Here is a 144,179-nt window from a genome sequence, read left to right as displayed (position 1 = left end):
TGCTGGACAGAAATCTTTGGATCCTCACTGTCTTCAGGTGATGTCCCGGAGGACTGGAGAATAGCCAATGTTGTTCCTTTGTTTAAGAAAGGTAGCAAGGATAATCCAGGGAACTATAGGCCGGTGAGCCTTACGTCAGTGGTAGGGAAATTACTGGAGAGATTCTTCGAGACAGGATCTACTCCCATTTGGAAGCAAATGGACGTATTAGTGAGAAGCAGCATGGTTTTGTGAAGGGGAGGTCATGTCTCACTATCTTGATAGAGTTTTCCGAAGAGGTCACAAAGATGATTGATACTGGTAGGGCAGTGGATGTTGTCTATATGGACTTCAGTAAGGCCTTTGACAAGGTCCCTCATGGTAGATTGGTACAAAAGGTGAAGACACATGGGATCAGGGGAGAGCTGGCAAGGTGGATACAGAACTGGCTAGGTCACAGAAGGCAGAGAGTAGCAATGGAAGGGTGCTTTTCTAATTGGAGGGCTGTGAATAGTGTTGTTCCGCAGGGATCAGTGCTGGGACCTTTGCTGTTTGTAGTATATATGAATGATTTGGAGGAAAATGTAACTGGTCTGATTAGTAAGTTTGCAGCCAACACAAAGGTTGGTGGAATTGCAGATAACGATGAGGACTGTCAGAGGATACAGCAGGATTTAGATCGTTTGGAGACTTGGGCGGAGAGATGGCAGATGGAGTTTAATCTGGACAAATGTGAGGTAATGCATTTTGGAAGGTCTAATGCAGGTAGGGAATATACAGTGAATGGTAGAACCCTCAAGAGCATTGAAAGTCAGAGAGATCTAGGTGTATAGGTCCACAGGTCACTGAAAGGGGCAACACTGGTGGAGAAGGTAGTCAAGAAGGCATACGGCATGCTTGCCTTCATTGGCCGGGGCATTGAGTATAAGAATTGGCAAGTCATGTTGCAGCTGTATAGAACCTTAGTTAGGCCACACTTGGAGTATAGTGTTCAATTCTGGTCGCCACACTACCAGAAGGATGTGGAGGCTTTAGAGAGGGTGGAGAAGAGATTTACCAGGATGGTGCCTGGTATGGAGGGCATTAGCTATGAGGAGCGGTTGAATAAATGCGGTTTGTTCTGACTGGAACGACGGAGGTTGAGGGGCGACCTGATAGAGGTCTACAAAATTATGAGGGGCATAGACAGAGTGGATAGTCAGAGGCTTTTCCCCAGGGTAGAGGGGTCAATTACTAGGGGGCATAGGTTTAAGGTGAGAGGGGCAAGGTTTAGAGGAGATGTACAAGGCAAGTTTTTTACACAGAGGGTAGTGGGTGCCTGGAACCCGCTACCAGAGGAGGTGGTGGAAGCAGGGACGATAGTGACATTTAAGGGGCATCTTGACAAATACATGAATAGGATGGGAATAGAGGGATACGGACCCAGGAAGTGAAGAAGATTCTAGTTCAGATGGGCAGCATGGTCGGCATGGGCTTGGAGGGCCGAAGGACCTATTCCTGTGCTGTACATTTCTTTGTTCTTTGGGCAATTTTAAAAGTTTGTTTCTGCTGTAATTCCAAGTCTACCACTACATCTTCTGCATCACTTGCTAATGTTCTACCTCCATTTTCCTGATCCGAATCTGACTTGTCAGATCCTACGATATGAAGCAACAGTGCTAACCCACTGTGCTACCGTGCCACCCACCAATTGGACCTGGGTCTGTCAGATGTCATACATTCTATCTTTTTCTTTATTGCCGTTATAAATTCCTATGTCCATATTCATAATGGAAACTATCAATATAAAGCTGTGGCAGTGTGATGTCACCCTACCCACCAGTGGTACCATTCTCATGATTTTAGTGAAGAGTGTAATTAGTGACTGACAAGTTTACACAGGCAATTTCCATTCTAAATGTGGACCTGAGAATTTATAATGGAAAAAGGTTAATGAGAAATCTATGCAGGTGCAAGGGTCTTAATATATTAAATTACAAGTATGAAAAAGGAATCTGAGGAAACACCACCTGATACATTGAACTCAGCCTACTGAAAGCTTATTTCATTATCATAGATTATCATAGAATTTACAGTGCAGAAGGAGGCCATTCGGCCCATCGAGTCTGCACCGGCTCTTGGAAAGAGCACCCTACCCAAGGTCAACACCTCCACCCTATCCCCATAACCCAGTAACCCCACCCAACACTAAGGGCAATTTTGGACACTAAGGGCAATTTATCATGACCAATCCACCTAACCTGCACATCTTTGGACTGTGGGAGGAAACCGGAGTACCCTGAGGAAACCCACGCACACACGGGGAGGATGTGCAGACTCCGCACAGACAGTGACCCAAGCCGGAATCGAACATGGGACCCTGGAGCTGTGAAGCAATTGTGCTATCCACAATGCTACCGTGCTGCCCTAATTACAATACCCTGTTATAATGCCCTACCGTGCATTATAACATTCATGTGCACTTTGAATGTTTCCCCTTTTCTTGGCTTCCATTTCCTCATCTACCAGACTATTCTAATCAGTCTTGGTCTTTGAAGGGGCAGCACGGTGGCACAGTGGTTAGCATTGCTGCCTACGCGCAGAGGACCCGGGTTTGAATTCCGGCCCTGGGTCACTGTCCGTGTGGAGTTTGCACGTTGTCTGCGTGGGTTTCACCCCCACAACCCAAAGATGTGCAAGTTAGGTGGATTGGCCACGCTAAATTGCCCCTTAATTGGAAAAAAAAATAATGGTCTTTGAATTAAGAAACACTTTTCTATTTGAAACAACAACTTACATTTATATAGCATCTTTAGTAAATCAAATGTCGCAGGGCATTTAAGCATTATAAGAACATAAGAACTAGGAGCAGGAGTAGGCCATCTGGCCCCTCGAGCCTGCTCCGCCATTCAATGAGATCATGGCTGATCTTTTGTGGACTCAGCTCCACTTTCCGGCCCGAACACCATAACCCTTAATCCCTTTATTCTTCAAAAAACTATCTATCTTTATCTTAAAAACATTTAATGAAGGAGCCTCTCCTGCTTCACTGGGCAAGGAATTCCATAGATTCACAACACCGATTCACACAAAGAGATAATAAAAGATAAGCGTCATGGTCCGAGGTAGGTTTTAAGGAGTGACTGGGAGGGGCTAAGAGAGGTAGAGAGGGGTCGATGTTTAGGGAGGGAATTCCAGAGCTTAGGAGCTGAAGAGACAGCCATCAATGATGGAGAAATTAAGTATTGGGGATGATGATCTCCAGGCCGGAACTGGAGGAGCTCAGAGGTTTCGCAGGTTTGTAGGGCTGCAAGAGGTTACAGAGAGGGAGGAGAGGTGAAATAGAGGTGTTTGAAACAGGAATGAAAACTTGAAATCTGAGATGTTGCCAAATTGGGAGCCAATGCAGACCAGCAAACACAGGGGTGATGGGTGAACAGGAATTGGTGCGAGCCAGGGTAGAGTTTTGGATGAGCTCATTGTTGTAATATGCCTTTAAGGGATTTTTTGGGAGGGCCACGAAGAATCCAGCACGAGTTTCAAGGATACCAAGAAATAACGTTTATTTACTACAACAACATATATATATATATATATATATATATATATATATATATAAATATACACAACAGCAGCAACTCGCTTGCTGCTCACTCCTTCCTGCTGGTTCCAAACTGGCCAGCTTTATTTATACAGGGAGTCTGCTAATGATTTCTCCGCCCCCCTCACTGGGGAAGCTCATACTCCCACAGGATTGTGGGATTGTCATTAGTCCCCAGCCAATGGTAAGCAGGCAGGTTATAACAGGATTGCAGCATGACATCATGAGACAGGAAGTGTGTCATGCAATCCAGTTTTAGATGCGCTTTTTCTTTCGGCAGTGCACACACTCAACTCCGCAACTCTGCTGTCTTCAAACTTTAAATCTTCCCACGTGCCTGGTCTCAATAAATGAATTCACAATGGGCTCACGATGTATTTGCAGAGTCCCTTATGAGTGATTGGTGCAGAGTGTGCGAGGTGAGAGGTCAGCCAGGAAATGTCCTTTTCATTTATTTAAATTTGTGTCCTCCATTCCCATGCTTACTTTGAAGTATTCAAGTTTAGCAGTTTGAGTGTTTTGATGATGCTTCCCTCTTAAGTGCCTTCCTTCGTAAGTTCTATCTCTTCCTATCATTTCTTCACCCATTTTAAAATTAGTCTTCTGCTGTTCTCTTTTCCTTCTCTAATGTATATGTATTTCTCTCATTGGTTGACCAGAAATGAACGGAAGGGGTGTGATTGAACTGCCGCACCCGTCTCGGATGCGACACGGCCGGTAAATCTCGTGAGTGGCCTGGATCCTGCCCACAATGGGCGGGACTCAGATTTGCATATTCAAGTGCGTAGTCAGGCTCATTTGAATATGCTATCGCTGGAGTTACCCAAGGCGCGGGATCTAACCTCGCGCCTCGGAGACCGCGAGAGGGCGCTGTTTAGCACTGGTCTCCAACAATGTGGACCAGGCAGAAAGGCACTGGGCGGGGGCGGGCGGGCGGGATGGTTCCCAGATGGTTCCCAGATGGTTCCCAGATGATCAGAGGCCCCCGGGTGTTTGGTGTCTGGGCAGGGTGGTCCCCTGGCACTGCTGATGCCACCTGGATACCTTCGCACTGCCAGCCTGGGACAGTGGCAGTGCCACTTTGGTACCACCCTGGCATGATCCCAAGGTGGCACCGCCAGTCTGGCTGGGGCACTGCCAGTATGCCAGGCTGGTGGTGCCCAGGTGCATTTTGCCTAGGCCCACAGGTGTCCTGCCCTTATGAGGTGGGGTGCAGGGCTGGCTCGATGACCCCCTTATGGGGAGTGGGGCATTGGGAAGGCCTGAGTCCAAGGTAGGGAGTCTGGAGATCGGGGCATGGTTTAAAAATGGTGTCCCAATCTCTTCCTGTACTGCCGAGTGGAGTTCGTTAGTGCTGGAAATGGGACTAAGTGTGACCTCGGCAGGGCGTTCCTTGCTGAGGCCCAGACATGAAGCAGAGTCCCATTTAATAGCGGGGTCGTTCTCGGTGCTGCCAGTGCCAAGAAACACCCGGCTAAATGTGCTCGACATGGGACTCTGTTTCATTTCCATTACATCGCGCCCAAGATTTCATACCTGAAATGTTAATTACTTTCTGTTACAATCTCAGCTGATGTTAGTACTGGACATGTCAGTTTCCAGTATGAAACTTGGCTTAATAGACCGGGGCGCGATTCTCCGAGGCCGCGCCGGTTGGGAGAATCGCGGCCGCGCCATTATATCGCGCGACGCTGTCCGGCGCCGTCCCGCCATTCTCCCAACCGGCTAGAACGGCCCCGTCAGGTTCTGCACCGCGCCAGCCGGAGAATCGCCCGAGACACTCACAACGGCGATTGTCTGGTACCCCCGCTATTCTCCGGCCCGGATGGGCTGAGCGGCCGCTCCAACACGAGAGGTTCCCGCCGGCGCCGTCCACACCCAGTCGCTGCCGGCGGGATCTGTGTGGGAACGCTGGGGGGGCGGCCTGGTTGGGGGGGGAGGGGGGGAGGGGGGGTTCCTTCACCGGGGGGGGGCCTCCGATGGGGTCTGGCCTGCGATCGGGGCCCACCGATCGGCGGGCCGACCTCTCTGAAGGAGGACCTCCTTTCCTCCGCCGCCCCGCAAGATCCATCTGCCGTCTTCTTGCGGGGCGGCCTCGGGGAGGACGGCAACTGCGCATGCGCGGGCGACTTCATTTACGCGATGCCGACCGTGTCATGTACGCGGCGGCGCTTTTTACGCGGCGTCAAGGCCCAGTGCGCGTAAAATACGCGACCCTGATCCTAGCCCCCCCCCCCCGGGTTTTCACTCCGGTTTTCACTCTGGCGTCGGGACTTTGTCTCCCTTTGGGAGAATCGCGCCCAGCTTTGTTTTTTCAGGAACCATGGAGGAAAGGTACTGAACAAACTCACAGTAACCTGCTGATGAACTTTTAAAACAAATAATAAAACATTTATTAAACAAGAAAAGTGAACTGTATTACACCAAACAAAAAGGTTGGAACCATACCAATGCAAACACAAGAAAATGATTCAAATATGCTCTATTCCAGCTATATCTTTACCATCGCATACAAGTTCATAGATCATAGAATTCCTGCAGTGCAGAAGGAGGCCCATCAAATCTACACCGACCAACTGAAAGAGCACCCTACCTAGGTCCACTCCTCCATCCGATCTCCATAACCCCACAAATGTTTTGGACATTAAGGAACAATTTAGCATGGCAAATCCACCTAACCTGCACATCTTTGGACTGTGGGAGGAAACCGGAGGAAACCCACACAGACACGGGGAGAAAGTGCAATTTCAGGAAGAATAACCAATTTACCATATTCATCTTGCACTCTAATATTCAGGGTAGGTATGAGGCACACGTGAATTAACAGGTGAACTATGGTCAGAGGCAGCACAATTCAAAGTAAATGACAGCTGCAACCAAAGCAGATTACATGGAGTTATCGCCACTTCGCCCTCACGCTCATCACACTGTCAGCCAATCAATCTCACTGAAACAATCTTTCTCACTAGGGTTTCCAATCTTTACATTTGAAGAATTTGCCCTGGGACTCCATTTGAAGGCTTCAACAAGGAGACACCTCCAGGGTTTCAAACCCACCGTCTGAGATCCCTTTCCCCTGGATCTCCGCGTAGGCTCAAACCCCACCTTCCAAGAACAGTTTCAGATCTTCAGGCCTGCGAGCAGAACACCACTGCTCCAGAAGGCTACCTTTGCACCACGACATGGAGTTGCCAGCTTTTTGACTATCTCCTCAGGTCTTCTGGGTTTCTCTCAGACCAATTCCCTTCAAGTCTGCTCCACGCAGCTCTCTCTTTAACTTGGGGCCACATCGCTCTGCACCTTTCTTCCAGTTTTACTTATCATGACTTATTCATGATCCCTGTGTTTTTTTTCCTGCCTGCAACCTTCTTCTGTGACCTCTTTCCATCTCACTCTTTGGTTTGGAATATTCCCCTGCGTTTGGCCCCCTTGAGACACCTTCCTTTTAATGGTGCTGCTGTTTTGGTCACCTGACTGTTTTGTATGCTCTTGACGTAGCATAAGCTGCTTCCTTGATGTGCACTCTGACAAAGGAAGGTTCAGACTTGAAGATAGCTTTAACACGTTTATTAAACTATTAACAATTCTCCTACTTGGATTCGACGCTACTGTTAATCCTGCTATAGCTACTCAGACTGACGAACCAGTCTGCTACAATCTACGTGGTGGGAGTGATGTGTTTCAATCAACCCTGTGCACTCACTGAGTGTCTCCACTGGAAAGAGGAAGATCATGTGTGCTGTGTCCTTTTATATGGGTTGGTGTAATGCCCTCCTGTGGTAGTATCACCTCTGTGGGTATCTTGCATGCCCATTGGTCGTGTCCTATCTTACTGACCTCTTGGTTGAATGTCTGTGTGTCATGTCTCTGGTGCTCCCTCTAGTGTCTAGCTAGGTGTAGTGTATGTACATTAACCCTTTGTGTACTTACAGTGATGTATATCACCACACTGGCCTGTAATTTCACGCCATTTCATTTCTTTGCGGCCTTTCCTGACGCCCAGTGCCAGTTCCCAACCTGAGGATCAGGAAACACACTGATTGTATAGGGGTGTAGCCTCTTCTCGGAGGAGCAGAAGGCCCCAGGCTCAGAACTCCCACTGCCGATTTAAAAGTAAGGTAAGTATTCGCATTTCGTCGCATTTCCTTTCCATCGATGCAGCCTGGCCTGTTGAGTGTCTCCAGTGTTTTATGCGTCTGTTTCAGATTTACGGTCTGATTTATCGAGTGTTTAATTCACTACTCCAGGAATGCCTGTCCTGAAAATGTTCTGCTCCTCTCACCGATGTGACTTTCAATTATCTCTCTCACCTTGTTCACCTTCCGTGCTATCCCTGATCTATTTCCTTTTTCTCAATCTCGGATCTTTGCTGGGAAAAGCCAGCATTTATCGCCCATCCCTAAGCTAGGGAAGGTGGTGATATAATTGAGTGGTGTGCTAGGCCACTCCAGAGAGCACTTAAAAATCAATCACACTGGTGTAGAACTGGAGTCGCATAAATAAGAATGGAAGAGTAGACAGGAGCAGGATAAGTAACCATACAGCCTTTAGAGCTTGTTCCGTCATCCAACATTAGGGGAGGCAGTGGCGTAGTGGTATTGTTGTTGGACTAGTAACTCAGAGACCCAGGGCAATTCTCTGGGGACCCAGGTTCGAATCCCACATGACGGACGGTGAAACTTGAATTCAATTAAAATCTGGGATTAAAAGTCTAATGATGACCATGAAACTTATTGATGATTATTGTAAAAACCCATCGAGAATGTGGCACCCTTACCTAGCCTAGCATGCTTGTGATTCCAGAATTACAGCAATGCGGTTGACTCTTGAATGGCCTCAGTTCAAGGGCAATTAGGGATGGGCAATAAATGAAAATGAAATGAAAATCGCTTCCTGTCACAAGTCGGCTTCAAGTGAAGTTACTGTGAAAAGCCCCTAGTCACCACATTCCGGCGCCTGTTCGGTGAGGCTGGTACGGGAATTGAACCGTGCTGCTGGCCTGCCTTGGTCTGCTTTCCAAGCCAGCGATTTAGCCCTGTGCTAAACCAGCCCCAGCCAGCGATGCCCACATCCCGTGAATGATAAGGGAAAAGAACACGATTTTGTTTGGTCTTGGGCTTCAACAACACTTTCCGCCCACTTCCCATATCCCATGATTCCCGAAGAGACCAAAAATCTGTCTATCTCAGCCTTAAATATACATCGTTGTTTGGTAATAAAGAACATGAGCATTGCCTCTACCGATCAGAATCCACTTGAAACCAACCAGCACTCTCTTCTCAGGCAGTATAAATTGTTGTTCCCTTGACTGTTGCTAATCATCCCATCTTCCTGATGAGTGCAAGATGCAAGGTTTCGACTTCATGTCTCCTTTTTCAGTGATAGCCTTAAATGTATTCAGTGATGGCACGTACACAACTCTTTGGGATGGAGAATTCCAAAGATTGACAACCCTTTGAGTGGAAGAAACCTTTCTTCACCTCAGTCCAAAATGGTTGGCCTCCTATCCCTAGACTGTCCTCCTGTTCTAGATTCCTCAACTAAGGAAAATGTCTTAGTATCTAGCCTGTCACGCCCCTTACAAATCTTGAATGCTTCAATGAAAGAATTATTCTACAAGTTAGACATAGTAACAGGTTTCTTTCACGAATGAAAGAGTTGCATGTATATAGCAACTACCAGGCATCTCAAAGCCAATTACCTACTTTGCAACCTTTCCATCATATTCCTTCTGTAACTTAGCCGGCACGCTCCCACCCACCCCTAAGCTGTCCACCTAGGGTGGTCCACGTGACCGCACCCCAATTTGGTCCCTTGAGATCCACTTCCCACTCAACCTCAATTTTCAGACTGGTGGAAGGAGTTTGGGACAGGGAAAACCTGGTTACTCTGCTCAGGACTTGGGTGGGAATGGGATAAAACCCTCAAAGTCCTCAGATCTATAGATCCATAGAACCCCTTCAGTGCAGAAGGAGACCACTCTGCCTGAACTCACTCTCCCGCACTATCCCCATAGCCCCACCTACCCTGCACATTTTTGGACGCTAAGGGACAATTTAGCATGGTCAATCCACCTAACCTGCAGATCTTTGGACTGTGGGAGGAAACCAGAGCACCCGGAGGAAACCCACGCGGACACGGGGAGGAAGTGCAAACTCCACACAGACAGGCACCCAAAGCCGGAATCGAACCCGTTCCCTGGCTCTGTGAGGCAGCAGTGAGCTACTGTGAGAGTAGCTGTGAGAGCTACTGTGCCCCATGCCGCCCTAACCTCCTTTCCCCATTGGGTGCCCATCCCAGGTCTGTCCTACCCAGTGCTCCCTCCCCCCAGCCTCTCGATCAGCATCTCCACCACTCCACAACCCCACCCCGCCCCCAACACCAATGCCCCTCATCCTCCACTCATGCCCCGTCCTTCCGGACCCACACCCGCCGACCTCCGCGACCCACACGGCTGTCCTTCGTGACCCACGCCCACCGACCTTTGCGACCCATACCGGCTGACCTTCGCGGCCCATACCGGCCAACCGTCTCGACCCACACGGCCATCCTTCGCGACCCATGCCCACCAACCTTCGCGACCCACACCAGCCCACCTTCGCGACCCATATCGGCCGACCTTCTCGACCCACACCGGCCATCCTTGGCGACCCATGCCCATCGACCTTCGCGACCCACACCAGCCCACCTTTGCGACCCATATCGGCTGACCTTCTCGACCCACACGGCCATCCTTCGTGACCCACCGACCTTTGCGACCCACACGGCTGACCTTCTCGACCCACACCGGCCATCCTTGGCGACCCATGCCCACCAACCTTCGCGACCCACACCAGCCCACCTTCGCGACCCATATCGGCCGACCTTCTCGACCCACACTGGCCATCCTTGGCGACCCACGCCCACCAACCTTTGTGACCCACGCCACCCGAACTTCCCGACTCACCATTTTCACTTACATTTAATGTAATAGCTGAGCCTGCTTGGCCGTCACGATCTCACTTTCTTTGTCATTCAGTGTTACATTTCTGATAAGGACTTTAGCTGATGGTATAAGTTCTCACTGCATCGGTTGAAAAAAATTAAGAGATTTGTCCTTGAACTTGCCATGCTTCAAATGCCTTTGAAGTTTTGAGCATTTTAATCTTTCATTTGCCAGCACTTCCTGCATATAACACACATGGGCTTTGCATCCTGATTTGCATTGACACAATTAATAAACCCATACCTCAAGAAATCATCTTGCTACTGCTTTGTTCCTGATTCCAGCTTCTTCTTCATGGGTTGTTCACCAGAGGCCCTGGAGCTCATAGCAGCACCTCTGGCAGCTACAAAATGTTGGAATCTCTCTCACGCCCAGAGCACATGACGTCGGTGTACGGGGTGCGTGACCTGTTCCCTGCCGCTGCTTCTGGAGAGAAGACTCTGTCGATTTTCAAAAGGAATCTGCTCCTGGGTCAGCACGCTGATGCATGCGCGGGACGGCTGGCAATCCAGGCCATTGGAGACCCGCGCAAGGTCGGGGACAGGGTATGGTGTCAATCTGACACTCCCCGGCACTTGGGCACCTTGGTACTGTCAGCATGACACCCTGGCAGTGCCACCCGGACACCCTGGCAGTGCCACACTGGTACTGCCAGGGTGCCAGAGAAACTGCCAAGGTGCCAGGCTGGCAGTGCCAAGGTAGCCCGGGTGCCAGGTTGGCACCGCCACGGGTCAGGCCCGGGGGCGGGGACATTGCCACGTAGATGGGGGAATGAGGTGTGGTTCCCAGGGGCTTCCCCAAGCTTAGGGGAGTGAGGTGGGGTCAAAAGAGCGTGGGGGCCTGAAAGGGGGGGGAAGATCAGGCAGCTGGACAAAATGGGCCCCGATCTGCCTGGAGCCTCTCCTGCTGGCGAGTTTCAGCTTCAGAATGCCATGTCGCGGTGTCTCAACAGGGGCATCAATGTGTTCTATTCAGCGTGTACAGTAAATGCTGTCCGCAGATCATCAGCAGGCCTAACCCGGTATTCTCCAGAGCCTCCGCGATGCTCTGCCTCCACCAGGAGGAATTACCGACAGCGCGGTTCACTGTCCCTTTAAAAGTCAGGAAACCGGCGCCGCGGCTGCTGAGGGAGAGAGAGGGGGGGTACGGAAAGTGTCCAACATCGCCATAGTTTGCTGACAGTTGTGCTGCTGGCCGGGAGGCTTCAGCCAGGACCGGGGGGAGTAGCGGGGTGGGGGGGGGGCAGCCAGAAGGTGGGCCCTGGGGTCGGGGTGGACGGGCACGAAACACCATTACTGCAACCTGTCAGGCAACCATGCGGCTGTGCATGCCGCTGACTGTCCACTGTGAACTTAGTGCCATGGGTCGTATGGGTGTCCCCCCCAGGGCTCCTCCCTCGGTACCCTCTGGCCCCAGCCGACCAATCAGAGCAATGGGCATGCTCCAGTGAAACCAGTGCCATCTTGTTGGCTGGGATGTATGTGTGTGGGGAGTGGAGTGCTGATATGCGGCTGCAGCTTGTCAACCCCTCGAGTACCAATCCCGACCGCGGTGAATCCGACACCGGAATCGAGGGGCAGCACGGTGACACAGTGGTTAGCACTGCTGCCTCACGCCGCCGAGAACCCGGGTTCGATCCCGACCCCAGGTCACTGTCTGTGTGGAGTTTGCGCATTCTCCCCGTGTTTGCGTGGGTCTCGCTCCCACAACCCGAAGATGCTAGCCCATTAATGGCTCCTGAATTGCTCCAGGACCGGCACCAATTTTGCTGTCGTGAAATTCCACCGGTTCTGTCCTACCTCTGAAACAGAGAATCCCGCCCAATTGCTTCAATCTTCCCAATATTTAACAGGAGGAAATTTCTGCTCACCCAGTACTGGGTGCCAAGTTCTAATGCATTTCAATTTGTCGACGTGTAACAGAACAACATGATTTGCATCCTTGTCTCATGGTATTGGAAAACATAAGGGAATAAAAGAGCGTTTGTCAATTTTCTTTGAAACGAAGACTGTGAACCTTTCGCTGTCAAATAGCTGGCGAATCTGGCGGTTTAATGTACCATCATGCACAAATGTTTGACTCCTTTCAGTGCGAGGTGCAGCCATGATTTGATGATGCTCAAAAAGAAACCAGATGTCCCTCCGATCCAGGTTGTACGTTTATTAAATGCTGCATTCTTATACCACAAATCTTAAAAGCAAACAAATAATGTGATAGAGCAGCACACACAATGCAGAGAAACGTGGGCACAGCTTCTGGAGTTACAAGGGACCGTTCCATCAAATGCTAACAAACATATTTAATTCCAGGTAATCCAGTCATGACAGTGACAGAATGAAAAGGAGAGGGGGTGGATATGAGTGTGTGAGTGCAGAATGCAGAGGCGGATAGCTGAGCTTGACAACAATTCCCTTGGCTATGTGCTAGAATACTGCTTGCAGAAATTAATTCCTGGAAAAAAAAAGAAACACCCAAGACTGGATTAAAAATGCAAACAAAGGAACTGTAGCCCCTCAAGTCCCACAGTATCTCCAGCTCCTGGAAACAGCTCATCTTTTTAAAATAAAGTCCATTTTCTGCAGTGACTGACTAATGCCACCTGGTGAGTAAATTGGGAAGTATCGTTACTGGAATCGGTGACTTGCTCCCCAAGCCTGTTCCAATTCTGCTCCAGCGCTTAAGGGTAATGAAACAGCAGCAAGAATAATTCTTCTTCTGACTTTCCCTCTTCCCCCTCAATCGGGAAACAACTGCTCTGCCCCTGGTGGCTTCCAACAGGACGGCATGGAAAACCAAAGCCGGTGGAGGCGATTCTCCAAAATGGAGATGAAGTGTTCACGCCGTCGTGAACGCCGTCGCGTTTCACGACGGCGCAAAACGGGAACAGGGACGACCGATTCTGTCCCCCACAGGTGGCCAGAGCGGCGCTGGAGCGGTTCATGCCGCTCCAGCCTCCCTTCCCCGGTGCCAAATAGGCGCCGCGCCAACCCGCGCATGCGTGGGGGACTTCTTCAGCGCGCCGGTCCCGATTCAACATGGTGTCGGTGGGCCAGACCCCATCGGAGGCCCCCCCCGGTGAAGGATCGCTTTTCCCCGCCCCACAGGCCACCCCCCGATCCTTCGCGCAGAGTTCCCGCCGGCAGCGACCAGGGGTGAATGGCGCCGGCGGGACTCTGTCGTATCCGCCCAGCCTCTCGGCCCATCCGGGCTGGAGAATCGGCGGCCCCGCTGATTCCAGCGGCCCGCGGCCGGCGCAGCGTTAAACCCGCCGGCGCAAATGGCACCGGAGAATCGCGCACCAGCGTCGGGGCGTTGTGGCGCAGTTGGGGCGATTCTCCGGCCCGGCGCGGGGCTCGGAGAATCGCCCCCGCTATCCCTACTGTTATAGCCCAGGGACATGTTAATAAAAGCAAAGTACTGCGGATGCTGGAATCTGAAACCAAAAAGAAAATGCTGGAAAATCTCAGCAGGTCTGCCAGCTTCTGTAGGGAGAGAAAAGAGCTAATATTTCGAGTCCAGATGACCCTTTGTCAAAGCTGGACACGTTAATAAAGTTTAATGTTGCCGAAGCTTTTTGTCTTTCACTCATCAGGACAAATACCAGAATGCCAAATTTCAAATGACCGCAGCAATGTGCACTACAAGTGAAATTTGTCCCGATGAGCGCAAGATGGAGCATTTTGGCGACATGTCTCTCTTTTCAGCAATATTAAAGTTCTCGACTGCCAAGCCAAAGTTTAATGGAGAAATATTATGCCTCAGAATCAACAAATAATACAAACAATGCATTTCTCCTAATTTGTTGTGTTTGACTCTTTTCAAGCTTGGTGACAAACTCGATGGTTCCTTCAGTTAGATTTCTCAATTGAAAAAAAAATGATGCGCTTTATATCAAAGTGCTGGGAACATAGTAACAGATGTAGGCTATTTACCCCCATGAGCCTTATTTGCCATTCAGTTTGATCTGCATTTTAAAATCTATCTCGGTATCCCTGAATATCATTGCCGAACAAAACTCTATCAATCTCGGTTTTGAAATTGTCAATTGTCTGCCAACGTCAATAGCTTTTATTTTGGGGAGGGGGGGTAGGGGCAGGGAAGAACCAGGTTTCCACCACCCTTTGTGTGAAGAACTGCTTCTCGACGTTCTCAACCCGAAAGAGCCTCACTCTCATTTTAAGATGTGGAGATGCCGGCGTTGGACTGGGGTGAGCACAGTACGAAGTCTTACGACACCAGGTTAAAGTCCAACAAGTTTGTTTCGATGTCACTAGCGTTCGGAGCGCTGCTCCTTCCTCAGGTGAAGTCATTTTAAGGTTATCATAGAATCCCGAGAGTGCAGAAGGAGGCCATTCGGCCCATTGAGTCTTCACCAGCCCTCCAAAAGAGCACTCTACCCAGGCCCAATCCCCCCCCTATCCCCCCCCCCCCCCTAACCTTTAGACACTGAGGAACAATTTAGGGCCAATCCCCCTAACCTGCACATCTTTGGACTGTGGGAGGAAACCGGAGCACCCGGAGGAAACCCGCGCAGACACGCGGAGAAAGTGCAAACTCCATACAGACAGTGACCTAAAGCCGGAATTGAACGAGGTCCCTGGCATCGTGAGGCCAGTGCTAACCACTGTGCCACTGTACCGCCCATTGCTTGCTGTTCTGGACTCCCTTGACCAGAGGAAGTAATTTCTCTCTATCTACCCCACCAAATCATTGAATCATCATAAAGAGCGCAATTAGATCACCATTTAATCTTTTACACTCAAGGGATTACAAGCCTAATCTATGCAACATGTCCTTATAATTTAACACTTTTAGCCTGATATTATCTGTTGTGTTGGGTACTCTAGATCTGTGGAGACTGCGTTTACCTGAGCAGTAACATAGACAGGCTACCAACACTTGTAATAGTACAACTCTATTTTATTAAGCTAGAAACTGTTGAACATACTTTCACTGTGGGTTAACTCGATGTTAGATTAAACTAAAGACCTATGCCTGTCCTAACCAGTCTATGCACTCAGCACATGGTGAAGATATGTGCTGTAAGTTGTAAGCTCTGTCCTTCTAAGAGGCTGAATGAGCGGGAAAACTGATGCCCTCTGTCTTTATAGTGAGTGTGCTCTAACTGGTTTTCATAGAATTTACGGGGCAGAAGGAGGCCATTCGGCCCATCGAGTCTGCACCGGCTCTTGGAAAGAGCACCCTACCCAAGGTCAACACCTCCACCCTATCCCCATAACCCAGTAACCCCACCCAACACTAAGGGCAATTTTGGACACTAAGGGCAATTTATCATGGCCAATCAACCTAACCTGCACATCTTTGGACTGTGGGAGGAAACTGGAGCACCCAGAGGAAACCCACGCACACACGGGGAGGATGTGCAGACTCCGCACAGACAGTGACTCAAGCCCGAATCGAACCTGGGACCCTGGAGCTGTGAAGCAATTGTGCTAACCACCATGCTATCGTGCTGCCCTTAAGAACAAATTAATCTACACTATATCATTCTACCATAATCCATGTACCTATCCAATAGCTGCTAAATGTGGCGGACGCTCCGCAAAGAGATAGAAGAGAGACATCGAATGAGCAAGGTCGATGTTAGTGAGATCGAGAGAGAGAATGTAGAATTGGGAAGGAAGTTGGCAGCAAAGGACGGAGAGGTGGATGATGCCAAGTTGGCACACAAGTCTTGTCTAGCGCATCTGAGCAGCTTCCAAGCCCAGTAGGATAAGGCCTATCAGGACACACAACGTGCAGTCCTGGTAAGAGAAAAGACAGAGAAACAGGTAGAGGCATTGCAAAGGCAGTGCAGCGATTTAAAAAGCAGCGTTAAGAGCACTCCATGCTGCCACCACGGAGCACAGACAAAGCTCATTAGATCACGCAAAGTGCCGGAAGCAGATTGCGGAACTGCAGTCTTTGCTTTCAGTGCAAAATGGGTTTCAGAGCACCTTTGGATCCCAATTAGATGAGGAAGACGGCCCTGATTGGCAAGAATTAAATGAAACCGCGCATAGATATATGTACAGGGAACATGTGCGCAAGGAAAGCCCCAAAAGAGAAAAGCACCCCAACCCCCCACAGAGCACCCATGAATCCAGTAACCACCCACCGCACAGTCACATCGGAAGGAGACGCATCTCCTGATCGGTCCAGGCATCTGAAGCGCATCTTCAGCAGCCCGAAGCACCGCTCCACCACACCCCTGGTTGCTGCATGGGCCTCGTTGTATAGGCTCTCCGCGTTGGTGTGAGGCCTCCGTATTGGCGTCATCAGCCATGACCTCAACGGATAGCCCTTGTCGCCCAGCAACCAGCCCCTCAGCCGGGGGGGCATCCATCGAACATTGCGGATGTCTCAACGACTGTGCCAGAATGTAGGCGTCATGCACACTCCCGGGGTACTTTGCACACACGTGCATGATCTTCATGTGGGGGTCGCACACCACCTGAATGTTCATGGAGTATGCTCCCTTTCTGTTCATGAACATTTCCCTGTTGTCTGCAGGTGGGCGCATGGGGACGTGCACACCATCGATGACACCCTGGACCATCGGTATCCCGGCCACCTTGGCGAATCCACGTGCCCGTGCTTCCTGCTGTGCTCGGTCCTCGGGGAATTGAATGTACCTGTTCGCGATGGCGTACAAGGCGTCGGTAACGGCCCTGATGCACCTGTGGACCGATGCCTGTGATATCCCGAATAGGTCCCCGCTCGGCGCCTGGAAGGAACCGGTCGCATAAAGGTGTAGGGCCACCGTCACCTTGACGGAGACTGGTATCGCGTGTCCTCCTCCCATTCCACGTGGTGCGAGATGCGCCACGAGCTGGCATATATGTGCGACCGTCTCCCTGCTGAACCGTAGTCTCCTCCTGCATGTGATGTCCGTTAGGGCCTCGAACGACATTCTGTCACGGTACACCCTCGGCCTTGCTGGACGCCTGTGGCGCCCTGGCACCACCATCAGTGGATCCTCCTGCTCCTCCTCCTCCTCCTCCTGCTCCCCCCCAAGCACTTCCTCTGCATTCCTCGCCGTCTGGCGGTCAATGTTCCCCTCGGCATCCCCCTGGACATTCCGGGCCTGAGCGCCTGCGGCCTGCGCGGCGACGACGGACCACTCCGCGGCCATCCCCTCTGCTGCACCGGCGACCGCTGCATCTGCAGCCACTGTGGGCCGTCTGACTCTACGCTGCCGGATGGCAAACTCCAGAGCTGCGGCTCCAACCACGGCAGTGAACATCGCTGTCTGGTTCGCATACATGGTGACCTGCAGGAGGGTGGTGGGGGGCAGAGAAACGACATATTGCGTACAGTTCTGGTCACCGCATTATAGGAAGGACGTGGAGGCTTTGGAGCGGCTGCAGAGGAGATTTACCAGGATGTTGCCTGGTATGGAGGGAAAATCTTATGAGGAAAGGCTGACGGACTTGAGGTTGTTTTCGTTGGAGAGAAGAAGGTTAAGAGGAGACTTAATAGAGGCATACAAAATGATCAGGGGGTTGGATAGGGTGGACAGTGAGAGCCTTCTCCCGCGGATGGATATGGCTGGCACGAGGGGACATAACTTTAAACTGAGGGGTAATAGATATAGGACAGAGGTCAGAGGTAGGTTCTTTACGCAAAGAGTAGTGAGGCCGTGGAATGCCCTACCTGCTACAGTAGTGAACTCGCCAACATTGAGGGCATTTAAAAGTTTATTGGATAAACATATGGATGATAATGGCATAGTGTAGGTTAGATGGCTTTTGTTTCGGTGCAACATCGTGGGCCGAAGGGCCTGTACTGCGCTGTATTGTTCTATGTTCTATGTTCTATGTTACACCGAGGTTCTTCCACACCTCGCCAGCCGGGCAGCATGGGATACCTGTGTGCCCCGGTGGCCTGGTCGCGCTGCAGACACGCAGCCAGCCTAACACCTGGTCACTGTCTGTGCACAACGATCACTTCACACCGTACTGCTCACCAGTGTGCCACTCTCCTGTGCCCATCAGCCACACGCACCCTGCGGCCGTGTCCTCGTCACCGTCCTGCCATATCAGGGCGGCTGACCTGTGGCATCCGCGGATGGACGATACCATCCACACTCTCCCTCACCCCCCTCCCACCTGCACGCCGCTCCCTTATCCCCCCTTCCCACCTGCACACTCACCCACCCCCCCTCCCACCTGCATGCTCTCCCACCCCCCTCCCATCTGCACACTCTCCCAACCCCCCTCCCACCTGCACGCTCTCCCACCCCCCCTCCCACCTGCACGCTCACCCACCCCCCCCTCCCACCTGCACGCTCTCCCAACTCCCCCCGCCCACCTGCACGCTCTCCCACCCACCCCCTCCCATCTGCAACCTCCCCCCCCCCCCCACACCTGCACACTCTCCCGCACCCCCTCCCCCATTGGCCGCAGCCTTCTCGGGTAAGCCAACCCGGTCTCCAGGCGCTGTGCAACAGTCCGCTCACCTCCTCCCTGCTCAGCATCAGCCAGCACGACTGGCTGACGACTTTAAATAGCAGGTGTGAACGGCGACGGCGTGAACTGGGGTCACGCCGTCGGGACATCGGCCCATCCGGGCCTGAGAATAGCAGGGGTGCCGGAGAATCGCCGTTGTGGGTGTCTCGGTCGATTCTCCGGCCTGCACAGCGCGGAGCTCGACTGGGCCGTTCCCGCCGCTTGGGAGAATCGCGGGAGGGCGTCGGACCGGCGTCGCGGGAAATTTTGGCGGCCCAGGCGATTCTTCCAACCGGCGCGGGAGTGGAGAATCGCACCCCTAGACTTTGTTTTAAACAGACATCAGACACATCTATAGCAACTTTAATGGAATTCCACATTGACCCCAAGCCCCAAACCCTCCCCTTGGGAACCAGTGCCCTGCAACCCATTCCCTTGCGATAATGCCCTTTCAACCCTTTAGCAATACACGAGAGGGGGGGGGGGGGGGGGTTCCTGTGTGGCTTGCTGCACATCCTTCGCCGCCTTACCCTCGCCCATCGCACTGACATGCCTTGTTGCTATCCAGAAGCGGAGATCCCTGGTGGAGGTTTCTCTACGAGGGATGCACGCAGCAGTCTCATACAAATGTAGGATGCATCGGTTCACAGATTCAAAGATGCCTGTACTTTCTACCGCCTTGGGGATTCTGTGGACCACACATGTACAAGTTGAATTTGACTGCCCCTCCCTTTAGCTTTTCTAAAAATCTCTTACTTCAGTCTCACGCTCCTGGTTCTCATGTGGAGAGGGACGGAAAGGAGGAGGACCCCTCGTGAACCTGTTCCTGGGCCTGGCCAAACATGTCATTGAAAGGTACAGGCAGCGTGCCATCGAGGGCATCATGCGCCCCAAACTGTCTGACCCTTTACCTGTAACTATATTCGCGGATGGCTGTCCCTGTTGGCACCATCGAGGTCTGCCGTGCCCCGTGGGCACTGCGTTGACTGAGATGCCTTTTCAACCCCTTTTGTGACATTTTGGTTTAATGCTTTAACGTTCCGCTTGATTTTATTTTTGTTTGAGCTGGTATCTCTTTCAGGGTTGTTCTTTGTGTTTGTTTAATTTGTTGCACCCAAAAGAGGATCGCAAATTTGGCAGTGGGATACTGCATACCCAACCTGCACGTGCGTTTGGGTTGCTGCTAAATTAGCCAGGTGCGTGTTTCAGACATCTATGGTTGTTGGCAATGCAACAGGCAACGGTCCACAGATTTCCAAATGAGCAGCCTAACGTCAAAAGTTATGATAATGTGGACGGATTTCCGATTTGGGGGACAAACACAGACCGTGACCAATGTCTAACACCATCCCATTGTCCTCCACAGGTTCTGAAACACCAACACATCAGAAGTATTACAATGCTAGTTGATGTTAAAACGGGGCAGAAAGATCCCAGAATGGAACCCTGGCCGAAAAGACTGCAACAATTATTTATTTTTCATAAAACATGGAGGAACAGAGTCACAGGACCACTAATTAGATTTAACAACAAGAAAACAAACACTTATTAAACATGAACAATTTGGATTATGATCTAATACGACTTTCTTGGCTGCTGTGCAAGCTGCTCACAATTGCTTTAACTCTCGATTCCCAGACTGTATTAAAATGACATCAGACATTTAATTGACCTTTGAAGGCTCCAGTCCCATTTTATATCTGGGTATTATAATTGTCTCTTTAACTCAGAACACTTTGTTTACTCTTCTTTATATTCTTCTGAACAATACCTTGGTCTCTGTTCTCTTGACTCCAGTCTTCCTAAACATTCATTAGTTATCTGGACTATAACTTGTACTTTAGGAAGCTGCCTCTTTGCAGCTCTTGTCCTGCCCAAGTCTTTCTTCTGGCAGAGTTGAGAGTCGTTCACTCCCCGAGGTCCTGTCTCCAACTGCCCACAAATTTAGCAAAAACTAGAACTTAAAAGCTTCTCTACCTTACAATGCTCCAGTTGCTAAGTAATAGCCACATGCTTGTGCCTTTTATTTATTCTTCACACCGTAGCCTTCTCTAAGCTCAATAGAAACAGAATTGGAACATAACCAAGCCCCACACAGCCAAATGCCTTTGTCTAGCATGAATCTAACTAGAGGTTTTACCCTTCCAGGCACAGAAACTTTAAATTATAATAATAATACTCTTTATTGTCACAAGTATGCTTATATTAACAGCAATGAAGTTACTGTGAAAATTCCCTGGCCACCACATTCCGGCACCTGTTCGGGTACACTGAGGGAGAATTCAGAATGTCCAATTCACCTAATAAGCACGTCTTTTGGGACTTTTGGGAGGAAATCGGAGCACCCGGAGGAAACCCACGCAGACACCGGGGGAACATGCAGACTCCGCACAGACAGTGGCCCAAGCCGGGAATTGAATCTGGGATCCTGGCGCTGTGAAGCCACAGTGCTAACCACTGTGTTACCCTGCCACCCACTTAAACCCACCTAAGTGAGTTTAAACTATACCTTATTTATAATGTTTCCTAATACATATATAAATCCCTTAAATCTACCTAACAGAAGGGTCCAACCATAAATATGGCACAGGAATAGCTAAATAATAAAATGGTGTCACAATTTGGATTTTTAAATGTAATGTTTTCTTTTTAATCATTTCACAGCAATTTCCTGGAGTGAAACTCATCAGTCTTTGAGAGCCAGAAAACTATCACATGACCTGACACGAAAATTTGCATAGTTGCAGGAGCCTGCATAAGGGATCCTATTTGTCCAATGATTTTAGTTATGTAAGCAGTGAATACGACCTTCTATCCAACTGGAAATTTTTAAAAAGGTTAAAAATAACTAGGTTTTTATTTACAATTCATAGAGCACTCCGCAACATGGGAAACAACATTATAATTAGCTAGTATTTTGCCACAATAATCAATCACGAACATCCACTGTACAGTCCACAAAGGTTAATTACTCTCTTGAATCGTCTGAAGAAAATGTGAAGATAAACTGACAGCTTTACTACACAAATCTGCTCCAGCCAACATCTCCTGGTTTTCAAAATCCCTCTCGCAAAATGCCTTGTTAATGAACATTTTCAATACTAGTCACGATATGTAGAGATTAATTTTCCCTTAGTAAACCAAGGACCTGCTGCTAACGCAGTATTTCTCTTTGATGTTGCATTTCCAGTCAAGCTTTGACAATATTAATATTCATAATTTTACAATTGGCAATACAGGCTAGCCAAATGGAAGTCTTCCAGCGCAGTGCTAGCACCCCTATCACTGGGCCAGAAGCCCTGAGTTCAAGCCCCACACCAGGCTTTGAAGAAGCGTTCACAATGTGGCCAAACAGGTTGATTAACAGCCTGTAAGTCCTTCCAATATGTCAGACGACAGGCGTTAGGAGACTGGGAAACACAGAAATGTTACAGAAATAGGCAGATCCCCCCATCGTGTCTGCACTAGCTCTCTGAATGAGCGATTACCCAAGTGCCATTCTCCCCGCAACCCTATTTAGATTCTTCCTATTTAGCTCACAATCTCATTCCCCTTTGAATGCCTCAATTCAACCCACCTCCACCACAATCTCAAGCTGTTCATTCGAGATCCTGACCGCTCGCTGCATGAAAAAGATCTTCCAGATGTTGCTTTTGCTTCTTTTAGCAATAATCTGTACTATTGTCACAAGTAGGCCTACATTAACACTGCAATGAAGTTACTGTGAAAATCCCCTAGTCACCACATTCCGGCGCCTGTTTGGGTACACTGAGGGAGAATTCAAAATGCCCAATTCACCTGACAAGCACGTCTTGTGGGGCTTGTGGGAGGAAACCGGAGCACCCGGAGGAAACCCACGCAGGCACGGGGAGAACGTGCAGACTCCACACAGACAGTGACCCAAGCCGGGAATCGAACCCGGGTCCCTGGAGCTGGTAAGCATCAGTGCCAAAATTTTAATTTGTGCCCTCTTGATCTTGAGTTTGCAGGTCAGCCACACTGCAGAAGGCAATGAAATCCTCTGCAGCATTCTCTCAAGCACAATCATGGACCAATCCGATGGGAGTCTATGATTGCCAATGCCCTCTTAGAGCAAGAACCTGAAGAAGGAAGACGGTAGCTAAAACATCAAGTTACATCTGGAATGTTACAGCCAGAACGGGGAAGGCGGGTGGGGGGGGGGGGGGGGGGGGGGGGGGGGTGGAATGTGAGGAGACCGTCTCCTGAGCCTACGAAAAAAGCCATAGGTGCAAAGTCGGGGGGCGGTGGCAGGGAAAGGCTCACTACGTCCATTATGCGGTGTAGGCCATGCCCACTAGACCTTGCATATGGAACATTTGTTCTCCATTGTTGTGGTTGAGGCCATCCTGATATCAACACCGATCATGTCATAATTCAAATGATGATAATGAGGTTGCATCAATTTGAAGGAGTGTTTGTACAATTAGATTTCTGTTAATGACACTGGGACAACGGAGAGTAACCTGTAGGAATGTATTTAAAATAGGAATAATATTTTATGATGTTCCCAAACAGAGTGTTTCATTGGCACATGATAAGCAGACCTTTTTGTAAAGGGGACACGTGGCTTTTTCACCAAAGCTCCAGCCGATGGCCCAGTTCCCTGTCACCTCCACAAGGTTCCACCCATATTTATGAACTCAGGATCACAAATGCTTTATTAATGCTTTGATAATCTGGCCTGCCATCTTTAAAGATTTGTGCATAAACACCTCAAGGTCTCTCTCCTTGCATTTGAAAAAATAAATTTAGAGTACCCAATTTTTTTTTTTTCCCAATGAAGGGGCAATTTAGTGCAGCCAATCCACCTAACCTGCACATCTTTGGGCTGTGGGGGTGAAACCCACGAAAACACGGGGAGAATGTGCAAACTCCACACGGACAGTGACCCAGGGCCGGGATTTGAACCTGGGTCCTCAGCTCCGCAGTCCCAGTGCTAACCACTGCACCACATGCCGCCCGCTTGCACTCCCTTCATAAGTGCACAACTTAGTATTTATTTGTCACTCCTCATACCAAAATGCTTCCTACCAAAGTGCATCACATCTTACTTTTCTGCACTGAATTTCACCTGTCATGACCCTGCCCATTCCACCAATCTGTCTTCTGATCAAAGGTCATCAACCTGCGAAACAAATTGTTTCTCTCTCCACAGACGCTGCTTGACTTGTTGAGTATTTCAAGCATTTTCTGTTTTTTATTCCAGATTTTCAGCATCTGCAGTATTTTGCTTTTGTCTACATCCTGTTGAAGCCTATGACTGCCTTCCTTACTGTCACATATCGAATTCCCAAGTTTCGTATCATCTGAAAATTTCAAAATTGTGTCCCCTACCCAAAAAAATCCAAGTCATTCATTTATATCAAAATAGCAGTGGTCCAAGTACAGAAACTTGAGGAACTCCAAAGTGTTCTTCCCCTCTGAAAAACAGCCATTCACCACAACTCTCTGCCTTCGATCCTTTGCCAATTTTGTTTGCATATTGCTACTTTTATCCCACGGGTTTCAATCTGGTAACAAGCCAAGCGTAGGTACTTTCTCAAATGCCTTTTGAAAGTCTATTTACACAAGTTCAACTGCCCTGCTCTCTTCCACTCTATCCGTTAGCTCATCAAAAACTCAATCTGGTTGTTGAAAAACAATTGCCCTCAACAAATCTGTCCTTTATTGATGGATGCTTGTCCAAGCGGCTGTTAATTCTCTCCCAGGTTATTGCTTCTTAAAAAATGGCTTCCACGCCACTGGCGTTAAATGACTGGCCTACAATTGGCAAGTTTATCTTTCTCCCCTTAACCGGACAAGAGCAATGCTTCAATTTTCAAATTCTCACCCTTGTATGCAAACCTCTCCATGGCCTCACCCCTCCCTATCTCTTCAGCCCTTCAACCTCCTTCAATTCCGGCAACACCATTTGCAGTTGTGTCTTCAGCTCCTAGGGCCCTAAGCTCTGGAATTTCTTCCTACCTCCTCGCAGCCTCTCTACTGCTTTAACTTGGTGCTGAAAACCTACCTCTTTGTCCAAGCTTTTGGTCACTTTTTTCTGTCGTCTTTATGTGGCTTGCTGTCAAGAGTTTGTCCAGTAGCATCCATGTGAAACGACTTGGGATGTTTTGCATTAAAGGTGCCATATAATTGTTGTGAAGTGTTTGTCCTTCTTTTTGTTAAACTGTGTACTTCTTTCCATTGTGTTTGTGAGTGACCAATCAGCATTTCTACCCTAATACTTCAACCCCAATACTTTAATTTACCTATTAAGAAACATCTAATCACAAAGGGGATTAACAATAGGAGGAAAATCAGTCGGCTTCTTTAGCCGCACCAACCAGGGAACAATGAGAAAATGTTACCCCAAATCTCATACAAATATCAATATGCACTCCAGATTGCAAAGCAACGCCCATTCAGTGCTGAAACATCCTGCAGGCACATCTCCACATCTATTTGCATTTCAAACTAATATGCTGATCGATGCACTATCAATTACGACGAGACGAGAGTAGAGAGTAATCGAGGTTTTATTAAGCAGAGATATGTGGCCTCCTGCAGCTGCTGCCGAAATGGCTGCAGCTCGGTGAGCACGCACATTTTTACTCCGCCTACTGGGCGGAGCCAGCAGGCAGGGATCTACCCCCGTACCTGTAGTACAGGAGCCTTACCGTATTACATCTCGTATGTGATATATAACAGTGGTGACTATCGCACTGATTTTCTCATGTGATTGAACATTTTAAAGACATGGCACAGAACTTGGGGCGAGATTCTCCGACCCCCCGCCGGGTCGGAGAATCGCGGGGGGCTGGCGTGAATCCCACCCGCGCCGGTTGCCGAAGTCTCCGGCACCGGATATTCGGCGGGGGCGGGAATCGCGCCGTGCCGGTTGGCGGGCCCCCCCGCGCGATTCTCCGGCCCGGATGGGCCAAAGTCCCGCCGCTAAAATGCCTGTCCCGCCGGCGTAGATTAAACCACCTACCTTACCGGCGGGACAAGGCGGCGCGGGCGGGCTCCGGGGTCCTGGGGGGGGGCGCGGGGCGATCTGGCCTTGGGGGGTGCTCCCACGGTGGCTGGCCCGCGATCGGGGCCCACCGATCCGCGGGCGGGCCTGTGCCGTGAGGGCACTCTTTCCCTTCCGCCTTCGCCACGGTCTCCACCATGGCGGAGGCAGAAGAGACTCCCTCCAATGCGCATGCGCGGGAATGCCGTCAGCGGCTGCTAACGCTCCCGCGCATGCGCTGCCCGGAGATGCCATTTCCGCGCCAGCTGGCGGGGCACCAAAGGCCTTTTCCGCCAGCTGGCGTGGCGGAAATTCGTCCGCCGCTGACCTAGCCCCTTAAGGTTGGGGCTCGGCCCCCAAAGATGCGGAGCATTCCGCACCTTTGGGGCGGCGCGGTGCCCAACTGATTTGCGCCGTTTTGGGCGCCAGTCGGCGGACATCACGCCGTTTCCGGAGAATTTCGCCCTAGGTTTAACTTTTTTTTAAGGTTAGATTTCTTAATTGTTTCATGGGATGTGGGCATTGCTGACTGGGCCAACATTTATTGCCCATCCCTAATAGTGGCCGTTTGGCCATTACAGAGGGCAGTTAAGAGTCAACATTGCTGTGGGCCTGGAGTCACATGTAGACAAGACCAGGTAAGGATGGCAGATTCCTTTCCTTAAAGGAAATTAATTTATGACAATCGAGTTATGGTCATCAATAGACTTTTAGTTCCAGGTTTATATTGAATTCAAATTTCACCATCTGTCAAGGTGGGATTTGACCCAGAGACTGGATAACGAGTCCACTGCCAACTGGTCCACTATGCCAGGCATTGTCAAACTCAGGGGCACGACCCGCGGGTGGGTCGCGGGCGGGTGTCGGGAGGGTCGCGGGGCCGTCCGTCGCGATGCTCCCGATCGCTCAAATCCGCGCGCGACAGCCGCAGCGGCCGGCTTTTAATAATGGGGGCTGCGAACGGCCCTCAAAATGGCCAGGAACAGATTAAAAAAATTTGGCCGCACTGCGCATGCATGCCCGATTATCGGGGCATTTCTTTTATATAGTCGCAGCCTTTTTTTCAAGTTCAGAGGGCCAAAGGGACCAAAGGGACAAGGGGACCGTTGGGGCCAAAGGGACCCAAAACCATTTCCTCCATTTTTGTCAGCAACAAACAAGGTAAGAGAAATGGTGGGTCGCGCAAGTCAGCTGGTGTGGGTCGCGAAGGTCGGCCGGCGTGGGTCGCGAAGGTCGGCCGGCGTGGATTGCGAAGGTCGGCCGGGTTGGGTCCCGAAGGTTGGCCGTTTGGTAAAAATGGGTCCCCGGAAAAAAAGTTTGAAAAACACTGCATTATGCCACCCCCTCTGTGTGCGGGGGTGGTCCTCGGGGGGGGGGGGGGGGCACGGTGGCCTGGCCCGCGATCGGGGCCCACCGATCTGCGGGTCCTTATGTGCCAGCCCCTGTAGGGCTCCGCCATGGCTGGCGCGGAGAAGAGAACCCCCCGCGCATGCGCCAAAACACGGCGGCGGTTCCGCACATGCGCGAGATCACGTCAGCCCTTTGGCGCATGCGCGAACTCGGAGAATTCCGCACTTTCGGGGGCTGTTGATGCCGGAGTGGTTGGCGCCAGTTCTCCCGCCAGCGTGAGGTCTTAGTCACCAGAAGGGAGAATCCCAGCAATTGTCTTTGCAATTTCCAGTGCCTTCAGCCATTTCTTGATATCACATGCAGTGAATCAAATTGGATGAAGGCTGACATCCGGGCGGCACATAACACAGTGGTACAGGCGGCCAACCAGTGGTTAGCGCTGTTGCTTCACAGCGCCAGGGACCCGGGTTCAATTCCCGGCTTGGTTCACTGTCTGTGCGGAGTCTGCACGTTCTCACCGTGTCTGCGTGGGTTTCCTCCGGGTGCTCACTTTCCGCCCACAAATCCCAAAAGACGTGTTTGTTAGGTGAATTGGACATTCCGAATTCTCCCTCCGTGAACCCGAACAGGCGCCGGAGTGGGGCAACTAGGGGATTTTCACAGTAACTTCAATGCAGTGTTAATGTAAGCCTACTTGTGACACTAATAAAGATTATTATTATCCATGATGCAGTGGACCTCAGCAGGTCAAGATGGAAATTCCACTCAGCACTTCTGGCTGAAGATCAGCAAAGGTAACGTTTATAGCAGGTAGCTGCCATATTTTAGACGAATGGCTTAGATTTCCCCACAATGTTTTTCACAAATCAGACGCCATCATCCTGTACGCTAAATGGTCTGTAATGACTCCCACACTGAGAAGATGTCAACTAAACAGATGCAGTCAAGTGCATTTGTGCCCATTGAAACCTCGTTATTTTTGTGAATAGTTCCATTAGAGAAATGATGAGGATTCTCAAATCGTTGTCGAATTAAACTGTCTGTGATTGGCAATGACGTACATTCCTTTGTCAAGCAGGTGGAGATTGTACACAGTTGCTGAGAAGGACATGTTACAGGATCAGGAAGGAGCCAAATCAAAAAGGAAGAATAATTCGAATTGATACAACAATTTTTATTATCGGGTGTCTCAAATCGCTTTGCAGCCAAGGGAATACTTTTGAAGTGTAGTTACTGTCAGAATGTAAAAGGCACAGCAGCCAATATGCGTACAGCAAAACCCCGCAGACAATACTGGCCAAAGAAATGGGCCGATTTAGCTCAGTGGGCAAGATAGCTGGCTTGTAATGCAGAACAAGGCCAGCAGCGTGGGTTCAATTCCCGTACCAGCTTACCCGAACAGGTGCCGGAATGTGGCGACTAGGGGCTTTTCACAGTAACTTCATACTTGTGACAATAAAAGATTATTATTATTATTAAATCATCTGTTTTCTGAAATGAAATGAAAATCGCTTATTGTCACAAGCAGGCGCCTGTCCGGGGAGGCTGGTACGGGAATTGAACCGCGCTGCTGGCCTGCATCGGTCTGCTTTAAAAGCCAGCTACTTAGCCCTGTGCTAAACCTGCCCCTGATGTTGATTGATACATATTGAACAGGGTTTCCTCCCTTGCTCCTCTTCAAAATAGTACCATGGGATCTTTTACAGCCACTCAAGCAGGCAGATGAGTACTCGGAGTAACATCTCACCCTAACCCAGGTTGATAGGGTTGTGAAGAAGGCCTATGGAGTGTTGGCCTTTATTGGTAGAGGGATTGAGTTCCGGAGTCATGAGGTCATGTTGCAGCTGTACAAAACTCTGGTACGGCCGCATTTGGAGTATTGCGTACAGTTCTGGTCACCGCATTATAGGAAGGACGTGGGAGATTTGGAGCGGGTGCAGAAAAGATTTACCAGGATGTTGCCTGTATGGAGGGAAAATCTTATGAGGAAAGGCTGATGGACTTGAGGTTGTTTTCGTTAGAGAGAAGAAGGTTAAGAGGAGACTTAATAGAGGCATACAAAATGATCAGGGGGTTAGATAGGGTGGACAGTGAGAGCCTTCTCCCGCGGATGGAAATGGCTAGCACGAGGGGACATAGCCTTAAACTGAGGGATAATAGATATAGGACAGAGGTCAGAGGTAGGTTCTTTCCGCAAAGAGTGGTGAGGCCATGGAATGCCCTACCTGCAACAGTAGTGAACTCGCCAACATTGAGGGCATTTAAAAGTTTATTGGATAAGCATATGGATGCTAATGGCATAGTGTAGGTTAGATGGCTTTTGTTTTTTGACTTCCCATGTCGGTGCAACATCGTGGGCCGAAGGGCCTGTACTGCGCTGTATCGTTCTATGTTCTATGTTCTAACGGCAGCACCTTAACCAGTGCAGCACACCTGCAATGCTGCACTGGTGTGTCTGCCTTGACGTTTTTGGGCTTAAGCCCTGAAGTGGAACTTGAACCTAGAACATTGCAATTCAAAGGCTAGATTGTGACAAACTGAGCCTCAACTTGCTCTGCTAAAAGTATAAGGGATGGAGATGCGACAGGATCTGCAACTACAGGTAGCTTGTGCTGACCGACTGCTGATAGTCAAAGTTCAGGCAAGCTTTTCTTTTTTTTTAATTTTTATTCAATTTTGCATTTTTACACTGTACTCACAAAGAGAAAAAAAAACTTGATGAGACGACAACCATTTACATGTTGTACCTTTTTGTTGCCCCACCCTCCGCCCCCTCCGCTCTCCCTTTCCCCTCTTCTGCTATTTCCAGGTCTTAGCTTATCCTAGGCTGCTTCTTTCACGTAGATGGTTTGTTTGGTGTTTGTCCTTTTCTTGTGGCTTGGTGTCGGGCCCTCTGGGCCGTTCATCAGCCTGTTCCTAGACCTGTTTGAAGCCAACAACTGGTTTCCTTGCCTTTTGAAGCTCCGGGGAGATCCTTCGCGAACCGAACAGGAAGAGAAAAGTTGACAGCAGAAAACTCACTTCTCCTCCTTCTTATTTTCACAGAATGGAGGAAAAAGAACAACACGAGGGGTGCCGGACGGGGAGAAAATAAACCAGCTTCAGGGCTTTGAACAGTTGCCAGGAGTTCTCAGGAGTCCTGCCAAGGAAAGATAAATGCTTGCAGAGCGTCAGAATCTTATGAAGGACCGACAAAATATGTCCAGTGAATCTCCCCCTTTGAGCTCACTACGATAAGAGGAGATATGATAGCAGTATTCAAAATCATGAAGAGTTACAGCAAATAATGATAATTTGTTTCCATTGGCTGAGAGTGGCAACCAGAGGACAGATTTAAGGGCTGGACTCTCCGACCACCCCGCCGAGTCGGAGAATCCCCGGGGGGAGTCGCGAATCCCGCCCCGCCACCCCGACGTCGGCTGCCTATTGTCCGGTGCCATTTTTTGGGCGGCGGCAGGATTCCCGCCACGCTGGTCGGGGGCTGTTGACAGCAGCCCCCCCCCCCCCCCAGTGATTCTCCGGGCCTCGATGGGCTGAGTGACCGTCCATTTTTGACCAGTCCCGCCGGGGTGAGTTACTCACCTCACACAAGGCGGGGCCTGGCAGGTAAGGTGGCGGGGGCGGTCCTCGGGGGGGCGCGGGGCGTTCCAGTCCCGAGGGGGTGGGGGGGGGGGGCCACGGTGGCCTGGCCCGGGATCGGGGCCCAACGATCGGCGGGCGGGCTTGTTCCGTGGGGGCACTTCTTTCCTCCACGCAAGGCCCCTGTCGGGCTCCGTCATATTGCCCGGGGGCCGGCGCGGAGACGAGAACCCCCACACATGTGCGGAAATACGCCAGCCAGTCCGCACATGCGCGAGGTCATGCTGGCTGTTCTGCGCATGCGCGATCTGACGCCATCCCTTCGGCGCCGGGTGGAACGGCGCCAACCCCTCCAGCGTCCACCTAGCCCCCCAGAAAGGTGAGAATTCCTCACCTTGGGGGGCCATTGACGCCGGAGTCGTTGGCGCCGGTTTTCCCGCCGGCGTGGGGACTTAGTCCCCAGAAGAAAGGTGTTTGGTAAAAGGAGCCACTGTGACAAAAAATGTATTTCAGCAAATTGTGTTCAGGATTTGGAAGGAACTGCCTCATAGGCTGGTGAAAGACGCAATAGAAGCTTTCTAAAGAGAACTGGAAAAATATTTAAGGGGAACAAATATAGATATGGAGAAGGAGGCGAGGAGCGACATTAACTGGATTGATCCTTGATAGAGCCAGGATTTGATGGACTGGATGGCCTCCTTCTATGTTGTACTATTCTATGGTTCTATGATTTCAGGTAGCAGGAAAGTTGTTCAAAGTTCAATCCATTGAGGCATTTTCAGAGAGTGGCAGCTCCAGCAACTTCCACACATATCCCCCCAGGCCTTCTGATATACAAAGCCATGGATATATTGAGGAGCGGTCTAGCATTGTACCGCCTGGTGGTTTTAGCTGTCGGAGCATCTGAATCTCCTGCAGTGCTGTGTTACAAGTCTGGCTTCCCAGCTTTCCTGCAATTGCTCCTCTATTAAATAATTCATAAAGCGGGAAGCCCCTCAGGGAAAAACATGTTTGCAGCCTTCCCTTTCACTTCAGAGAAATCTTTCAAACATAAAACTGTCTCAAGGGACACTGGCAGCCCAGGAACTCCAACGGAAAGCAAAACGAAAATTTTGAGAAAAATACCAAATCTAGGTTCTGTCGTGAGCTTCTATCAATAAACAAACATATCAACTAATCTTTAAGGTCCTAGCTTGCTGCCCAAAATTCACATTTAACTCAGAGGTATAGGGACACAAAGAAGTCCCTACTGGGTGGGGCAAGGGCATGCTTGACTTCAGCCCTGTCCCCAAATCAAGCTCCCTAGCTGTAAATCACAACCCAACATAACATAAAGTCTGTTGCCAAAATTAGTTGGGGGGGGGGGGGGACGGTGTTGGAGTGCTTACTGGTTGGTTTCTGATTGCTCCGGTCGATCCCAGGTACATACCGGTATTCCGGTTAGGATGTGCGCCGGGTTCAGCTGTTTCTTTTCCCTCTGGTTCAGCTTGTCTTAACAGCTAAGTTATGGCTGTTTTAATAAGTTAGATAGGGCACAAATAATGAAATTTGGAACTTGTGGAGTTGATTTTCATGTGGATCAGATGGACAATGGGTGGGGCATGCCTGGCACCCATCCGGAGGAGTCAGTGGGCAACACAAACCATGTTGGGCTGGGAATTGTCATAATAATAATCATCATAACCTTTATTAGTGTCACCAGTAGGCTCACATTAACACTGCAATGAAGTTACTGTGAAAATCCCCTCGTTGCCACACTCTGGCGCCTGTTAGGGTACACAGAGGGAGAATTCACAGTGTCCAATTCACCTAACAAGCATGTCTTTCGGGACTTTGTGGGAGGAAACTGGAACACCCGGAGGAGCCCCACACAGACACTGGGAGACATGATGATGTGGTGGTGAGCTATCAGCACATTCCACAATAGACAGCTTGCTCGTCTGGAGGGTGGCGAGACGTGAGGCAGGGCAGTTGAATTAGAACAACCTGCAGCTACATTGAGAAGCAGGTAGAAGCGTCAAGTGAAGCACATCCTAAAGCGTCAGAAGCGGAAGAGCCATTTTAAGGAAGCAGTCAACATTTTTTGTGCAACAGCACGGTCAATAAACATGAAAGCCTCTTCTGTGCTATCCATTTTGTACTCGCTTCTCGAGCTTGTTTAACTTCTGTTGCAATATCTCAGACATGTGATTCAATACCGTCTGAGGTACTTCTGTTTCTTGAGGTTGATTGTAAAATTAATTTCATTGGTCTTAATGAGCTGTTGTTTCATGCAGAATATTGATTCTGGTAGGTTGAATGATGTTCAACTGCAAATCGTCATTGCGCCCTGAAAGATAAAGGAAGAACTTCTAGTAATTATTTTCTTCTACTTCTGGATGCTATTAAAGTTAAGGTAACAAATATAAAAGTTACGTTGTCAGGAACTTTAGGATGTACTTCACTGATCTCTACTTGTCTGGTGTGGGTACCTTGCTTGATTTTCGATTGGAAACAACATGCATTTACCGTCTGCTTCCTTGCTCTTCACAGAAAAAAATTCAACCATAACTTGCATTTGGATAGAGCTTTAACAGTGGGAAAACATCCCTAGCATCTCACAAAAGCACATCAAACAAGAATTGACACTGAACCAAAGAAGGCAGTATTAAGAGAGTTGTGTATTCATGTTTGTTCCCAGTTAGAACAGGGTCACTTTAAGAGTTTAATCACATGATGTACTGATAACATCATCGGCCGTTTGGGCGGGCTAACAGTCAGTCTACATGAGCAGCCTGTGTGATAACACCTTCCCAATAAAGCTCTTGGTTGTTTTGTACCTTTGGGGTCTGCAAGTTTCTCTTTGCAAATCTCCTCCTCCTTTGTGGACAGTCCCTCAGGGTCGAGGATGACTTGCTTCCACTCAGCGGGGGATGGGTTCTGCAGGGGCTGAATAGTCCGATCCTGGATCCGCAGTCTCTGCCACAGGTTTGGCAGGTGGTGTTTGATGAGGTGGGTGGGTGCCAGATGGCACAGCTGGCTGCCACTCCCAGTGGCCGTCAAGGTGACGGTTGTCTTGAACGTCTTTGCCTCGGGGTCTTTCCAGGCAACAAGCGGGGATCTGGCTGGAATATCTCAAACGTCCATTCACAGCTGCATCCGCACTGCCACGGATGCCCTATTTGCCCAGACAGCCGACAACCTCAGCTTCAGCCTGGACCAAGCACACCAGGATGCCCAGGTAGAGGGATTTGTCACCATCACTGGCATGCCCCCAGGTCTGGGGGGATGGTAGACCAGACACATGTCGTAAAGGGCACCAGCTATTATGGGGTGCCCTTGATAAATAGGAAGGGGCTCCACTCCCTGAATCTGTAGTTGGTGTGTGACCACCAGCTGCACATCATGCATGCCTGTGCCTAACCCACGACTTGTACATCCTGCTGCACTCATCGGTTCCTGCCACCTCCGAGGCGCTTCCTCGGGTGAGGGGCTGGCTGTTGGGCGACATCCATCAAAACTCCTCTCAGCCTCCTTTTCACCAAGATAAACAATCCTAGTTTCTCCAGTCTACCTTCATAACTGAAGTTCCTTACCCCTGGAATCATTCTCGTGAATATTTTCTGCACTCTCTCCAAAGCCTCCACCATCTTCCTCAAGTGTGACACCCAGAACTGGACACAATACTCCAGCTGAGGCCAAATTAATGCCCTATACCATTTCTTGAACTTTACAAACCTATTAACAAAACCTACGATATGTTTTATTAACCGCTCTCTCAACCTTCAATGACTTATGCAGATACACACCATGATCCCTCTGTTTCTGCACCCTCTTTAGAATTGTGCCTTTTATTTTATATTGTCTCTCTCTGTTTTTCCTACCAAAATGAACCAGTTCAAATTTCTCGACATTGAACTTCATCTGCCACCTGTCCGCCCATTCCACCAACTTTCTATGTCATTTTGAAGTTCGACTGTATCTTCCTCACAGTTCGCAATGCGGGATTCCCTGTTATGTCAGCTGCCAGTATTTTTTCGTGCCCCCTCGTTGCTTCTCTTATTTGCTTTTTTGCCTCCCTTCTTGAACCTTTGATATTATACTTGACATCTGTCAAAAGCACACTTTTCTTCTTTATCCTAATTTCTATCTCTTTTGTCATGCAGCGAGCTGTGGCTTTGTTTGTCCTAACGTTCCCATTCAAGGCAAAATGCCATGACTCTGCCCCAAACTCTTCTTTGAAGGTAGCCCATTGTTCAGCTACCGATCTTCCTGCCAACCTTTGACTCCAAGCTGTTCAACCCAGAATTGTTCCTATTACATTGAAGTTGCCTTCCCAAGATAATTATTCTTACTCTGGATTGTGCTCTGTCCTTTTCCATAGTCAGCCTAAACTTTATGATACAATGATCACTGTCCCCTAATGTTCGCCAACTCTCACTCGATTTATTTGACCCACCTCATTCTCAAGCAATGCCTCCTTTCTCGTCGGTCTGGAAACATACTGCTGTGGAACATTTTCCTGAACACAATGTAGGAACTCTTGCGCCTCTCTGTCCTTTATACTAATACTATCTCAGTCTATATTTAGGTAATTAAAGTACCCATTATAACTCGTAGAATCCCTACAGCGCAGAAGGAGGCCATTCAGTCCGTCGAGATGGGTGACGGTGAGAGGGGCTGGGAGGAAGCAGTCAGTACAGGGAAACCCTGTGGTCGTTCCCCTTAGTAACAAGTATACCACTTTGGATACTGTTGGGGGGGGACACTTACTAGGGGTAAGCCATGGGATACAGGTCTCTGGCACAGAGTCTGTCCCTGTTGCTCAGAAGGGCAGGGGGGAGAGGAGCAGAGCATTAGTCATTGGAGACTCCATAGTTAGGGGGATAGATAGGAGATTCTGTGGGAACGAGAGACTCGCGGTTGGTGTGTTGCCTCCCAGGTGCCAGGGTCCGTGATGTCTCGGATCGTGGGATGGCCTCTGGATAGTCAGAGGCTTTTCCCCAGGGTAGAGGGGTCAATTACTAGGGGGCATAGGTTTAAGGTGAGAGGGGCAAGGTTTAGAGTAGATGTACGAGGCAAGTTTTTTACGCAGAGGGTAGTGTGTGCCTGGAACTCGCTACCGGAGGAGGTGGTGGAAGTAGGGACGATAGTGACATTTAAGGGGCATCTTGACAAATACATGAATAGGATGGGAATAGAGGGATACGGACCCAGGAAGTGTAGAAGATTGTAGTTTAGTCAGGCAGCATGGTCGGCACGGGCTTGGAGGGCTGAAGGGCCTGTTCCTGTGCTGTACATTTCTTTGTTCTTTGTTTGTTCTTTGTGTTTTCGGGATCCTTAAGGGGGAGGGGGTGCAGCCCCAAGCCGTGGTCCACATAGGTACCAACGACATAGGTAGGAAAAGAGATAGGGATGTAAGGCAGGAATTCAGGGAGCAAGGGTGGAAACTTAGATCTAGGACAAACAGAGTTATTATCTCTGGGTTGTTACCCGTGCCATGTGCTAGCGAGACGAGGAATAGGGAGGGAGAGGAGTTGAACACGTGGCTACAGGGATGGTGCAGGAGGGAGGGTTTCAGATTTCTGGATAATTGGGGCTCATTCTGGGGTCAGTGGGACCTCTACAAATGGGATGGTCTACATTGGACCAGAGGGGTACCAATATCCTGGGGGGGAAATTTGCTAATGCTCTTCGGGAGGGTTTAAACTAGTTCAGCAGGGGCTTGGGAACCTGAATTGTAGCTCCAGTGTACAGGAGGTTGAGAGTAGTGAGGTCATGAGTAAGGTTTCAAAGTTGCAGGAGTGTACCGGCAGGCAGGAAGGTGGTTTAAAGTGTGCCATCTTCAATGCCAGGAGCATCCGGAATAAGGTGTGTGAACTTGCGGCATGGGTTGGTACCTGGGACTTCGATGTTGTGGTCATTTCGGAGACATGGATAGAGCCGGGACAGGAATGGTTGTTGCAGGTGCTGGGGTTTAGATATTTCAGTAAGCTCAGGGAAGGTGGTAAAAGAAGGGGACGGGTGGCATTGTTAGTCAAGGACAGTATTACGGTGGCAGAAAGGACGTTTGATGAGGACTCGTCTACTGAGGTCGTATGGGCTGAAGTTAGAAACGGGGAAGGAGAGGTCACCCTGTTAGGGGTTTTCTATAGGCCACCAAAAAGTTTCAGAGATGTAGAGGAAAGGATTGCAAAGATGCTTCTGGATAGGAGCGAAAGCAACAGGGTAGTTGTTATGGGGGACTTTAACTTTCCAAATTTTGACAGGAAACGCTATAGTTCGAGTACTTTAGATGGGTCCGTTTTTGTCCAATATATGCAGGAGCGTTTCCTGACACAGTATGTAGATACGCCAACGAGAGGCGAGGCCATTTGGGATTTGGTACTGGGTAATGAATCAGGACAGGTGTTAGATTTGGAGGTAGGTGAGCAGTTTGGTGATCGTGACTGTCATGATATCCAGATCAGCATATCATGGTGCAATCACACACACACTGATGGACAGGCATTTGGACCAACCAGCACACACACAACATCGCAGCCAATCACGAGTAAGAGCACACGCACTATAAAAGGGGGAACACGAGAGTTCCCGCTCATTCTGGTAGGAGACAGCTCGGGACACAGAGCTTGCAGCGTGACACTCAGACATAGACCATGTGCTGAGTGCCTCACCCACATTAGTGATAGGGCAAGGTATATAGGTTAGCTGGTAGCGAACGTGTCCAAGTTAGTTGCATCGGTTAGTTAACATAATAAAATCAAGTTGTACCATCTACAGCTGTGTTGGCTCATTTGTGTATCAGGACACGCAACACGACACTGACCACAATTTGATTCCGTTTACTTTAGTGATGGAAAGGGATAGGTATACACCGCAGGGCAAGAGTTATATCTGGGGGAAAGGCAATTATGATGCGATGAGGCAAGACTTAGGATGCATCGGATGGAGAGGAAAACTGCAGGGGATGGGCACAATGGAAATGTGGAGCTTGTTCAAGGAACAGCTACTGCGAGTCCTTGATAAGTATGTACCTTAGAGGCAGGGAGGAAGTGGTCGAGCAAGGGAACCGTGGTTTACTAAAGCAGTCGAAACACTTGTCAAGAGGAAGAAGGAGGCCTATGTAAAGATGAGACATGAAGGTTCTGTTAGGGCACTCGAGAGTTACAAGTTAGCTACGAAGGACCTAAAGAGAGAGCTAAGAAGAGCCAGGAGGGGACATGAGAAGTCTTTGGCAGGTAAGATCAAGGATAACCCTAAAGCTTTCTAGAGATATGTCAGGAATAAAAGAATGACTAGGGTAAGAGTAGGGCCAGTCAAGGACAGTAGCAGGAAGTTGTGCGTGGAGTCCGAGGAGATAGGAGAGGTGCTAGATGAATATTTTTCATCAGTATTCACACAGGAAAAAGATAGTGTTGTCGAGGAGAATACTGAGATTCAGGCTACTAGACTAGAAGGGCTTGAGGTTCATAAGGAGGAGGATGATTGCAAATGTTGTCCCCTTGTTCAAGAAGGGAAGTAGAGACAACCCCAGTAACTATAGACTAGTGAGCCTTACTTCTGTTGTGGGCAAAATCTTGGAAAGGTTTATAAGAGATAGGATGTATAATCATCTGGAAAGGAATAATTTGATTAGAGATAGTCAACACGGTTTTGTGAAGGGTAGGTCGTGCCTCACAAACCTTATTGAGTTCTTTGAGAAGGTGACCAAACAGGTGGATGAGGGTAAAGCAGTTGATGTGGTGTATATGGATTTCAGTAAAGCGTTTGATAAGGTTCCCCACGGTAGGCTACTGCAGAAAATATGGAGGCATGGGACTCAGGGTGATTTAGCAGTTTGGATCAGAAATTGGCGAGCTGGAAGAAGACAAAGGGTGGTGGTTGATGGGAAATGTTCAGACTGGAGTCCAGTTACTAGTGGTGTACCACAAGGATCTGTTTTGGGGCCACTGCTGTTTATAATTTTTATAAATGACCTGGAGGAGGGCGTAGAAGGATGGGTGAGTAAATTTGCAGATGACACTAAAGTCGGTGGAGTTGTGGACAGTGCGGAAGAATGTTACAAGTTACAGAGGGACATAAATAAGCTGCAGCGCTGGGCTGAGAGTGGCAAATGGAGTTTAATGCAGAAAATTGTGAGGTGATTCATTTTGGAAGGAATAACAAGAAGACAGAGTACTGGGCTAATGGTAAGATTCTTGGCAGTGTGGATGAGCAGAGAGATCTCGGTGTCCATGTACAAAGATCCCTGAAAGTTGCCACCCAGGTTGAGAGGGTTGTTAAGAAGGCGTACGGTGTGTTAGCTTTTATTGGCAGAGGGATTGAGTTTCGGAGCCATGAGGTCATGTTGCAGCTGTACAAAACTCTGGTGCGGCCGCATTTGGAGTATTGCGTGCAATACTGGTCGCCGCATTATAGGAAGGATGTGGAAGCATTGGAAAGGGTGCAGAGGAGATTTACCAGAATGTTGCCTGGTATGGAGGGAATATCTCATGAGGAAAGGCTGAGGAACTTGAGACTGTTTTCGTTAGAAAGAAGAAGGTTAAGAGGTGACTTAATTGAGGCATACAAGATGATCAGAGGATTGAATCGGGTGGACAGTGAGAGCCTTTTTCCTCGGATGGTGATGTCTAGCACGAGGGGACATAGCTTTAAATTGAGGGGAGATAGATATAGGACAGATGTCAGAGGTAGGTTCTTTACTCAGAGAGTAGTAAGGGCATGGAATGCCCTGCCTGCAACAGTAGTGGACTCGCCAACACTAAGGGCATTCAAATGGTCATTGGATAGACATATGGACGATAAGGGAATAGTGTAGATGGGCTTTAGAGTTTTTTCACAGGTCGGCGCAACATCGAGGGCCGAAGGGCCTGTACTGCGCTGTAATGTTCTATGTTCTATGAGTCAGCGCCAACCCTCTGAACGAGCACCCTACCCAGGCCCATTCCCCTGTAAACCAGTAACCCCTCTTAGCAAGGGACAATTTAGCATGGCCAATCCACATAACCTGCATATCTTTTAGACTCTGGGAAGAAACCGGAATACCCGGAGGAAACCCATGCAGACATGGGGAGAAAGTGTCCAAACTTCAGACAAGCAGTCAACCAAGGTCGGAATCGAACCCGGGATCCGGGCATTGTGAGGCAGAAGTGCTAACCAACCTGCCACCCTTAATTATGCTATATTTTTTTCACCTCTCTGTATTTCTTTGCAAATGTGTTCCACCTCTCTGTATTCTATGCATTCTATGCTCGGTTCGAGCAGGTAACCAACAATCCGCCTGCGAGTGCCCCAGCAGCCCATAATTCACCCATACCCACCATCACAGCTTCCGAAGTCAGATTGGCCTTCCTGAAAGTGAACCCTCGGAAGGCGATGGGCCCGGACGAGATCCCTGGTCGTGCACTCAGAGCCTGCGCGGACCAGCTGGCAGAGGTATTCGCGGACATCTTTAACCTGTCCCTACTCCACTCCGTGGTCCCACCTGCTTCAAGAAGACCACCATCATACCGGTACCAAAGAAGAACCAGGCAACGTGCCTCAATGACTACCGTCCAGTGGCCCTGACTTCAGTCGTAATGAAGTGCTTCGAGAGGTTGATCATGAAGCGCATCACCTCCATACTCCCAGAACGCCTTGATCCACTGTAATTCGCATACCGCTGCAACCGGTCCACATCAGACGCCATTTCCCTGGCTCTACACTCATCCCTAGAGCATCTCGAAAACAAGGACTCCTACATCAGACTCCTATTTATTGACTACAGCTCCGCCTTCAACACCATAATCCCAGCCAAGCTCATATCAAAGCTCCAAAACCTAGGACTTGGCTCCCCACTCTGCAACTGGATCCTTGATTTTCTGACCAACAGACCACAATCAGTAAGAATGAACAACAACACCTCCTCCACAATAGTCCTCAACACCGGGGCCCCGCAAGGCTGCGTACTTAGCCCCCTACTCAACTCCCTGTACACACACGACTGCGTGGCAAAACTTGGTCCCAACTCCATCTACAAGTTTGCTGACGATACGACCATAGTGGGCCGGATCTCGAATAACGACGAGTCAGAATACAGAGATAGAGAACCTAGTGGAGTGGTGTAGTGTCAACAATCATTTCCTTAATGCCAGCAAAACTAAAGAGCTGGTCATTGACTTCAGGAAGCAAAGTACTGTACACACCCCTGTCAGCATCAACGGGGCCGAGGTTGAGATGGTTTGCAGTTTCAAATTCCTAGGGGTACACAACTCCAAAAATCTGTCCTGGTCCACCCACGTCGACGCTACCACGAAGAAAGCATAACAGCGCCTATACTTCCTCAGGAAACTAAGGAAATTCGGCATGTCCACATTAACCCTTACCAACTTTTACAGATGCACCATAGAAAGCATCCTATCGGGCTGCATCACAGCCTGGTATGGCAACTGCTCGGCCCAGGACCGCAAGAAACTTCAGAGAGTCGTGAACACCGCCCAGTCCATCACACAAACCTGCCTCCCATCCATTGGCTCCATCTACACCTCCCGCTGCCTGGGGAAAGTGGGCAGCATAATCAAAGATCCCTCCCACCCAGCTTATTCACTCTTCCAACTTCTTCCATCGGGCAGGAGATACAGAAGTCTGAGAACACGCACGAACAGACTCAAAAACAGCTTCTTCCCCACTGTCACCAGACTCCTAAATGACCCTCTTATGGACTGACCTCATTAACACTACACCCTGTATGCTTCATCCGATGCCAGTGCTTTTGTAGTTACATTGTATATGTTGTGTTGCCCTATTATGTATTTTCTTTTCTTCCCTTTTCTTCCCATGTATTTAATGATCTGGTGAGCTGCTCGCAGAAAAATACTTTTCACTGTACCTCGGTACACGTGACAATAAACAAATCCAATCCAATCCAATCTCTGCAAATTTGTTCCTCTACATCCTTCCCACTGGTTGTCAGCCCAAGAAACGTAATTATACCTTTTTATTCCTTAGCTCTAGCCAAATAGATTCAATGACCATTCTTTCTTCTGCACTGCAATGGTCTCCTTAATCAATATTACCACTCCCTTTTACTTCTTTTCCTATCTTTCCTGAACATCTTGTGTCCTAGAATATTTAACCTCAAGTCATCAGACCATAAGTCATAGGAGCGGAAGAAAGGCCATTCAGCCCATCGAGTCCACTCCACCATTCAATCATGGCTGATTTCAACTCCATTTACCCGCTCTCTCTCCATAGCCCTTAATTCCTCGAGAAATCAAGAATTTATCAACTTCTGTCTTAAAGACACTCAACGTACCGGCCTCCACCGCCCTCTGTGGCAATGAATTCCACAGACCCACCACTCTCTGGCTGAAGAAATTTCTCCTCATCTCTGTTCTAAAGTGTCTCCCTTTTATTCTAAGGCTGTGCCCCCGGGTCCTAATCTCCCCTGCTAATGGAAACAATTTCCCTACGTCCACCCTATCTAAGCCATTCATTATCGTGTAAGTTTCTATTAGATCTCCCCTCAACCTCCTAAACTCTAATGAATATAATCCCAGGATCCTCAGACGTTCATCGTATGTTAGGCCGACCATTCCTGGGATCATCCGTGTGAATCTCCGCTGGACCCGCTCCAGTGCCAGTATGTCCTTCCAGAAGTGTGGGGCCCAAAATTGCTCACAGTATTCTAAATGGGGCCTAACTAATGCTTTATAAAGCTTCAGAAGTACATCCCTGCTTTTATATTCCAAGCCTCTTGAGATAAATGACAACATTGCATTTGCTTTCTTAATTACGGACTCAACCTGCAAGTTTACCTTTAGAGAATCCTGGACTAGGACTCCCAAGTCCCTTTGCACTTCAGCATTATGAATTTTGTCACTGTTTAGAAAATAGTCCGTGCCTCTATTCTTTTTTCCGAAGTGCAAGACCTTGCACTTGCCCATGTTGAATTTCATCAGCCATTTCTTGGACCACTCTCCTAAACTGTCTAAATCTTTCTGCAGCCTCCCCACCTCCTCCATACTACCTGTCCCTCCACCTATCTTTGTATCATCGGCAAACTTAGCCAGAATGCCCCCAGTCCCGTCATCTAGATCGTTAATATATAAAGAGAACAGCTGTGGCCCCATCACTGAACCCTGCGGGACACCACTCGTCACCGGTTGCCATTCCGAAAAAGAACCTTTTATCTCAACTCTCTGCCTTCTGCCTGACAGCCAATCGTCAATCCATGCCTCGAATACCATGGGCCCTTATTTTACTCAGCAGTCTCCCGTGAGGCACCTTATCAAAGGCCTTTTGGAAGTCAAGATAGATAACATCCATTGGCTCTCCTTGGTCTAACCTATTTGTTATCCCTTCAAAGAACTCTAACAGGTTTGTCAGGCACGACCTCCCCTTACTAAATCCATGCTGACTTGTCCTAATCCGACCCTGCACTTCCAAGAATTTAGAAATCTCATCCTTAACAATGGATTCTAGAATCTTGCCAACAACCGAGGTTAGGCTAATTGGCCTATAATTTTCCATCTTTTTCCTTGTTCCCTTCTTGAACAGGGGGGCTACAACAGCGATTTTCCAATCATCTGGGACTTTCCCTGACTCCAGTGACTTTTGAAAGATCATAACTAACGCCTCCACTATTTCTTCAGCTATCTCCTTTAGAACTCTAGGATGTAGCCCATCTGGGCCTGGAGATTTATCAATTTTTAGACCTCTTAGTTTCTCTAGCACTTTCTCATTTGTGATGGCTACCATATTCAACTCTGCCCCCTGACTCTCCTGAATTGTTGGGATATTACTCATGTCTTCTACTGTGAAGACTGACGCAAAGTACTTATTTAGTGTGGCGCACAAAGACTCCGTGAGACAAACAGAGTGAAGTCGATGAGGCTTTATTAAGCGTGTCTGTTCCCCAGCAGCCCGATAGTAAACTGGCATGCGGGGGAAGGCACCGGCTTCTTATACTTCGCCTTCAGGGCGGAGTATGAGGTCAACGGCCAACCAGGACCCGGGATCTGTCAGCCAATGACATGAGGGCTTCCAGTCCCACATGACCCCCAATACATACTACCACATTTAGTTCCTCATCTATTTCCTTGTCTCCCATCACTAGATTACCAGCGTCATTTTGGAGTGGCCCAATGTCTACTTTTGCCTCCCGTTTGTTTTTAATGTATTTAAAGAAACTTTTACTATCATTCCTAATGTTACTGGCTAGCCTACCTTCATATTTGATCCTCTCTTTCCTTATTTCTCTCTTTGTTATCCTCTGTTTGTTTTTGTAGCCTTCCCAATCTTCTGACTTCCCACTACTCTTTGCCACATTATAGGCTTTCTCTTTTGCTTTGATGCATTCCCGAACTTCCTTTGTCAGCCATGGCTGCCTAATCCCCCCTCTGATAACCTTTATTTTCTTTGGGATGAACCTCTGTACTGTGTCCTCAATTACTCCCAGAAACTCCTGCCATTGCTGTTCTACTGTCTTTCCCAGTAGGGTCTGCTCCCAGTCGATTTTCGTCAGTTCCTCCCTCATGCCCCTGTAATTACTTTATTTAGCTGTAACAGCTTTACATCTGATTCTACCTTCTTTCTTTCAAATTGGAGATTGAATTCTACCATATTATGATCACTGCCTCCTAAGTGTTCCCTTACTTTAAGATCTTTAATCAAGTCTGGCTCATTACATAACACTAAGTCCAGAATGGCCTGTTCCCTCGTGGGCTCCATCACAAGCTGTTCCAAAAAGCCCTCCTGTAAACATTCAATGAATTCCCTTTCCTTGGGTCCACTGGCAGCATTATTTACTCAGTCTACCTGCATATTGAAATCCCCCATGATCACTGTGACCTTGCCTTTCTGACATGCACTTTCTATTTTGTGGTGCATTTTGTGCCCCTGGTCCTGACCACTGTTAGGAGGCCTGTACATAACTCCCATTATGGTTTTTTTGCCTTTGTGGTTCCTCAACTCTACCCACACAGACTCCACATCATCTGACCCTATGTCGTTTAGTGCTATTGATTTAATTTCATTCCTAATTAACAAGGCAACCCCGCCCCCTCTGCCTACCTCTCTGTCTTTTCGATAGGTTGTGAATCCCTAGATGTTTAAATGCCAGCCCTGAACCCCCTGCAACCACGTCTCTGTGATGCCTACCACATCATACCTGCCAGTCACAATCTGGGCCACAAGCTTATCTACCTTGTTCCGTACACTGCGCGCATTTAAATATAGCACCTTTAATTCTCTATTGACCGTCCCTTTTTGTTTTCTTAATGTGGTGGACCTTGGTTTACTGAGCCTTTCCATACACTGTGTCATATTTTGTGGGATGGGGACTATCGTAACTTCTCCTGAGTTCTGTCTTTTCGTGCTTTTTTGTATTCCTAAGCAGCTACGCTTCCCACTGATTACTTCACCTCTTGGTTCCCTGACTTTCCCTTCCCTGACTTTCCCTTCCCCTCCAATCTCTAGTTTAAAGTCCTATTGACCACCCTATTTACTCTTTTCGCCAGAACACTGGTCCCAGCTCGGTTCAGGTGGAGACCATCCCAACGGTATAGGTCCCCCCGTCCCAAAACTGATGCCAGTGTCCCATGAAAAGAAACCCCTCTTTCCCACACCACTCTTTCAGCCACGTGTTAACTTCCCTTATTCTTGCCTCCCTCTGCCAATTTGCACGTGGCTCGGGCAGTAATCCGGAGATTATGACCCTTGAGGACCTGTTTTTTAATTTGAATCCTAGCTCTTTATAATCTCTAAACAGGTCCTCTTTCCTAGACTTGCCTATGTTGTTGGTACCGACATGGACCACAACAACTGGATCCTCCCTCTCCAGTATCCTTTCAAGCCAGTCAGAGATGTCCTACACCCTAGCACCGGGCAGGCAACATACCATGCGGGACTCTTTATCCTGCTCACAAAGGATACTATCTATCCCCCTGATAATAGAATCCCCTACAACTACAACTTGCCTATTTACTCCCTCCCCTTGAATGAACCATGGTGCCTTGGTCAGCTGACTCATCCTTCCTGCAGCCCTGTTCGCCATCCACACAGGTGCCTCATACCTGTTGGGCAGGGTCAAGGGCTGAGGCTCCTGAGTTCCTGACTGCTGGTTCCCTTTACCTGCCTGACTTGCAGTCACACCCTGCTGTCCCTGGCCACTGGCAGGATTTAAACTACTTACTCTGACAGGTGTGATTGCCTCCTGAAACACAGTGTCCAGGTAAGTCTCCCCCTCCCGGATGTGCCTCAGTGTTTGAAGCTCAGACTCCAGCTCATCAACTCTGAGCCGGAGCTCTTCGAGCAGCCAACACTTACTGCAGATGTGGTCGCTGCAGCTCGCAATGGGATCTGCCAGCTCCCACATCAAGCAGCTCAAGCACATCACCTGACCCACCATCTCTAATTAATTAATTAGTTTAAATTAAGTTTACGAGTTTAGCTGTGTTTTTTTTAAATTTGGGGCAGATTTGCTATCAACCAATCAGATCACAGCTTCCCTCTGATGTCACTTTTGGAAAAAAAACTGAAAGTTACCATTAGGTTTTTATACTCACAGAGGCTGCTCCTCCTCCTCCGAACGGCTTCCGAAATTAGGCCAGAAGAAAGAGAGAGAACAAAACAGTAGGGAAAAAGCACCTTCTCCCACTCTTCACCGAAACAGCTTACCTGTTGTTCATTCCCCTTCTCAGCAAGCACTCACTCAGCACCTCTGCGCCCTGCACGATAATACCTGAGGGAAAAGAAAAGAAAAACTACTTACCAGTCACCAGCCAATCCCTTACCTGCAGGCTGTGGCGTCACGGTTCAACTTCTTTCTACTTCTACCTGCCCTTGAGTCTCCCTCTTGATCTTTACAGCGGTTGTTTTTTTTTGGTTAGAGGAGGGGGTAGGGAAGGAAACACTGAAGAAGTGTTTTGGGTTTAAGTGTCACTTGACAACAGCTCCTCCACAAACTACCTTCAAGTTAGGGTGACCACGACGGAGGTATGCAAATTTCCCTTGCAACACCAATCAGCAGCTCTGCTCTACTGCCCTCTGCTGGATGCTTGTCTTCACTCGAACAGCTAGGGTCTCTAGCTCAGGTACACCTTCAAGTTAGGGTGACCACGACGGAGGTATGCAAATTTCCCTTGCACCATCAATCAGCAGCTCCGCTCTACTGCCCTCTGCTGGATGCTTGTCTTCACTCGAACAGCTAGGGTCTCTAGCTCAGGTACACCTTCAAGTTAGGGTGACCACGACGGAGGTATGCAAATTTCCCTTGCAACACCAATCAGCAGCTCCGCTCTACTGTCCTCTGCCTTTCTTTGAGCCAGGTCTCTGTTATAGCATCATATTCCCATGGAACTAGGTGTCTAGAGCTCACCAATCTTATTTGCTACACTCCATGCATTCACACACATGCACAGTCATCTTGATTCAGACTTTATTACATTCTCCCTGACTATGACCCCCACAAATTAACTTAATATTCCTTATTCTAGTGCTATTTATCTCTCTTAGTATTGTGTGAATCTTGGTATTCCTCCCTGATATTATCTTCTAGTTCACTCACCCCTGCAAGTTAGTATGAACACTCCCCAATAGCACCAGCAAGGAACTCAGTTTCAGAATTGGTTCTATTGCCCCAAGAATCTAAAGCCTTTCCTCCTCCAGCCACACATTCACTTGCTTAATCTTCCTATTTTTATCTTCACTTGTGAATAGTAATGGGAGTAATCTGGGGATTGCTAACTTTGAGGCCCTGCTTGCTAATTTCCTCCCGAGTATTATGATCTGGCAGGTGGTAAGTGGCATACAAACCAAATCCCAAAGGGAAACTTGGCAAGCTATCATAACTATTTTTGATTTGGATTATACTACGAGAAGTGCCGAAGTTAGGACTCACAAATTCCAGTAACACGTTTGGAAATATTAAATATTAAATTAAAATATTTATTAATCAAAGAAACAAATACTTAAACACACAAGATATCATTTACACAGTTGACTTTTTTCTGACAGAACATTCTCCCAAAGGGATTCTTATTGGATAAACTCACAAATAAACACCCTATAGGCAACAATCTCTTCTATATTGTTTAAATATAAAAATCCAGTAAATAAAACCCCCGAGGCAATATCCTATTCTTCACACTAGCTCTCTAAATTCTGACTCCAGAACAACATCCCTCTTTCTACCTATGTTGTTCATACCAGTGTGGACTACAGCTGCTAGCTGTTCACCATCCCCAATCAGGGTGCTCTGCATCCATTCAGTGACATGCTTTACCCTGGCACTAGGGAGGCAACACACACATCTGAATTCACGTATGCAGTCACAAAAATGCCTCTCTATTCCCCTAACTAGAGAATCACCTATCCCAATGCTCTTCCAGTCTTCCTCGTGCCCATGCCCCCCTTGTACAGCTGAGTCACCTATCGCACCATGGCCTTGGCTCTATTGCACTCCCCAGGAGAACCATCACTCTCTTCAGGATTCAGAACTGAATACCAGTTGGAGAATGAGATGCAATCAGGGGACTCCTGCACTATCTGCCTGTTCCTTTCTGACTGCCTGGTGGTCACCCATTCACTCTCTACCTGCATATTTTAACGATGCGGGTTGACCACATCTATAAATGTGCAAACCATGAAGCTCTCAACCTCACGGATGCATCACAACGACAACAGCCTTCTGACATCTGGACCTCAGCCTTCTGCGTCTGATGACACTTCCTGCATAAATGATGATCCAGGACGTGGGAAGCAGCTGGAGTTCCCACAGAGCATTGAATATGCACATTAGTGGTCAGAAGAACTCTGCCAATTCTTTATTTATTAGTTAACCGTGTTGCTGTTAATAACCCTTACTGTTATTAATAAACCTTACTATTAATATATCTTATTATACCGATAAATTCTAATACTTAACACACTTTACTAGTGTTAAGAATTGGGGAAAATTAAGGTTAAAAAATCAAAGTAAAACAGGGAGATGATTAAAGGATGATATCTGGAAAAATGATGAGATGCAAATTTGCCGATCAGTGGAAAACAGGTTTTTACATCTGTGATAAGGGAAAACAATGGACTTATAGCGGTGGCAACTTCAAAGTGGAGAGATAACGAAGTGGACACATAACAGCCAAAAGCCAATTCCACAGGGTGAATAACATCAAAGGGAAATAGACAGTATGGGTGGGATTCTCCGACCCTCTGCGCCGAAATCGCGCTCGGCGCGGAGAATTACCAAAAATAGGCTCCCACTCTAGCAGAATCGGCGCCTGTCGCGCACGCGCAGTCGACGCGGTGCCTGTGGGGGGGCCGTTGAAAGCGACCCCGCGGCGATTCTCCGTGCTCGACGGGCCATGTGCCCGCCGTCGTGTCCCACATGTGGTCCCAGCCAGCGGGAACGTGGCGTTCTGCTGCGGGGGACGTCCAGCTGGTGGTGGTGGTGGGGGGGATCTGACTCCGGCGGGGGGGGGGGGCCTCCACACTGACAGTGGAAGAACGTGCAGACTCCACACAGTCAGTGACCCAAGCCAGGAATCGCCCCAGGACCCTGGCGCTGTGAAAGAACAGTGCTAACCAATGTGCGACCGTGCCGTCCTGCATGTAGGATCCATGTAAGAAGTCTTACAACACCAGGTTAAAGTCCAACAGGTTTGTTTCAAATCACTAGCTTTCGGAGCACTGCTCCTTCCTCGGGTAAGATCCATGTAAGCAGAATTGTGCATTAGCTGCCAAGTGCTGCGAGGAATTGATGGGGCAAACATTCCAATGTGCCCCTCTCACCCACCCCACACACGAATGGGCAGAACAAGTTTCCATTACCAAGATGGCGGCCGCAGAGCCTCACCAGAGGCGGGTCAGGTGCCCCGGCCGGCGGAGAGCCCACGTGATGACTCTTCCCAGGTTGCGGCTGCGCAACGCCGCCCCGCCAGGGCCTCGAATGGCGCGCAGGCGCGCTGGCGCCACTTCTCCTCCCCCACCCCGGGCCCGGGTAGCGCATGCGCGGCGAGCGGGTTTCGCGGCGAAGGAGAAGGCCGCTCGCAGTTGGTCGCCATCTTGTGCTGCTGTGTTCCTATTCGCCGCCGGGGCATTGTGTTTAATACCGGAGCCAATCAGAGGGGCAAAAGCGCGGGGTAAGTCCGGCAAATTGCTGCCAACAGGCTGAGAGCTGGAGTTGGACAGGGAAATGGGAGTGAGAAGAAGCAGCGGTGCGACGCGGGGGTGGATTATCACTCACTCTCCCACCTCCCTCAATATCGGACCGGGGGGGGGGGGGGGGGAGAGAGGAAGCAAATATATTCAAAATTACCGAGCGAGCAGCAAAGACGGGGGTTTGGGCGGGAAGCGAGCTTTCTTTCCCGCCGCCGTTCTCAACGGCAGCCCGCCGCCGCTTCGCCCTTTTCGGTCCGCTTTCGCCCTCCGTGGTCCGCATTCCGGGTCCCCCCTACCCGGTCCGCCTTTCGCACCGCGCGCGCCCCCCCAGAACAGCGGGAGTGGGGGTTAAAATGGCGGCCGTGTGGGGTCCCACCGGGGTGGGAGAGAACCCTCAATGCGGGCCCGCGAGTACTCGGGGCTGTTTGGTCACTTATCGTGGCTTTTTTTTTTTCTTTTTTGGGGGGGAGGGGGGCGCTGTTATTATTTGCCCTTTGTTATCAAAATAGTTGCGTTAATTGTCTAGACAAATAAATGGCGGGCGACTATGGGGTCCAGGAATGCAGCCTTGCTGTATAGCCCTCCCTTCTAAGTGATCCTCTGCGCTCTTGACGAAATGCTTCTTCACCCTGATGTTGATCCGGGTGGAAGAATGTAATTGTGTCACTGATCAATGCCATTTTCCCTTGTCGTCGTCCACCCCCCCCCCCCCCCCCAAAAAAAGAAAACCTGCACCGAACATCTTTAGCCTTCTCCAGTGTCATTTCAGTCGCCCTCTCCCTCCTTTCCTGCCCGAGAGCTCTTCCCGAGTGTGAGGAGTGCTGAGGTAAAGCAAAGCAATATGCAATGCTTTGCAAATCATACGACCGATTTATCTTCCCAAAAAATTTACATTTCTGTATTTCGTGTTGGGAAGTCAAGTCACAGAGATTGGACTGGGGGTTGTTCAACTCTTGGTAATATGGGGACTTGGGTGCAAAAATACATTGGGTTAATGTTTACATGCCACATTTAATCTTTGCTGTTTTAGTTAAATTTATCGACAATTTATAATGTTTTATTGTCACCAATGGATGCTTTCAATCAATCTGGAAATCTTCAGGTGGCAAGATGTTTCTGTTTGGCAGACGAGTTGTGTTTTAAAGTGGCTATGATATCACTGGTCTCCAATTATGAATGTCCCTGGTATCAAGTGCCATCAATGTGAAATAGAAATACATTTTTTAATTCCCAGTCTCTAGAATTGTTTGTTTTGCTTTTAACAGATTTATGTTTTCCTGCCTCTTTAGTTTTTGAATCTGAACTTAAAAGGATGTTTCATTTTAGTCTGTAACATGTTTTAAGATTTTGAATTGTCTGCAGTAAATTATCATAACTTTTGATAGTAGTTCTGAAGATAAAGTTGGAATCAATGATTTAACAAAACAACTTGGTCAGGTTTTAAATTGGTAATCTCTATTGTCACAAGTAGGCTAACATTAACACTGCAATGAAGTTCCTGTGAAAAGCCCTGTTCGGATACACAGGAGAATTCAGAATGTCCAAATTACCTAACATTATGTCTTTCGGAACTTGTGGGAGGAAACCGGAGCCTCCGGAGGAAGCCCACACAGATACAGGGAGAACATGTAGACAGTGACCCAAGCCGGGAATCGAACATGGGACCCTGGTGCTGTGAAGCAATGGTTCTAGTTACTGTGCTGCCCAGGGTGGTTTGAGTCAACTGAACTTTGATTAACATATGGGTTATAACCTTTCAAATTTGGATAATTTGTGGAAGGCACTTTGGATATACGACAGTTGAGATGAAGTATTGGAAATAGATGGTCAATGTGAAATGATGAACCAGCGTCAAAGTAATGGTTTTCAATTTAAGAACACTTTTCTTATAGTTTTATCAATGGGTTATCAGGCAAAGGCAATTAATAAGAATCATCTGTCTGATAGTGGTCTTGGAACATACTGTTGTTTAAAATGATTCCGTTACAAAAAATGAGCACTAATATTAAAACCGTGGTGACTTTGAAAATTATAAGTTTGAAAAGTGAATTTTACATGAGAAATAGAATGGGCATGAACCATCTACATCAGCTCCCCTATTCTGCCCTGTCCCCATATCTCTTGACTTGCCTTGGTTGCCCCAAAATCTATTGATCTCAGTCTAGGATTCCCTGTGTTTGAATTGGACTTTTAAGTTCCTTAGACTTCTTTTAAAAATAAAATGCTAGAAGCAACTCAAAGCCTGATCATTTACTAGTACACTTATCGGTGGCACAGTGGTTAGCACTGCTGCCTCACAGCACCAGGGGCCCGGGTTCAATTCCAACCTTGGGTGACTCGTGTTGAGTTTGCATTCTCTCTGTGTCTGTGTGGACCAGATGGATTGGCCATTCTAAATTGTCCCTTGAGTGGGTTTATGGGGTTAGAGGGATTGGGTGGGGGAGTGGGCCTAGCTCAGGTGCTCTTTTGGAGGGTTGGTGTAGACTCGATGGGCCAAATGACCCCCTCTACTGTAGGGATTCTGTGATTACCAATATGCCCAAATTTTAATAAAAGCATATTGATTAACTGCATCCATGTGCTTTTTAAAAAAAAAAAAATAAGTAGCTTGTCAAATCAAACTTCAACCATAAGCAGACTGTTCCAATATGCTTCATAATATTCTTAAAGATCTGTGTCACTGACTGGGCCAGTATTTAACTTCCTAGTTGCTCTAACAGATGGTGAGCCTTATTTTTGAATTGCTGCAGTCCATGTGACGGTATTTCCACAATGCTGTGAGGTTGGGAGTTCTAGCAATGATGAAGACATGTTGCTCGTGTATCCAAGTAAGGGTGGTGTATGTGTTGGGAGGAAATTGGAAGTGCTGGTGTTCCAATGCACTGGCTGCCTTGAAAATATGCAGCTGAAGAGTCCTTGGTGGGACATGCCGCATTGCATGTTGAAGATAGATTATGTTGGCAATCAACGCATGCAGATGGTGGAGGGAGTGCCAACAAAATTGACTGCTTGTCCTAGGGGCTGGTTTAGCGCACTGGGCTAAATCGCTGGCTTTTAAAGCAGACGAAGGCAGGCCAGCAGCACGGTTCAATTCCCGTACCAGCCTCCCCGAACAGGTGGCGGAATGTGGCGACTAACTTCATTTGAAGCCTACTTGTGACAATAAGCGATTTTCATTTCAGATGGTGTTCAGCTGTAAGCTAACCAGGAAGACTATTCTGTTATAATAATAATCTTTATTGTCACACATCTGCTTAAATTAACATTGCAATGAAGTTATTGTGAAAGCCCCGGTCGCCACATTCTGGCGCCTGTTCGGGTACACGGATAATTCAGAATGATCTAACGGCACGTCTTTCGGGACTAGTGGGAGGAAACCCATGCAGACACTGGGAGAACACGCAGACTCCGCACGGACAGTGACCCAGCCAGGATTTGAACCTGGGACCCTGGTGCTGTGAAGCCACTGTGCTAACGTGCTGCCCACCCATGAATTAGGAATAAGACACCCGATCCCTCGAGCCTGCTTTGATCTTGGGGCTGATCAGGTTGTAACCTGAACTCCACATTCCTACCTAACCACAATAACTTTCACCCCTGTGTCTATCAAGCATCTACCTCGGCCTTAAACATATTCCAAGATTCTGATCCATCACCTTTTGAGGAAGAGAGTTCTAAAGACTTAGCCCTGTACAGAGACAAAATTCTCCTAATCTGTCTTAACTGGGCAACCCCATCCCACCTATTTTTAAACAGTGAGCACCATCTATATTTTCCCACAAGAGGAAACATTTTTTACATTTACCCTGTCAAGTCCCCTCAGGATTTTACAGGTTTCAGTCAAGTTGCCGCCTTTAAACTTCAGTGGATACAAGCCTAGCCTGTCCAACCTTTCCTCAAGACAAACCTGCCAGTTCCAGGTACTAGGCTAGTAAGCCTCTGAATTGCTTCCAACACATTTACATTCTTCCTTAAATAAGGACACCAATGTGTACACAGTATTGCAGATGCTGTGTCCTACGTAACTGGAGCATAACCTCCCTACTTTTAGAAAAGCATATTACTGCGGATGCTGGAATCTGAAACAAAGGCAGTAAATACTGGGCAATCTCAGCAGGTCTATGACAGCATCTGTGGACCAAGGAAGGAGCCAATGTTTCAAGTTTGGATGACTCTGACTCTTATATTCAGTTCCCTCTCAATAAACCGTAACATTCTTAGCTTTCTTAATTACTAATTGCAATTATTGAACTAGGATACCCAGATCCTCCGGCATTTCAGAGCTCTGCAATCTCTTACCATTTAGATAACATGTATTTTTATTCTTTATGCCGAAATGGGCAATTTCACATTTTTCCACATTATGTTCCATTTGACAGATGTTTGTCATCTCACCTAACCTATCTATATCCCTTTGTATATTCCTTATGTCTTCATAACTTACTTTCCCACCTATGTGTGCATCGTCAGCATACCGAGCAACCATAACGTAGGTCCATTCAGCAAAGTCACTTATATAAATTGTAGACGGTTGAGGCCCCAGCACACCACTGAGGCCTTCTGTGGCACACTGTTTGTCATGTCTTGCCATCCAAAAATGACCTATTTATGCCTACAGTTTTCTGTTAGCTAGCCAATCTTCTATCGATGCCAAATATTAATAGAATCGCTGCAGAAGGAGGCCATTGAGTCTGAACCGACCCTCCGAAAGAGCACCCTACTTAGACACACTCTTCCGGCCTATCCATGTAACCCCACCTAACCTTTGGATTGCCAATATACCTAACCTGCACATCTTTGGACTATGGGAGGAAACTGGAATACCGGAAGGAAACCCACGCAGATACAGGAAAAACATGCATACTCGACACAGACAGTAACCCAAGGTTGGAATTGAAACTGCTGCCCCTCACCATGGGATTTTATTTTCTGCAAAGCCTTTGATTAGAACCTTACCAGAGGCTTTGATTAGAACCTTAACAGATGCCTTTTCGAAGCAGCGCATCCACCAGTTTCCCTTTGTCCAGAATGTACCTGATTACTCTGAATTTATCTAAGTGCCCTATCATAATGTCTTTAATAATAGCTTCTAACATTTTCCCAATGACCGATGTTAAACTAATTAGCCTGTAGTTTCCTTCCTGTCTCCCTCTCTTGAATAATGGAGTTACATTTGCTATTTTCCAATCTAATGGAACCTTCCCTGAATCTAGGACATTTTGGAAAATTAAAACCAATACTTCAAATATCTCACTAGCCACTTTTTTAAGACCTTAGATGAAGTCATCAGGACCTGGAGATTTGTCAGCCTGCAACTCCCAACAATTTGTTTAGTACCACTTGCCTGGTAAATAATTTTCTTGTGTTCCCCACCCCCTCTCCTCCATTTCCTAGTTTACAGCTATTTCTGGGATGTTACTCATATCCTCTATAGTGAAGACCAGTGCAAGATACCTGTTCAATTCATCTGCTGTCTCCCTATTTATCATTGATAATTCCACTCGCTCTTTAGAGGCATTCTCCACATTGTCCTGGGCAATGTGTAACCCTCAACTAACATCCAAAAAAAATACTTGGCCAGAATCACTTGGATGTTTGTGGGACGTTGCAGTGCAAATTAACTGCCACATTTCTGTGTCCTAGCAATCACTAAAATGGAAAAGCATTTTGTTGTTTGTAAAGCACTTTTGGTGATGAGAGGCACAAGTTTTATTTCATCTTAGTTATTGATATACAAGGTGAAAAACTGAGACTTCAGATTCCTAAGGAACATCATTTATTACACCCTATCATTCGTTGGTGTGTTTATCTCTACTCTTGAATACTACCTCCCAATTACTGACCGATAAAGCACAGTCAACTTCAGTTATTTTTTGATTTTATTGATAATTCCAAGTACGGAAGCTTATTAGTTAATATCTTCTGGGAATCTATATAGACAACATCCTTTAGACATCACCTACCCTTCACGCCCATCCAGACTCTTGACTCAGTTTGTGCTCTTCAAGTATCTCTCCCTTTAACTTCCCCCAATATTTCTCAAAAGGGAATTGAATATACTTTGAGGAAATGTTTGCAGGACTGTGGTTACAGAGCAGTGTAGTGGGGCTAATTGGTAGCTCTTCAGAGAACCAACACAACCCCCCCCCCCCCAATAAGGCTAATGGGATCTTTCTGTACTGCATGAATCTCTGAAAAGTATCCCTGATGGATTAAGATCTGTTATGGAGAAGACACCAGAACCCAAGTCATGTACATGTTCCAGTTTGACCCACGGTTTGAATATTTTTGGCAAGACTACAGAAAACAGCAGAATTCTCCGATTCTTGTCCTGATCGTAAATCTTCTAATGCTAGTTCTCCAATCATCCTGAATAATGGGACTAACTATTGCATTACATGTTGAGCTTGTGATAACGTGACACCCATCCAGCGGAATGATGAGGCTTTCTGTTTCCAAACTGGACATGTGTCAGCAGTTAGTATTTTGAGCTGTGTTACTAAAATGAAGTACTCGTGATTACTGATTTTTCACTGCTGATAATGGTGGTGAGAGAAATTTGAATTCAGTGCTGTTTAAAAGTCTAATGCACTTTAAATGCAACATATTTGGAACACAAAAGATCAATTTTTTATTCCAGCCAGATGGTACAGAATTAATAATTTACATAATTAAAAGTTAAATAATTTCAATGTGTATTAGACCAATCAGATTATTCAATTAGAATGATCCCAGAATGCACAAATATGTTTTTTATAGAGAAAGAAAGTGTAGCCATTAAGGATAGTTTCCACAACTGTAACCAGAAGTTTGGATCTGCAAAGAGCCAGAATTTGTTAACGAGGTCATATAAGCCCTTAATTTTGTGGATAGTCGGTTTTAAATCCAAAAATAAGTAATCATTGGAGATGTTGCTAGGCCTGAGTTCATCTGACTCTCGTATCACAGGACATCTTGAAAGACGTTTCCGATTAAATTATTAATATTTTTTGGCAGTTTGCATTTGGAAATAAGTAGAACAAAAGTTGGGAAATGTCAAATCTAGAGAAAGTAAGCTGCATACCCAGCTGAATCATAATGACGGATAACCAAAGTTCTGTTCAATTCACTAATCTGACATTTGTGTAACACCTTTAAGTAGAAAAATATCCCAGTCGTATGAAATTGAATGCCAGGCCAAAAAAAGATGGCATTTTGAAGAGGGTCTTGCATAAGTAGAAAAAGACAGACACTTTGAGAGGGATTTCCAGACAGCTAAAGGCATGCAGAGAATGGTGTTGTGTATGTGTGGGGGGTGGGGGACAGGGTTTCAGAAGTCAAAGAAACCCAGAGCATGGGTGGCAGGAATGTTTAGTTGTAAGGCTGCAGATTTCAGAGATAGGGAACGGTATATCCAGAAGGATTTCAACGTGGTGATGAGGGAATTTAAAATTGGACCCAGCACCAGTATGAATCAGCAAGGACAAAAGCGATTTGATATTTGGAAATGATCCAGAGAAATGGCACTCCTTAAATCAAACTTTTTTCTTAAATGTGAAGGAATGAGCAGCATGCAGATCTCCATTTGTCCATTTTCCTCTTTTTTTCCATTTGTTAGTAAATAATAGAAAATAATTTGCTCATTACTATATAATTGCTTGTTAACCATCCTACTTCAATCTGACCTTTCTTACTGAACAAGTGCCCAAAACTGAATTCGGTAGCAGGGAAGAATCACATTTATTCTTTTTCACTTCACCTAACCAACCATCAGAGTAACTATCCTGTCGGACAAAGCTAGGCACTGACGTGCAGAAGACCCACAATTAATGCTTTAATGAAAATCTGTTGATATGGTAGATTAAGAATATCTCAAATGGCATGTAGTACACAGCATTAATTGCAAATTCTTCTTGTATCATGTGAATACTGGTGTTCTAAGTATGCCTCTTGACAACAGTGCCAAACTAGAATCTTGAAGATGTTGAAAAAGCAGTAATGTAGATAGAATTAAAAGCAGAACATTCAGGAAATGTGTTATTTCATATTTCCAGCTTCTGCAATGTTTTGCTTTTGTAATAATGAAACTCAGCTGTACATTGTAGAAAGTAAATAAGAAATACACAGGTGGCCCCTTAATATTAGTAGAACTGAGGTTTCCTGAAATGCTTGCATCTATGAATGATGCATACGTTTGTCATAATTTGCAATCTTAATTTTTTTTAGTCTCTTTATTTTTCCTGTGCCTACATTGCTATGTAACTAGAAGCAATTTGTAAATAATATTTTACATTTCATGAGTGCCCCATTACTAGCTCATTAATCAGCTTCACATCCATTGACAACAAATTTATGAAGACTGCAATACTTTTGCTGGCCAGTTTGTATATTTCTCCTCTAGTTTCCTGCTAACATCTTGAGGAGAAAGAATAGAAAATGCAACAGATACAAGGGGTAGAATTTTATGTTGCTCGGGCAGACATGCCCAACCCAGAAGCGCGACAAATCACGTGAAAAGATGTTGGGTGTATGTCCCAACGTCATCACCCAAGAGTCGGAAGCGCAGTCAAGCATGAAATTTGGCCCATTAAGGAGCCAATTGAACCCAATTCTATGTGACCCTGCTGATTGGCCAGGCGACCTTTACGTTTTAGCTTTAATCTCGATTCAGGGCAGGATGAACTGTCCTCACTGAAATAACCTTTAAAAAGGTGTCTGGGGACTGAGATTTGTATTTGAATGTGTTGCCTAGACACTCTGCATAGTTATTTTGTTGCTATGGGCAGCACGGTAGCATAGTGGTTAGCATTGTGGCTTCACAGCGCAAGGGTCCCAGGTTCGATTCCCTGCTGGGTTACTGTCTGCGGAGTCTGCACATTCTCCCCGTGTCTGTGTGGGTTTCCTCCGAGTGCTCTGGTTTCCTCCCACAGTCCAAAGACGTGCAAGTTAGGTGGATTGGCCATGCTAAATTGCCCTTAGTGTCCAAAAAGGTTAGGAGGGGTTATTGAGTTAAGGGGATAGGGTTGAAGTGAGGGCTTAAGTGGGTCAGTGCAGCCTCAATGGGCTGAATGGCCTCCTGCACTGTATGTCCTATTTTTTTTTTGTGGGTCGACAGCTCCACAGTGGCTGTTCTGTGGGAGCACATTGGAAGAACCAGCCCGCCCTGTCCCTTTTCTCTGTGCCTGTCTCATCCTGTCCTCGCTAGCAGTGCTCAGCCATCCACAGAACCGATTCAGGCTGGTGGTCTGTTAATTGTCCAGCCAACATGAAATTGCGAGCAGGAGTCGACCACGGATGGGAATGCGTTTTATGTCCGCTTCTGGGCCTGATGTGCAATTCAAGTCAAAGATTTTGTTAAATAAATGCGAATTAAAATCTGTGGAGTTCTGATTTGGTTTTATTGCTACTATGAGTGTTTTCTTAAATTGGCTGTTGCCTGCACCAAGCTAATAAATTAGATGGAAAATGTTCAGGCAAAAAATAGAAGTTGGAACAGACTACTTCAGGTATTCTAAGTACATTGATAAGGAGATGCTATCACCCATGATGTCTCTTTTGAAACAGTTTCTTGTATTTAATGCATTCATCAGACCACTAAGATTCAGGCTTTGAAGTGGTCACGTTTCCACTTGGCTGATTTGAATGTTTTTGTGAAACAGGTACTGAATGTATCAGTAAACAAGTAACAAACATTGATACAAACTAGCAGCCGCAAACAGCTGCCATTAATTATTTAAGATGACAAATTTCAAAAGATTTGGAAATTGGTGAGTCTACGTTAATTACCAAGCTTCTATATTAGTCTTTGTTTAAAATTTAGGTCGCTCCGTTTTTGTCGCACTTGCATGTATGTCTTGTAGCTGGCCAGTTTACTTTTCATATTTTTAAATTAATGACAAATCAGAATTTGAGATCTTTTTCTTCATTATTTATAAACCTTTTTTTTGTTTTGAACAAAACGCAAATCAAAGCCTAGGAACTGATGTATCTTCTTTCCTGCCTCTTCATTATGCAACTTATCTTTTCAATTTCAATACCCATCTAGCTTCCCAAATCCATTCTCTTTGAGATTCTCTTGTCCTTCATCATCTAAGCTCTATTACACATATTAATGACTACCACCTTGATCTTGGCATCTCCCATGGCTTCTCGATTACTGATGCGCCAGCTCTGAGCACTCCCTTGTATTCTCTACCACCTCAACCCTTCTCCCCACTACCCTCCAACCTCATTTCAGAATAGGTTCACTCTTGGGCAATCTCCCCTGTCGTGTTGGGTGTTCTGCTATACGGACGAACCAACACGGTTGTAGATGGTACAACTCTGTTTTATTACTCTTGATAACAACATCTGTAAACTTATGACTGGTTCGTAATTTACCCGTTAACCTGTGGACCTAGCCCTAACACTATCTTAGAGAGGCACTCAGCACATGGTGTATGTCTGAGTGGCACGCTGTGAGCTCTGTGCCCTGAGCTGTCTCCTACTGGAATGAGCGGGAACTGTGGTGTTCCCCGTTTTATAGTGTGTGTGCTCTCACTGGTGATTGGCTGTGATGTTGCATGTGTGTTGATTGGTCCGTTGATCTGTCCATCAGTGTGTATGTGTGTTTGCACCATGATATGTTTATCTGAATATCATGACATCCCCAACCTTGTTTGCAACTATTTAAAATTTGGCCCTCCATTTACAGCTCTATTTGTTCAGCCTGTTCTTCACCGTCTCTTTTCAGTTGTTAGCATCTCTTCTGGCACTGGCAATCCCCCTTCATACTAAACAGTTGATATGAATGGATCATTTTCAGGTTGATAAACTACCAAGTGAAGTGTTGTAGAAATTAGACCTGCGGCATGAAATATTTATGATCTATATTATTGGTTTGGATGAAGCCCCTGACTGTTTTAGCCTAATTTCCTGACAATACAAAGATAATGAAGAAAGCAAGTTGTGAGGAGCATGCAAAGGAATATAGATAGGTCAAGAGAGTGGGCAAAAAATTGGGAGATGGAGTATGATCTGGAAAAATGTGACGTCTGTCCACTTTGGCAGGATGAATAGAAAAGCAGAAATTTGTTTAAATGGAGAGAAACTAGAATGCGGTACAAAGGGATCTGGGTGTCCTTGTATACAACTCTTTAAGACTTGAATAATGCTCTGACTACAAAGCTTAAAAAAAACTTTTAGATTCCATTACACTGGTTGTGAAGGGGCCTCCGAAAGATTGGTGTGGTGAAGGATGGGGGTTCCAAAAGGGGAGGCCTGAAAAGTTGGGCCCTCAGCAACTCCATAGCAGGGTGTCCTCACTTGGGGTGGTGGTAATGCCCATGTGTGTGGGGCGTGACATTGCCCGTGGGTGTGAGGGTCTCAAGCTCACTTAAATTCGGGACTCCCTTTCAAAACGGCAGCCCAATCTCTGAGGAGCCAGTCTGGCTAGCGGGTTCAGTTACCCAGTCATGAAAAAATTTCTAAGTGTGGGTTAGACCAGGGAGAAACTCCCCAAGGCCCCCAAAATGACTAAGTATGGTTAAATGCAGTGTGGATCTCATCGCTAAGGCCAATGGGAAACACCCAGTCAAACCCGCCAAAATGACACTTCGAAAATTATCTGTTAAATCGCACCCATGATTTTTCAGTTTGCCCTTTCCCCAATCTTGACAAATCCTTTTTTAAAAAAGGATCCACATCCGCATCTTTGCCAAAACCAGAACTTCCTTGAGCCGCATCCTATCTATGTACTGGGGTTAGTTGAAATTCGTCCATTAGTTTTTGAGATATATTTACAAACAGACTTAATAAACAGGGGCTAAATTATTACCTCTGCCCACCTGTGACGAAGGTATAGGAAGGCAGTTAGAATGTTAGCTTTCATTTCAAGGGGGATGGAGTATAAAAGTAGAGAAGTCCTTTGGTGATACTATGCCAAGGATACTGCGTCCAGTTTTGGTCTCCTTACTTGCATTAGATACAGTTCAGAGAAGGATCATTTTACCGATTCCTGGGATGAAGATGTTTTATGAGGAAAGGTTGAGCAGATTGTGCCTAAAATCTTTAGAATTTAGGAAAATGAGGGGTGATCTTATTGAAACATGTAGGAATCTGATGGAGCTTGACAAAAGCAGATGCTGGGAGGCTGTTTTCCCTCTTGGTGAATTTAGAACCAGGTGGCACATAAGAGATGCCCCACTTAGGATGGAGGTGAGAAGGAATTTTCCCCTCGGAGGGCCATTAGGCTTTGGAATTCTCTTCGCCATTGAGCTGTGGATGCTGGGTCATTGAATACAGTCAAGGCTGAATGTGTTAGATGTTTGATTGAAAGGGAGTCAAGATTTAAGGGGGCGGGCAGGAAAGTGGAGTTAAGACCACAATCGGATCATAGATGATCTGATTGAATGACTGCAGGTTTGATTGGCTGAATTACCTACTTTTCCTATTTTGTGTTATCTTAGTCTGTTACGGGCAGCATGGTGGCGTAGTGGATGGCACTACTGCCTACGGCGCTGAGGACCCGGGTTCGATCCCGGCCCCGGGTCACTGTCCATGTGGAGTTTGAGCGTTTTCCCCGTGTCTACGTGAGTTTCACCCCCACGACCCAAAGATGCGCACTGTACTTCTCCATAATGTAGGATTGGCTACACTAAATTGCCCCTTAATTGGAAAAAAGTAATTGGGCACTTTAAATTTAAATAACAGCAGATGTTATTTGCTGAGCAAACCAAATCCCAGAGAGTCACTTTTCTTACTGATCATAACCTTTAATTTGTAACCTGAAAACGAGGGGGAAACTACTAATTATAGAAGCATAGAATTCCAGAAACACTTTTGGGATTTTAAAAATTCATTTATTTAAACAAAATAAGCGCACAAGATTTAAAGTTATACCGTTTAAAATAGTCTTACAAAACATTCCCCAATAAAACCCATTTGGTCAGAACACTTGGTGGTAAAGAGTGAGGAGGATAACCTTAGATTACACAAGGATATAGATGATCCGGTCAGATGAGGTGATCAGTGACAAAATGGAATTCAATCCATATAAGTGTGAGGTGATGCACAAGACAAACAAGGCAAGGGAGTACATGATTAACAGCAGGACCCTGTATAGGACTGAGGATCAGAGGGGCCGAGATGTAGTGGGAGTCCGGAACACATTGCCTGAAAGAGTGATAGAGGCAGAGACCCTCGTACCATTTCAGAAGTATTTAGATGTGCACTTATGATGCCAGGGCCAAGTACTGAAAATAGGATTAGAATAGTTAGGTGGTTGTTTTTAACCGGTGCTGACATGATGGACTGAAGAGCCTTTCCTGTGCTGTTAACCTCTGTGACAAGTAAACATCTCAACAAAGCCCTCCAATAGTTTTTAACCCTCAAAATACAGTAATATTATCCAAGGCAAAACTGCTATCACTTCAATAAAGGTATCCACACAACTTTTCAAAACCTTTCACTGCTGTGGAAATCAAAGAATATTCAGAACAAGACTGCTTTCTGCAACAAGATTTCCTGGTTTCTGGATGATTCCTTCGAATTTCATACATTTTAGCACAGAGCTGGTCTCAACACAACTCAGCTCAACATCTTTCCTGAAATGTTTTTTTTCCCTTTCATCTCTGATTCCATTATCTTCAGCACCTTATTGAACTCCACTTTTCCAAAAATGTAAAAATCTTTCATGTTTTTGTTTAGTCTCCCCTTTCGGGTAAATTAAAATTCAATAAACTTCCCTTGTTTACTTATGAAACCGTTGTAAGTTGTAAAAGTCCCTTACATCCACCTCTGGCCACCCTTTGAAAATTAACAGCTGAAAAACCAATTCCCTATCTATTTGCTAATGCAAATATCCAAATCCAACCTATTTACTTATAAATCCAATTCACCATGGCCTCTTATTACAAATGCATGTATTTGGTAGCTTTACCTCTTTTATCTCTCAACTTTCCCAGACAAGTCTCTATTGTCATGTGAGGGTACCTTTACGAAATGGGTGTTTAAGAAATGTACCTTTAAGAAATGAGTGTTTATCAGTGATGTCAGAGTGTGGGTGGAGCTGGGCTGTCTGACAGCTTTTTACTTTCGTTTTAGGCTGTTTGCTGCAGGGTGTGTTTTAGTTTCGTTTTCAGTGTTGGAGCTGGAGCCAGACAAAGCAGGTGTACTGCTATTCTCTCTGCCATGAAAAGACTATCTCTTGATCATTTGGTGAATTTAGAATTATAAATGTTCTTCGTAGTGAATGTAAACCTAATGTGCTTCTGTCAAAAGGTGTTTCTTTTGTCTTCTGGATGTTGTTTGGGAAGTTATTAAGGATGACTTAGTGTTGTATTCTTTGGGGGTTGTACTTGAATTGATGGTTGCTAAGATGTTCACTGCATGTTTTAAAATGGTTAACTTGAGTTCATAGAATAAACATTGTTTTGTTTAAAAAAAAAACCACAATCTATTAAAAGTTGTGGGTCAGATGCACTCCATGATACACTTTGGGGTTCTCTAAACCCTGGCCCACAACACTATTAATCTTTCCCCAGCTCAATTAAATCATTAACTCACCTTTACAGAATAACACCATATTCTGCCAAATTATTTTCTAAAAACCATCCATTCTTACAAATCTTTATTTGTACCTATAAAAATTCCCCAAGATACCATTCTTTGACCCTGCCATTTCCCAATTTACATGCTGCTCCTTGACAGCATCCATAAATATGGGGTCATGAGGGGACATGATAAAACACTGGTGGGCAAAATAAAGAAAAATCCCACTGTGTTATTATGGGGAAAATAATTTAGCTCATTAGGGACCAAAGTGGCAATCTGTATGTGAAACTGAAAAATGTAGGTGAGATATCAAATTAGTATATTGCATCTGTGTTCACTGTACTTCTCCATAATGTAGGTATCGAAAGCAGGGGGGGTTTGATATACTTGAACAGATTAGCATTGAGGGGGGAGGGGTTTTAGCAGTCTTAAAAGTGGATAAATCCCCAGATGAGATGTATCCCAGACTCTTGTTCCCAGGCAAGAGAGGAGATTGCAGGCGATCTGACGCTAATTCTCAAATCCTCCCTGGTCCCAGGGGAGGTGCCTGAGGACTGGAGGACAGCTAATGTACCATTATTCAAGAAAATAAGTAGTGGAAAAAGCTACAGTGCGATCCAATGGCCACGATGCCCCCGAAAAGCAGCCCGCCATGGCACAGCCTGTCTGATAGAAGTCAGGAGACCCCTCCCGGGTGAATGCCATTCAATACTCGTCTCCACAAGCGGGGAACAGATGGAACAGCACTTGTGGGGGTCTCCCAAAGGGATCGGAGACCCCAGGTACATGTCTTTTGGACAGGGTGGTACCCTGGCACAGCCAGCTCATGAGCACTGCCAGGGTGCCAGTTTGGCACTGCTAAGATGGCATTGAGCTGGGGCGTCGTGGAGACCCTCCCATCGTGCTTTAGGGCTTGATTGGAGTCGGAGGTTGGGAGGCATTGAAAAGTGCCGTCCCGATCTCTTGTTACACTGAGGAGTTCCGGCAAGCGGAGCTCCTTGGTGTAGAAAACGGGGCTATGTATGGCTGGCTGCGCGTTACCTGCTGAGGCCCCTTATTTAACTTGAGTGCCGTTTAATTGCCATGTGTTTCTCGCGCCGTAAGCGTCGGGAAACACTGGGTTCAACACGCTCGCTATGGGACTTTGTTCCCATTTAGTTGAATCGCGTCCCAGGTAATTATAGGCCCTGAGTCTAACATCAGTGGCAGGGAATTTATTTGAATAATTTCTGAGGGGGAGAATTGATCTCCACTTGGAGATGCAAGGATTAATCAAGGATAGTCAGCACAGCTTTGTCAAGGGGAGGTCATGTCTAACAAATTTGAATTTTTTTGAGGAGATGACGAGGTGTGTAGGGGTGTGCAGTCGATGTAGTCTATATGAACTTCAGTAAGGCTTTTGACAGGGGCCCGCACAGGAGACTGATTAAGAAGCAGTTTGTAGTATATATTAATGATCTAGACGTGAATATGAGAGGTATGATTAGTAAGTTCACAGATGACACAAAAATTGATGGTGTGGTAAATAGCAGGAGCCTTAGATTGCAGGACGATATAGATGGGCCAGTCGGAGTGACAAAACAGTGGCAAATGGAATTTAACCCTGAAAAGTGTGAGGTGATGCATTTTGGGAGGGTAAACAAGGCAAGTGAATACACGTGAATGGTAGGACGTTCGGAAGTACAGAGGACTAGAGGGACCTTGGGGTGCATGTCCAAAGATCTCCGAAGGCAGCAGGACAGGTTGATAAAGTGGTTAAGAAGACATATGGAATACTTGCCTTTATTAGCTGAGACATTGAATATAAGAGCAGGGAGGTTATGATAGACCTACATAAACACTCGTTAGGACATAGCTAGTGTATAATACTGTGTGAGTTCCGGTTGCCACACGAGAGGAAGTATGTAATTGGACTAGAAAATGTGGAGAGCAGTTTCACCAGGATATTGCTTGGGCTCGAGCGTGTCAGTTATGAAGAGAGGCTGGTTAGACTGGAGTTGTTTTCCTTAGAGCTAAAAATCATGAGGGACATCGGGTAGATAGGAAGAAATATTTCTCCTTAGTAGAGGGGTCAATAACCAGGGGATATAGATTTAAGGTAAAAGGCAGGAGATTTGGAGGGGATTTAAGTAAAAACCTTGTCACCCAGAGGGTGGTTCGAATCAAGAACTCACTGCCTTAAAGGGTGGTGGAGGGGGGCTATCACAACATTTAAGAAGCATTTAGATAAATACTTGAAACACCACAGCATACAAGACTACGAACCAAGTGCTGGAAAAGGGGATTAGAATAAACAGGCGCTTGATGGCTGGCACAGACAGGGACCAAACGGCCTCTTTCTGTGCTGTAAAACTCTATGACTCAAAAGATTGCCAATTATTAGTTAACTCTTATCCTGTAAACCTGATGACACCAATGCTCTTCTCACATCCTCCGCCTCCAGAAGCTTTTGTCCATGGAAATTGCTACTTCCTGTATCCTATCCCATACCAGGCCACACTAGGTCATGATCCAAATCACCACTGATCTATTATAGTTTTGACTGCTTCTCTCATGTCTATAACTTGTTGTTCTTGACTATAAGCATAAAGAAAACTGTAATCATGAGACATCTCAGCATCTGATCACAGCACCTCTGGAAATAGGTAGAAAATTCTGCTATCTTGGGTCCACGGTGGTAGACAATTTGTCCCTGAATATATGCGTAAGGAAAGCAGCTACCACTTTTAGCCAACTCACAAAATGCACATGGAATAACATCAAGCTGATGATTTATAAGGCCTGTATTCTCAGCACGGCTGTATGGCTGTGAAACATGGATGACTTGCAGCTATCAAGAAATGAGGCTCACCAATTTCCAACTTTGCATTATGTGTATATCCCGGCAGGACAAAATCACAAATGTGGCAATCCTCTCAAAGACCGAGTTCTCAAGTTTGTTAGAACTGATCAAACTAAGGCAGCTTTGATGGCTCGGGGACGTCCACAGAATGGATGGCAGTTACATGTCCAAGGACTTCCTGTATGGTGAGGTAGCTGGAACCAGATGACTAGTAGGAAATCCAAAACTCGCTTCAATGTTGCTTACAAGCATGACGTGAAGGCCTTACACATCGATTATTGCATCTTATTAGCTACACAGAGGAAAATGGTGTCACCACCCCGTGGATGAGCGTGTATCACCATAATGACCAGTGGCTACAGCAGCTTGCCAACCTCTTCAGCCATCAGCAAAGGTGCACCGTATGAAAACCGCATCTGAAGTAGATTTGTTTACTACAAGTCCATCATTGATAGATGGAAGGATTCCAATAAGGTGCAATTCCCTGCCCCCACTGCCAAAATCTCCACACCCAGAGCTACAAGATCAGTTTACAGTTGAACAGACAGTGCATATTCCTGATCATACTATTGTAAATGTATAGCATATGTATAAAATAACTAGCGGCAATTTAGGAAGCAAAAGTAAAATTGGTTAGAGCATGGATTTTTTTCTCTGAAGTAGAAGCCGAGGAGAGGGGAGATGCAAAGCAAGGTGCTACAGTGCCACAATTGGATGAAGAGTGGGCGCAATTCTCCCAAAAGGGAACAAAGTCACATAGCGAGTGTGTTTAGCCGCATGTTTCCCGGCGCTCATGGTACTGAGAAGCATATGGCTATTCAACACAACTCACATTGTATAAAGGGCCTGAACAGGGAACGTATAAGCACTGCCAAGATGCCAGGCTGGCACTGCCAGGGTGCCCAGGTGACACCAGCAGTGCCAGGGCACCACCCTGTCCAAAGGCATGCAGCTGAGGGCCTCTAATCTCCTGGGAGACCCCCACAAGTGCCATTCCACCTGGTCCCCTTTTGTGGGGATCGGTGCTGATCACTTGTCCGAGGTCACCGAGACGAATGGGGTGAATCCCACAGCCTCGGGTGCCACATTAAAGTGAGGCTAGCTGTCTCACTCTAACATGCAGGTTGCCAAAAAGTGATCCTGCCCACAGTGGGCGGGATTTACATCACAACTTCTCGCAAGATCACATTGGATCTCGCGAGGCATTGCAAGCCAGGTAGATCCCGGGAGCGGGTCTCCCGGCTTTCAGCGGCCAGGCTGCGCCGCGGCGAGCTGCTTTTCCAGATCGCGCCCAAAGAATCACAAGATTGCACCGTAGAAGGAGGGCCATTCGGTCCGTCATGTCTGCGCCAGCTCTCCATTGGAGCAGTTTACCTGGTGCACTTCCCCAGCCTCTCTCTGACTCCCAGCACATTCTTCCTTTTTGATAATAAAAAATGAATACATAGTAACAACCTGAACCAGGCCATTTCTATTGTAAATTTGTAATGGAAGAAGTTGACACCAAAAGTAACAAAAATAATCATAACAGGAAGGTAAAGTCTTGGAGACAATCAGTGCATACCTATTTTTTAAAAATACATTATAGAAGATCATAAAATGACAATGCTATAATTTTCTTTGAACAGTGGATCCATGTAGTTCGCCAATCTTGACCAAAGCAGATGAAGGGATGTAACATTTAGCCTCAGCACCTAAAATCAGATAAACCGACTATCCACAACTCATTCTGGATATGTAGATCTGTAATGCAAATATGTAGATCATTTGTTGAGGATCAAGTTCAGTTGTGTTACACCACACTTGGGAACTGGTATCGGTGTAACACATCAGGGGAGATCATGAACTATTCAGTATCAAGCAAGATGGAATAAGAGGAGAAAAGTGAGAGGAGGAACAGATATTTTGTGAGGTCTCTCGGCCTGTTATCATGCTAAATCCCCTGAACTCTCCCTGTAAATATAGTCTTGTTGCTTGCAATCCGGTCAATGTCTCATTTACTTGCACAAAGAGGGAACCTGGCAAACACCCCACAGCAATGAACTATTAATAGGCCTCTTATTTCACAGACAGCTGAGTGAGTTGTACCTGCTGTTACTAATGCCGTTAATTTAAAAAGTAGTTTACATGAAATATGCAACACATAGTAGTCTGAACAATAGATTGCACAACTGAGCAAGTTTGAATGATATGGGGCTCATTCCATTGCAGTAAACTTGCTATTTCAGAATATAAGATATACATAAATCATGTATGAACTTACAGTGTAAGTGGTGATTTCAAAATAATGGTCATTTCATACTGCCCAAATGTCTATTCTGTTAACTTCCAAGTAGCATTTTTCCAGTCAGTGTGATCTCTAGTTGAATTACCAATGTATTTCTGCCAGTGAAATGTTTTATTGAATAGCATAAGTAATCTACTTCTAAACATTGGTAGAAATGGGTACTGAAAGAGATTTTTTTTAAATGGAACACTGGGCAATTTTTTAAAAAGTATTTTACCAGATCTCCATTGTGCTGCAATTTCTAGGTTTCAAAGCTATGCAGAGTTCCCTCATGTGTTAGGAAATGAGTACTACAACAGTGTCAGAGTCTTGAAGATCTTAATATTATTAAAATTGTCCTTTTGGAATTAATATTTCAGTTAAAGTTGCTGATAAACATATCTCCACTTCTTTCCAACCCCTCATTTAGCAATGCAGAAAAGAAACATATTTTATTTCAAGGACATATGAAGGGAGCAGTGTGCTAATATTTCTGGTAAAGCTTTCATTGGAAATATAACAAACATGAGACACAGTTGAAAATTTAAAATAGATGCTATTGTGGCCTATTTCCATTTTCCTCATTCCCTGTCTTCAATTTCTTCAAAATTTACATTTGGGTAGTCCATCCTGTACTGACGACAATTATAAATTGATATTTAAGGCTTTTCTAACTAGTAGTAACAAAGCCTGGAACCTGCTGAATCACAGCCGTTTGAGACTACGTCGTAAATTGCAATTATTGGGGTAGTGGTAAAAGCAACAAAAGGAAGACTGATTTAATGCTTAACAACCTTTTTCTTTCCGTAAGTTTCATACATCTTACAGCAATGGTGAATACAGTACAGCACCCAAGAGAAAAAGCTCAAGTGAACTTTTATTTACAAAGAATAACATTCTTTGAATAAGATTCAGAAATGTCACCTCTTGTGCTACTGACTTTTGAATTCTCAACTTCTTAACACTGTTCAAAATGTTCACTTGCTTCTGCAGTGATGGACTACGGTGTTACTCTTCCTGAACTATCTGGAAATTGGGCTTCCGGTCCTCCCTCACCCACAATGCTAACAAACTGGTGGAAACCGGTTTAAATTGACATGTTGACCAAAAAAGCCCAATCAGAATGAGAGGTGAAAGCCTCAAGTTCAAAGGGATGAGCAGAATTTCTGTACACCACAGTTGCATGTATTTGATTTGATTTATTGTCACATATACCGAAGTACAGTGAAAAGTATTTTTCAGCGGCCAAGGGAACGTACACAGCACCTACATAGTAGACAAAAAAGAATAATTGACAGAGTACATTGACGAATGGTACATCGACAAACAGTGATTGGTTACAGTGCGGAACAAGGGGCCAAACAAAGCAAATACATGAGCAAGAGCAGCATAGGGCATCATGAATAATGTTCTGACAGGGAACAGATCAGTCCGAGGGAGAGTCGTTGAGAAGTCTAGTAGCTGTGGCAGGAATTGTAATGAAGAACGTTTTCCACCTTTCAAAGTATGGGAAGGGGCGGAGGTGGTGACATTGTGTGTGGTGGGGGGGGGGGGATGTGTTAAATTGGGTATTGCAAATAATTGAGTATGGCCAGATTTATTAACTAATGGATCAATTTTGAATAATTTATTTGCAAAATGCTTTCTGGTCTGGTGAGTTGAAAGATCACTACATGATTGTGAATTACTCCTAGCAAGTTTGCAGGCCGTGGCCTCGCCAAATCTGCACATTTATGTGACGAAAAATAGAATATATTGTAGCACTAGACTATTATACAAAATAATCGGAGGAGACTCAGGTACAGAACGATAGTTTATTAGCCAATGGGTTGAGCACAACCTCAGAGGAGGCTCTCTGGAGCTGACTCTACCCACTGAGAAATCAAGTGATATTTATACGTTGTAGGACACGTAGTTAAAGGCATTGTTTATATTAAAACATTGTCTGGTTCAAACTTTACATTGAACATGTTACAAACGTTCAGCCAGACAGAGTGAGTATTTTCTACCCTTATCTTTCTATGGTTCTTTCCCTAATCTCTTTTGTCGTTAGCACTGTTGGTTTTGTTGCATCTTTAGGTCTTAGAAAAACAAGTTAGACTGGAAAAATATGTTGTTCAGGGACTCGCAGATGGTGTCCAGAAAAACAATGTTATGAAGGTCACTAAAGAAAGAACCAGTTAGACTGAAAAACATGTTGAGGGTCTTGCTACGTAAGCATTTAATTAGCATCATTTGTGTGTTTTTGCCACATCATGTTGCTGATTGTGGAATTTTCCTCTGCTGTTCTAATATATTATACTGCACTGTACAGTTCAAAAGTTCCTAAGACCCCTTTGATAGACTGTAAATTATTGATTGCCCTAGCCAATCATTGGAATTCAGCCCTGTTCATTCGTCCGCCTCTCAGATATATCATATGTTTTCCATTAAAGTAGTAGCTCGAAGACTTCCGGGTGCGGCGATGACCAGCTGAGTCGCACGTTTCGGCAGCTCCCGGTGTAACGGACCTTTGGGCTCTTAATAAGAGCCCCAACGGCAATTTTAACGGCTAAAAGTACTGTGCGGTGAACCAGAAGGGAATCCCCCCTGGATACGGATGAAAAAGGAGAGGAAGGTGGCCGGATTGCGGTGGATCCTTTAGAGCAGCGGCAAGGAAGGCAAGCAAAAACCAAGATGGCGTCGGAAGGTGGCAGTTTAATATGGGGCCCTGAACAACACGAGTTTTTGAAACGCTGCGTGGAAGAACTCAAAAAGGAAATGAAGAACGAGCTGTTGGCCCCGATATTACAGGCGATCGAAGGGCTAAAGGAGGAGCAAAAGACCCAGGAGCGGGAGCTTCGGGTCGTGAAGGCAAAGGCTGCCGAGAATGAGGATGACATACAGGGCCTGGTGGTGAAGACGGAGATGCACGAGGCACACCATAAACGATGTGTGGAAAGGCTGGAGGCGCTGGAGAACAACGCGAGGAGGAACAACCTAAGGATTCTTGGCCTTCCTGAAGGTGCAGAGGGAGCGGACGTCGGGGCATATGTGAGCACGATGCTGCACTCGTTAATGGGAGCGGAGGCCCCGGCGGGTCCGCTGGAGGTGGAGGGAGCATACCGAGTGATGGCGCGAGGACCGAGAGCAGGAGAAATTCCTAGAGCCATAGTGGTGAGATTCCTCCGTTTTAAGGACAGAGAGATGGTCCTTAGATGGGCAAAGAAAACTCGGAGCAGTAAGTGGGAGAACGCGGTGATCCGCGTATACCAAAACTGGAGTGCGGAGGTGGCGAGAAGGAGGGCGAGCTTTAATCAGGCCAAGGCGGTGCTTCACAAAAAGAAGATAAAATTCAGAATGCTGCAACCGGCAAGACTGTGGGTCACATATCAAGGGAGGCACCACTACTTTGAGACGGCGGATGAGGCGTGGACTTTTATCGTGGAAGAAAAATTGGAATGAGCGGGTTATTAAAAAAAGAACGTTTGAAACAAAGTGGTGGGGCGAGTATGGGGGGGCGAAGAAGGGGGAAAGAGGAGTTTTATGTTATTAATCCTGCGATGTGGTAACTTTTCTCTCTTCCACAGGAGGTGTTGGGGGGAGGAAAGGAGGTGGAAGAGATGGGGCGTTGGCCATTGGGGGCGGGGCCAAGGGGGAAGCGCGGGCTCGGTTCCCGCGTTATGATAATCATGGCGGGAATAGGGAAGCAGGAAGGAGGGGGCGTCGCACGGTGCGAGCCGAGGTCACGGGGGGAAGCCGAGGTCGGCCAGAGTTTGCTGACTTCTGGGAGCAACATGGGGGGTGTAACTACGCTAGTGGGGGATCTAGCGGGGGGGGTGGGAGGGGGAATTATTGGGCTGCTGCTGCTGGGGAGAGGGGGGAGCTGGTATGGGGTGGGATGGGCGGGGGGGCACCGCCTGGGGGGGGGACACAGCTGCGTGGGAACCGGGTGAGGAGCTGGAAAAAGGGGATGGCTAATCGACAAGGGGGGGGGGGGGTAAAAAGCCCCCCAACCCGGCTGATCACGTGGAACGTGAGAGGGCTGAACGGGCCGATAAAGAGGGCACGGGTCCTCGCACACCTTAAGAAACTTAAGGCAGACGAGGTTATGTTACAGGAAACGCACTTGAAACTGATAGACCAGGTGAGACTACGCAAAGGTTGGGTGGGGCAGGTGTTCCATTCGGGGCTAAATGCGAAAAACAGGGGTTGGCTATATTAGTGGGGAAGCGGGTAATGTTTGAGGCAAAGACTATAGTGGCGGATAGCGGGGGCAGATACGTGATGGTGAGTGGCAAACTACAGGGGGAGACGGTGGTTTTGGTAAACGTATATGCCCCGAACTGGGATGATGCCAATTTTATGAGGCGTATGCTATGACGCTTCCCAGACCTAGAGGTGGGAAAGTTGGTAATGGGGGGGAGATTTCAATACGGTGTTGGAACCAGGGCTGGACAGGTCGAGGTCCAGGACTGGAAGGAGGCCGGCAGCAGCCAAGGTGCTTAAAGATTTTATGGAGCAGATGGGAGGAGTAGACCCGTGGAGATTTAGCAGACCTAGGAGTAAGGAGTTTTCGTTTTTCTCCTATGTCCACAAAGTCTATTCGCGAATAGACTTTTTTGTTTTGGGAAGGGCGTTGATCCCGAAGGTGAGGGGAACGGAGTATACGGCTATAACCATTTCGGATCACGCTCCACATTGGGTGGACTTAGAGATAGGGGAGGAAACAGAAGGGCGCCCACCCTGGAGAATGGACATGGGACTAATGGCAGATGAGGGGGTGTGTCTAAGGGTGAGGGGGTGCATTGAAAAGTACTTGGAACTCAATGACAATGGGGAGGTCCAGGTGGGAGTGGTCTGGGAGGTGCTGAAGGCAGTGGTTAGAGGGGAGCTGATAGCAATAAGGGCACATAAAGGAAAGCAGGAGAGTAGGGAACGGGAGCGGTTGCTGCAAGAACTTCTGAGGGTGGACAGGCAATATGCGGAGGCACCGGAGGAGGGACTGTACAGGGAAAGGCAAAGGCTACACGTAGAATTTGACTTGCTGACAACGGGTACTGCAGAGGCACAGTGGAGGAAGGCACAGGGTGTACAGTACGAATATGGGGAGACGGCGAGCAGGTTGCTGGCCCACCAATTGAGGAAAAGGGGAGCAGCGAGGGAAATAGGGGGAGTGAGGGATGAGGAAGGAGAGATGGAGTGGGGAGCGGAGAGAGTGAATGGAGTGTTCAAGGCATTTTATAAAAAATTATACGAAGCTCAACCCCCGGATGGGAGGGAGAGAATGATGGGCTTTCTGGACCGGCTGGAATTTCCCAAGGTGGAGGAGCAGGAAAGGGTGGGACTGGGAGCACAGATTGAAATAGAGGAAGTAGTGAAAGGAATTAGGAGCATGCAGGCGGGGAAGGCTCCGGGACCGGATGGATTCCCAGTTGAATTTTACAGGAAATATGTGGACTTGCTCGCCCCGCTACTGATGAGGACCTTTAATGAGGCAAAAGAAAGGGGACAGCTGCCCCCGACTATGTCTGAGGCAACGATATCGCTTCTCCTAAAGAAGGAAAAGGACCCGCTGCAATGCGGGTCCTATAGACCTATTTCCCTCCTAAATGTAGACGCTAAGATTCTGGCCAAGGTAATGGCAATGAGGATAGAGGATTGTGTCCCGAGGGTGGTCCATGAGGACCAAACTGGGTTTGTGAAGGGGAGACAGCTGAATACGAATATACGGAGGCTGCTAGGGGTAATGATGATGCCCCCACCAGAGGGGGAAGCGGAGACAGTGGTGGCGATGGATGCCGAGAAAGCATTTGATAGAGTGGAGTGGGATTATTTGTGGGAGGTGCTGAGGAGATTTGGTTTTGGAGATGAGTATGTTGGATGGGTGCAGCTGTTGTATAGGGCCCCAGTGGCGAGTGTGGTCACGAATGGACGGGGATCTGCATACTTTCGGCTCCATAGAGGGACAAGGCAGGGATGCCCTCTGTCCCCATTACTGTTTGCACTGGCGATTGAGCCCCTGGCAATAGCATTGAGGGGTTCCAAGAAGTGGAGGGGGAGTACTTAGAGGAGGAGAAGAACACCGGGTATCTCTGTATGCGGATGATTTGTTGTTATATGTAGCGGACCCGGCAGAGGGGATGCCAGAGATAATGCGGACACTTCGGGAGTTTGGAGAATTCTCAGGATATAAACTGAACATGGGGAAAAGTGAGTTGTTTGTGGTGCATCCAGGGGAGCAGAGCAGAGAAATAGAGGACTTTCCGCTGAGGAAGGTAACAAGGGACTTTCGTTACTTGGGGATCCAGATAGCCAAGAATTGGGGTACATTGCATAGGTTAAATTTAACGCGATTGGTGGAACAAATGGAGGAGGACTTCAAGAGATGGGACATGGTATCCCTGTCACTGGCAGGGAGGGTGCAGGCAGTTAAAATGGTAGTCCTCCCGAGATTCCTCTTTGTGTTTCAGTGCCTCCCGGTGGTGATCACGAAGGCTTTTTTCAAAAGGATCGAAAAGAGTATCATGAGTTTTGTGTGGGCCGGGAAGACCCCGAGAGCGAGGAAGGGATTCTTACAGCGTAGTAGGGATAGGGGGGGGCTGGCACTACCGAGCCTAAGTGAGTACTACTGGGCCGCCAATATCTCAATGGTGAGTAAGTGGATGGGGGAAGAGGAGGGAGCGGCGTGGAAGAGATTGGAGAGGGCGTCCTGTAGGGGGACTAGCCTACAAGCTATGGTGACGGCCCCATTGCCGTTCTCACCGAAGAAATACACCACAAGCCCGGTGGTGGTGGCGACTTTGAAAATTTGGGGACAGTGGAGACGGCATTGGGGAAAGACGGGAGCCTTGGTGGGGTCCCCGATAAGAAACAACCATAGGTTTGCCCCGGGGAGAATGGATGGGGGATTTGGAATATGGCAAAGAGCAGGAGTGACTCAACTGAAAGATCTGTTTGTGGATGGGAAGTTCGCAAGTCTGGGAGCGCTGACCGAGAAATATGGGTTGCCCCAAGGGAATGCATTCCGGTATATGCAACTGAGGGCTTTTGCGAGGCAGCAGGTGAGGGAATTCCCGCAGCTCCCGACGCATGAGGTGCAGGACAGAGTAATCTCAAAGACATGGGTGGGGGACGGTAAGGTGTCAGATATATATAGGGAAATGAGGGACGAGGGGGAGATTATGGTAGATGAGCTGAAAGGGAAATGGGAAGAAGAGCTGGGGGAGGAGATTGAGGAGGGGCTGTGGGCGGATGCCCTAAGTAGGGTAAACTCATCGTCCTCGTGTGCCAGGCTAAGCCTGATTCAATTTAAGGTGTTACACAGGGCGCATATGACTGGAGCACGGCTCAGTAAATTTTTGGGGGTAGAGGATAGGTGTGCGAGATGCTCGAGAAGCCCAGCGAATCACACCCACATGTTCTGGTCATGTCCGGCACTACAGGGGTTCTGGGTGGGGGTGACAAAGGTGCTTTCGAAAGTAGTGGGGGTCCAGGTCGAACCAAGCTGGGGGTTGGCTATATTTGGGGTTGCACAAGAGCCGGGAGTGCAGGAGGCGAGAGAGGCCGATGTTTTGGCCTTTGCGTCCCTAGTAGCCCGGCGCAGGATACTGTTGATGTGGAAGGAAGCCAAACCCCCGGGGGTGGAGACCTGGATAAATGACATGGCAGGGTTTATAAAGCTGGAACGGATTAAGTTCGTCCTAAGGGGATCGGCTCAAGGGTTCACCAGGCGGTGGCAACCGTTCGTCGAATACCTCACAGAAAGATAGAGGGAATGGAAAAGAAGAAGGCAGCAGCAGCAGCCCAGGGGGGGGGGGGGGGGGGGGGGGAAGGAACCAGAAGGAGTCTCAGGGTTATTAATATATATGTATAATATGTATAGGTCGTTGCTATAAATAATTGTATATTGGATTGTTAAACCATATTTTTGGAGAGTGTTTATCTGAGACAAAACAGTTGCCATTTAGTTTTAGTTTTCGTTTTTGTTATATATTATTTATTCTTTGTTTATAAAACAGGTCATTGTTATTTATACTGTTATATTATTGTGTAAAGGATACACAATGTACTGTGATGGTTGACCAAAAATTTTCAATAAAATATTCTTTTAAAAAAAAAAGTAGTAGCTCGAAGTATATCACTGGAAAGCTAATGCCTATTAGACAACTGTGTTTCAGCACCCTAAGAAGTGTGATTATTAGTCAAAATGGGCAGCACGGCAGCACAGTGGTTAGCACAGTTGCTTCATAGCTCCACGGTCCCAGGTTCGATTCCCAGCTTGGGTCACTATCTGTGCGGAGTCTGCACATTCTCCCCATGTCTGCCTGAGTTTCCTCCGGGTGCTCGGTTTCCTCCCACAGTCCAAAGATGTGCAGGTTAGATGGATTTGCCAGGCTAAATTGCACTTAGTGTCCAAAATGGTTGGGTGGGGTTACGGGGATAGGGTGGATGTATGGGCTTGGGTAGGGTGCTCTTTCCAAGGTCCGGTGCAGACTCGATGGGCTGAATGGCCTTCTTCTGCACTGTAAATTCTATGATGATAAAATAGAGATTACCAGTTAGTGAATGGGTCAGTTTAAATTAGCTTCTATAAAACATGTTGCTTGTAACTATGGGATCGTATTCAGCATCCAAGCTGAGTCACCTTTTTTTCCCATTATTGTTAAGCAAATGGTGGATCAATGTAAATTGCGAATTAGAATAGACATCATTGTAATGGATAACATCATTATTGCTTTGAAGATTATTGTAATCAAGAACATGGATTATATCATCCTTAATTACTTGAACATCAAACAAAGCATGTTTATAATCTAGGGGCCTCTGTTCAGTTTTTCTCTTTGTGTTGCTAGCTGGGAGAGGCATGGATTGAGGTCTGTAAGCAAAGCCTACATTTGGAACATATGAACATCTGAGGGTTTGGAAAAAAAAAGACTTGCGACTGCAGTGAATGGTGTAGTGACCACATTTCTCTTTATTATTTTATTGGGATATGTGACGTAAGGAAGGCTGCATTTATTACCTCTTTATAGTTGCTGTGAAAAAGCTGCCTTTTTGAACTGCTAGCTTCATTGTGAACATGGTAGTTCACTGATGATGTTCGGTAAGCAATTCCAGGATTTTTGCCTAACCACAATGAGGAAGAGTTGATCTAGATCCAAGTTAGAAATGGTGTATGACTTAACGGGGAACTTGGAGGTGATAGTATTCCATGATATTTCTGCGCTTGTCGACATTACAGGCTGGTTGTGTTGTGTAGATTTGGTGAGTTACTGCATTACATTTTGTAGGTATTACAAACTGTAACCACAGCATGTTGACAGTGCAAGGGATATATATTCTGTCCAATGGCAGGAGTACAAATGAAGCCGACCATTCTGTCCTTGGATATATTTGTAGTTGCATGCATTCATGTAAGAAATTATTATTCCATCACAGTCCTGAATGAAATCTGTTAGTTGATAGATATGTTGAGGAATCAAGTGAGCCACTCAGAATAATTGCCACTGTGTTGATATGGCTAGTTCAGTTAAACTTCGGCCAGTGATGATCCCCAAGCTTGTGAAAGTGGGGGATTGGTGCTGCCATTGAAGGTCAATGCAAGTTGCTTATAGAATCATAGAAATTACAATGCAGAAGGAGGCCATTTGGCCCATCGGGTCTGCACCAGCCCTTGGTAAAGCACCCTATTCAAGCACCCACCCCTCCACTCTATCCCAGTAACCGACCTAACCTTTTGGATGCTACGGGGCAATTTAGCATAGCCAATCCACCTAATCTGCACATTTTAGGACAATGGGAGGAAACCGGAGCACCTGTAGGACACCCACGCAGACACTGGGAAAAAGTGCAATGGTAAAAGTCTGACATTTGTATGGCACTGATGAGAGGAGAGCCCTTGACATCAGAACAACATTTGATCACGCGTGGCCATCAAGGAGCCCCAGCAAACTTGAAGTTCATGGAAATCGGCGGTGGGGGAGCTCTCCAATGGTTGGAGTCCTTTCTATCACAAAGAAGTTAGTTGTATTTGGTGGTGACAGTTTCTGTACCTTTCTTTGGGAGCCCTCGGGTTAGTGTCCTACATCCAACCATCTTCATTAATGACCTTCCCTTCATCATAAGATTAGTAGCAGGGATGTTTGCTGATGATTCCACAATGTTCTGTACCAGTGTTAGCACTGTTGCATCACAGCACCAAGGACCTGGGTTCGATTCCCAGCTTGGGTCACTGTCTGCGGAGTCTGCACGTTCTCCCCGTGTCTGCGTGGGTTTCGTCTGGGTGCTCCGGTTTCCTCCCACAGTCCAAAGATGTGCGGGTTAGATGGATTGGTCATGCTAAATTGCCCTGTAGTGTCAAACGGTTTGGTGGGGATAGGGTGGAGGTGTGGGTTTAGGTCTTTTGGGGCCGGTGAAGACTCGACGGGCCGAATGACCTCCTTCTGCTTTGCAGATTCTATGATTTGCAACTCTTCACATATTGGAGCATTCCATGCCTATATGGGCAAGAACTGGACAACATTCAGGCTTAGGCTTATAAGTGTCAAGTAAAATTTGCATTACACAAGTGCAAGGCAATGACCATCTCCAACAAGAGAGTATCTAACAACCTCCACATGACATTTAATGGCATTACGATTGTTCAATCCCCAACTATCAATTTCCTGGGGGTTATCATTGACCAGAAACTGAACTGGGTCAGCCATATAATACTGTGGCTACAAGAGCAAGTCAGAGACTGGGAATTCTGCATTGGATAACTCACCTTCTGAGCCCCAAAGCCAGTTCACCATCTACAAGGCTCACATCAGGGGCGAAATTCTCCGGAAACGGCGCGATGTCCGGTGACTGGCGCCCAAAACGGCGCAAATCAGACGGGCATCGCGCCGCCCCATAGGTGCGGAATGCTCCGCATCTTTGGGGGCCAAGCCCCAACATTGAGGGGCTAGGCCGGCGCCGGACGAATTTCCGCCCCGCCAGCTGGCGGAAAAGGCCTTTGGTGCCCCGCCAGCTGGCGCGGAAATGACATCTCCGGGTGGCGCATGCGCGGGAGCGTCAGCGGCCGCTGACAGCATTCCCGCGCATGCGCAGTGGAGGGAGTCTCTTCCGCCTCTGCCATGGTGGAGACCGTGGCGGAGCCGGAAGGGAAAGAGTGCCCCCACGGCACAGGCCCGCCAGCGGATCGGTGGGCCCCGATCGCGGGCCAGGCCACCGTGGGGGCACCCCCCGGGGCCGGATCGCCTCACGCCCCCCCCCAGGACCCCGGAGCCCGCCCGCGCGCCTTGTCCCGCCCGTAAGGTAGGTGATTTAATTTACGCCAGCGGGACAGGCATTTAGCGGCGGGACTTCAGCCGATCCGGGCCGGAGAATCAAGCGGGGGGGGGGGCGCCAACCGGCGCGGCGCGATTCCCGCCCCCGCCGAATATCCGGTGCCAGAGACTTCGGCAACCGGCGGGGGCGGGATTCACCCAGCCTCCGGCGATTCTCCGACCCGGTGGGGGGTTGGAGAATTTCGCCCCAGGTCTCTGATTGAATACTGTGCACTTGACTGATGGGTGTGGAGGCTCCAACAACACTTGAAGCTCAACACTATCTAGGACAAAGCAGTTCACTTGATCCACCATTTAAACTTTCACTCCACACTGAAGCACCGTGTTGGTCAGCAGTGTGTACCATATACATGATGCACTGCAGCAGCTCACCAAGGTTCTTTCACCTGCACCTTCAAATCCATGACTACTACCACCTAAAAGGACATGGGCAGCAGGCACAAGGGGACACCACCACCTATAGGATTCCCTCTAAACCACACATCATCCTGACTTGAAACTATATTGTCATTCCTTCATTGTCGCTGAATCAAAATCCTGGAACTCCCTTCCTACATCAGTTGCTATACCTATACCACATGGACTGTAACAATTCAAGAAGGTTGCTCACCATTATGTTCCCACAAGCAAATAGTGATGGGCAACAAATGCTGGCCTAATCAGTGATACCCATATTCCATTAAATAATAGATAAGAATTACGATCATAATTTGTCAGCCCAAGTCTACAGTTGTCCAACTCATGTTGTAAGATGGCAAGGGCTGCTTCATTATCTGAGAGGTTTGAATTGAGCTGAACACTGAAATAGTCAGTAAGTAGACCCACTTCTAACCTTAGATTGGAGGGAAATTCATTGATGAAGCAGCTGAAATGTTTTAGGTCAAGGACACTAGCCTGAGAAACTTGTGCTTGCTTGCTGGCTGGCCTTTGATCATTACCAACTTCCTATGTTCATAGATAGAATCTACAGCACGAAGACAGGCCCTTCGGCCCAAACTGGTCCATGCCAACCAAAAAGCCCACCTAAGCCCAACAGGTAAGTTATTTATATTTACTGTTCCAAAGCTCCTCCTCCCCAAGTTCGCACCAACTCCACTCCCTGTGACGACCTCTTAAGGCTGGAGGGTGGGAAGCAAAGGGAAGGAATACAATAACCAGGACATATTGAACAAAATCTTATTTAAGTTGCAAGTTTGTATAGAGTTTGAGCAATCCATTAATTAGCAAAACATTAAGGAGATGGGAGAAAAGGACATTTTCATAATATGACATCCTTGTCAGACTCCTTCCTACAATATGTTTGGCTGGATGCATTTGTGCATATTTATATAGTGCAATCATGAATTTTAAACCCCATCCCACTATCTTGCCTGTCTTACCTACATCTGTTTATATTGTTTAGAGTGTTGTGATAATTCTAGAATATTATGCAGTATATATAACCAATACCGAGGGTTTTCAAAATGAATTAGAATCTCACATCTTGCTCTGTTTTTAGGTTTTGTTCAATTTGAACAACATTCTGCAAAGAAGCTACTTGCATATTCAAGATAATAATGGAACAGTATACGGCAAATAACAGCAATTCAACTGAACAGATAGTGGTTCAGGGACAGATTCAACAACAGGTATGAATCAAATGGGTCAAATACTTCCATTTGTGCATGCAACTTGTATTTACAGATTGTACTCTACTGCCAGTCTTCAGGTGGTATGTAGGAATGCCCCAGGATAGCTTGCTCTTTTGAAAAGCCTTTCCCACCTTTACAAAATCAACTGCAGTAACTGCCAGTTTGCAAACCGTGTTATACCAGTTTGGAATTCGGACAGCTTTTAGCCTCAAGATTCTTCCACCCCGCCTGTCTCAAGATCACCACGGAAAGGCCCATGGACATCGGGTGGGAATTTCCAGTCACCGGGCTGGCGTGGCAGGAGAATCCCACCCAGTATGTCTGGGTTCCTGTTTTTAGCTGCTGTGCATCAACTCCTGCTGGAAGTTGTCGGCCTAGACTTTGATTTGAGGAAGTTGGCCGCCTAGACTTTGATTTGAGGACTGAGTTTTTTTCTGTTTTCCTCAAAGATCCAGCCAGCGCCTAAAAACTGAGCACTCAGGACTGGTTACAGAGGGCATCTGTTCCCGCCATTCATCAGGAATCAGACCCTTTAGGAGAAAACTGCAAAGGGGAAATAGAACTTCAATTTTTGTCATACTGATTTTTACTTATTTAGATGTTGCATATGGAATGCATTTTCGTAATTGTAAGACAGCACTAATGCTCTGTTTTTACCTTTTATGTTATCCCACTATTGTTTATTGGTCTAGAGTCAACCATTAATGGTCCAAGTTAGTGGTGGTCAACTAATCACATCCACTGGTCAGCCAATCATGGTTCAGGCAGTGCCTACAGGTCAGGGACAGACAATTATGCAGGTTCCTGTCTCCGGAGGACAAGGTATACAACAGGTCAGTTCTTTCTCATAAAATAATCTCTTTTCTCCTCTATTCATTTGATTTTAGGGCTAACATTTCTGTTGTATTGCTCTACAACTGTCGTTACTAAATATTGTCTGGGTGTACTGAGCTATTCGGGTTAGGTTTGATTCCTGCCCTGTGCTGAGTTGGCCAATCTCAGCAGGAGATAGATAATATAATTCAATTGATTACCGCACTTCTGAAAGCTTGAAATTAGCCTGGGGTGTACCCTGATTACTTTCAGGTGATATCTGCTGGAAAATGCACTTGTTGTAGATGTTATATCAGGATGGCTTTAGGCTCAGTAATGATCTTTGCATGTTGAATAGCCTGACACCACTCACTGCTCACACATGGAGGGTGCGATTTGCCGGCTGTTCACGCCGTCGGGAAATTCCAGTCCCATGCCGCCGGCGCACGGGTTTCCCGGCAGCAAGGGTATTGTCAACTGGAAATTGCGCAGCGATGTCCGAGACAACTGGAATGACCTTTTCTTGTTCCGTTATATTTTTACGCATGCTTTTTAAAAAAAAAACAATAATCACTGAAAGCAAAAATAGCTCTGTTCACTCCAGTAACGGATCCAGTTGATAATATATCCATGAGGAGTGTATCCTGCAGCTTTCTATTTGTCGTAGAATTGTCGATTTAATTTGCCAGACTTGAAGAATTTACTTGACTTTCAGTTTGTTCTAACCCATAAGAAGTTATTGCATCTTCATATAATTTGTTATTACAAATACAGACTGTTTATGCATTATTTTTAGATTCAATTGGTTCAACCAAGTCAACTCCAGCTTCAAAGTGGGCAGGCTGTTCAGGTTCAGAACCAGCAAGGTCAGGCGCAACAAATTATTATTCAACAGCCTCAGGCAGCTGTGACAGCAGGACAAACACAGGTGAGTTACCTCGGTACTAAAAGAGAACTGGATGAATACATGAAAAGGAAACATTTGAAGGGCAATGGGGAATGAGTGGGGTGGTGGAACTAATTGGTAGTTGCTTCAGAGAGGCAACACAGGCAGATTGGGCTGAATAGCCACATTCCGTGCTTTATATTTCTAAGATGCTATCAGGATCAGTGGGAAGGTGGATAGTGCAGGAGGTATCCATATTTGGTAGGAATAGGATTGATTATAGGAATTAACTTTTCTCATTCCAAGATTTCTTGTGTTTGACGCTAGATGGCATAGAATGCTAACTTTTGCCCAATCCAGAACGAACAGATGGTATTACTTTTGAGAAAGCAGGTTTGCTTACGCATGCATTTTTTTAAAAATTGCAGCATTCAATAAAGTTGACTGTCCAGTTCGAACGAAAGACCTACATTTACATAGATTACAAACTCGGGAAATCCCAAAGCACTTCACAGCTAATTAAGTAATTTTTGAAGTTTAGTCTCTGTTGCAATACAGAAAAGGTGTCAACTAATTTTGCACAGGGCAAGGTACCACAAACAACAATGTAATAATGACCAAAAAATCAGTCTTAGTATTTGGTTGAGGGACAAATATCCGCCATATTAAAGTAAAGGTAAAGTCGCATTGCCCCAGATGACCACATAGGCTGGTTTCCCTTTTGAGGTGGCACAGTGGTTATCACTGCTGCCTCACCGCGCCAGAGACTCGGGTGACTGTGTGGAGGTTTCACATTCTCCCCGTATCTGCGTGGGTTTCCTTCGGGTGCTCCGGTTTCCTCCCACAGCCCAAGGATGTGCACGTTAGGTGGATTGGTCATGCTAAATTGCCCCTAGGTGGGTTACGGGGATAGGGAGGTTGATTGGGCCTGAGTGGGATGTTCTTTCTTAGGGTTGGCGCAGACTCGATGGGCCAAATGACCTCCTTCTGCACTGTAGGGATTCTATGATTGAAGGGGAGAGCTGACTGGTGGTGGTTTAACCCAAGGACCATCACCCCTCAGGCGAGGGGCAAGATTGAGAAGGCAGGCTAGCCATAATAGTGGCCTTAAGTCCACCTGAATGGAACGGCAGGGCCTCTGTTTAACATCACATTCAGCAGTGCAGCACTTCCTCAACAGTGCACCGAGTGTTGGCCTAGATTTTGTGCTGAAGCCTTGGCATGGGACGTGTATCCACAATGATTCAGATCCAGAGGCCAGAGTGCTACCACCGACCCATGAATGAAACTAGATGACTGATCATCCTAGAAATAATCCAAATTTCCCATACTTTACATATTTTTAAAAGTTATTTAGTGGGATGTGGGAATCGCTGGCAAGCCCAGTATTTGTTGCCCATCCTTAATTGCAGTTAAGAATCAACCACATTATTGTGGATCTGGAGTCACATGTAGTCCATACTCTGTAAGGACGATTTTCTTCCTTGGAGGGCATTAGTGAATCAGCTAGGTTTTTACAACAATTGATGATCATTGTCATGGTCACCATTACTGACATTAGCTTTATCTTCCAGATTCATTAATTGAATTTAACTTCCACTGCGGTGGGATTTGAACCTATGTCCCCAGTGCATTTCCCTGGTCTCTGGATTACTATTCCATAATTCCTGACCTCATTAAATATATAATTCCTGCTGACTTGAGATGAGATATGTGCAAATGTGGGAATTGGGAACTCGCCATTCCATTTTCACTTTGTCACTTTCACCTGCACTTAGAATTATAAATCTGTATTGCGCTGCCATATTTCCATATACAAATGAATCATGCAGACTTTTATCTAGTCTAAAATCATTGTTGGCACATGTTGGAATGTTGACATTACTGACAGCACATCCATTATGTTTTGACAATAGTGTTGTTAGCTATCGAGCGTTTTCAATATCCATCTGCAATGCTGAACCTGATTTACCTCAGTGTTAGAGTATTAAAACCACTTAAATTTTGTGATCATAGAATATCATAGAATTTACAGTGCAGAAGGAGGCCATTCGGCCCATCGAGTCTGCACCGGCTCTTGGAAAGAGCACCCTACCCAAAGTCAACACCTCCACCCTATCCCCATAACCCAGTAACCCCACCCAACACTTTGGGCAATTTTGGACACTAAGGGCAATTTATCATGGCCAATCCCCCTAACCTGCACATCTTTGGACTGTGGGAGGAAACCGGAGCACCCGGAGGAAACCCACGCACACACGGGGAGGACGTGCAGACTCCGCACAGACAGTGACCCAAGCCGGAATCGAACCTGGGACCCTGGAGCTGTGAAGCAATTGTGCTATCCACAAGGCTACCGTGATGTTAATTCAAATGACAAAGATAACTACTTAAACCACTTTCAACCTGATTTCTGCTTTTTATAGTTGGGAGCATCCAGTGGCCACGCTGCGCCCGAAAAGCAGCTCGCCGCGGTGCAGCGCGGCCATTGAAAGCTGGGAGACCCTACTCCCGGGATCTACCTGGCTCACACGTGTTGCATCTCGCAAGACGTTGCAATGTGAATCCCGCCCACAATGGGTGGGATCACTTTTTAGCAAATCTGCATATTAAAGCGCGGCAGCTACCCTCACTCTGATGTGCAGATTCCCGAGGTATCTGAGGCTTTGGCATTCAACCCCTTCACCTTTGAGACCTCGAGTGAGCATTGTTCAGCAGTGGTCCCCACAAACGGGGACCAGGCGGAACGCCTCTCATGGGGGATCTCCAAGAGAATAGGAGGCCCCCCCCTGCTGCATGCCCTCTGGGCAGGGTGGTGCCCTGGGACTGCTGGTGCCACCTGGATACTCTGGCAGTGCCAGCTTGACGCCCTGGCTGTGCAACCTAGGTGCCAGCCTGACATTCCAAGATGCCCAGGTGATGCTGGCATGTGTACTGCTAGGGTGCCAGTTTGGCACTGCCAAGGTGACCCTCGCATATGGCATTCAGGCAGGTTGGGGATTGTTTGGGGGGGCCTCTGAGATCTTGCGCTACAATGTGGAGTTTCGGCGAGTGGAGCTCCCCACTGCACAAAACGGGCTATGGACGACCTCGGCCACGCATTCCCCGTTGAGGCCTTTATTCAACGGACACCTGTTGAATAGCTATGTGTTTCTCGGCTGCGAGCGCCGGGAAACACGCGGCTAAATGCGCTCGTTAGGGGACTTTGTTCCCTTTTGGGAGAATCATGCCCGTTGTCTCTCAGTTTCTATTATTTTAATTCTATTTCTAAACTTTATCCTTATTTATAATCTTTTTTAAGGGCCTTATTGTTAGTTATCTTTTTATCTGCACCTTCCAAGTTTTACAGTCTATTTCAAAGGTGAGAGCTGGCCTTTTTGGCCGAAAGGTTCCAGCTTGACTCAATTGGTATCGCTCTCACCTCTGACTTAGAGTCTGAACTCAGAAACTAAGATAACAAAACAAAAAATGCTGGAAATACTCAGCAGCTCTATGAAGAGTGAACTGCTTCTGATGTCCTACTCTAGGTCATGTAAATATTTGAAGAAACGCTGCATTATTTTCGAATGACACTTTAAATCAAGATGCCCCCCACTCCATTTTACTGTTAAGTTAGAGTCGGTTGTTGACAGTTCCTTGATATTTGTTGAAAAAGTACATGGAGTTTTCTTGGTTTTAATCCCAACATTCCTCCCTCATTTGGCACCACTACAGTGTGATTCATTTCACTATTGTTGGTGAGAATACATTTGCCTGCATTCATTGCATTTCAAGGCTACTCATTTGTATCTGAAACATTTTGAGCTATTTCTGAAAAATGCCATAATATAACTAACTCCAAAGGTTGTTGTTCAACCAGTTGAGGCTTAAAACTCCATAAATTGGCACACTCCTATTATAAGTAAAACTAAGTTGATCTGAGAAGATCACACTTATGTTTTAACTGGTGCAAATAGGACACGGGTTACAGCTTACCAGTTACTTGTCAGAATCCAAAAACTTTGCTGTACCAATCCATTTGGCCTAGATGAATGAATATTAGCAGCTTGTGGTGAAGATGGATGATTCGGATTAAGATGCCTTCTAACACTTAATGTTAAATTATGCTTATTAGAAGCCAATCCCAACAATTTGGAGACCATATTAGAACTTTATCCCATTCTTGTGGTTAGGCTTGTTATGGCAAGTACAACACAAAGCCAGAGAAAAGCTGAAAAAGAATATGTTGGGTTATAAATGTGAATATTTATCTAATATCTACAATGAGATTGAGCCAGAATAATTTTTTTAAACTTATTTGCCAGCTTTGACCTACTGCTAGCAGCTGTCCAGCATAATGGAAGAATTTCCCATATTTCCATCCTACTTCTGTTTGTTTAAAAAGATTCATTGCTCATCGACATCACTACAGCTGGCATCTACAAAGTTATAACTTAAATTTAAAACTGCTGACTAGAATAGATCCGCTGGGCTGTCTAAAATGCTCTGCATAAGGCTGTCTTCCTGTTGCATATTCTGTGAACTATAAGAAATGTTAAATGTCTAAATGTGTTTAACTCCGAACAGTGGCAAAATAATATCTAATTGTTTTCATAACTGAATATGGTCAACAGCAAATAGTGCAAGGACAACAGGTGGCACAGACTGCAGAGGGACAGACAATTGTGTACCAACCAGTTAATGCAGATGGCACCATACTTCAGCAAGGTAACCAGCACATTAGTTGGAATTCATTTTTTGATATTGATAAGAATGCTAAGAGTAAACAGCGGAGGCTCAATCAGCTGACCTCCCTCCTCTTTCCTACTTGTCACTGTATAGGTGTGTCAGGTGTGCCTCTTGGCCACATTTCTTTGAATAACTTCATTATTTGAATTACATGCATTTTTCCCTACAAATGTATTTTGAGCTGCTACTGTGAGTAAATCTTTGTTTCTCATCCATTCTGATGGAGTGAGCAATCAATAACAGTGTACTTACAACCACATAACAGGCTCAAAACTGTTGTGGTTTGTATATGCTGGCTCCACAGTTAGCTGCTTGATATGTGGTTTGAAAACTAAATGCATTGAATGGCTAGTATACAGAGAAGCCTATTTTAGTGGTTAAAACCATGTTGCTAATGGATGAATTGGTGATTACTTGTCTACTATTTAGTGGAGTGCATCATGAAATGCAGAACAGTGTCTACCTTTAGACAATTGGAGTTGCGCTTTTACCAGGTCCAGCACTAAACAGAGAGCAGGGAGAGAACGTGTCATGGTTTGAGATTTGATGTCGTCTTTGCTGATGATGGAGAATTGTTTGATGATCATGGTAAAGTATTGCAAAGCAAGTAGAAAGAGTGGATTTTTAAAAAAAATCACATTTTCAATGTTTTCAAGAAAAACAACAAGAGCTGGTTATGCATTTGTTATTACAGGCCTATTTGAAAAGGGAATAATAAAATTAAATGATATGAAGGATAAAAAGTAAAATATGATTATTCCTGCTCTTTCAAGTGGCATCTTCAAAAGTAACAAAATTTACTGAGGAAAGCGATGAGCAGCAGGGAGTAGAACAACAAATGTACAAAATTGTACATTAGGACAATTGCAGACCCTTATAGTAAGTCAATTTTTGGAATTGATAGTCGTGGCTAGCTTTCAGTCCAATTCGTCTTGAGCAGGAACCTTCCTCAATTGAATGTGATGGCCAGTGGCACCCTTAATTTTCATATTGGTTATGTTCAGCAAACTAAATAGTCAAACGATGTCCAATCTTATCTCTTCAAATGGAGTGGAATAGGTTTGCTGTTACCAAGGGTAGGAAATGCAGGACGCTGTAGGTCCTGTAAGTTAGAATTTTCCAAGAAAGTCCTATCAATGATGCTGCCCACCATATGGATGCAAGAACTGTTATTCATCATCAATACTGTTCACAGATGATCCAGTTTGCTTCAACAGTTTGATGTTGATTGAAGTGACAAGCTCTTCTTGCATGATGCAGCTTTGCCCCAACTTTGTCGCAGTTTTCCCTCTCCCTTACATTATAGGATTTCCTGGGTACAGCAGCTATAGAAAAGTTGGTTAGGGAGGAATATATGTACAAATGGATGATATTCTTATATTCATTGTTTCCAGACGATCCAATAGCCCCAGGGCCAGGAACAAGAAAGCCTGCTTTATTATTCTTGCATCAACGAATGCACTAATGAGCCTGTATTTGTTTGCAGGAGGGTATCTTGTTATTATCACCTAGCAGAGTTTTCTTGCTTTGTATGTTTCTAAATTGCAGACTGAAAATTTGTTACAATAATGAGACCACCCATGCAATTGTGGGTCTCTAGTACTGCTAGCGTGAAATTATAACTCAAGGCTGGGTGTTTACCTACATGTTGGGATAAGAAGAAAACTGAAGGACAAACCACCCCATCTAATGTCACGGCTCAAGGCAGCTAGCTCCAGAAAAATACAGCTTATGCGAAAAAGTGATTTAAAAAATAAAAAGTCAGCGGTAGGATTGGGGGAGAAAAAGTCAGCTTTGTTGTTGCTGTCTTGGACCATGCTCCTGAATTTACAGTTTGCACAATTTCTTGCACCCTGTAGTGCTATGTTAACTACTGGCAGCCGGAGCATTTTCTGTTCCTTCAGTTCTCATTAGGAGGAGTTTCAACATTTAATTGAAATTTTAAAAGTTGAAGCAGAAGATGAATTGGTAAGGATTGACATTTACTGCAGACTATTTAAATAAGTTATATGCATTATTCAGAGCTGCCATTTTGGTATTGGCTAAATATATCTGGGTAAGAAATACTGTGCTGCGCTAAAGCAACTATGAATCAAGCTTTCTGCAGCAAGCCAGTATGCACTTTCTAATATATATAATATATATATATATGGATATAAACATATACATTAGAAAGAAAAAATCACTCCATTACAAATAGGACTATTAATTTTAACTTGATAAACTCCAAAGATAAAATATAACATATCTTGTAACTTGCTTTAAATTGCAGCACAAATCTATCATTTTCTGTCTCTTCCTCCAGTCCTTCATTGGGTCATTATTTTTTCAATTAGTAAGGCAAGCAGCCTTTTTCACAGCTCTCTGCATTGCCGTTTTTAAGGCAAGTGGCCAACGTGATACCCTGAAATTCATTTTTTTCTCCCTTCTCTGGGAAGGCGTCTCGATAATTTGACTACTGCGATCCCATAGCATGACTGAGATTGGGAGCTTGCTCCACGCTTTATCATAAAATTTAATCCCAAAATATTACTAAACTATTATGTCACAAATGTCTCCAAACTGTACAAAACATACGTGGAACCCAGGTTATGAAGTAGTACGTTGTTCACAACAGGATTAAAATCTGGATCATTTTAATTTGCAATGATCTCGGCTTTGCATTACTTTTAGACCAATTTTATTTAAAGAAATACATCTTTCTGAGCAAGGTTTGTTTTAGTTTGCATTTGAATTTGTTATGATTTTTTTCCATAAGGTTTTAAAGATATTTATTGTTTTCTTGAAAAGTGAAGGGATTAATCTTGTTCCTTTCATTTTTCTTTTTCCCTCTGTTCTCTCTTACATCTCTCTGTCTCAATCCTCATCTCTGTTTTCACTCTGTCCTCCTTTTGTTTGTCTCCTTTTTGTCTTGTCTTGTCTTTTTCCTCTTTGCGTTACGTGCTAAAGTTGCAGTCCCTGTTACAGGCATGATCACGATTCCTGCTGCCAGCCTTGCTGGGGCCCAAATTGTCCAGACGGGAGCCAGCACAAGCACCACAAATAGCAGCCAAGGCACTGTAACGGTAACACTACCAGTTGCTGGAAGTATGGTCAATGCAGGCGGTATGGTGATGGTAAGTCTTGTTTGGAGCAATCTTGTGAATAGATCACAACTTAAATATTTACAGCATATTTATTCCTCAAATCTTAACAAGGCCTGTTTAAAATAACAAAAATGAGATTCCACCCTTGAAACAAATACATTGAATCACTGGTTACCTTCTAACTTGTCTGGTAAAGATGTATCAAGTTGTAAGATGGTAGGGTCAGAGTTCCTACCAATGGTTCTCTTCTCTGATCCAATTATTAGTCAACTTGACTAGGCAGTGTAATAAGCAATGAAATAGTGATACCTCCGGTGAAGGCATGGGGAAATCTCAGCCATGCTACATGTGCTGGTTTTCCTGCTTGCCTTAAAGTAAAACAGACCAATTGTGTGTTTGAAGCAAGTTGCCTACCCACCCACCCATTCTTGTTTTTCTATATTCTAATTATGACTAATATAGAGTGAAGAATGTACACTGCCACATAATCATTAATGTAATTTTCTCCAAATATTTCCCTTGCGATTGTTGTTTATTTACTAACCCCTCCCCATTGTAACTTGCCACTGTTCATGAAGATGAACAATTTGCTCATGAGCTACTACCAGTCTTAATCTTGAACAAGCTGCTTGAGGCACGACAGTGATTCAGGGTGACTTTCATTTAATATTCCATTATCCTAACAAACGAATGCCAGGAAATCTTCAACGGCTGGTTGATACTTCACCTTGTTGGCTTAAATCTACATTTTATCATTCCATAACAAATGATTGCAAGAACGAATAAAAATGAAATAATGCACTGTAGAAAAGCCCCCTCTTGCTGTAGGTTTAATTTTGCTGAGGAAATGGTACTGCATTTCTTATACAATTAATCAGAAAACCTCTTCTTTGTGTCACCTAAGCTGTGGTAAACAGCAACTTTGAGGTTTGCTGGTTTTCACAGAGTACACAAACTTATTATCACTTCTGACTGAAGTACTATATATATAATAGGCCGGAATTCTCCAGCCATTCGCTGGCAGCGCCCCAGTGGCGTGTGGTGGCTTCAGTGGGAATTCCCATGAACTGGCGGGACCAGAAAATCCCGCCGCCAGCGAACAGCCCACCACCGAGAAACACGCGGCTGGAATGCCGGAGAATCCCACCCATAGTGTTGAAAAATTAGTAATCTACTGGGCAGTAAGCTACCGTATCAATTTTTACAGTGTCTTTTTTTTTTAATAACTCATGCAGATGGTACCAGGTGCTAGTACAGTTCCAGCTATGCAGAGAATCCCCTTGCCAGGTGCAGAGCTACTGGAAGAAGAACCATTATATGTAAACGCCAAACAGTATCACAGAATCTTAAAAAGGCGACAAGCAAGAGCCAAACTAGAGGCAGAAGGCCGGATTCCAAAAGAAAGGAGGGTAAGTAATGTTGCATGAAGATCTGCCTTTCAGACATAAATGAAATTTTACACTTCCGGTTGCGGCGATGCGGAGCTAAGCCGCACATTTTGGCAGCTCCCGCTATAACGGACTTTTGGGCTCTCCAGAGGAGCCCCAACGGAAATTTTTTGATTGAATCCCGTGTGGGAAGGTGAAGTAAGGTTCCCCCTTACGTCGTATGGCGGGTATTAGCGGTGGAGCGTCGGAGAAAGAGGCTTTGGAGCAGCGGCAAAAACGAGGAGGAAAAACAAGATGGCGGAGGACGGAGATCGAGCAGCATGGGGGCCGGACCAGCCGGAGTTCCTCAGATGCTGCGTGGAGGAGCTTAAAAAGGAGGTGCTGACGCCAATGCTGTTGGCGATCGAGGGGCTGAAGGAGACCCAGAAGGCCCAGGCGGTGGAGCTCCGTGAGGTGAGGGATAAAACTAATGAGAACGAGGACGATATCCTGGGCCTGGCGGTAAAGATGGAGGCGCACGAGGCTGTACACAGGAGGTGGGCCGAGAGACTCGAGGTCCTGGAGAACAGGTCAAGGAGGAAGAATCTCCAGATTTTGGGTCTCCCCGAAGGAGTGGAGGGGGCTGATGCCGGGGCGTACGTGAGCACAATGCTCCATTCGCTGATGGGTGCGGAGGTCTCTCCGAGCCCCCTGGATCTAGAAGGGGCTCACCGGGTCCTGGCAAGGAGACCCAAGGCTGACGAGCCGCCAAAGGCGATAGTGGCGAGGTTCCATCGCTTCGCGGACAAAGAAAGTGTCCTGAGATGGGCCAAGAAGGTGCGGGCGGAGCAGTAGATGGGAGAATGCGGTGATCCGAGTCTACCAGGACTGGAGTGCGGAGGTGGCAAAGAGGAGAGCTGGCTTCAACCGGGCCAAGGCAGTGCTGCACAAAAAAAGAGTCAGGTTCGGAATGCTGCAGCCTGCGCGACTGTGGGTCACTTATCAGGACCGACACCACTATTTTGAAACGCCAGAAGAGGCTTGGACCTTTATCCAAACGGAAAAATTGGACTCGAACTGAGGGGCTGTGGTTGTGGGGGGGATTTTGACTATATACGGGGATGTAAATATGGGTAAAGAATGTTTCATGGGTGGGATGATGGATGGGGATGGGGGAAGAGATCTTTTTTTTTTTCTGTTGATGAGATAGTGGGGAATGTGGGCGTCGGTGCTGGAGGGAGGTGAGACTCGAGGATGGGGGAACTGGGATAAGGCCGCAACAGGAGCTGCGCCACGGGGCGGAGCTGGCTCAGGAAAGCGCGGGCTTTTTCCCGCGCTAGGGAGGGGGGGGGGAGATGGAGGAATGTAAGGAGGAGGAGAGACTCCCACACGGGGAGATCAACGGGAAGGCGGGGGAAGCCGGGGTCAGCAGAAGTCAGCTGACTCACGGAAGTAGTATGGGGGGAGCAAAAGAGCTAGATGCGGATCTAGCGGGGAGGGGGGGGATAATAGGGTTGCTGCTGCACTGGCCGAGGAGGAACAGAAATGGGAGAGGTGGTCGGGGCGGGGGTTCCCCGTCTGGGGGACTGCAGGCGCGGGCACGGAATTGGCCTAAGATAGGAGATGGCTAGTCGGCTGGGGGGGGGGGGGGGGAGAGCCCCCCCCCCACTCCGGCTGATCACGTGGAATGTGAGAGGCCTAAATGGGCCGGTTAAGAGGGCCCGAGTGTTCGCGCACTTAAAGGGACTGAAGGCAGACGTGGTCATGCTTCAGGAGACACATCTGAAGGTGGCAGATCAGGTCAGGTTAAGGAAGGGATGGGTAGGACAGGTGTTTCATTCGGGGCTGGATGCGAAGAATAGAGGGGTGGCAATACTGGTGGGGAAGCGGGTGGTGTTTGAGGCCAAGAACATAGTAGCGGACAATGGAGGCCGATACGTGATGGTGAGTGGTAGGTTGCAGGGGACGGAGGTGGTATTGGTAAATGTATACGTCCCGAACTGGGACGATGCTGGATTCATGAAACGGATGCTGGGGCGTATTCCAGACTTGGAGGTAGGGAGCTTGATAATGGGTGGGGATTTCAACACGGTGTTGGACCCAGCATTAGATCGTTCCAGATCTAGGACGGGGAAGAGGCCGGCTGTGGCCAAGGTGCTCAGGGGGTTTATGGATCAGATGGGGGGAGTAGATCCGTGGAGATTTGCCAGGCCTTTGGCCAGAGAATTTTCTTTTTTCTCCCATGTCCTACACCCAAATAGATTTTTTTTGTTCTGGGCAGGGCATTGATCCCGAAAGTGGAGGGAACGGAGTATTCGGCCATAGCCATTTCAGACCACGCCCCGCATTGGGTGGAGCTAGAGCTGGGGGAGGAGAGGGACCAACGCCCGTTGTGGCGGTTGGATGTGGGACTGCTGGCAGACGAGGAAGTGTGTGGGGGTGTATTGAAAGGTACCTGGAGGCCAATGACAACGGGGAGGTGCAGGTGGGAGTAGAATGGGAGGCGCTGAAGGCGGTGGTCAGGGGAGAGTTAATCTCCATCAGGGCTCATAGGGAGAAGAGAGAGGGCAGGGAAAGGGAGAGGTTAGTGGGGGAGATTTTATGGGTGGACAGGAGATATGCAGAGGCTCCTGATGAGGGACTACTCGGAGAGACGAAGTCTCCAGACGGAGTTCGACCTGTTGACCACAGGGAAGGCAGAGGCACAGTGGAGGAAGGCACAGGGGGCGATATATGAATACGGGGAGAAGGCGAGTCGGATGCTGGCACACCAGCTCCGTAAGAGGATGGCAGCGAGGGAAATAGGTGGAGTGAAGGATGGCAGGGGAACTACGGTGCGGAGTGCGGTGAAAGTGAATGAGGCATTCAAGGCCTTTTACGAGGAGCTGTATAGGTCCCAGCCCCCAGGGGGAAAAGAGGGGATGTGACGATTCTTGGACCAACTGAGGTTCCCGAGGGTGGAGGAGCAGGAGGTGGCTGGTTTGGGGGCGCCAATTGGGATGGAGGAGCTGGTTAAAGGACTGGGGAGCATGCAGGCAGGCAAGGCCCCGGGGCCGGATGGGTTCCCGGTGGAGTTTTATAGGAAGTATGTAGACCTGTTAGCACCGTTGCTGGTAAGGACCTTCAATGAAGCAAGGGAGGGGGGGACCCTGCCCCCGACAATGTCGGAGGCGACGATCTCTTTGATCTTGAAGCGGGATAAGGACCCACTGCAATGCGGGTCGTATAGACCGATCTCGCACCTCAACTTAGATGCTAAGTTGCTGGCAAAAATGTTGGCTACGAGGATTGAGGACTGTGTCCCGGGGTGATTCACGAGGACCAAACGGGATTCGTAAAGGGTAGGCGGCTAAATACCAATGTGCGAAGGCTCCTAAATGTGATAATGATGCCATCGGTGGAGGGAGAGGTGGAGATAGTGGCAGCCATGGACGTGGAGAAGGCCTTTGACCGAGTAGAGTGGGTGTATCTCTAGGAAGTGTTGAGGGGGTTTGGGTTCGGGGGAGGGTTTATTAGTTGGGTTAAGCTCCTGTATAGAGCCCCGGTGGCGAGTGTGGTCACGAACCGGCAGAGGTCGGAGTATTTCCGGCTGTATCGAGGGACGAGGCAGGGGTGCCCCCTGTCCCCTCTGCTGTTTGCACTAGCAATTGAACCTTTGGCCATGGCGTTAAGGGAGTCGGGGAAATGGAAGGGGGTGGTCCGAGGGGGAGAGGAACATCGAGTGTCGCTGTACGCAGACGACCTGTTGCTGTATGTGGCGGATCCCGTGGAAGGGATGGTTGAGGTCATGCAGCTCCTAAGGGAGTCCTGGCTTGACACAATTCACACCTCTTTAACCTGGGGTTACCCCATCTCTGGATCTGTAAAGATTTAATCACCTGCTAATACTTGCATTCCAAGCATTGTCTGGCATCTTTGAATCTGTCTATATATATGTTTCTGGAACATACCTCTTCATTCACCTGAGGAAGGAGCAGCGCTCCGAAAGCTAGTGACATCGAAACAAACCTGTTGGACTTTAACCTGGTGTTGTAAGACATCTTACTGTGCTCACCCCAGTCCAACGCCGGCATCTCCACATCATTCTTATGGGCTGACCTCTTTAACACTACACCCCTGAATGCTTCACCCGATGCCGGTGTTATGTTGTTACCTTGTGTTGCTCTATTATGTATTTTCTTTTATTCCCTTTTCTTCTCATGTACTTAATGATCTGTTGAGCTGCTCGCAGAAAAATACTTTTCACTGTACCTCAGTACATGTGACAATAAACAAAATCCAAATCCTTTGGTTTTCCTTGTTTTTATTTTGTAACTAATTTTTTTCCCTTTTTTTGTGCGGGTATACAACATGTAATTTAACTTATGAACTTAAGTGTGAAACATGAAATGTGAAAACCAATAATATTTTTTTTGAAAGATGGAAGGGGATTCATGTGGGACACAAATGGCAGCATCTACCTCGTAATGTAGGCGTACAATGTTTTTCTGTCTTGGGAACCTAGGTCAATTTATGGTATGTGAAGACAATCTGCAAAACAGAAAATATGACTTAAATCTGTTGGTGTTAAGTAGGCTGTCCTTTTGAGTTGAAATCTTGCCTACAATTCCCGTACCAGCCTCTCCGAACAGGCGCCAGAATGTGGCGACTAGGGGCTTTTCACAGTAACTTCATTGAAGCCTCCTTGTGACAATAAGCAATTATTATTATAACCGTTCATCTACTGTAACTGAAGCTTTTTTCCATTTTACAGAAATACCTTCATGAGTCACGTCACCGCCACGCAATGCAGCGAAAGCGTGGAGAAGGCGGGCGCTTTTTTTCTCCCAAGGAGGGTGATGAGATTGTAAGTTTTGTTTATCTAGATGTAAATGTTATGAAACAAAAGTTTATACTCTCCAGCAATGGCTCTCAAACTTCTACTGGCCCACCTAATGAAAAGATTTAGAAAGCTTCTAGTTTCTCACTATCTATACATATGGATGTTGGTAATAATACTTAAAAGGTATTTACTTCTTCTGTGACTATGACCACTTGAGATAATGTACATGCGGTATGATTCACAGTAATTTCTACATTTCCTAAATAGTAAATTAAACGCCAAGCCTTGACAAAGCTTTTCTAGATGATGTGTTGTGTGCTTTTATTTAAAACTTCTTTTACTTCCTGTTGCATGAAATAACCCTATGCCAACCAGCATAGGAATAAACTTTCATTTGGAATATTTAAACTGTATTCATTGTGAATGGGTCATGTTTCATTCGACAATTTGATAATCATTGCTACGAAGGATGAACTGAAGCATTAAAGTATGGATTGACATAATGAAAATACCATTACCCATTTTCATTGCAAAGCAGACTCTTATCTGTAGTGCAGCGTTTCTGCAAGGTGCATAGTCTCTTGAATAGCCCTTTCTCTATACTTATCAGGTCTTTGGCACAACGCTATATTTAACAGATTCTATATATACCAGTGAAAGATCATTCCTCAATAGGTAATGATACCCCAGTCATTGATTACTAATGTTACTGTCATCAAGCATTAAGAGCAAAGTGTCTTCTTATAAACAGGCACTGGTACCAAATTATTCAGTGAAACATGATTTAAAAATCAGGAAGTCTCATTATCAAGAGATTCATTAAAAATTAGTCTATTGAGAATTTATGCCAACCTCATTTCCCTTTTATTTCTGTCATTTGTGATTTTTATTTTATGTAAACTATAAATGCTGAAGATATTTCATGGTGTGGTTGGGGAGTGCTGGTTTGAAGATATTGTTGATGCCACCACTGAAGGAATTGAATTCACATTCAGCCGACCCTGGATTACCATGGAATAATTATTTCAATTGACATTAGTGCAACTGTTGGCTACAGTACCACCTTAAAGAAGGTACTTCAAAGGTGCCATTCAGGCTTGTTAGTTAAACCTCACCAGTAAATCCGCAAAAGCGTAGCTGACATTAAACTAAAAGATAGGTTGAAATAAAAATAGGCTATATCATCTGTATATAAGTATGTCCTGGGGTTAATTTATTTATGTGGTGAGCAGGTACTTATAAATACCCTGCTTCTCCCGAGTTCAGAAAAGTAATGTTTTTCTTGAACGTGACATTTATGATGCTTCATATGTGACAAACATTTTTCACAAGTTTTTTTGTTCAAAAATGATCAAGGCACGGCGCAGGATAGAGCATCAAAAGACCTTTCAAATCAATCATAATTCCTTGTGTGTTGCAATGATGGTATACTATAGAACTTTCATCCTGGCCTACGTTGAAAATCTGCAATGTCTGGGTCCATTGTCCTGGTAGTCACTGTCTTAGTATACCCTCTCTGTTCTCGCTGACTTTTGCCGAGGCGTAAAAAGGAAATAAATTGCGTATGCTGTCAACCTGGAATAAAAACTGAAAATACTGGAAACATACAGCAGGTCCGTCAGCATCTGGAGTAAAGATAGGTTAGAATTTTGGATAGAGTCCCATCATCAGAATTTGGTTACTTAAACAATTAAACATTTTGATACTTCTTTCTTTTTATAAAGGTCATCTCAGTCAGGCTGTGAAAAGGCGTAAGACAGAGAAAAGGTGAGTAAAAAAGCTCATAAATAGAAGGGAGCGTAGTTGAAAATAAATAAGACAAAACGTTTGAGCAAAGACAGCCAAGTTTGAAGTCAGGATTTATGCTAATGGATGTGATTAATTGGAACATCATTGTTCCAATCACTGAAAGCACAGAAAGTTCAATGGATTGGGTGTTGTGGCAAAGCACAGGAAGTCGGGTCATACATTAAATCATGTTGGCAATGTCACGTAGAACAGCTAATCTACACTTAACCTCCCCTTTACAGAGGAGATTGAAAATTTTGATATTTAAAACTTTCATCCAAACTGCTGTCTGCCACAGGAGGAATATTTAGCTAGCAACGCAGGAAGAACGGTTTTGACAGGTGTCGCACTTCTACGATGGGCTCAAGGAAAAAAAAGACTGACACAACCTCAGGAGGTCCCAAAACACTTTGCAGCCAATTAAATACTTTCTGAACATGATGAAGTCACTGTTGGTGTGTAATGCAGCAACCAATTTGCATGCAACAAGTTCCCAAAACAGTAATGTGATAACGACAAGCTAATCTCTTCATGATGTTTGAGGATAAATACTGACCAATAACCAGGGAAAACTCCCCAGTTCCTCTACAGCAGGGTTTTTAAAACTCGGGGTCGCGACCCACGGGCAGGTGTCGGGAGGGTCGTGGAGCGATCGGTTGCAGCATTCCCAATCGCGGGAGAACTGCTCAACGGCCACGGCCAGCTTTTTAAAATGCCAGCCAGAACTGACTTTTATGTTGAGAATTCCAGCGGCCCCACACATGCGTGCCCCTTGAGATGGATCCGGCAGTGCGCAGGCCCAGAGCCCTGTGGGGCAGACTGCCTCCTACTGACATCAGCGCACTGTCCCAGGATCAAATTTATTTTTTTTGAACTGCAGAGTCTTCCCGCCATATGCGGCAGCAGAGAGCAGGTCATGCGCCTGGCACAAACACTGACATCACGTGAGAAATCATGGAGGAGAGATTCCTCCATTTTGTAGCTGCCAGAAAGCAAGCAACCGGACTATGTGAAGAACTGAAGATGGATCATTTTTTGATAAGGAAGAGAGTGCCAGAGACACACAAGGTCATGATCTCACAACTGAATGTGCTGGAGAGAGCTTTTCAGGAGAGTCCACAGCAGGACAAAGCAGTGCGGATGTGAGCTCCAGGGCCTCTGATGAACAACCAATTAAGAAGAAGGTGAAATTTGGAACAAAGCAGTATAATGATGATTTCTTGAGGTATGGCTTTCTAAATTGTGCCAGTGCAAATCTGGATACAAAACCCATGTGTGTTATGTGGCGGGAAGTACTGGCAAATGAAGTTTAAAACCCTCGAAACTTCAAAAGCATTTGAAGCATGGTGAGTTCGAGGACAAATCTCTTGATTTTTTTCAAAGGATGCAACGAGAACTTAAATCATCAGTTGAAGTTCTTAGCAGAGATGTAACATTGAATGATAAAGCAAGTGAGATTGTGAGGATCAAGCAGGCTCGCCTGTTGCATTAAAGGTAAGCAAAAATGGTGTGTCGCGAAGTTCGGCTGCCGTGGGTCACGAAGGTTGGGCGGTTGGTAAAAATGGGTCCTGGGGAAAAAGTTTGAAAAACACTGCTCTACAGAATAGTGCCATGAGATTTTGTACACCCATTTAAGAGGACATTTAGGGTCTTGGTTTTGTGACTTATCCAAAAGACAACACCTCCAACAATGTAGCATTCTCTCAGCACTACACTGAGAGGGTATAAGTTTGGTGAAATTAAAACGCTCTGGTAACTGTTCCTGGTTTGTGAAATTTGGGAGCAAGGTAAAGTGGCTTTATGGCTTAGGAGATTGGAAGAACATTGGGGAAGATATCCCGGTGAAATCAATGACCACCTGGGAAATAATGTTGTGGTGTTCAATAACAGGGTCAGGTTACAGACAAAGATCGGGAACAGAGTCAGATTGCTGTTAAGTCTCAGTCAGGTTGATGTTCTTACACCTTCCACAGATTCTGAAAATTGATCTTTTATTTAATGACGATTATTTAAAAGTATACTTTGTTCCAAATAAGGGTGGTAAAGATTTTTTCTTTATTTGAAAGTGAGTTACTTGGCTTTGTGAAATTAGATCAGGTGGTTTATTTTAATATTAAACGTTCTTTCATGGAGTATGTCATTTAATTCCACTATTTACTGTATACTGTGGAGCTGGTTCTTGCAGCTTTGAGCCACTATATTTGTTTATCTATGATTCTTTCAATATAGTTTGTTATTGATGTCAGATGGAATTCTGATTATTGTCCCTCCTGAAATGACTGCCTGGCTGCTACGGATGAACATTTCATGTGTTAGGTTTCGATTTCACACAAAACAGACTCCCTGTTTGTATCAGTGATGAGCAGGATCATCATAGAATGCCTAGTCTCTCCCATCGGTGCAATTTCTTTATTCTTAAGAGGAATTGGCCACAAGTTCATTTCCCGTTTGCTTGGTTCCAATGTATTTAGCGCAGCTTCTCCCAATACCCAGGTCTTGATTAGACAGAGTAAATGCCTTTCTGTATATGTCAGTGTAGAGAAATTGGATAAGTTATTTAAAAAGGTACAAATTTAGTTTGGTGTTAAATGGACTGAAGATGTGCGATTCCTACAAGAGCCCAATACGTAGTTTAGTGTATTGAGGATTAGTTGTTAGATCTGAGCTACATTATCTTTACTAGGGAAGTATACAAAAGGCACAAGTTTTAGATGATTTGATATGTTTTGCTTCAAGCGCCTTTGGGCCATTTGAATAGGAAAAAAATCAGGTTCCAAAACTCCAACCTGAACAATTTTGAAAGTTTTTTTTTTCATGGGATGTGGCCGTTGCTGGCTAGGCCAGCATTTTTATTGCTTGAGAAGGTGGTGGTGAGCCGCCGCCTTAAACCAATCCTTTGTGGTGTAGATACACCAACATTGCTGTTAGGGAGGGAGTTCCAGGATTTTGGCCCAGAGACAGTGAAGGAACAGCGATATAATTCTAAGTCATGATAGTGAGTGCCTTAGGGGGGAAAATATGGATGAGGGTGTTCCTGCTCCCCTTGTGCCTCTAAAGGAGTTATGTTATGGGGAAATGGATGATAGCAGCACAAAGCTGACAAGGCAGGCACAAATCGGAAGCAATGACAATATAAACTTGCATTGCCAGAAGAAGCTGTGCTATTTGCAGGAGTGGTGAATGGCTATCCAGTGGATTCCGCACAAAATTTGGTACATCTTAATTAATTAAGTCCAGCTTTTTTTTCAGGGAAGGGGTTGCTTTTGAACTACTAGTGAACAAACATAAATGAGATAAAGAAATATGGGTGGAGAAGCTGATACCATCAGTGAGTGGTAAAGTGCTTCACATTTGGATCCAATGGATTCTTGGACATGACAGAATTAAACCATTTTTGTTGTTTTGACCTCACACCAGGAGCATTTGGGAGTGTAATGTAAAACCTGTGTTCGTATTTGGCAATACAAATAGGTGCTTAAAAACTATGTGGGTAGAGGAAGATAATTAACAATACTCAATGAGTCAATGCAAATGAACCAAGTGCCTCTTATCCTGTGACTGTCCATTCCTTATAGTTTCCCCCCCCCCCCCCCCAAAACCAAGGGAAACATACATCCCGCATCTATCCTGTTGAGCCCTGAAAGCATTTTGTACATTTCAATGAGGTCAGCCCTCATTCTCCTCTCACCACCCCTAGGGATTAGTCCGGTGATCTTTCATTGTACTCCCTCTATGGCCAATATAATCTTCCTTGGGTAAGGAGACTAAAACTGTACCCAATATTCCATGTGTGGCTTCACCAAGACTCTATACAACTGCAGCAAGGCTTCTTATTCCTATTCTCAAATCTTCTTGCAATGAAGGCTAACATATAATTTGCCTTCCGATTTGCTTGTTGCACCTGCATGTTGGCTTTCAGTGACTTGTGAACAAGAGCACCCAGGTCCCTTTGGACATCAACATTTCCCAATCTCTCCCCATTTAAGAATTGCAGAGCATTATGTTTTATCTATGAATGGTAGGGTGGCACAGTGGTTAGCACTGCTCCCTCTCAGCGACAGGGACCCGGGTTCAATTCTAGCCATGGATGGTTGTGTGGAGTTTGCGCATTCTCCCCGTGTGTGCACGGGTTTCCTCCGGATGCTCCAGTTTCCTCGCACAGTCCAAGAATGTGTAGCTTTGGTGAATTGGCCAGGCTAAATTGCCCCTTAGTGCCAAAGGTTAGATGGGGCTATGGGGATAGGGTGGGGCAGTGGGCCTAGGTAGGAGCTCGTTCAGCAGGTCAGTACAGGCTCAATGGGCCAAATGGCCCCCTTCTGTGCTGTAGGTATTCTATGATTCTGTGGATAACTTCACATTTTTCCACATTATATTCCATCTGTCATGTCTTTGCCTACTCACTTAGTCTGTCTAAACCTCTGTGAAACCTCTTTGCGTTCTCCTCACAACTCTCATTCCCATCAAGTTTTGCATCATCAACAAACTGCTTGTTAGGTGAATTGGACATTCTGAATTCTCCCTCCGTGTACCCGAACAAGCGCCAGAATATGGTGACATGGGGCTTTTCACATTAACTTCATTGCAGTGTTAATGTAAACCTACTTATGACAATAAAGATCATTATTATTATTAAACTTAGAAATATTACCGTTGCTCTCCACATCCAAATCATTGTCGATTGTGAATAGCTGAGGCCCAAACACTGACCCTTACAATACCCCACTAGTCCCAGCCTGCCAACCTGAGAATAATCCATCTATCTCCACTATGTTTCTGTCCATTAACCAATCCTTAATCCATGCCAGAATATTAATTCTCTCCCTCCCCCCCCCCTCCAGCCCCCATATGATCTAATTTTGCTTACCAGCCTCTTCAGTGGGACCTTATCGAGGGCCTTCTGAAAATCCAAATGCACCATATCCACTGGTTTTCCCTTATCTATCCTGCTGGTAATATCCTCAAAAAAACTCCCAAAAGGATTGTCAAAGAATCCATGTGGACCCTGCTAAATCTACCATTTTCTATGAGCGCAATCTGCCGGCCACATTGCGTAACGTGACCGGTAGATCCCGGGTGAAGCTATTTGCGGCCTTCCGGACAGCCACGATGCCGTGCAGGATCAGGAACCTGCCCGCAATGTGTGGGACCAAACCACGCTCGTGTAACTAGACCTTAAACCTACTTAAGGCCTACTTATCTGGTATCTACCAGCCTCCCGGGATCCACCGGTCTCCCCAGAGAGGCCACAGCCGGGTGCCGTTCAGCACTGGTCCACACAAACGTGGTCCAGGCGGAACGGCACCAGGGGTGCCTCAAGTCATCAGAGGCCCCTGGGTGATAATGGATAGTACAGGGTAGCCCCCTGGCCGTCCCTCTGGAACGTGGGTACCTTGGCACTGCCAAGCTGGCGGGAGTAATGCTCCCAATCTTCAGGCTTGCTACCTTTTTGGCAACTTCATATGCCTCTTCCTTTGATCTGATAGAATCTTTAACTTCTCTTGTTAGCCATGGTTGAATCATCTTTCTTGTTGACTTTTTGTGCCTTAAAGAAATGTTTCATCACGTCCCTTATAATGGATCCCATTTTCCTTACTGCTGATATCATGCTTACAGGTCTGTAGTGCCCTGTTTTCGCTCTTTTTCCTCAAATAGTGGTGTTACTTCTGCTACCTTCCAAACTAACGGCACTATTCCAGAATTTATAGAATTTTGAAAGTTGATCAACAATGCATCCACCACCTCTAGCCACCTCTTTCAAATCTGGGATGTAGATCATCAGCTCCAGGGCATTTATCAACTTCCAGTTTTGTGCCTTACAGAAATGTAAATTTGTTGCAAATGTTATAGTGGAAGAAAAGATGCGTGCTGCTGTCCTAGCTCTCTCGGCTACTTTCACATGGCAGCTGCATCACGATGGGAACGGTGAGGAGGCAGGCCTCAGAAAATGAAATGAAATTTGCTTATTGTCACAAGTAGGCTTCAAACGAAGTTACTGTGAAAAGCCCCTAGTCGCCACATTCTGGCGCCTGTTCGGGGAGGCTGGTATGGGAATTGAACCATGCAGCTGGCCTGCATTGGTCTGCGTTCAAAGCCAGCGATTTAGCCCAGTGTGCTAAACCAGCCCCTGGTACCTCATTCGGTATATGGATTGAACTCATGTTGCATTAGTCTGAATCGCGTTCTTATTCAACTGAGCTGATCGGCTCCTATGTGGGCCACATTATTTTTGCAATATGTGAAGATCCGGGAACTTAAAAAGACATTGGGCTGAATTTAACACAAATGCCAGTGGTCCTGATGGCAGGCTGGAAAGCTGGGGGAAACCCTGCCTCTGCTGTTTCTGGGAGACCCAACCCAATTCTGTGCCCTCAGGTAAGTAACTACCTGGTGTCAGGGCTCCTGCCCCTTTAAACACAGAAATGTCACCTCCAAAATCTACCATCCAGTTTGAGGGCTGACAGTTCTTCAATCCCAGCAGTGCCACCAGGAGCAGTGGCCGCTGCTGGGGCTGCACTCAGCAAAGAACAGCTTCATGGACACTGCCCTGGAACCACATAAGTGAGGTCTAGCTTTCTGGACCCTGTCAAGCAAGGCCCATTGGTAAGGGGAGGAGTGCTCTCAGGGAGGCCACCACCTCACAGTAGCGAGAAGGAACACTTAAATTTCCCTTAATTGGTCTCCTTCCCCACCACTGAGTACATTGCAGTCATGAAGGCGGTGGGCACTCTTACACCCCCCCCCCCCCCCCAACCCACCTTCCCTCCTGATTCTGTGCACTCCCCACTCCTTGCCTGCTTCTATGGGCCAGGTTAAATTCCACCCACCCATTGTCTCTGAAAGTACCTATCATCAAACCTTTCAACAACGGTTGAATTGTAATAGTGCCACAAAATAACAACATGCAGGCAACCTAGATTGGGAACTTGAAAGAATAATAATAATAATCTTTATTATTGTCAGAGAGAGGCAGCTTGAAATGAGTACAGAATGACTGATTTGGCAGCTCTCGACAAACAGAGAATGCTAAAGGCCCAAAAGGTCTCTGGAAGAAATGGAAGACTGAAGAGCGCACAGAAATCAAGACATAGAAAAAGGGTTGAACATTCCATCAAGCTTGTAACTTGGTGAGGATGTAAGGAGAACAAATTGTTTGGAGGGATAAAAAGAGGTCAGACAGAGGATATAAAAACCTAGCACGTGAACATCTGAACAACATTGGGGCTAGAGGGACAAACGGAATCAGAAGAAACTGAAAAGGAAGAGGGAACAGGCTTGCATCCATTCAGCAAATTTGAGCATTTCTGATAGAAAAAAAGAACGTAATTTATTAAAAATGGCAAAAATTTGATTAGAACCTGAAGACCAGAGTAGTTTTGATGTAGACTTGCAAATTCTGAAGCGAGAGATCGATCAAGACAATGCTTACAAAACTGCCCATGGTAGAGACGGTGGATCACATCACATGGCACCTGCAATGGATAAAGCGACTATTGAAAAAGTAGAAATATGTTGAGTTCTGACAAAGGGTTTTTACCCAAAACATTAACCCACAATTTATTTTCAGGACTGACTGATCTGCTGTATATTTCCAACATTGTGTAATTGTTACCTAATTAACCTGGTCTTTTTACGGCTGCATGTTATAAACTTTGTATGCATTAATATTAGAACCTGTAGATATATGCAAACATGTATACAATACAATATAGATAAGGGGAAATCCTATCATGTTTCTTCAGTATACAGTTTATCTTGTCATCTCTCCCACCTTTGAATGGGAGAGTAAAAAGGAAGATATTGAAAAATGTACATAGACTGTCAATACAGTTTATTTTCTTCATCCCTCAAATCCTTGAGAAGTGTAACCCTATGAATTTGTTGAAAACCATCTCTTAAGGTTGTCACCTGTGATTTCTGTGATATTTATTTGTATATTTATATTTATTCAACAGCCTGAATGATTTCTGGGTAGGCTGTAGAAAAACAAAAAAAGGTAAAGTATTATTCTATTACATTTTCAGAGTGGTGTAGGGGGCCCTGCACTCTGAGATTCTCCTCAACTAAGGTTCCCCTACAATGCAGTTTCAGTCAAGGTCGTATTGACAATAGGGCAAAGAGAATGACAAATCTATGTTTCTGCACAGACTTGGGCTTGTTGTAGCCATGAAATTACAGAATCTATCTCTTTGACCAGTATGTTTTTTTAAAAATCTGATACTCTTAGCCAGAATCCACATTAATTAAACTGCTCATTGCCCCCCGGTTTGAGGCAGTACATATAGCACATGGTAAACTGAAAGGACACCAGTGCCCTAACCTGGAAATAAACCAATTTTAGTAAGTGCCCCTTCTCTTGGTAAACCAACAACCTAGCACTTATCAAAATAACATGGCCAAGCTTCCCCTTGTTCCTTCAGTCAGCGACAGTGCTACTGCTGCTGACATTTTTTTGGTCTTAATTTTTGCTGTCTGACCATTATCCCCGGATGCTTCCTCAGCATGACACCCCACTTAAAATAAATTGAACAACATTAGCTTGTGTGAACAGTACCTTGAAATGCTGCTAAACAAAGGGTAAAATACAGAAGTCTTAAAAACAAAAACAGAAAAAACTGAAAATGATCCGCAAGTGTGGTAGCATCTGTAGAGTGGAAGAAGTCATTTAGTCAACCTTTCAGGTCACCAATTGTCCTTCAGTCTGAAGGAAGAGTTTTACACCTGAAACATTGATTTCTGCAGCGTCATTCTCCGCCAGCGGGAGTCTCCGTTTTGCCAGCGCCCGGGGGTTTCCCAACGGCGTGGGGCTGCCCCACAATGGGAAACCCTATTGACCGGCTGGTGTAACGGAGCATCCCGCCGGCAGGTCGGGGCAGAAATGTGGCGTGGCGGGATGGAGAATTTCGCCACTTTTTCCTGACCTGAGTATTTCCAACTATTTTTGTTTTCACATGTCCTGTAGCAGTTTCAATTTGCTCTATCAGTGGAATTGTGTTTGTTAGTGATGCACTGTATCAGTCATCTTGAAAATGTTGTGCTGAGATCATTAATAATCCAGCTGATTTTGTGGCATTGGATTGATAAAATGAGACACTTTATGATGCTGTTCACTGTTGTGACAAAATATTAATGAAATGTTTGAAAAAGTGGTGGTAAGCCTTTCAGAGTTTTTCTTTTCATGAGAAGCCAAGATTGACAAGTCAGTACCCCACTAAGGTTGAAAAGAGAACAGGTGAATGAAACGGATGATGCCTAGCTTTGGTTTTAAAAGCAAGGATTGTAAGGAGGAGGTACAGTTATAGGGAGAAAAGTAGTTGTAACATTTTTAAAGACAGAGATAGATAGGTTTTTGATTAATAAGGGGATCAGGGGTTATGGGGAGAAGGCAGGAGAATGGGGATGAGGAAAATTTCAGCCATGGGTGAATGGCTGAGCAGACTGGATGGGCCAAGTGGCCTAATTCTGCTCCTAGGTCTTATGGTTTTCCTAATGTAACTCAGTCAAAACTGTGGTTGCAACAGTTAAAAGGTAAGGATGCAAAATTATCCATGTGCCTCTCAAGAAAGCTTGGAGCACTGGTCAGAGTGACATCCATGTAATAAAGAGAGAACATGAAAGGTTGTGATAGAGTTTGAAGGCTAGAGGTGAGAAATGGATCACCTATCAGATAGCAAACAATATTAAAGAAATGTTCAGGTCTTGAACTGACTTAGCTATCATAGAATGTTAAAATCTCCTGGGGAAAAAGTGTTTGGCATGAAAATTAAATCTGAGCTTCGTGGAGGCGACTATAGAAATTATGGAGATTTGTTAATTCTATTAAGATCAGAGGAGGTAGGCGAAGAATGACTAATGATAGAGACATCAAGGTGATAGCCATTGGTTAGTTTTGCAAGAAACCGGAAAAAGCCTTGAAAGGGAGATTGATGCTGTCATGTCAAAAATCATGGAAAGACGATGGGAGAAATGGAGGATGTGTTTAATGAGGAACTGCAATTAAGAATGTTGATCAAACATAGAATGAAATCTTCAGCATAAGCATCGATGTGGAGATGTTATGAAATGGGCCAGAGTAAGGCAGAAGACAAAGGTTATGAGGAACCCTTGAGTTAATGGAAAATGCCATACAAAGTGGCAAAAATTAGTGGGAGACTAGAGGACTGGGAAGTCTTTAGAGGACAACAGAAAGCTACTAAAAAAGCTATAAAGAAGAGTAAGGTAGACTATGAAAGTAAACTTGCTCAGAACATAAAAGCAGATAGTAAAAGCTTCTACAAATATAAGACAAAAAAGAGTGGCTAAGGTAAATATTGGTCCTTTGGAAGATGAGAAGGGAGTTTCAATAATAGGAGACGGGGAAATGGCTGAGGAGCTGAACAAGTTTTTTGGGTCAGTCTTCACAGTGGAAGACACAAATGACATGCCAGTGACTGATGGAAATAAAGATATGATAGGTGAGGACCTTGAGATGATTGTAATCACGAAGGAGGCAGTATTGGGCAAGCTAATGGGGCTAAAGGTAGACAAGTCTCCTGGCCCTGATGGGATGCATCCCAGAGTGTTAAAAGAGATGGCTAGGGAAATTGTAAACGCACTAGTGATAATTTATCAAAATTCACTAGACTCTGGGGTAGTCCCAGAGGATTGGAAAGTAGCAAACGTGACACCACTGTTTAAAAAAGGAGGTCGGCAGAAAGCGGGTAATTATAGGCCGGTAAGCTTAACTTCGGTTGTAGGGAAAATGCTGGAATCTATCATTGAGGAAATAGCGGGGCACCTGGAGGGAAATTGTCCCATTGGGCAGACGCAGCATGGGTTCATAAAGGGGAGGTTGTGTCTGACTAATTTGGTAGAATTTTTTGAGGACGTTACCAGTGCAGTAGATAACGGGGAGCCGATGGATGTGGTATATCTGGATTTCCAGAAAGCTTTTGACAAGGTGCCACACAAAAGGTTGCTGCATAAACTAAAGATGCATGGCATTGAGGGTAAAGTGGTAGCATGGGTAGAGGATTGGTTAACTAACAGAAAGCAGAGAGTGGGGATAAATGGGTGTTTCTCTGGTTGGCAACCTGTAACTAGTGGGGTCCCTCAAGGATCAGTGTTGGGCCTGCAGTTGTTCACAATTTACATAGATGATTTGGAGTTGGGGACCAAGTGCAATGTGTCAAAGTTTGCAGACGACAAAGATGAGTGGTAAAGCAAAAAGTGCAGAGGATACCGGAAGTCTGCAGAAGGATTTGGATAGGTTAGGTGAATGGGCTAGGGTCTGGCAGATGGAATTCAATGTTGCCAAGTTTTGTAAGGGCCCCGAAGAATCCAGCACGAGTTTTAAGGATACAAAATAATAACGTTTATTTACTATAACAATATATACATAGCAGTAGCAGTAACTTTCCTTGCTACCTTCTCCTTCCTCCTGGTTCCTGGACTGGCCAGCTTATTTATAGTAGGAGTTTCTCCGCCCCCCTCATTGGGGAAGTTCATACTCCCATAGGATTGTGGGATAGTCATGAGTCCCCAGCCAATCGTCAGTAGGCAGGTTATAACATCCCTCCCCCCCAAAGTCCAAGGAATCCACCGTAGGCCCTGGCGAAGGAAGGCGTCGAACTAGTTTGGCCGCAGGCCGGACGCCATTTGCACGCGGCGCTGGATCAGGCGGCGTATAACGAGACGGAGACCGGCGCTTCCGTGATGAACGGCGCGGTTGTACATCCACGGCCTGTGGACCCGAGGATTCCCCCTCTGATTCATCCTGTGTCTCCATCTCGGAGTCAGAGTCTGCTGCCTCCATCATGTCAGCGTCTCTGTCCCCATTCGGTCCCGTCATGACCTGCGCAGGCTTTGAGTGAGGCACCAGTGGAAGATTTGGAGGACTACCTTCCCTTGTTTCTGGTCTTTGCCGCTGTTGAACTGAGCTCCGGGGGCGGGGAATCTTTTGCGGGGATGATCTTCTGGACCGGACGTGGTCTACATGTTTTCGCTGGAGACGACCCTGGGCTTGCACTTGGTACGATATAGGGCCCGTTTGGCGAAAGATTACCCCAGGAACCCATTGGGCACCACCAGCAAAATTCCGCACGAATACTGGGTCACCGGGCGCAAACTGCCGAATCGGACGATGCTGAGACAATCCCGGTCCCTGCCGTTCTTGTGTGCGGCGTACTTTTGCGCCAATGTCCGGGAAGACCATACTAAGGCGGGTGCGAAGTCTCCGGCCCATTAGGAGTTCTGCGGGAGCTACCCCAGTCACTGTATGGGGGGGTGGTCCTGTACGTAAACAAAAACCGAGCCAGTCTCGTGTCCATTGATCCGGAAGACTGCTTCTTTAGGCCTCTTTTGAATGTTTGCACTGCACGCTCTGCCAACCCATTTGAAGCCGGGTGGTAAGGGGCAGTGCGGATATGGCGGATGCCGTTCATCTTTGTAAACCTAGCAAACTCCTCACTCGTGAATGGAGTGCCATTATCCGTGACCAGCACCTCGGGGAGGCCACGCGTGCTAAATGATAAACGCATTTTTTCAATTGTTGCGCAGGACGTTGTCCCCTGCATCTTATGCACCTCCAGCCATTTGGACTGGGCGTCAATTAGTAGAAGGAACATGGATCCCTGAAAAGGGCCTGCGAAATCTGCATGTAAGCGTGCCCAAGGCCGCCCTGGCCATTCCCAGTGATGTAGGGGCGCGGCCGGCGGAAGCTTCTGATGCTCCTGGCAAATGGAGCAGTTTTGGGCCACCTTCTCAATGTCGGTGTCGAGGCCTGGCCACCAGACATAACTCCGGGCCAACATTTTCATCTTGGTCACGCCCGGATGCCCATTGTGCAAGTCTGATAATATCAGCTCCTGGCCTTTTTCCGGGACAACCACACGCGTCCCCCACAAGAGGATGCCGTCTTCCACGCTGAACTCTGACAGCTTGGAGGAAAATGCCCGTAACTCGCCTGGGAGCCGTCTATGCTGCCCACCATACAGGACTATGTGCCGAACCTTTGACAGGACTGGCTCCGTCTGGGTCCACTCACAGATCTGTGATGCCGTGACAGGCAAGGTGTCCATAAAATTTAGGGTTGCGACCACCTCACCGGTCGTAGGGGTCGACATGGGGCCAGTCGATAAAGGCAATCGGCTCAGTGCGTCGGCATTTGCTATCTGCGTACCTGGTTTGTGCTCCAGAGAATACTCATATGCAGCAAGCAACAAAGCCCAGTGCTGGATCCGTGCAGAAGCAATGGGCGGTATCGGCTTATCCTCTCTGAAGAGTCCCAGCAGGGGCTTATGATCAGTCACGATAGTGAAATGGCGGCCGTACACATACTGGTGGAAGCGTTTCACCGCGAAAACCACTGCCAGGCCCCCCGTCTCGATCTGCGCATACTTCTTCTCCGCTGCAGTCAATGTGCGGGAGGCGAAAGCTATCGGTCGCTCGGCCCCGTTCTCCATCTTGTGGGACAGGACAGCCCCAATACCATACGGGGATGCATCACATGTGACGAGCAAAGGCTTTCCCGGATCATAGTGGGTTAGTAACCCAGACGACGACAATTGTTGCTTTACCCGCCGGAAAGCAGTTTCTTGCGGCTGACCCCAAACCCAGGTGTGATTTTTCTTTAGCAGCAGGTGTAAGGGGGCCAGCATAGTTGCCAGATTGGGGAGGAACTTCCCGTAATAGTTTACGAGACCGAGAAAAGAACGAAGATGCGAAGTGTCAGTCGGGGTGGGGGCATGTTGAATTGCACGCACCTTCTCTGCGACGGGGTGCAGACCCTCGCGGTCCTCCACCCGATAACCTAGGTAGACTACTTCTTTTGCCTGAAATACGCACTGTGTGTGACGTAAACGGACTCCAGCCTCCGAAAGGCGTTTAAGGACAGCCTCCAGATTTTCCAAATGCTCTTGCTCCGACGTCCCTGTAATCAACACGTCATCTAGGTAGACAGCCACACGTGGTAAACCTCTCAAAATGCCCTCCATAACACGTTGAAAAATTGCGCAGGCAGAGGATACTCCAAAGGGCAACCGTGTATATTCATACAGGCCCCGGTGTGTGTTAATTGTTACATATGGTCGGGAGGCAGGGTCCAGCTCCAACTGCAGGTAGGCGTGACTCATATCTAATTTTGTGAATGAGAGTCCGCCTGCAAGTTTCGCGTAGAGATCCTCTATGCGAGGCATTGGGTATCGGTCGAGTCGGGAAACTGTATTCACTGTAAGTTTATAGTCGCCACACAAGCGAACTGTGGCATCTGGCTTCATTACTGGCACAATTGGTGCTGCCCAGTCAGCAAAACGGACAGGCCTGATAATACCCAAACTCTCCAAACGAGTGAGCTCCCCTTCTACCTTCTCGAGCAAAGCGTAAGGCACTGGGCGCGCCCGGAAATAGCGCGGTGTGGCTCCTGGTTCAACTTGGATACGGGCTACGGCCCCTTTTATTTTCCCCAGACCAGGCTGGAATACCTCTGGGTATCGTCCTAGCACCTCAGTCAACCCTCCAGAAACTGTTTGGAGGATGTGCTGCCATTGCAACCGCAAATGGCGCAACCAGTCCCGACCCAACAGGCTGGGCCCATGGCCACGCACTACGATAAGTGGGAAACGCCCCTCCTGGCGTCCATAGACAACAGGGGTCATTGTAGTTCCTGCAATGTCCAGTGGTTCCCCCGTGTAGGTAGCCAACCTGGCCTGTGAGTCAGTTAGTGTAAGGGTCTGTATACCCTGCTTGATGCGGTCGAATGTCCTCTGGGCGATCACTGAGACCGCTGCGCCAGTATCCAACTCCATCTCCAGCGGGTGGCCATTGACCCGTACTGTCACCTTAATGGGGGCCACACGGGGAGCTGCCACACAATGCAGCTGCAGGCAGTCGTCCTCCGTCTCCACGTCCTCAGGAGTGGTCGCCGCAGGTTCATCCACATGGAAGGTATGGCCTCTGGGCTGGTCCCAGTTACGGCCCCTGGGCTGGTCCCAGTTTCGGTCGGAACGACGGCGCCTCTGGCGTCCCCAGGACCGCCGTCCGCGACGGGGTCGGCGCCTACAAGTCTGACACGGACATGGCTCCTCATCCATTGGCTCTGAAGAAGGCTCCCTTCGGGGAGGAATGTCCGATGGCCACTGGCGTCGGTCTGGTCGTTGCCTCGCCCAAGGTACCGCAGGAGTGCGGGGGGACGTTTTTGGGCGGAAAGGGTTTCGCCCCAAGGTATGCACTTCCATTCCCTGTAGCTCCTGTACTCCTCGCTCTCTCGGGACAAGACTATTTGTATTGCATGTTGAAAAGTCAATGTTGGCTCCGCTAACAACTTTCTCTGGGTGGCCGCATTGTTAATACCGCAAACCAAACGGTCGCGTAACATTTCTGACAAGGTCTCACCATAGTCACAGTATTCCGCAATCCCGCGTAGCCTGGATAAAAAAATCGGCAAGGGATTCTCCAGGGGTCCTCTCAGCGGTATTAAACCGGTAACGCTGGACTATCGTGGACAGGGTTGGGTTAAAGTGTTGCCCCACTATATTCACAAGTTCGTCAAACGTTTTGGTGTCCGGCGCAGCTGGGTACATAAGGCTCCTAATCACCCCAAACGTATGCGGCCCGCAGGCGGTGAGCAATATGACCACCTGGCGCTCGTTTTCAGTGATATTGTTTGCCCGGAAATAGTAACGCATCCGTTGCGTGTACTGGTTCCAGCTTTCCAGCGCAGCATCAAAAACATCCAAACGTCCGTACAGAGGCATGGTATAATAGAAAACAACTTCCAACCTGTATCCAACAAAAATCCAGGGAGGTGGCTTCAGCAGTGTAGACAGCTATTCACTTTTACCTTCGTCGCCAGTTTTGTAAGGGCCCCGAAGAATCCAGCACGAGTTTTAAGGATACAAAATAATAAAGTTTATTTACTATAACAATATATACGTAGCAGTAACTTCTCTTGCTACCTTCTCCTTCCTCCTGGTTCCTGGACTGGCCAGCTTATTTATAGTAGGAGTTTCTCCGCCCCCCTCATTGGGGAAGTTCATACTCCCATAGGATTGTGGGATAGTCATTAGTCCCCAGCCAATCGTCAGTAGGCAGGTTATAACACCAAGTGTGAGGCTATCCATTTTGGGAGGAATAACAGCAGAATGGATTGTTATTTAAACGGGTGTGCTGGTGCACGAGTCGCAAAAAGTTGGTGTGCAGGTGCAACAGGTAATTAAGAAGGCTAATCGAGTTTTGTCTTTCATTGCTAGAGGGATGGAGTTCAAGACTAGGGAGGTTATGCTGCAATTGTATAGGGTGTTGGTGAGGCCACAGCTGGAGAATTGTGTTCAGTTTTGGTCTCCTTACCTGAGAAAGGACATATTGGCACTGGAGGGAGTGCAGAGGAGATTCACTAGGTTGATCCCAGAGTTGAGGGGATTAGATTATGACGAGAGGTTGAGTAGACTGGGACTGTACTCATTGGAGTTTAGAAGGATGCGGGGGTATCTTATTGAAACATATAAAATTATGAAGGGAATTGATAGGATAGATGCGGGTAGGTTGTTTCCACTGGTCGGGGAAAGCACAACTAGGGGGCATAGCCTCAAAATAAGGGGAGGTAGATTTAGGACCGAGTATAGGGGAACTTCTTCACCCAAAGGGTTGTGAATCTCTGGAATTCCTTGCCCAGTGAAGCAGTTGAGGCTCCTTCTTTAAACGTTTTTTAGATGCCTTTCTAAAGAATAAAGGGATTCGGGGATATGGTGTACGGGCCGGAGAGTGGAGCTGAGTCCACAAAGGTCAGCCATGATCTCATTGAATGGCGGAGCATACTCGAGGGGCCAGATGGCCTACTCCTGTTCCTAGTTCTTATGTTCTTATGTAATTCACTATTAATTACAGCCCAGATAATGTTATTTCAGGGACATTAAGGTATATTTGGGACAGATGGTCTCTTCAGTTCAGCTCTGTGGGCAGCACAGTGGTTAGCACTGTTGCTTCACAACGCCAGGGACCCAGGTTCGATTCCCGGCTTGAGTCACTGTCTGCAGAGTCTGCACGTTCTCCTTGTGTCTGTGTGGATTTCCTCCAGGTGCTCCGGTTTCATCCCACAAGTCCTGAAAGACGTGCTTTTTAGGTGAACTGGACATTCTGAATTCTCGCTCAGTGTAACCAATCAGGCGCCGGAGTGGCGACTCGGCGATTTTCACATCAATTTCATTACAGTGTTAATGTAAGCCTGCTTGTGACAATACTAAAGATTATTATTATTCTCTGTCCTTATACCTACCCTTCCCCATAAATGAACTATTTAGGCCTTTCAATTCAGGAAGATTATACAAATCTGTTGACGAGTGTTGTGTTAAGCACAGTAAGATACCACGGGCTGCAACTGGATGCAGCTTTACCTGAGAGATACTCCACACCTTGAAGTTAGTTCAATATGATTTATTGAACCTGTCACACAGTTAGCTCAATCTGTGAGTTTGACTCTCTGCTAACCTAGTGTGATGAATCTGTCTGACTGAACCAGACTAGCTCTTAGCCACGTGCTGCAGGAGTTATATGATAAGTACACCCTGACTCACACTGTGGATGTCACCAGTGGAAAGAGGCGGAGTGTGAGTGCCTCGTGTCTTTTATAGTGGGAAACCACCCCCAAGTATTCTGCCTGCTGATTGGTTATGGCCTGTTCTCTGTATTCATTAGCTGCCTGTTTGTATCTCATTATGTGCATGTCTGCATATCATGACAGCGAGCATTTCATAACTAGTAGTTTTCTGAATCAATTATTGCCTCAAAATTATTTGTGTGACATTTTACAGACTTTAATTAATCTTTTCTTTTGTCCCCCCTCTGCAGAAACACCAGCAGCAGAATGAAGAAATAGTGGGTCAGATGATCAGAGTGGCCTAAACTTCTGCCTTATGCAAGTCTTTTGAAATGAGCACCGAGTCAAATTGATGGTCTCTCCTCAGTCCAGTATTCCAACATTGACTGCCTCGCCTGCATTCCTGAAACAAAGCTTTACAACAAAATGGTCTTCTCCAGGAAGAGCCTTCTTTTCACTGCAAATCTTTGAGAATTTAGACTAAAACGTGTTGGATTATTGAATAATGGGGACAAAGCCCACTTCAATAGAAAAAAGGCTTTGGGTAACTTTGTTTAGTCTAGATGGAGAAAACCAATTTTGCAACAGCTTTCAGTGGTGACGGTATGTAGTCTATATTAGTTTGGGGTGGGGGAACTTCCTGATACTTTGTCAACTTTTAGAGAGTTGGCAGAGGTCAAAGTGTAGTGTTCTATGAGTTTATCAAAAACTTCTGGGGTAGGGCTATTGAATGGGATGGGGAAGATACATGTGGAATAAAGTTATCTTGTAATGGGTGAGGGAGGGGAGGAAAGGGGTTTACTTGATTCATTTGGTATGTTATTATGAAACTTCAATGATTTTGTATTTTTTCCAGTGTTAATTAAGAGATAATGTACAAGTGCATTTTTAAAAAAACTTTCATTGTGTACCCAATGCAAATACTCAGTAAAATGTAGCAGAAACACTACTTGCTGAGAGACAGTAAACCATTTTAGAAGATAAACAATTTGTTTGACAAGAATGGTGGTAAGTTGGATGCAATTTCAGTGCTTCAGAAATGGCTGTAATGCAGCAAGAAAATGTTTTTCTCAAAAGGGGTTTTAGGATGTGTTGCAAAATAGTAAATGAATGAGAGCAGCATGGGGGCTTAACACTGAGCCATACCAACCAAATGTTCCAACGTTTGATCACTGGTCCATCCTGAGGTGAGTGATCCCACCTAGGACTGCAGCAGACCATAACTTTAGGCTGTCGAGGTGGTGGATGAGATCTCAAAACATTAAGCTATGGCTGATACTACTCCTCACCATCTTCCTGACTTGTGGAAAGTATGGATGTTGAGAGAGGATAAAGTCACTGACTCCCTCCACAGTTGAATGGCACACCAGTGTGTAGCATTTCAGCTCTTGCATGGAAAAACTGACAAATTTGGTTTGGTCAGAGAAGTGCTTTAGGAGACTTCTCTTGGGTTGGGGAGTGAAAACTGTTGCATGGGTTTTATTCTGACTTTAAAAATGAACACTATGCACTGTAGCAGCACAGGAGTGAAACCTAACCATAAAATACCATTTCCTCTTGTGTTATTGTACTTTGATTGCAAAGTTGAATATATTTTACTGTTTTGGCATATGCCAATTACTGCCCTCTAGTTAAGAATGTCCTTTTCTTTTAAATGAAAAGGAAGACTGTTGCATTAAAAAAGCAACATTTGGCTTACATTTTATTTATTCTTTAGAGATAATATCCTTTTTCACTCATGACTTGTATTCAAATCCAGCAGGATGAAAAATGAAGTTCAAATTTTCTCTTGGGGCTTGCGAGGTGTGTTAAAACACAGACTTTGGCTTCTGAGGATCAGTCCAACTGCCTGCTGGGGCAACAAAGTATAATGCCTGAGTGTTAGAATAATATCCTTTCACATCTATGTAGATAAAAGGAAACAAAGAGCTGCCCTACAGGATGTCTGTTAAACATGTTAAGAAGAATGTGTGGCAGTTTTCATGTAGCACTTGATCCTGGCCTGGTCCTTGGAAATGCAATATTCTTTTGGTCAGAGGGTTATTTTCAAATCCAGCTTCAGCAAAAAGGTGTTTCTGACTTCAAGAATAGGCATGGTGTATTACCCAAGAAAATATCCCTTAGGCTATGGAACAGATTTCAAATGCAACCTGTACACAGGATGCACGTCTCCGAAGCTAAAATCCAGAATTAAAATGAATTTAGGCACTCAATTCATTTTCTAGTAAGCTCAAGTCCACAAAAAAAACTATGATATGCATTAATTGGGCAGCATAATGGAACAAAAAAAATCAGTGTTTTTAGGCAATTAACAGTTTTCCCCTAAAACGTCCGTGGAAATTCCAAGCTTGTGCAAGTTCTTCGGTGTTTGTGAATAAGGCATATTAATATAAGAGCTTATGAAGGACTCGTGTCTAAGCCCACCTGTGTGCTTGACCAGGACTACTTCAGGGCAAAAAGTGCAAATTTGAAAGACCTTTGAACCAATCAGCAGCAACCAAACTCAGCACTTCCAGATTCCTAATGTAATACCTTCCATACATGCACCAGAAGAACCAGTTAGTCATAACTTCCTTTTTACCCCCTGCATCAATTAACTTAACTGTGACTGGGTGACAGAAACTCCGTCTTAAGGGCTTTGAATATCAGGTAGAATTTAATTGTTGCAGATATTATAAAAGTCATGGATCATAAATATTTCAACCAATGCATTGAAATGAGTGCAACTTTTTGTATATAGGTTACAGATTTATAATTTTATATACTGCATTTGGTTTGTAAGCATGAATCTATGAATTTAGCTGTAGAAGAAAAAGTACTGTGTACGTGGTTCAGCTAATAAAACCTTACCATTTTAGTATTTTAAAAAGACTTGTTTACACGTGATAACCTTGCTGGACTGGGTTGATTTAGTTTAACACATGGATAAGATCTTTATATTGGTTAATGTTGGGTTTTAGCCCAGCAATTTAGAATTTGTACAATTGGTGAATGCTGGACAATTGATGTTTTATTTCCAATTGAAACATGAGTAGCACATACTGGGACCCCATAGTAGCTGGAAAGTGGCAGCTAACAGCTTTACACCTGGAGATGCAAGTCCATCATTTGTGAGAAAAATGTTCATTTTTTAAAAACACATGTTGAAATAGTCTTTTCAAATATCACTGGCCCAATTGGTGTGAAGTGACTCTGCTGTTTAAAAACCATCACCAGGTTTGCCAGTTGAAAAACCTATTACATAGCATTTATAATAAAATCAGTTGCACTTCAATACATGATTTGTACCAATAACTAATTGGGCCATTATTTTTAAACAATCACATCTGGAATTATAATCCACAGTATTCAACTTTGACCTTTGAGTGCCTTCCCTACCATGTGATCAGAGTTCAACAGTAGTGAATAATACACACGTGAAAATATAGCATTGTACATTGGGGAAAAGAATTGGCAAAACAAAGTTTAACAGCTCCTCAAAAAGAATCAAGACCTCTACATTGTGTTTCTAAAAATGCACCACTTTATTTTGTCAACACTAGTTCCCCTTTTATGTTTTCATACATGTATTTTGCCTTCAATCCAAGTGAAGGAATTTCAGCCATATCTACATCACCATCCATCAAATGTTTAACATGCCATTGGATACCAGTGCTATTCATAAAAGTAGTTTTGTTAGGTGGGGCATGTATGCTACATGCACAAAATGGCTGATAGTGTCTTTAGTAGACAGGAATTTCCTAAACAATGCTATCAGTACTTCAAGGGAAATTAATTTAGAGGCACAGAACCCTAACTGATCTCCTGTTTTAAGTTAACCCCAAAACATTTGGTATCTACTAAGCAACAGTGGCATTTTGGAACTGAAGGAGAGCCAAGCAAGCACACCTTTACCTTCCAAATGATTTTGAGCGTGGGTAGAGTGTTTTTATCTTTATTGTTCTTGAAGGTTTACAATAAACTAGTCACCAATTGCCTGCATATTATGTGGGATGTGCATCACTGCTGTTTTTAAATGCACTAAAGCCAACTAAAAAAAAAAATCTCCAACAGGATAGTTTTAAGAATTCGCCCAAATGGTTTTAGTATTAACAGCTTGCTCTTCACCTTGTCCTAAACCTGTAAAGGGCTCTAATTTAGTTACTCAAGGACAAGATAGGAATTTGTCTCCCAATTTTTAAAAATTCCTCCTTGGGGTGTGGGCTATGCTGGCTCGGCCAGCATTTATTAATCTATCCCTTGTTGCCCTCCAGATGGCAGCAGTGAGCTGCCTTCTTTTGAACTACTCCAGTCTATGTGGTACACCCAGTGCTTTTAGGGAGCAAATTCCAGGATTTTGACCAATGACAAGTGAAAGAATGGCAATATATATCCAAATTAGGATGGAATGTGTTGGAGGGGAACCTCCAGGTGGTGGTTTTCCCATCGCCCTTGTTGATCATTTTATTATTGCAAATTCAAATCAACTGGCACCCCAATAATTTAGCTCATGTATTACAGGGATTAAATAATTGAGCTTTTATCAATAAAACTAGTGCTGAACAGATGAACAAAGGCTGATTTGCTTGATACTTAAACTAAGCACATTACGACAAATCAGTGTACCAAATCAATTAAGGCTTTTTTGCAGATTACCTTTGTAGCAAGCTAGATGTAGAAATTTTCAAGGAGCTTCCTATTTCTAGACGCACAGAAATATGCTCTCCATTTTCATAGGATAGCACAAAGAAATCTTTTTCTTACAAACTTCGCAAGTTGGGACCAAATTGGTGTTCACGCAAAGCAGAATGAGTAACACAAATGGATAACAATATTTGAAGAAGAAATTAATCACAAGTGTCTGAATTTTCCAATGAACCATCTATTCCGGAGCAAACCTCTTTGTGAAAGAGCATGATTGCTCCATACAATCCATGACACAGAGTACTCCTACTGCCAAAATCTACAAGTAAATACAGGATTTCTGCCACAATCTCATCAAGCCTGATAAGAGGAAGCAAGGAGGATATTTTTTCCACTTCAATGCAAGCCCCTAGAACAGCACTAAAAACTACTACTTCCAAATGTATATTAGACCAGTTCGTCCATGTATTACTACAGCTGACAAGTCTTCAGTGCCATGTTCAAGTATTTCACCTTTGCTCGTTTCACCTGCTGCACAGGTCTAGGAATAGAATACAATTCACTTCAAATTGCACTGATGTCTCCTGTTGAAAATGTACTTTTACATGTGCAACTCAAAACTCTTAACATCAGTGGACTGGATTAGCCATACACTAGTTCAGTATATGGGTAAAAACGTTTTTGAATTTAATTAATGCTGAGCAATATGAGGCTGTGATCTACCACTTGCCTGAACAGCTGGCTTGACAATGTTACCAAGAGGAATAAAAAATGAACTTGAGATGTTGCGTCTGGCGGGGACAGAACATTCTAGATACATCATTAGAGAGGGATAACACTAGTTCAGAGGGGAAGATAGCAAGGTAGAACTCCATTATTCCTCAAGAGGATCAAACTGAACTTTAACTTGACACCATTGTAATAGCAATTGGTGTTGCATTTTTTGCCATGTTTGACTTCACACTGTTAGGTTTAAATTCAAGTACAAGATTTTGATGGACAAGAGTTGAATCGCACATCTGTTCCTCAGATGCACATTTCCTTGCATCGAATAATGATTGTCCCGCTACACAATGGGAAAGACAATAAGTCTTACAGTATTAAGATTACAGTATGAGATAAATGCAAAGTAATAATTTTGCTGAAAGGCACATTTTGTACTGTTTAAGTTTAATGGAAGGACTTTTAATTTAAAAAAAGTCTTGGCTTGCTAAGACACTGCATCATATTAGCAAGACAATATCTTCCATTCAGCTCGAAATAGCATGTGGCGTGGCTTTGCAAGTCATGTGAAAATAAGGGAAAGTAGAATGACAAAGAAAAGGTAATAAAATAATTTAGAAACAAAAATACACTTGAAAGAAAGTGACATTAAACCTGACCTGTTCCAAGAGATCAGAGCACCCTCCTGAATGCTCAGTCACATTCTTATGTTCCAAAAATCAAGTCATCCAATATTTATGAATTAACATGAGCAGCGAAGTGGGATTTCAGTAGTTAAATCTGAATGGTTACATTTGTGATTTAAGTGACTGAATAAATAGACTACGTGTGTTGGAGACAGGAATCACATCTAATCAATACAACAGCAAAATGTCTGATCACGAATGCCAGAAATGTTTATTATGCTGCATGTGAAAAACATGTTTTGCACGTTGCTGGGCAAGTTGCACGATGTAACGGAGCATCTGAACTGAACTTAAACCAGTCATTCATTTTTAGATGCTGACAACATAAAAATGAAGAGGAAACTGACAAACTGCAGTAACAATTTAATCCCCAAAGAGCATGTGGTTTGAAATTGGATTCTCATGTCATTAAAAAAATATTCTACCAAGTCAAAATTAATAATGAACTATAATTATCAGGGGGGAAAAAGGCAAATCTTTTTGGAAGAGAGTGTAGGTACTAGCTTAGTAAATACACTCAACCCAACAGATAACAGAAGGTTCCAGTGCACTAAGCATCAATATGGCACTTAATCCACCTTGGCTACTCCACACCAAGGAAGTTGCTTATCTGTAAACTCGGGTGCCATTATGTCTTGAGTGTACCCACAACATCTTTTGAGTTAAAGAATCACAACAATGAGTATCCATACTATATTCCAGTAACAGCATTCTATTTTGTAGCACCTTTTCTAAAAGAATTTGCTCACTTACGTAGGTAGACACATGGGTTAGGTTGAAGACAATGCAATCGGCCAGCAGAGTTCACATTATAGAAGGTGGAGGGGAGAGGAGGTGCAAACGTACCCCTCTGAACACGGATTAGATAAAAGGTCCCAAATGCATTCCATGTTAACAATGGTCTGCAACTCCTTTAAGCACATTGCCAGGCATTTAAACAGGGCTATAACATTTATGACTAATTGGCACCAACTCGGGCCATGGTTATATAATGAGCAAGGTAAAGCAAAGTGACACTAGTGCAATAAGGTAGTTCTGAAATGAAAGATTGGCAAGTTGCCAGAAAGAATCTAGAAAGACAACTGCGAAACTAGTAAAATAAGATTATGCATTTCACTAGGCTCCTTGCCCCACCAGCCTGTGTTTGGATTGGGGTGTGGCTGGAGTCTATACTCCAAAACATAGTTACCCCTTGCATTGAGAAGCAGGTAGGTCAGTAGTGTGCCACCTGCCATGGACAATCACAAAGGATTACAGTGGAGTTATGTCCAACTGTTGGGATATTGGATGAATGGCAGAGAGGCAGGATATTTATTTTGGAGCTGTACCCTATGTACATGACCATCCGTTCAAAACTAAATACCGCCTCATGCGACCTGTTGATTCATCATTCAGTCCAGTCCCCACAAGAGCAAAGACTTTTTGCTTCGGATATCCTGCAGAAGCCATTTATTTCCTATTTTTTCCTTTATAAATAATTACAACTTTTGCAGCCAGAAATAGATCTTTGTCCAGCAGCTATGCACAGAAGCCTGCATCACCACGAATGCCACCTCCACTCAGTTAATCCTACAACTTTCATTTGTTAAATGGAACTCAGTCACACCCAGTGCCCCACGGTCACTAGTCTGCAAAGTGGTGGGTTTTGTGAGGCTTCTATTTAAGAACCAGAGCAACAGCCTCCATTGCTTAATGGCTGTGGTTCGTCGTCAATGATCTGTACACCTCTCCGTGTGTGGACTGCCCGACTGGGATTGTTCCCTCTTGCTGCTTCCTCAGCTTGGGCAACTTCAAGCATTTCTGAAAAATAAAAAGATAAACAAAACCTTTTCAGTAACTGAAAGCACTGACCAAGTCAGCTGTAGGTCTCAAGAGAGCAAGATACTTTTTTTTTTTTAAAAACCTTGCGTTTATATGGAAACTTTCACATAGGCCAAAAGTGTTTCTCAGTAAATGAATTAAAGTCACTTTTTTTTTTTAGAAAATATTTTATTGAAGCATTTGTAATTTTCACAATTTAACATGTTGACATTTCTAAAACAACCGTGCAGGTCGTTGCACAAAATACCCCCCAAAAGAACAAACAATAAACCACGTTCCCCCACCCGGTCCTCAATTACCAGTATACTAAGCTCCCTGTCCTTATTTACTTTAACATTACCCTGCCTCCTGTTTTCCTTCCCCCGGCACCTTTTCCCTTTCCCCCCTTACTGCTAACGTTCAATTTTTGTTAAAGAAATCAATGAACGGCCACTAACTCCAGGCGAATTCCTGTATTGATCCTCTCAGAGCGAACTTGATTTTCTCCAGACTGAGAAAGCCTACCATATCGCTGACCTTCACACCTGACTTCAGGGGACTCTGAGTCCCTCCATCTCAGCAAGATCAGTCTCCAGGCCACCAGGGAGGAGAAGGCCAGGCCTCCCTCCCCTTAAAGTCACTTTTTACAAATAAAGACAACAGGACAGCTAATTATTGAACAGAAAGCTCCCACAAAGTGACGTGATCATGGGTCTTTGGAATAAATCTGTGTTGTTGCTCAAGGGGTAAATATCGGCAAAGATATCACGTCACAGCTGAGAGCCAGTCAGAGTTGGATAAATGCTTACTCACTTTTACAGACATCCAGAAAGAGTTCCTCAATGCCTTTGTTCACTTTGGCAGAAGTGTGAAAGTGCTTTGCTCCTACAGACACTGCATACCTGTTGGGGAGGAATTATTTTTTTTTAAATGTTAAGTCAAAAAAATGGAACATCCATAAGACATAGAGTCTGCTCCGCCATTCAATCATGGCTGATATTTTTCTCATCCCCATTCTGTTTTCACCCCATAACCCCTCATCCCCCTTATTAATCAAGAATCTATCTATCTGTCTTAACAACACTGATTTGGCCTCCACAGCCTTCTGCGACAAAGAGTTCCACAGATTCACCACCCACTGGCTGAAGAAATTCCTCCTCATCTCAGTTTTTGAAGATCGTCCCTTTAGTTTGAGATTGTCCCCTCTGGTTCTAGTTTTTCCTACAAGTGGAAATATCCTCTCCACACCCACTCTATCCAGGCCTCGCAGTATCCTGGAAGATTAATCATGAAGAAGTGACAAAAGGGAAAATGCACTCACTGTCACCCTACTAACCATCAGTTTTTTTTGCTGGAAGTTTGTCCTATGCTTGGCAAGGCAAAAACATGGCACGGGGAAATAAAATGTAAGACAGGCTTTAAAAAATAACAGTCGGAACACAAATGTCTGAAAAGACTTGGGTTGGCTTACCAAAGCCTTTAAAAAGAGAGCAATGAGAGAATTCAGGGCTCATGGATAATACAACATGGTGGCAGAGTAAGCACATAGATCTGTGGGCCATACACTAAAAAAGAAATTAATAAAAATGAACAGGTTAAATTTTTGTACAGTTCTGGTCATCACACTACTGGGAAGGACATAATTGCGCTGGAGTACAGGACAAAGCAGATTGACAGTAATAGAAATTGTCAATATTGCCAGGGCTTGAAAATTGCAGCAATGAGGAAAGATTGGATAGGTCGCTTTCCGTAGAAGTGTGACCTAACTGAGGTGTACAAAATTACGAGGGGCCTAGATATGGTAGACAGGAAAGACCTGTTCCCCTCAGCTGAGGGGGTCAATTACCAGGGGCATAGATCCTGGGTGATTGATAGAAGGATTGGAGGGGAAACAAGGAAAAGGGAACTTTCACCCAGAGGGTGGCGAGCATTTGGAATTCACTGCCCAAAACGGTGGTTGAGGCCGAAATGCTCAACGCATTTAAAAATTACTTGGATCTGCACCTCAAGAGCTGTAACCTGCAAGGCAAGGACTGGGTGCTGGAAAGTGAGATTAAAACGAGCAGCTAGTTTATTTTTTCCTCTTTATTTTTTGAGCCACCACGGACACGATGGGCCAAATGGCTTTTCTGTGCCGTAACTATGGTTCTAAAGCAAAAGGATAGATATAATGACACAGTTCATTTCTTAGCATATTGAAGATTGATTTAGCTGCTGTGCGGCTCCAAAGGATTTACACTTGCAACATTCAAAGACAAATTTCTAACCAGGACAAACCTTTCTTGTAATTAGAATACAACATCCTCTTCCGTGAAAGCAGTCAGTGCATAGTGTTCCAACTGGGACTTTGCAATGCACATCCTTGTTTGGAGTAACGACCGTACTGTGTATACATTCATATCATGGAAAACAGGAGGCACGAAATCAGCAAAGGTGCTTACCACCAGATTGCTGAGGCTCAAAAGACCTTTCCTCAACAGCTGAATGTCAGCGACTGCAAGGGCAGACTGCGAAGCGGAACTTTATCCTCCCTTCACTCAACACCCGCACAATGTTTCCTGCTGGAGCCGGATAGCGTTTAGGGAGCAGGAACCTGGAAACGGTGGGAAACAACAAGAGCCCCCCCCCCAACCAAGATCTCTAAACCTGGGGGTCGATTTGGGTGTCCTGATGTAACATTAAAAACACGCATTTAGTACCAATCTGAATGACTCAATATCACAGAGTGCTGTATTTAGCCAGTAAAAAGAGCAGGATTATGGCAATGTCACTGGACTGGTAATCCAGAGGCCCAGGCTAATACTCTGGGGCCATGGGTTCAAACACCACCTTGGCAGCTGGTGGAATTTAAATTCAATGTAATAAAAACAAAATCTAGAATTGCAAGTATTAGTACTCAATAGTATTAGTAATGGTGACCATTAAACTCTCTAATGAAAAACCCATCTGGTTCACTAATGCCCTTTAGGGCAGGAAATCTGCCATCCATACCCGGTCTGGCTGCCATGTGACTCCAGACCCACAGCAATCTGGTGGACTCTTAAACCGCCTTTTAAATGGCAGAGCACGCCACTCAGTTAAATGGGCAATTAGGGGCCTAGCCAGCGACACCCACTTCCCATGAATTAGAAAAGCGAACCGACTTTTCAAAAATAAAAGCTGTGCATCTCAAACATATTTCAACAGATGCTCAGGTAACATCAGGAGGTTATGAAATTCAGCCCCAGATTTCCCCACAGGTTCCATTCCATGCAAGATGTTACAACGTTATCACAGATTGGATACTTAAGGGATTTTTTTTTTTTTTTTTTAAATTCATTCGCAGGATGTGGATGTCGCTAACTTGGCCAGAATCTATTGCCCATCTCTAATTGCCCAAAGTGTGGTGAGCTGCCTTCTCGAACCCTTGCAGCCCTTGCGGTTAAGCTATACGCACGGTGCTGTTATGGAGGGAGTTCCAGGATTTTGACCCATCAGCAGTCCAGTGTGTTTGATTTTGTCAGATTGTCTGATAAATGCAGTAGCCAAGAGTAATTTTAAAATGAAAAACATTTGAACAGGCTTCTGTGCAAATAGGCTGGTAGCTTTAAGCAAGTGCTTAGAATTGATGAGTACCCAACAACTGTTGAGCCACATCAGCAACTGCTTTGTAATAGATTGGTGAACTACGCTGCTAATTGTAACAATAGGTGATTGTCGGACCAGAAATAAAAACAGGATACCTCTGCAAGACGTTGGGTAGGGCGAGGAAGTGCCAATGTGCAACTGAACTCAAAAGATGTGGAGGGGGACTGGGTAAGCAGGAAATCAGACTCTGACATGGACAAAAATTTAATTTGAGTCAGATGACCAGCACTTGAGAATAAAGGAGGTTTGTAAACAGGCACAGCTGGTGTGCAAGTGGAACCTCATACTGGCTGGAGGCTAACACTTGCCCAGCCAAAGGGACAGAGATTACCATTGTACCACACGCTATCAATGTCCAAGCAGGTAATAACCAATCAGGGCTGTAAACCACTGCTGTGATACATTACATTATATTGATTTTTGCCAGGGTCCCAGGAAAAGCACATCAACCAGCCAAATTCTCCAGTAACAATCTGACCACACTTACTCCTCTGCTTCTTCAACAGACACGTTCCGATCCTTCTCCAGGTCCGTTTTATTTCCTGTAAATTCAACAAAATACACAGTTGTTAAAAAACGATAGCCTCCAGTCGCCGCCACCAGTAAGGCAGCAAAATTGTAAGAGAGTCAAAAATTATTAACCTTAAAAAGGTTAAAGGACTTGGAACGTAACTCAGGAAAGACAGAGTTCAAAAACGGAAGTGAAGGACGATGTAGCAGGAGTGTTTTAAGGATGCTCAGCCTGGGTGTGTTTTTTTCCCAAAGAAAGCTTCATGGAACGGAGGGACATGTGCCAGATGAATTTTAAATGCAGAAAAGTGCATTTGGTAGGATGAACAAGGCCTTCATCTGAATGAAAGGATTAGTATTCTAAAGGAAATGCATTTTCAGAGTCCTGGGGTGGAGGAGGAGGGGGAGAGAGGGAGAGAGGGAGAGAGGGAGAGAGGGAGAGAGGGAGAGAGGGAGAGAGGGAGAGAGGGAGAGAGGGAGAGAGGGAGAGAGGGAGAGAGGGAGAGAGGGAGAGAGGGAGAGAGGGAGAGAGGGAGAGAGGGAGAGAGGGAGAGAGGGAGAGAGGGAGAGAGGGAGAGAGGGAGAGAGGGAGAGAGAGAGGGAGAGAGGGAGAGAGAGAGGGAGAGAGGGAGAGAGGGAGAGAGGGAGAGAGGGAGAGAGGGAGAGAGGGAGAGAGGGGGGGGGGTGGAAGAGAAGGTCAATTATGGTGACTGGGCAGATGGAGAAAAAAGGTCAACAAGGTGCACGGGATCCTGGGCTTGATAAACAGGGTACAAAAGCAAGCAAGTTATGTCGAACCTTGCAAAATACTGGTTAGACCTCAGGCAGTGAATTGTGTCCAATTCTGGGAACCACAATTTAGGAAGAACGCGGAGGCTTTAGAGATAATGCAGAAAACAAATGGATCTCACCGAAGGTTAGAGGAAATCTGATAGAGGTGTACATAATCATGAGTGGTCCAGACTGAATGCAGATTGAGAGAGAGAAAAACACACGTTCCCATTGACAGCAGAGTCAAGAGTCAGAGGAAATCGATTTAAGGCTAAATAATTTTGTTTTTTTAAGCATGAAACACAGCAAATTGTTACAATCTGGTATACACTGGCTGACAAGGTGGTGGGGGCAGATCCGATTACAGCCTTCAAAAAGGGAATTGGATAAACATCTGGAGAAAACTATTGCAGGGATACGAGAGAAGGCCAGTATGTGGAAGCAGCTAAATTGTTCTTGCAAAGAGCCAGCGCAAGCTCAGTGGACAAACGGTTTCCTTCTGTGCTGTAATCTCGATGAAAATCTGATGATTCCCAGTGTCCTGGGAAAGAAACCAGTTTCTGGTTTTAGAGAGGTCATAAATATGGTCGATGCCGTCACTGGCTTCAGTGAATGAGTAGACAAACTGCTTAACGTAGCAACGTTAATTTCACTTGGCCATAATATCCCACCAGCAAATAGATGAGTCTTACAGTACAGTCCGGAGCTGTGGACAGTGATGGTAGAGGCTCAAACATTGTTCCCATCACATGGTTGACCAGAAATCACTTCTGCCCTTACCACCTGGAAGGATTTGCAGGTTAATGCCCCATCTGCTTGGCCATATTATGAATGAACCTTCCTTGGCCGTCAAGTCCCAAGGAGGGATTTAAACCTGCAACGTCTGGCTCAGAGGCAAGGTGCTAACCACTGTGTCACAAGACCTTCATATAAAATTACACTAGCAAGATGTGAAAGGCAAATGCTATCAGAGCAGAACGAAAGGGTGGTGGGGGAAACTGCAAGAACCACAGCAAAACTCCCATGTAGGAAAAGGAACAACAAAACAGGGTGATCCTCAACAGGGTGATACAAGTACAACGTTGCTAGGAGTTCACGTACCTACAATACAGAGACAGATTTCACTGCCAAGCATCCTGCGCAGCTCTTTCACCCAATTCTTTACCTGTTAAGGATGAAGACATTTAATTTACCTTTACAGATCTGATGACACCAACATTAACTACAATCCAGAAAGTCGAAATAGGTAGGTCACGGGTTCATGGCCCATGCGCCACGAAAGCCTCCTCTAATGCCCATCAGCGTATCCTTCTGTGCCTTCCTTGCTTCCCCTTAATTCCATTAATAACCGTTTGCCTCAACTACTCTGTGGCGGTGAGCTCCACATGGCCAGGAGTTCCACATTCTAACCACTCCGGAGAAACGTCAAGTTCCTTAAATGGATTTACTGGTAACAATCTTATATTTATAACTCTGGGTTCTGGATTTCCCAAACATGGAAGTACCTTCTTTGCATCCACCTCATCAAACACATTCAGAATTTTAAAGGCCTTTAGTCTCTGAACAGCAGGAACGCTAATATCCCAATTGTTAGACTGGTGTCTGAGCAAACCTCTCCCCAATGGCTGCATGGAAAATCTCAGCAGAATGAGTTTTTGCACAGAATGCTTCACAAAATGAGGTTACTGGTATTAATATTCTTCCATGTTATTAACTGAACGTGACTTAATAGTACACTTGCCTCTATGTCCGAAGCTTGTAGATACAAGGCTCACTCTAACTGGAAGAGCTGACATGCCGAGGATTTATGCTAGCATGTTGGTCGAATACTGCGTGCTCAGGTGAGTGTTAAAAAGCTCCTGGTCCAACTCAAAAAAGAGAATCAGCCCAGGAACATGGCCTTTAACCAGCACCAGCAGGTGAAATGCCAATTCGACTCATGGTGCGCGAGATCTTGTTGAATGCTGTATTTTTTTTTCAACAATCAGCACATTAATTCACTGAGCCGGAGAACAGGAGCAGACCATTAACCCCTCGAGCTTGTTCCATCGTTCAACTGCATCGTGACTGAACTGTACCTCAACTCTCCATTTAATCAGTCTTACAGGTACCCTCAGCAAATAAAAATCTATTGATCTTCCTTCAGTTTCAAAATCTCAGTTGATCCAGTATCCACAGACATTTGGCAGAAGGCAGTTCGAAATCTCCACTTCTTATGAAAAGAAATTTCAAAGTCACACAAAAAGTACTCACAATTATCTTCAAGGATTTTTCTTTATGGCGGGCCTTTGGTGGAAGGAAACGGGGTTCGGTAATTGGTAATAATAACTAATAGAGAACGTGAATTTGGCTGGAAATGCCAGAGGAAATTGAAAGATTTGTATTTATTTAGTCCTTTTCATTGGCCACCAGTTATCTCAAAACATTTTCCAGTTAATTACATGTATTACCTGTTGTAATGTAGGAAATGGGGCAGCCAATTTGCTCACGGCAAGCTCTCACAAGCAGCAATGTGATAATGACCAGATAATCTGTTTTAGTGACCTTTTGCATCCAATAAGGCCTCGGTTTAAATCATCATCTGAAAGACCATAGCTCCTATAACACAGAGCTCCCTCTCGGTACTGCACTAGGGTGTCAACCTGGGGTTTTGTGCCCAAGCCCCGGAGTGAAACCTGAACCCGAAACATTACGATTCGAGAGTACTACAAACTGAACCACAGATAAAGGAGAGAAAATGGCGTTCACCTAACAGGAATCCAGAGGTACAGGAAATGAGTTATGGTTTTCACTTTTCATTTGGCCGTCAATTGATGGCATCAATTAACGTAAAAGTCAGTCTGTGTCAAGTAGCCCACCTTCTGAAACGAGTCTTCGTCGGTGATGTCATATACTAATATGGCACCGTTTGAATCTCGATAGTAAATGGGGCCCAAGGCATGAAACCGTTCCTGTCCAGCTGTGTCCTGTGCAGGGGAAAGAGAATTTCAGACGCTGAATTCTGGTGGGAAGGAAGACTCGACAACACAAGTCAAAATGACAAGAACTTGTAATTCACCTCGAAGGCATAAAAGCCGGGGTATTAACTAATCTTATCTCTATTTCCTCCACCAACCATGGCTACTCATAAAGCCACCCTGTATTTACTGGACAAAGCAGTATGATGTTATGTGCTTACGAGATAAACAAATGAAAGTGGACGCTGCTAATCAGATGTAATCTTTCTCCACACAAATCCAGAACTTTCATTTGCCCAGTTTGATGCCTTTCTCTTGAAGTTTCTTTCTTCCAAAGACATGAACAACCAGCAACCCCCCCACCACCAACCATCCAATGAAGCGCATTGCAAATGCAGTACTCCCTAGATATCCCAGCAAAGCAACTCTGATTCGCTCAGACAACACGGTATCACATTGGTTAGCACTGTTGCTTCACAGCACCAGGGTCCCAGGTTCGATTCCCGGCTTGGCTCACCGTCTGTGCGGAGTCTGCACGCTCTCCCAGTGTCTGCGTGGGTTTCCTCCGGGTGCTCCGGTTTCCTCCCACAGGTCCGGAAAGACGTGCTGTTTGAACACTCCGAATTCTCCCTCAGTGTACCCGAACAGGCACCGGAGTATAGGGGCTTGTCACAGTAACTTCATTGCAGTGATAATGTAAGTTTACTTGTGACAATAAAGATTATTGTTATTAAGCAGAATGTCAAGTGTCTTGGGTACCCCTCTCACCCAATCCCCAATCCTATGACATTAGCGTGTACAAGAGAAATTTCATGTAACTGTCATTTCCTGCTCTTTCTGATTTCACCATTAACACTTTGGTCATGATAACTAGCAGGAACCAGCTGCAGGTGGAATCATTTGATATCATCACAGATTAAGCAGCTTGTAAAATGTACCAAGTGTGCTTTTAATGTAACCTTCAACATGTACAGCATTGGTACTTGAGACATGGTAAAAAAGCTGCAGAGATTTTTCATAGCAAGAAAAACTTCTGGATATGTGAAGAATGGTCCTCAGCTCAAATGGTACCCGTGCTCCAAGATTAACCATTCGGAACCAAATGCAACAATATGTGGCACACACAGCGCCAATCCTCACTGCATCTCTAATCAGAGTAACCGAGTAACCAGGGAGAGGGGAAATTATTGACAAAGCAAATCAATTGTTGGTGGGTGACCCAGGACTATATAAGGTGGAACCGAGATCCAGTGCATTTCACTATCTGCAACCTGACCTTGTGTATGCAGGTGGGAGGAGTGGGGGGTGGGGGCAGCAAAGGGGTATTAAGTGGATGAACCATCCAGCCGTTGCCTGCAAATCCAGGCCGCACTTTGGGTATAGCTAGGGACTTTTTGCAGATCCCCTCAAGAATTCCATTCATCAGCTACAGGCTGAGAGCCGGATTGGCCACCATGACGGATGGCTTGACCATTTTCAGCTGCCTTCACCCTCAGTCTAAATTGACTTTGGGGACCCCTTTATCAAAGCACATTTAGACTATTTCATTGTGGCGAGTCGCTCTTTCACCCCTCCGTGGATACAGACCCCTGACCCTCATTATAAAAGTGACCATATTCATGGCAATTTGAACAGGGTGAATGACAATGCAGGTTGGCAACCTGAGCACCCCTGGATTTTCATCCCCCTCACCCCTCCCAACTGTTTAAACATTATGTAAAGCATTTCATCAGAGCATTTCCTCTGGCGATTTGACCTCCTTTGACAGGCGGAAATCACGATCTCAAACTGGATTTCAAGAAGAGTTGACGAAAGTGGACATTCCTCATGGAGCTTAGGCAAAAGGATCGTATCCCAATTACAACAGCTGACATCTCACAATCTCAGCTAAGCCTCTCTGCCATTAACCGCAATTTAGTCAAGCTCTTCTGATAAAATTGTCTATTGCTGGTCAGTTAGGAAGATGGAGCTTTGGCAATCGGCAGCACTGAGAGTTCAATGGCATTGAGACACGTCCATCGTGGCAGAAGGGGCAGTGGCAAAACAAACAAATTTGAGCAACTTCCACACCAATCAGATTCAACCAAAGTCAGACTGCAAAACAGTTGTGGATCGATTTTTGCCATATTATCGCAACCCATCCAATTTATCGTTTTCTGCCGCCTTATGGTATGGGTGGAATTTTAATAAGCCCACTCGGCTTCACTGCTAGTACTTTTAATCAGGGGAGTGTCACCAGCCGATGGATTTTTCATGGCCCTTTGAATCGAATCACAGCATGTAAAATAATCCATTTATAGCTAGTTCACTTCTGCTGAATGATCCAATTCATTATCTTCATTCACAGGATCAGGGATGGGGCCACATTTATTGTCCAAAACCAATTGTCCTCGAGAAGGTGGGGGTGTTGGTGAGCTGCCTTTCTGAAGCGCCTCAGTCCACGTGGGGTAGTACACTCCAGTAGACCCAGTGACGGAACAGTGATACAGTTCCAAGTCAGGATGGTGTGGAACTTGGGAGGGGAACTTGCAGATGGCAGCATTCCTACACATAAGCTGCCCTTAATCCTCTAGGTGGAAGGCGTTGGTGTTTTCCCCAATGGGATCTAACATTCCAAAGCAACACTCAGTACTGCCCGACTGGGAAGAATAGGATCAATTCTGTACCTGCACTGCCCAGTAGATTAGTAACCCATTGTATTAACCACTCTTCCCAGCCCCTCCATAATATGGAGGATGATTGATGATATTGAACAGCAGCTTAACAATGGGAAAACGCAGGGATTCTCGACGGCTTCAGTGAGCCGCAGCCTCCTCAAAGCCGTGCATACATATGGCTACAGTTGAGTGTTAGACAAAGTGTTATGAACCACAGCAGTCAATGCAATCGAAAACCAACCATGTCTCACGTGCAAGAGTTACTCACCCATATTGCAAGATTCACTCGCTTCCCGCTGATGTTCAACTTCTTTGTCAAGAAAGAGGCCTAAAAAATGAGAAAACAATTTAAATAGTCGGGTCACAGCAGTCCAAACGCCAGTGAGCTAAAAGAACAAAGAAAGAACAAAGAAAAATTACAGCACAGGAACAGGCCTTTCGGCCCTCCAAGCCTGCACTGATCCAGATCCTCTATCTAAAACTGTCGCCCAAAAGAAGAAAAATTGTTATATCTGGCTTCTTTTCCATTGAGAACACAAGACCTCAAGTGTGTTTAAAACAGCCAGCTGACATCAGTAATGCTCCATTGGAGGCAGCACAGTGGCGCAAGTGGTTGCGATGTAAATCCGGCCCATTGTGGGCAGGATTACTTTTTTGGCAAATCTGCCTACGAGAGAGACAGGGCAGCACGGTGGCACAGTGGTTAGCACTGCTGCCTCACGGCGCCGCGGTCCCAGGTTCTATCCCGGCTCTGGGTAACTGTCTGTGTGGAGTTTGCACATTCTCCTCGTGTTTGCGTGGGTTTCACCCCCACAACCCAAAGATGTGCAGGGTAGGTGGATTGGGCACGCTAAATTGCCCCTTAATTGGAAAAAATGAATTGGACACTCTAAATTTATTTTTTTTTTTAAAGTAATGCTCCATTGAAGTTCCTTCCAATTTTTTAAGTCAAGTGTCAAGGTCGTCAGTCCATTCACAATTTTAAATTGCCCACAATCCTTTTTAGCATCATCATTCCAAACAAAATACAGCATGCCCAAATTCAGGGGAGCAGTGTGATGCCAAGCGAAGGGAAGGAAATATATATCGAAGTTTAGAATCTGGGACAGAAATTCACAGGAAGCAAGAAAATTTCAAAGGTCCTGGGATCACTATTTAAGTGGAGGGCAAAGAACTTGGGAGATTTTTCAGGAGAGCTCCATTCAGCTTTCCCACTTGAATGTGGGAACTACCAAACAAATTAGGAGCAAGATATAGGCTTTAAGGAATCAAAAAAAAAAATCCAATAGGAACAGGGATTAGACCACAAGAGATTCCTTCAATGAGATTTTGCCCACGAGCCGGTATTGCAAATAGCACACAGGAGAGTACAAGGCAAGACAGCAGCCACTTTCTAATGATGGATCACATCCAAAATGTGAACCAGTCTTTCTCCCTTGGCACCTTTTTAAAAATATTTCATTCATGGGGTGTGAAAATCACAGTCAAGACCAGCATCTATCACCCACATCTTGCATGGTACTTCAACATTTCTGTGCATCCTTCACACACAAATAATGTTGCTTGATCGTACCTCTGAAGCACGTTAGAATATTCTTCTTTTAACGCTAAAGGAGCTAGACAAATGAAAGTTGTTGTTGTGGAGGTGTTGCTGAGGCTCTCCTCTGGAAGAGGGAAAGCTGTGGGTGGATCGGATAAAACGGGTTGGATGGGACAGACCAAGGCAATGCTGCCACCAGTGAGCTAGGAGCCATAAACAAGGTTCCCGCTAAGCCGTACTGCATCCAGCAAATCAACACGCAGGCCACGTACAACCTGGCCCCTCGTGCAGCCCCGCAAGAAAGATTTAAAGGACCAGTACACAACGGAACAAAGGGAACATTGGCCAGAAATACATGATCTGGCCGCAATTGGAATTAGTAATTCAGGACAAATTCTCCACCCAAAGAATGGCTAGAAGATAGACACCGCTCCCACAGGGCTCCCACAGGGCATAATCGAGACAGATGGATGGCACCAATGCTTCGATGGAGAACCAGATAAACAAAGAAGGGTATGTTGATAGGAGTTTGGTGAATAGGGGTGGGAGAAAACTCTGGAACATAAATGGTAGCATGGACCAGCTGTGCTGTAAATGTTATGCTATTGTCAAATAAATATTACGTGTGTTACATGCCATATATGTTATTGGTGCTAACACGCGAATGCTGCTTTCTCCCAAGGATTATTTTCTGCTGTGAATATTAGAATATACTGCTCACTTGATCAGGATGGAAGAACGAAACCAAGAGCGTGTCAAATACCAGGAACAAAACACTTCCAAACCCATGGGGAAGTAGACCACTCCTCATCTCTACCACAACCCCTTGGACACCATTCCTTTATCTCAAACGTACTATACTCCATAGCTCGGTCTAGGGTTCCACAATTTGATATTTGAAAAGAAAACTTGCATTTGTGTAGCACCTTTTACAATCTCAAGACATCCCAAAGTGCTTTATCGCTAATAAGTGCTCTTTAAAGTGTCACTGTGGTAGTTAAGTACTACCAACCAAGTCATGGCTGACACCTTGGCTTAAATTCCATTGAGACACAGATTCTATGGCAGCCAGATACAGCCTCCATCTGCATTGGCATCAGGCCCATTTTACAGATCCTTCACTCATCGAATCAGCTGTCTATTCCAAATGTCACTGCAACACAATCCAACAGCTCATTGGTTTGGAACAAGCTGGTGCTCCTCAAATGATGCGTGTACTCTCAAGACATAACTGGTCACATCAAAAAAAAAAATGGTACAGGGACTCTTTTCAAACCTTCATGGTTGTTGTTATTCTATTTCCTTTGACGCTACACAAGTCCCAAACTAAACACCGCACTGGTCAACTTACACAAGACATAGTGCCCATCACTGCATTTCGGCCACTGGAGAGCCGCACTTCTGATATCCGAATTAAAATTCACAGAAGATTACTGTCCAGCCGAATCAAAACCCAACTCTCAGTTCAGAAAAAAAAAACAACAGAAACCTCACCAATCCACCCAAAGGGGATTTGGGGACTGATGCAGAATAGATCAAACAGGAAAACAAGGATTCAAAGACACAGGTCTGGGTCACAGCAGTGTACTCTTGACTTGCAATCAGGCAATATGTTATTTAGAACCACAAAGAGGCCATTCAGCCCATCACGTCTACACCGCCAAAATCTACTCGCCCATTCCAATCCCACCTTCCAGCACCTGGTCCGTAGTCTTGCAGGTTATAGCATTTCCGGTGCTGGGCCAGGTACCTCGGGGCAAGGCAAATATCAGATCTGAACAGGTCAACTGGCCTCGTTCCTCTCGCCACAGATGCTGCCTGACCTGCTGAGCTTTTCCCAGCATGGAAACTGTGCCCCCCCCCCCCCCCCGCACCACCCACCCACCACACACACACACACACACACACTAACAGCCAAAATCCTCCAGATGATCAAGTGTTTTGGAACTCGCTTGCCACCCTTGAGCCCGCTGAATCAGACACGATTCAGAATCAACAATTTTAAAACCTAGTATTAAGAAACTAAATATCCCACTTCCACCAGGGTTGGCTCGCTCAGCACAAGTTTCTTTCTTTAGCCAATTAGAAGGAAATGCCTGACTGGTCACGAAAAACCCCTCGTGGTGGACAACGACACCTGCCAGTTTCTCAACTGAAACTTCAAACTTCTCCGGGCAAGGGTCCTTCAGCCTTTGCACCGAGTGTGCAGGAGACAGACCCAGCGGCCGACACTCTGACCCACAGTCCTGAGCTCTAACAGTCCTGAACACGGATGAAATTACTGTATTTTTTAAAATTGTTAACTTGAAGAAATCAAGTTCAAGTTCCTTACAAATTAAAAATAGAAGTGAAACAATGATAGAAATAAAATTATAACTAACCAAATGAATGGAATAAACTGGTCAAAGAGTTGCAAATACATTAGTGTCCGTTCAGGATTCAGACTTTATCATAAATATATCCATTATTTAATATAATCCCAGACACTACGGTTCTAGTTACATTAGCAAAAGAAATGGGTATAAAACGAGAGATATTTTCGACTTCCAATCAGAACTTTAACGGACACAAGTGAGATTTAGCAAGAAGGCACGAGTTGGTGGCAATTCAGGGCTGGAACCAATATCTTACCCGACTGGGCGGAACACCCCACCCCACCCCACAAACACCCCCCACCACCCTACCCCACAAACACCCAGCAGTGTACACAACCTCCATGATGTGTGAATATCAATGTAACAAGTTACAATCCGGAATGGACAATAAATAAATGCATACAAGCAATCAGTTACCCATGCCCCTCCCTGTCTAAAAGCCAGGAGCAGTTAATATCATCCAGGGGCAGTCAATATCATCCAGGAGCAGTCAATATCGTCCGCCGCTTCATTAATGGGGACGGGGGGTCATATGGAAACAATCTCACCCCGGGCAGAACCGTGCGGCCAAGCCAGCTTACATGTAGCCGCTCCACAAAACATAAAAGTGCTGAAACACAAAGGCTCCGAAATGTTTCAAAAGGAATAGAGAGAGACCTGTTGTTTAAAAAAAAAAGTTCCCTCAAAATGGGAACCTAAAAATCAAGGAAATAAATTAGCCGCTCACAAATAGGGTGGGTTGAAAAAAGGAGAGAAATACTGTCAATTATTCCCGTGACATTTCCCCCCACCACTGGAACACCTTTTTATCCCCCCCAAACCACAGATAAAATGTTGCCACTTTCAACCGGGACAGTGTATCGAGTTAAGAGTATCCAATTGATCAATGTATCGAGTCAGTTTCAGGTCACTCTGCTTTGTAACTTACAAAACAGCCCACTCACCTGTAAAGTGGTGATGTGCTTGTCGCTGAACTTGTTCTCACAGTACCTCAGCACTAGGGAGGTCTTCCCCACACATCCTTCCCCCAGCAGCACTACTTTGAAGCAGTAACTCGTAGCGGCTGCCGCCATACTAACAGGAGGAACGCTAGCTTTGCAGAAGGAAGTCTCATCAGGAGCTGAGGAGGGAGGGATTTGGATTTGTTTTCTGTAATTATTATTTTCTGTTGATGCTGACCACACAGCCCCCGCGGGTGTGTGTTTATTTTTTAATTCCTCCCTCAACTGGCAGTAGGCAAATTGCGACAGAACATTTTAAGATGGCGCTCTCCTCCTTTGCCAAGCCCAGGGAGCGATCAGCTGATGTGCAGAGAGGGCAATAAATGCGGCAGTACCCCCGCCCTTTCCAGCTCTGACAATCCATATCACATGGGAGAGAAAGGGGAGGAGACAGAAACTCAGCTGGGAAGCTGTCTGCTCATTTGCACATTGTCATTTACTCAGTAAGTTAACGGGATGGTTATGTCCCTAGATTGCTAATGATTCAGAGGTGAGTTCAAATCCCAGTGGAGTACAGGGGGGGGGGGGAATCTGGACGATTAAGAAACTCGTAGTTTGCCATCAACTTCTCCAAAAATGCTTCCCAGGGGATGAGCAATAAATGCTAGCCAGCGACACCCACATAGTGCTGAATCCAAACATTCATCAGAATGATATTTAAAGACCGTCTTGACCATCCTGTTGTTGCATTTACAGTCGTGCTTATGTTGACTCTTGGAGTCCATTTAGTTCCACTCTACTGCACGTAATTCCCAGCCCTCTGAATTTCCCCATTCCATATACTTATCCAATCCTCTTTTGGAAATTCCTATTGAATTTGCTTCCGCCACCCTTTCAGGCAGCACATTCCATATCATAACAACTTGCTGCTTGTGAAATTGGGCTCTGGTTTCGATTCCAGTTATTGGGGAGTCACTGCACCTCTGTCTGCTTCCGTTGTGCCCCATATTGGGAGGGCTGCTCACATAATGATATCATTGCAGCTATGTAGAAGGAGTGCTAAATGGGGGTGTGGTTGGCATCATTGGAATATGTTAATATGTCAGGATGGCACAGGTATGGTGGTTAGCACTGCTGCCTCATAGTGCCAGGGACCCGGGTTCAATTCCGGTTTTGGATGACTGTGTGGAGTTTGTACATTCTTTCCGTGTCTGCGTGGGTTTCCTCCGGGTGCTCCGGTTTCCTCCGACAGTCCAAAGATGTGCAGGTAAGGTGGATCAGCCATGATAAATTGCCCCTTTGTGTCCAAAGGCTAGGTGGGGTTACAGGGATAGGGTGGGAGAGTGGACCTGAGTGGGGTGCACTTTCAGAGGTTCGGTACAGACTTGATGGGCTGAATGCCCTCCTTCTGCACTACAGGATTCTATGATCCGGATTCCATGTTGGGGCTGAGTTAGAGTACCTGGATGTTAGGCCTGAGTCCTGAGTGACAAGGACTGGTAATGAGCGAGTGATGTGGGTGTGGTATATTCTGCAGCCTGAGATGTTAATAGTGCGTTAGGTACGACGTCCATTGTTGATAGATTCCTTTCATTGACCAGTTGGTGGGGTTGAACGGCAGGTACGAAGGTGCCTCATAAAGGTTGGGAGGGTGAAGGGTGAGGGTCGTAAAAGGGTTGTCCTGAAAAAGAGGGGTGCAGAGGCCTGAAAAAGGGAGTCCCTCAGTGACAGAATAGCAGGGTGTCCTCACTTGGGGGGGATGTGGGGCAATGGCCATGTGTGCGGGGGGGGTGACATTGTCCACGGGTGGGGGTTTTGGCGGCCCTTCAAACTCACTTTGAGATTGGTGCACCCTTTCCAAATGGCAGCCCGATCACTGAGGAGCTGGTCTCGCCAGTGAGTTCAGCTCCCTACTGCTGAAAATATTTCCAAGTGTGGGCTCGCCCAAAGGCCCCCAAAAAATGACTTAAAGGCACAACCTTTTGGCTGCGTCCTGCTGGAATTGGGAGAGGCCGCAGCCGGTGGATATCTGGGAGAGGCTTCTCCCAGATTTCCAATGGTCATTACGCCTTGCGAGATCCAACAAGATCAATTTCGAGGCCTAACAAATGGGGACCTGGCGAAACGGCACTTGGGGGGGGGGGGTCTCCCAGGTGATTGGAGGCCCCCAGCTGTCGTCCTCTGGGAAGGATGGCATCCTGGCACTGCTGGTGCCACCTGGGCACCTTGGCACTGCCAGCCTGGCACCCTTACAGTGCCACCTCGGCACCCAGGAAGTGTCACTCGGGTGTCAGCCTGGCACTGCCAGGATGCCCAGGTGGCACTGTCAGGTTGGAAATGCCAAGATGACAGGCTGGCATTCTGCCCACGCCGGGGATCAGGCCCGGGGGTGCCCTGTCGGTGTGTGGTGGGCTGTAGTGGGGCTCGAGGTGAGTTGGGGCGGTCCAGGGATTGTATTGGGGGTTCAAGGGATCAGCACCCCTAACTCTTCCTGCAATGAGGAGCTCCGTTCATCAGAGCTAAGTGCAGCCTCAGCAGGGCGATCACCACTGGGTGCTGTAAAAAACAGAGTGCCAGTAGATAGCGGTCCCAATGCTACAGTCTGTTTTATTTTGGTTAAATTTTGCCCTAAGTATGGGTGAATATCAGTGTGGATCTCACCATAAAAACTGGGAAACACTCCTCTAAAGTCACCCAAAATGACACTTAGAATTTTTTTGGTTGAATTGTACCTGTTACAGCAGGATAAATTCAAGGTGATCAGGCAGAGTAAACATGGTTTTGTGAGAGGGAAATCACATTTAACCAATTTATTGGAGTCCTTTGAAGAAGTCACGTGTATAGTGGATAAAGGGGTCCCACTGCATGTAGTGTACTTAGATTTCCAGAAGGCATTTGATAAGGTTATTGCAGAGATTAAAGACTCATGGTATAGGGGGTAACATATTGGAATAGATAGAAGACCAACGAGCTAACATAAGTCAGGGAGTAGGCATAAATGGGTCATTTTCAGGTTGACAAGATGTAATGAGTGGTGTGCTACGGGAGGCAGTAATGGAGGTGCAACGTTTTACCATTTAAGACCATAAGACTATAAGACATAGGAGCAGAATTAGACCATTCAGCCCATCGAGTCTGCTCTGCCATCCAATCACGGCTGATATGTTTCTCATCCCCATTCTCCTGCCTTCATGACTTGGACTGAGGGACCAATAATAATAATAATCTTTATTGTTACAAGTAGGCTTACATTAACACTGCAATGAAGTTACTGTGAAAGCCCTAGAGGCCACATTC

The 144,179-nt window shown here is 46.0% G+C and overlaps 2 protein-coding genes and 1 long non-coding RNA gene across 8 annotated transcripts; 1 reads left to right on the top strand and 2 right to left on the bottom strand.

Moving 5' to 3' along the window:
- Positions 1-30,142: 30,142 nt before the first annotated feature.
- LOC140393741 (uncharacterized) lies at positions 30,143-50,356 on the bottom strand. Its single transcript, XR_011935721.1, has 3 exons — positions 50,212-50,356; positions 46,575-46,638; positions 30,143-33,264 (listed from the first exon to the last, which is right to left on the bottom strand). It is a non-coding gene; the product is annotated as an uncharacterized lncRNA (long non-coding RNA).
- On the top strand, positions 49,883-120,541 carry LOC140393739 (nuclear transcription factor Y subunit alpha-like). 6 transcript variants are annotated; one of them, XR_011935720.1, is made up of 12 exons: positions 49,883-50,035; positions 81,943-82,021; positions 82,484-82,613; positions 83,309-83,449; positions 84,226-84,357; positions 88,929-89,022; positions 91,993-92,159; positions 93,365-93,538; positions 98,250-98,342; positions 100,043-100,085; positions 108,059-108,099; positions 117,924-120,541. XR_011935720.1 is itself a non-coding variant. In XM_072480083.1 (11 exons), the coding sequence occupies exons 3-10, from the start codon at positions 82,542-82,544 to the stop codon at positions 108,065-108,067; spliced, it is 882 nt and encodes a 293-aa protein (XP_072336184.1). In that variant the 5' UTR covers positions 49,883-50,035; positions 81,943-82,021; positions 82,484-82,541; the 3' UTR covers positions 108,068-108,099; positions 117,924-120,541. The 6 variants fall into 6 exon arrangements, 5 of the variants coding, with proteins under 5 accessions (XP_072336184.1, XP_072336183.1, XP_072336182.1 ...); XM_072480083.1 differs by lacking the exon at positions 100,043-100,085; XM_072480082.1 differs by lacking the exon at positions 108,059-108,099.
- Positions 120,542-121,172: 631 nt separating this feature from the next.
- Positions 121,173-141,259, bottom strand: LOC140393740 (ras-related protein Rab-21-like). Its single transcript, XM_072480084.1, has 7 exons — positions 140,886-141,259; positions 136,295-136,354; positions 133,271-133,378; positions 131,514-131,577; positions 129,619-129,673; positions 126,318-126,406; positions 121,173-125,504 (listed from the first exon to the last, which is right to left on the bottom strand). Exons 1-7 carry the CDS (start codon positions 141,012-141,014, stop codon positions 125,365-125,367), a joined length of 645 nt encoding a protein of 214 aa, XP_072336185.1. The 5' UTR covers positions 141,015-141,259; the 3' UTR covers positions 121,173-125,364.
- Positions 141,260-144,179: the final 2,920 nt, after the last annotated feature.

This window comes from Scyliorhinus torazame, chromosome 17, assembly GCF_047496885.1.
Source record: "Scyliorhinus torazame isolate Kashiwa2021f chromosome 17, sScyTor2.1, whole genome shotgun sequence".
NCBI lineage: Eukaryota > Metazoa > Chordata > Chondrichthyes > Carcharhiniformes > Scyliorhinidae > Scyliorhinus > Scyliorhinus torazame.
This window is presented reverse-complemented; position numbering and strand designations above follow the sequence as displayed.

Bases quoted from the DNA above. Each gene is read 5' to 3' on its own strand.
- LOC140393739 (XM_072480078.1), top strand. From the start codon at position 82,542: ATGGAACAGTATACGGCAAATAACAGCAATTCAACTGAACAGATAGTG. The intron at 83,450-84,225 runs GTCAGTTCTTTC...CATTATTTTTAG, and splicing joins GAGGACAAGGTATACAACAG to ATTCAATTGGTTCAACCAAG. The intron at 89,023-91,992 runs GTAACCAGCACA...TACGTGCTAAAG, and splicing joins TGGCACCATACTTCAGCAAG to TTGCAGTCCCTGTTACAGGC.
- LOC140393740 (XM_072480084.1), bottom strand. From the start codon at position 141,014: ATGGCGGCAGCCGCTACGAGTTACTGCTTCAAAGTAGTGCTGCTGGGG. The intron at 133,379-136,294 runs GTGAGTAACTCT...TCCCCTGCACAG, and splicing joins GAGTGAATCTTGCAATATGG to GACACAGCTGGACAGGAACG. The intron at 126,407-129,618 runs GTAAGTGTGGTC...CCTCCCCAACAG, and splicing joins TCTGTTGAAGAAGCAGAGGA to GTATGCAGTGTCTGTAGGAG.